Below are 144,179 nucleotides of genomic sequence, written 5' to 3'. Positions count from 1 at the left end.
AGAGTGGACACACATTCTAGCAACCCTAGATGTTTGTGCAATTCCGGATGGTCCCACAACAAAATTTTGCGACAAGGACGGGTACGACGTGGTTCCGTATTTCATGTTGAGAACTGTACTCAAAAAAGAAACTGAAAAGAACGATACACTGGAAAAGGAAGATGAAGAAGAGGTGTTTCACGACATTCCCAATCATCCAGAGTGGGGAAATGAAGCAGACAACGAGTCAACGGACAATTCAAGCGGAAACGAAGAAACTAAAATGGATGTCCGATTTTATGATTTTCCGAACCAAACTAAACAACGCCAGAAACACTATAGAGCAAAGAAAAAAACAAAAGGGGTTAGAACCAATCCGATGCCTAGAATAAGAGGAAAAAATCAATTCCTAATGCTAGTAAAGGCTGAAGATTGTGTTAAGGATAAGATTTCTGGAAGAATGAGAGGCAGTGATCAAAAGAGCTTACGAAAAGACAAAAGAGGCTCAAGAAATCAAGTTCAAAAGAATGGAACGAAAACTGAAACAGAAAAAATCAGAAAAGAACAAGCGCAACAGAGAATACACGGAGTCCAAGTTAGAACGTAGAAACAAGTACAGAGAGCTCAAGAAAACTCTGAAAGAAGTTTGGACGACAGAAATTGAGAGTGGAGAGGACAAAAACGCCAAAATCAAGGAAAACATGGATGTTCCCTCTCACTATAGGAAATTCACAATAGAGGATAGGAAGGTGATATTAACCCCACCTATTCGAGAGAGGAAGGAGAACGAATCTTATGACGGACCGGAGGATGCAAAAAAAGTTGATTTAGCAGCTCCAGGTGAGCCACCTAGACCGGTGTACATAGCCACAGATTTGTCTCCAGGCGAGGAAGAGAGACTTTTGAGTCTTCTCAGAGAGTATAGGGATGTGTTTGCATGGTCTTATAAGGACTTAAAGGGAGTTGACCCATCGATATGCCAACACACAATCCCACTGAAACAAGACGCAAAGCCTAGCAGACAGAGACCATACACATATAATGATACGTTTGCTAAGCGAATCAAAGAAGAGATAGATAAGCTAATGGAAGCTGAATTCATATACGAGATTGAACACACTGATTGGGTATCTCCGATTGTGGTAGTACCTAAGAAGAACGGAAAACTCCGAGTGTGTGTCAACTTAAAGAAAGTGAATGCTGCAACAATCAGGGACAATTATCCCCTGCCGATAACTGATCATGTTCTAGAGCGTGTATCAGGGAAAACAGCATACTCCTTTCTTGATGGTTTTTCAGGATATAACCAGCTAGCCATAGCATTGGAAGATCAACATAAAACAGCTTTTGCAACGGAGTGGGGAATTTATGCTTATCGGGTTATGCCTTTTGGTCTAACCAATGCTCCCGCAACCTTCCAGAGGCTGATGACGCATGCTTTCAAAGAATACTTAAGGCTGTTTCTCGAAATATACATGGATGACTTATGTGTACATTCTCTACTGAGAGATGAGCATCTAGAACACCTAAGAAAAGTATTTGAGAAATGTAGGACATATCGCATTTGTCTCAATCCTGAGAAATGTGTGTTTATGGTCCGACAGGGCAGAATTCTGGGACATATTGTCTCACAAAACGGAATATCCACGGATTTAGAGAAGATAAAAGTTATAGTGGATATGCCTAGACCAACCAATGCGAAACAAGTACAGAGCTTTATGGGACATTGTGGATATTATAGACGATTCATTTACATGTACGCTATAATAGGCCAACCACTTTACAGGCTAATAGTGAACTTTGAATGGACAGAGGAGTGTGAGGAATCATTCAAGAAATTGAAAGAGGCACTCATTACTGCTCCAGTCTTGAAATCACCAGATTGGGAGAAGATATTCCATGTGCACATAGATGCTTCGGCATATGCAATAGGATGCATTCTGGCTCAGCCAGAAGAAGGAAACATGGATTTTCCTATCTGTTACGCCAGTCGACAGCTCAACAATGCAGAGAAGAATTACACCACAACAGAGCGAGAAGGATTAGGAATGATCTATGCTGTGAAGAAATTTCGGCATTATCTTCTAGCCAACAAGTTTGTGTTTTTTACGGATCACCAAGCCTTGCTCTACCTAGTGAATAAACCATGCAATACCGGGAGAATAGTGAGATGGTTCATTATCTTACTGGAATTCGACTTCACGGTAGTAGTAAAGAAAGGAAAAACACATCTTAGAGCTGATCATCTTTCGCGATTGACGAATGGAGAAGACCCTATAGGAGTAGATGACGACATGCCAGACGCGTACTTGTTCAACATAGAAATGATACCTAAGTGGTCTCAAAATGTCGTTGACCTATTAACCTATGGAGGAGAGTTCGATAGAAGAGAATACAACCTGAAACATATTGCTATTCAGCAATCCAAGAATCTTCAATTGATTGCAGGAAGGTTGTATCAATTGGGAAATGATCATGTTTTACGACTATGCATCAATCCTGAGGAATATAGTATATATCTGCGCGAAGCACATGTTCAGGAATGTGCATTTCATTGTTCAAGAAGGAACACATATAGGAATTTGTTACAATTGGGAGTCTATTGGCCAGGAATGAAAGAAAGCGTACATGAATATGTCACTGTATGTATTGTATGTTCATCAAAACCGCCAGCCGAGTATTCAACATTATATCAGATAATGATCGCTCCAGAATGGAGTCAGTATATTGTTGAATATCTCACAAATAGAACTTTCCCAGAAGGAACGTCAAAAGCTCGTCAGAAATCTGTAGAGACAGAAGCTAGAGATTACGCTTTAATAGGAGATCAACTCTATAAGAGAGGTAAAGACAACCAGCTTAGGATTTGCGCATCAGAGTCTGAGTATGTGATAATCCTGGAGCAAGCTCATGGAGGAGTAGGTGGAGGCCATTTCTCAGGTGATAAGACAGCAAAACTTGTCTTAGCCGCAGGAATATGGTGGCCAACATTACATATGGACGCTGAGGAATACGTTAAAAGGTGTGATGACTGTCAGCGGACCAAAGTACCACTTAAAAGAGATGATATGCCGCTTAGACCAATGATGGGGGCAAGAGCTTTTGCAAAATGGGGGATTGATTATGTCGGACCCATTTCGCCTCCTGCATATAAGACTCATGCACAATACATCATTGTGGCTACAGACTATCTAACAAAGTGGGTCGAAGCAAAGGCAACTCAAAAAGCAGATGCCAGGACCACGGCACAATTTCTGTATGAATACGTCTTTGTACGATATGGATTGCCAATAGAAATTGTGAGTGATCGAGGCACACATTTCATAAATGAAGTGATAGAGATCCTTCTAGATGAATTCATGGTAATCCATAGGAAATCAGCCCCGTATCATCCACAAGCAAACGGACAAGCTGAAGCAACAAACAAAACCATATGCACGGTCCTCACGAAGATTGTATCTGAGTCGAGAACTGACTGGGACCAAAGTTGCATTCAACATTATGGGCATATAGGGTAGCGTATAAAACATCCATAGGAACGACCCCATATAACATGGTTTTTGGGCTAAATGCTATCTTGCCAATAGAATTCTTGATTTCAACCTTAAGGGTGGCTAAGGATCTAGAGTGGACAGGGCACGAGCTCTCTGATAGAATAGATGACCTGGAAAAGCTAGATGAGCTTCGCCTAAAAGCAGTAGCTTCCATCTACGCTCAAAAAAGGCGACAAAAGGAATTTTTTGATAAGCATGTGCGGACTAAAGAGTTTAAAGTTGGGGACTATGTCCTAGTTTACACTCTGAAACAGCATGCTAAAAAGCTTAAAAAGCGAGGGATGGGTCCTCTGGTGATTAAAGATCTATCACCAAGTGGAGCCGTCAAGCTTGCTACATTAGACGGAGAAGAAATGCCCAATTGGATTAGTGGATGCAGAGTGAAAAAGTATCTGTTGCCGCTAACACAAGACATGCTTCTCAAAATACATCAAGAAAAGCTGCGTGTCCAGAAAAAGAAAAAGATTGAGGAGGAAGCGCAAGCCGAGGCGAAGGAAAGAATGGAGAAAAGAAGACTACTGCGTCAGAAACAGCGCAATGAAGGAGCAATACGAATAAACGCAGTTAGTATAACAGAAATGGATAATGACAAAGAAGAACCCATCATTGAATGCAAAGTAGGAACCAACCAAATCAAAGCCAGAGCACTATTGGATTCAGGAGCTCAAGCTAACCTACTTTCACTCAGTTTGTATAGACAATTGACAAATGACACTAAACTACAAACTGCCAAGCAAGAGTTAAAGAGTTACTCTGAGAATGCAATCAAAACTGTCGGATGCACAGTTTTACATATACAGATTAACCAATATGTGTATCCTCATATGTTTTACGTGGTTGAAGACCAAGCTACACAACATCCATTATTGCTAGGACAACCATGGCAGAAGAAATACAATGCAATGATTGACTGGAGTTCTAAATCAGTGCTTATCAAATACGAAGGTGAAAGTCAATCAGTTAAGTTCACCAAAGGAGCAGAGCCAACTCCAAAGGAAGAATCCACGAACAAGGGCAAACAACAAACAGAGGAAAAGAAGAAGCAATGGCAACCAAAAGTTTCTATACAACCGGAGTACTCTTCGACGAGGAATTCTCAACAGTGGATAAGGAAGACAAGCAATATTATAACAGCTCAACCTTGGAAAAAAACGGAGTCTAAGTTGGTATGGAGACCAAAAAAGGTGGTGCCAGAAAACACAAACAGAGTCTTCAATACCAGACAACAGAGTGATCCCCGACAATCAAGGAAGTGAAACAGATCTGGATTCCAAAGAAGTTCATGACGGCACAAAGCTACAGCAAGCAAATTTGGATCCCAAAGATTTGTAAAAAGGAACTCCCTTCAATACAATCAACGGAAACTCCTAGGTATTTCAAGGCGAGGAAATCAACACACAGACAACGCAGGTTTGGGTCGCAAAGAGTTTGTGGCAAGCACAAGCAAAGCGGAAGCAGATTTGGATTGTGAAAAAAGACAACAAGGTAATGAAGAACCCATCTACTGATTCTACTACCGAAGTGCCAAAACCAACCCAAAACCCGACCACCAATCTTCAATCAAACAAAGAGCAGCTTTATTGGAAAGAATGTTGTATCGTCGCTCTACAATTGCATTGGGAACTTATGACCAAAACAACTACAATGCTTCACCCACAGACACTTCATAGTCGTCCGGGAGGACTCAGACTAGGAGGGGGGGAGGTATACAGGAGCTACAAAGCAGCTACAAGCGGGAAAAACAAAGAAAAACAAAAATTATATTACAAGGGCAACGTCTTACATGATTTTGCAATTTTTTATGTTTGATTGCGGGTATTGATAATATTTATGCCCTTATATACTTTGTTTTGCAACAAGAAGAGATCAAATGCTGAATTTGGGTCTCTAGATGTGTAAATATCACTAAATAAGAGTGTTTTTGGAGCTAAAAAGTGGAAAAAAGTGGTAATCCAAGTCCAAAAATCACAAAGAAGTGTATATTCATATACACAGGGTTACCAGCTATTTATCGTGTATGTTTGTAATTTTTTGGCTTCAATTTGCTATTTTCCTTTATTTTTTATGATTTTCTTAATAAAAGTAAAAGAAAAATAAAAAAGCAGGTGAAATGAGATCGGAAAAAAGAAAAGAATTGACGGCGATGATCCTAATGACAAGGGCAACCTAGGATAAAAATTGGGTACAATTCTGAAAAAGTTGCGGAAAGCCCGAAATGACAGAATTTTGGCAAAGTGGACAGATTTCTCAGAAACAGGTCAAATGGAGTCCAAATTGAGGAATTTCAAATCCTAAAGTGCATTTCACGACGAGATAGGAACACATGTCAAATTTGGTAACAAGTGATCCGGGAAGCCCGAAGTTAAGTATTTTTCACTTCACTATCAAGCTCATTTCCACTATTACCTTCTTGGAGAGAGCAAAGAGCACAAGGAGCATCCGACCTTCTACCGCCTTCTACGACTGCTACGAGAGCTCAGAGGACACCAGACATGAGAGGTAGACTCGTTGCCATAAGCTTTTGATGCTTATCGTTAACTTTTGTCGCGAAAACTCACCAAAACCAAGAAACAAGAGCAGACGGGGAATGGGGAAGAACGCTAGGTAGGGGCACAACCGCCTAACCAAACTTTGCAAGAACTTAGAGGTGGGTTACCCTAACATAGAGGATGAGTTTCTAGCACTCAAAGCTCGAGAAAGAACGACTGGAAAAACCCTAGGTCAACAGAGCCTGCAAGAGGCAAACAGAAAAAAGTTGTCGGAACGACACAAAACTTCTCAGGAAGCTTAACAACATCGAGGGCAATGCAACCATGGAGTATCTCCGGGTTTGGATCACCAAAAGTAGGTCGGAACAACCGATTCGGCTGCGGACACACAAAGCGTCATTTTGGCATAACGGCTAAAATTGACGACCAAATGACATGAAACTTCACGAGCAGTTTCAACTATACATGGATGACTTATGTTTGCAAGCAAAACCCAAAAGAAAGCTGATTCACTTACCGATGGTGAAAAAGACGCTTTCGAGCAACCAAATGGATAAAGATGGAGAACGGGGAGCCAAAGTCAAGTCCAACCAACTGGATGGCTTCACAACATATCCAATGAGCTGGAAATGCAACTCTCAAGAAGAAAAGTTGAAGAAATTCAACTCCAAGGCAAAAAGACGACTTCGGAGACTGAAATGCCTATAAGGGGGCTTTTTAGCTAAACTGATGACTTTTTAAGTTGAAAACTAGTTAGCAGGGCTTAGGGCACTAGCACACAGCATTCTTTGCACAAAAAGACCAACATTTCAAGAAAAGACATCATACGTGTATGATGTCTCACAGCATGATTTTAACATTCATTTCAACATTTGAGTGCATAGCCTCATTCCACATGTTAATCACATTCTATGAACCAAGTATCATGAGAATTGGAGTTAGAAAACTCAAGGAAAACCAAAAAGACGCAAAGTAGGCCATAAAATTGATTTTTGGTCCTAATTTTGTCAAAATAACTCCAAACTCATTGAAACTTTGTAGGATTGTTGATAAACACATCTACAAGCTATCTGGAACCAAAAAGCACCATTTTGACACAAAAGACATCATACGCGTATGATGTCTATTTGCACTTACAGAGCCAAAAATGCTCATTTGTCATCACACATCCATTATATATATCTAATACATGCTGCATATGAAGTTTGGAACCATTTGGTCAAGTGGATCACCCCATTAGCCCAATTAAGAGAAAATCCTTCATACAAAGCCTATTTTTGTCCCAAATCCAACATATTCAAGTCCAAACCAAGATTTGAGTATAAACAGTCCTTCACTAGCACATGGAGAGTCCACAGAACCAATCCCATGAAAAATTGATGAAAAAGACATCATACGCGTATGATGTCTCCAGAGCCATTTTTAGCCCAAATTCTATCCAAACTTGATAAATCCACTGAATAAGCCTATCTAAAGCCAAAACCAAGCTTATAGAGAAAATTGGTCCAAAAATGCAATAAAAGACATCATACGCGTATGATGTCTCACTATGTGATTTTGGCACCTCAGGGCTTCAACCACCAAACAGAAGTGTTCTACATGCCATTTGAAAGTAATCCACCAAGTTTTATCCAATTTGGATCATAAAATCCATTTCCCTTTCAAAATTTTGCCCAAGAGCCTGAATTGGACTAAACTGGCCAAAACTTGACCAAATGGGATCCAAACTCAAATCCAAGCATATGACACTCATGTATACACTATCAGCTACAAGCACAACCAATATGAAGTCATTTTGACACAAAAGACATCATACGCGTATGATGTCTCCAGCATGATTTTGAGCCCAGTTTGCATATTTTTTCACCTACATTGCATCCTTAGGCCCTGAATAGCTCATGTTTCAATTTTCAAGTCATTTGAATAGTTAAAAGCTTCATTTCGTCTTTCAGTACTAAAAAGACGCTAACTTCTGTAATTGGAGTTACAGGATCCATGGATTCCGCTAAGTCATCGGCAACTAAGAGAAAAAGACCAACCATCAAGGATGCTCTTGCAGAAGCAGAACCTTTTGATATTCCAACAGAAACCCTCAAGCCAACCAAGACTTGGGTGGAGGAAGCAGTACTAGAAAAAGAGGGAATAAAGATCTACCAGGGGACTTTCAGAGATCCTCAAGGGCAATCGGTCGATGTACCTATGATCCCACGAGAATTAGTGGACTATAGCAGATCAGAGAACATAAGCAGATACCTGGAAAAGGCTGACTTACACAGGTTCTTCACCTCGAGACCATCAGGTGTAGACACAAGAAGAGTGTATGAGTTGGCAACATCCATTCAGAAGGATGGGAAAGCCACGTTGACAGCCATGGATGGAGAAACAGTTGAAGTACAGATCACTCCACAGCTCATTGCAGATGCATTGAAGCTGCACAACAAAGGGAGTTCTGTCAGAGAAAGAAGGGAGGCCATAGAGGTCTATGGATCAAAGAAACAAAATACAACCTACGGAGATATGGCAGATCAACGAGCGGCAACCCTTTGCCGGTTATACAACCAGTTTTTCCATGTGTGCAGTAAAAGACCGCAGAAGTATACTACACCACCCCATGCCATTGCGACAACCATCACATGGGCACTGAAGAGCAACATGCCAAAAGAGGTGAACTATGCTCAATACATCCACGAGCAAGTAATCGCCATGCACAACCAGAAGCCAAAGTACATAGGAGGAGGAGAAATCCTAACAAGAATAGCTTATGAAGCTATTGGAGCTAGGATCAAGGGCCACAGATTCCCTCCCAGAATGAGTGGCTTAGAGAAGCCGATGAGGAGGAAGAACAGCAAGAAGTATCCAAGAGGGCGTCCACAAGAGCACGCCGAAAACTAGAAATAGTTTCAGAACCTGAGGAGGCCGTGGACGAGCCGCTCAAGAAGAAAGTGAAGAAGAAGGCCGATCCCAAGCAAACCAAAAGTCAAAAAGCCGCAAGAATGGAAAGGCTGGTGGAGCAGTTTAGAGCGGAAAGAGCTCTAAAGGGGGACTTTGAAGAAATGTGGGTGCCGGACCTTAGTAAAGTCGGAACCAGCTCAGCCAGGCCACATGTTGATCAATATGATCAATATATTAGAGCTTATGAGGAGTCGGAGGCCATACTGGAGCAGCAACCTGTCGAGCCTTATACTGAAGAGGAAGTACAACTTTTAAAAGCTGAGCTGCAAAAGGACGACAAGGGGAAGAAGAAAGTAGATGAGTCTACTGAACCTCAAGAGAAAGACGGGCAAGCAAACAAAGGGAAAGCCAAGATGACTGAGGACAATCAGCCCTCTTTTACTGTTGTACCAAGCCCGAAGAAGATGGAAATTATTGTGGAGGAAACCACAATAGAAATGGAAACAGAAATTATGGAAAAACCGGAGGCCGGGACCAAGGAAAAGGAGATAGACCCAGTTCAGCAAAAGAAAGATGATTATGAGGATCTGGTAGCGATCGGATACAGTGAAGAAGAGGCCCTGGAGGCAGTTTATGGGATATCCCTACGGAAACAAGATGATCGGAAAGGGACGAAGGAAAAGACAAAGGGTACAATGGAGAGTGAAGGGAAAATGGACGGGCCGAAGCCATTGGAGGTGGTGGCAGAAAGAGCTGTCAAGCTGACAGATGAAGATGAAAAAGACATGCACATGGTGCATGAACTGCTCAGCAAGATTAAAGAAAGATCCAGAGCAAAGGAAGTAGCACTTGAGACAGCAAAACAAAAGGAAGCAGAGTTGCAGAAGAAGTTAGAGAATGCTATGACTGAATCTAAAAGTCATAAAGCATCACTCTACGACGCAGAAAACGAGAGGGACGGCTTGATACTCCAACTAGCCGAAGCTTCAAGAGAGGTAACAAGTTCACAGGAAGCAAAGGAGCGAATAGAAGATGAGCTGGAGGCAGCCAAGGATGAGCTCATTGAGCTAAGGGAAAGAGCCGAACTTCAAGAAAGGACAATCATGAGACTCAGGACCACCCCTAGAGCTAGCAGAGCAGGAACAGAACAAGAGGGAGCCCTCGTACCAGCTCTGGAAGAGCAGGTCAGAAGTTTGCAAAGAGAGCTGAGGTTAGAGCAAGTGCAAAGATTGCACATGGCGGAGGGATCATTGGCTGCAGAGGAGAGGCTCACATCAGAAAACCAAACACTAAGGGCAGAAAATGAGGCCCTCCGCAAACAGCTCCAAGACCTCCAAGAGCAACAAAGAAGAGAAACAGAGACACCACAAGAAGAAGCAGGGGGAGCAGCCATAGAGCTACCAGAAACTGGAGAGGCAACCACAATCGAAGATCCAGCCCCAGTTCAAGAAGTGGCCTCGACTTCAGGAATCTCTGAAGGAGAAGAACAAAGGCTCCAGGACCAAATAGAAAAGTCAACAGAGGAAAGTGCCAAGGCGGAAATGGAATGGGAAAGGAGACTCCTCATCTCCATTAGACTTCAAGGTTTAGACACAAAAGTGCTCCACGAAGAGTGGATGCAACCCAGCCTGCCTTTCCCTCTGATGAAATTTGAAGTGATAAAGACGAAAAAGAGAATAGAGGAGGAGCAGTATGTCGCTCTTTACGAAGGCGACATCACAAAGGATGAACAATCAAAGAAGATTGTAGATTCTCAACCTAAATGGAGGAAAGGTTGGCTGAACAAATACCCAGCCTACCTCATCTACTTGGTAGAGGCTCCAAAGGAGATTCGGGAGGATGCAACCTTCTACCCGGTGCCAAGAGTCAGAAGCTGGAAAGAGCATGGCAGGATTGCAGAAAAGAAGCCAAATTGGCTTAATTACCCAAGGATGCCAGGACCAAAGGAAGGAGAGAGAATAGGTAAAGCCTACATGGTGAAAACCCTAACGGGCACCATCAAACTCTTTACTGGCTCTCCTGACCTTTCGTGTCAGATGCTAAAGAAAATCTGCAGGACTCTCTTAGCATGCATTGAAGTGTTCGCGCCAGATAAAGCCACGACCTCGAGTCTACTATCGACGGCCGACACAGTGACGGATATGATGTATGATCTTTCATTGCAGCCATCACCAAAGGTGTTACATCTCTTATACCAAAGAATTATGTTTTTGCCTAGCTTCCACATGCAAACATTCGAAGAAGCTTTCTACACCGGCTTTTTCACTCACGAAAGCAAAATATTCGGCCCAACCTTGACCATCGGCAACTTACGCTACGAATCACATTTGCAGATGCTCAAGACGACAGGACTCTATTGATCAAGCCTCAAAGTCATGTCAGGGACGACATGAACGCGGAGGGGGGGAGTGTTGAGCCAGCAGAGGATCACACCCACATTTTTGCTCACACCCATCATTTTGTAACCATTGATTGTAATAAATGTCTTTCCGACATTAATTTTGATTTGAGCCATTCATTAAGTAACGGGACTCAATTGAGTTTCCAGCCTGTAATCCCGACGTAATTTCACCTGCTGATGTAAATAATTAGAGATGTTCTCACCTCCAAGGCTGAGGTATATAAGCCAAAGTTTTGTAACCTAAAAGGGGATTCAATGATTAATCAAAGGGAGTTTTTGAGCGCCGTGACTGTGTCTGAGAGAGAGTGAGAGAGAGAGAGAGTCTTATCTACTTGCTACGCGAGCTACGGAGCCGCCATTGGAGAAGCGACACCGCCATTGTGTTAGCAACGGCGAGAGCTACGCACTGATACCAAGAGTGCGCGTTATCGGCTTCTATGTGTGGTAAGTTCCTACGAGCTTCGGTGTGAGTTTTCTTCCAACTCGTGTGTCGGAATAGAGCGTGCAGCATATCTATAGAACCACAACGAGTAGAGCTACACATTAGTACCATCGGGGTCAAGTTTCGGTCACCTGTATTTTTCGGCCTGTCTTCATACGCGTTTACCGCACAGAGTGGTTATAGGTTGATTTTGCAGTTCAAGTCTTTAGGGTGTTGTTCTTACCTAGTGTATAGACTTCCCCTTGAGTTTGAGATCAATTCAATGATTCTAGATCCTGTTTCGTATAGCATTCGTTCGTAGTACGAATTTCAGTCACTTGCGTGTTTTAGAACTTAGATTTGATTTCCTTAGTAGTGATTGTCATTAGAAAGTCGAGTAGGTGATTTGACACCCACCTAGTTGTTTCCATGCGCCTGCGGGTCAAGCTCCGTCCTCGTCTGACAAATTCTGTTGTTGGTTGAGTTCTCGCTATTTAGCTTCCGCTAGCGGCGTAACCGCCTTAACAAATAACCACAAAAAATGGTCTCAAATCTCAATAAAATCAGCTCCTGAAGTAGTGAAACCCAATTTGAAAATCTCAGCTTCACAATCCATACATGGCTGCAAATTTTCTACTTCAAATTCTATTGTAAGTACATCAATGCACTCCAATGTGTGTGCAATCAAACGAGAGCACTCTACCTAAATACGCTCCTACGTAACCACTCAAGAAAGGCTACAAATTAGTGAAGGAGTACGAGAAGAAGTGTGACGCGAGAGAGAGTGCGAGAAGAAGAGCACGACGATATGGTGAACTCGCTCTACTGTAATGTGCAGATCATAGTGAGTTCTTATTAGGTTTTTACAAAAGAATATGTATACATACCTGGCGGCCCGCCCACTTACCTGGGCGACCACATTGGGCTTTATACCCCAACAACCTCCCACTTAAAGTCCAATGTGATACTTTAAGTGTGAGAGAAGCTACTATACAAGCTAATATACAAGAGATGTAGAGAAGTGATGTACTACCCTACACCTAACTGCTTGCGAAAATGGGCAAAGCTCTCTGAGGGAAGTCCTTTTGTAAGTAGATCAGCAGGATTTTCTGTGGTGTGAGCTTTGACAAGCTGAAGTTGCTTATCCTCGAGCATTTCCCTGATGAAATGATACTTCACATCCACATGCTTTGTCTTTGAGTGATAAACTGGATTGCGAGCCAATTGTATAGCACTTTGACTATCACAATATAACACAGGCATCTCTTCTTTGATTCCCAAATCTGTTACTAGTTGATTAAGCCAAATTGATTCTTTGCATGCCTCTGATGCTGCAACATATTCAGCCTCTATAGTAGACTGAGTTACACAATCTTGTAATCTAGAACGCCATGATATTGCTCCACCAGCCAATGTAAAGACATACCCTGACGTAGACCTTCGGTTGTCTAAGTCACCTGCATAATCTGAGTCTGCTATCTCTGGCGACGACACCCATGAAACATATGATTGAGTCGCTTTCACATTCAAAAACGACAATTAAGAACAAAAGAAATGGGAAAAAATCTGCCTGGATTCAGAGATTAAATGACTGCGAGCGAGAGAGAGAGAGACTCTCTCTCTCTCCTTCCTTTCGAATTCCAGAGTAGGCGGTCGCCTACACCACTGCATGGTCAAGACTCACGGCTCGACTCAGTTTAGTTCACTCGTCTGTAGTGTTCGGGAAAAATGTGTCTCAGCATAATATTGTGCCGTTTTCAAATTCAAAAATGTCGGTTGAGGCAAGGGGAAAATGAGAAATTTCGCCCCTAAATAGCGAAAAATAGTTTTAAAAACCCAAAAAATAAACCTAAGTTTTTAAAATTTCCTCTTGGCAAATTCAAGAAAAGGAATTTTGTATGTTTGGAAAAATGATTTTCCCGAAACATTGCTCGTCTGAGGTCTCTCTCTCTCTCTCTCTCTCTCTCTCTCTCTCTCTCTCTCTCTCTCTCTCTCTCTCTCTCTCTCTCTCTCTCTCTCTCTCTCTCTCTCTACGTGCGTCAATGTTGAGAGTCAATTCAGCAGTCCTACGGCATGGATCGAGATGCAGCATTCAAAGCGGCCCTACGACCTCTCTCTCTCTCTCTCTCTCTCTCTCTCTCTCTCTCTCTCACCCACCGTGTCGCCGTTTGGAAAAATGATTTTCTCGGAATATTGCTCGCCTGAGGTCTCTCTCTCTCTCTCTCTCTCTCTCTCTCTCTCTCTCTCTCTCTCTCTCTCTCTCTCTCTCGCCTACTGAGTCGCCGGAGCTACAGTCTCTCTGTTCACGTGATCGCCCGTGCCGCCGGGCGTTAGGGCACACTTGCCAGACTTAGCTCCTAGTGTGTCGGATTGAGGTACAGCTGACGTGTGGCAGGGAGGGGGGACCGGAATCACTCCCCCCATTATACTTAGTATAGATTATGTTATGCTAAGCAAGAAGAGTGATGGTAAGTGAGGAACTATTTCTTTCTCCTATGGATGATTCTTATTCCTCTTCCCTACCCTTATTCCCCACTAGCTCTCTCCACCTTCGATGGTGTTTGAGGCCTTGGGACTGAGGCTTGGGATAGTTAATGCTTTTTGCAAAGTTTATGTTTTGCTTGTGATGCATGAAGCTTTCCATCTGCATTGCATCACCTAGGTCACAAGGAACACAAAGATTGTATTGTTTCAAGTCTCTCTTGATGGGAGAATCTATAATACAAACGCCTTTTGGAGGGGGGACCGGCTCTAAGTAAATCCGGTCCTCAACTATTGTCATGTTCTTTAATACTCTCTCTCTTGCAAAAGTATTGTTCATGCTAGGTTAATTAAGTACTATGTTTATGTTGCTACCATCAATGAAGTTCACCCTCTATGTTCTCAAAGTAACCTTGCAAAAATGCACTTCACATTAGCTACGCTCGCAGTGCGATGCTTAAAAGTGAAAATCCACGGCGTTGCTATGGGCGTCACTATTTTCTTTGTTGCATAGCGACGCCTATAGCAATGCCCCCATAGCGACGCCGACATGGGTAAAAAATAAACCGAGAGCGCCAAAAACTCAGATCTCAAATCTGAGTTTTGGCGCTCTAGCGAAATAGGTAAACCCGCGCTCTCCCTCTCTCTCTCTCTCTCTCTCTCTCTCTCTCTCTCTCTCTTCTCCACACACACACACACACACACGAGGAGAGAAAGGAGAGCCAGGTATGCTCCTTCCCTCTCCTCTCTCTCATGTTCCCTTCCCCTCTTTCTCTCTCTCCCTCTCCCTCTCTCTCTCTCTCTCTCACACACACAATGTGTGTACTCTCTCTCTCTCTCTCTCTCTCTCTCTCTCTCTCTCTCTCTCTCTCTCTCTCTCTCAAAGACACAATGTGTGTGTGTGACATTGCACACCTGAGCACATTCTTACCTTCCTACCCACCGACGGTTTCTTGCCTTACTACAGGCTCCTCCATGTGCTTTAGATAGCATTGTTCCCCCCTTTGTGTAGCTCCTATAGTCATCCATTCCATGGCTTTGTGCAATGCCCAATTGGTAGGACTCGATGAACGAGAGAGAGAGAGAGAGAGAGAGAGAGAGAGAGAGAGAGAGAGAGAGAGAGAGAGAGAAGATGCAATTTTTCGTAATACGATGGGAGAGAAAGTCTACAGTAGTGTAGAGAGTGTACATGGGTATGGTGATAGAGTTGGGTTTGGACCATGGCATGTGCTTCTACTTTCTCTCTGATCGACAATGATCATACACTTGGCATCTCTCACTCACACATCTTGAACGAGGACCCCCGCGTGGAAAATCATGTGACCCACTGAAGGTTTATGCACTATTTTTCTCTATTTCGGAGTGGAGTTTCACCTCTTCCCCTCGCTCTCAACCATCATTTTTGAAATTGAAAACGGCATGATATTAAGGCGAGACACATTTTTCACGAACATTGATCGCAAGTCTCATATATGAGAGAGTAGAAAAAGATCTTTGTGTTCCATAACAATCTTGTGTGTGTGTGTGTGTGTGTGTGTGTGTGTGTGAGAGAGAGAGAGAGAGAGAGAGAGAGAGAGAGAGAGAGAGAGAGAGAGAGAGAGAGCTGCATGCGAAATGCAATGTATGTATGGTGCGAGAGAGTTTTGGAGGCAAGAACGAGCAAGAATTGAGGGTTTAAACAAGGGAAGAAGGAAGGTGCCTAATTCTAGAAGAGTGGAGGCTATAGCGGGGCTGAAATTGGCAGGGGAAGCGACAAAGAGAACGATTGATGAATAGAAAGAAGGAAACGGAAAACTTTAAATTGGCATGAGAGAGAGAAAGAGGTGGTTGCCATTGCTGTCGTTGTTTCCCCTCCCCCCACGTGAAGAAAACAGTCTGCTTACGGGTGTGACCTAGGCTTGCAGCCAATAAAACACAAAGCGAGCTCGAGTTTAAAAACTAGGAGGAGGAGGAATTGAGGCATTGTTCTACAGCTCCATCATCAATAGTGAAGTAGGCGAATAAAGGGGGGAAAAGAACCTTAGATGCATTGTTTTGAGGTGATATGGGGCTCTACCAATGCTGAGACCAAAGCTTGAAAAAAACACGAGGTTTAATGTAATCCCACCTATAAATTTTGAGATTTATCTCTACGTTTTAAATTTGAAGGTGAGAAACCTACATCATGGAGAGAAATTTAGTGTAAAAACCTTAGGGCACCCCCATCCCCACTTACCACGTGTTGCAAGCTACTTGCTCTTGCCAGTGAGCTCTGTAGCTCAATGACATTGGGACACACACGGTACGCGCGTCAGAGAGAGAGAGAGAGAGAGAGAGAGAGAGAGAGAGAGAGAGGTGCCTGCCACTGCCACCGTCGGTTCCCTCCCCCCCATGTGGTGAAACGAGAAGATTGGCACGGGTGTAACTTGGGCTTGGAGCCATGAAAACACAAAGCAAGCGTGGCTTTAAAAACTAGGAGGAGGAGGAGGAATCAAGGCATCATTCTACAAATTAATCATCATATAGAGAAATAGGTGAATAAAGAGGGGGGAAAGAGAAGCTCAAATGCATTGTTCCACATCGATACGGAGCTTTATCGATGGTGAAAGTCCACATAGCACCACTGGATACATGCAGTCAAAGCCCTTAGGAAAAGTTAGCTAGCCTAGGTACATGGGCTTTTATGACAACCATGTATTTCATGGCAGAGTGGTGTTGTGTGTGTGTGTGTGTGTGTGTGTGAGAGAGAAAGAGAGAGAGAGAGAGAGAGAGAGAGAGAGTCTTGTGCTGTGTGGTTTGCAGGTCGAGGAAGAGAGAGTGGTTGGCATACTATGTTTTAGAGTGGTGCTTACCAACTCACCCCATAGAGAGAGAGCATGATGTGTCGTGTGGTTTGTATATCGAGGCACGTAGGGATAGAGAGAGTGGTTGACCATCGTCGAAGGCCTCACCATTGTACCATTGATAAGAGCGAGCAAGACCTGCCGGTAGGGGTAGAGAGAAAGGGACAAATAGAGGGGTAGAGAGAGAGAAATAGGGATATAGATAGAGAGAGAAATGAAGGGAAGGAGAGATAGATATCGTGATATAGGGGAAGAGAGAGAGAGAGAGAGAGAGAGAGAGAGAGAGAGAGAGAGAGAGAGAGAGAGAGAGAGAGGGATATAGATAGAGAGAGAAATGAAGGAGAGATAGATATGGTGATATAGGGAAGAGAGAGAGAGAGAGAGAGAGAGAGAGAGAGAGAGAGAGAGAGAGAGAGGGAAAGTTAGCTAGCCTAGGCACATGGGCTTTTATGACAACCATGTCTTTCATGGCAGAGTGGTGTTGTGTGTGTGCGTGTGTGTGTGTGTGTGTGAGAGAGAGAGAGAGAGAGAGAGAGAGAGAGAGAGTCCTGTGTTGTGTGGTTTGCAACTCGAGGCAGAGAGAGTGGTTGGCATACTATGTTTTAGAATGGTTCTTACCAACTCAACCCATAGAGAAAGAGCGTGATGTGTCGTGTGGTTTGTATATCGAGGCACGTAGAGATAGAGAGAGTAGTTGACCATCGTCGAAGGCCTCACCGTTGTACCATTGATAAGAGCGAGCGAGACCCTCCGGTAGGGGTAGAGAGAAAGGGAGAAATAGAGGGGTAGAGAGAGAGAGAGAGAGAGAGAGAGAGAGAGAGAGAGAGAGAGAGAGAGAGAAATAGGGATATAGATAGAGAGAGAAATGAAGGGAAGGAGAGATAGATATGGTGATAGAGGGAGAGAGAGAGAGAGAGGTAGATAGGAGAAAAAGAGATATAGAGAGGGGGATTCGTGCCCACCTGACATGCAGCGCTCTTAGGAGCATTTGGTGAGTGGGATGAATTTTAACGATTGCATCGGGTGAGAGTAAGAGTCGCAATCAGCAAGTGAGAGAGAGGGAATTTATGGATAGAACTTTTACTTCACGTGAGTGCTTCGAGTTGTGTGTGTGTGTGTGTGTGTGTGTGTGTGTGTGTGAGAGAGAGAGAGAGAGAGAGAGAGAGAGAGAGAGAGAGAGAGAGAGAGAGAGAGAAGTAGTTTTCTTGATCTACTTTTATGAAATTTGTCAAGGGCAAGGGGTTTGAGGGTAAGAGGGGCCATGCCACCGTCGAAGGCGGCGCCATTTTACTAGTAGCATAGTAATGAAGATGAAGAAGATGGCAAGCTTAAGCATTGAAGCATGGCTCTTGCTTGCATTTACATTCCATAGCCAAGAGTGTTGGTGTAGGCTCTCCACTTTTCAACAAGCTTGGAGAAGGAGATAGAGCTCTTGCACTTTGCACTCCACACAATGAGAGTGTGTGTGTGTGGGAGAGTATACCCCCTCTCATGCTTGGTCCACCTCTCTCTCTCTCTCTCGTATTATTTAATTATATTGTTTGGACATGTGTCCTCTCTGAGAGAAAGAGCTTAATTATTTATTTTTATGCATCTAAATTCTCATTGGACCCCTTTAAAGCCTATCCAATAGGATTCAAGCACATCATGAGGGCCACATGGGGAGGATCTTGACATGTGTCTTTTATGATTCTTAAGATATAATGTTTGAATTGAACACTTCAAGCACCTAGTCATTTGAGAATGGAAATCGTTTTTGCCTCTTGAGAGTTTATGTTTGAATGAACAATTCAAGAACCTTAGTCATTTAAGTATGAGAAGCACCTCAAGCTTGGGAAAGGTTCCCATTAACACTTTAAGCACTTTAATTAGCAATCACGACAAGCACCTCATGCTTGGGTAGGATTCCCTAGCTTGCCTAAGATCAGATGACTTTTTAACACTAACTTTTGGAGGCCTTTAATGAAGCTAACCCTCATGTCTTTAAGCTCCATTAGGTAGCATTGCTCTTTAATAGATCATCTCTCATTTGAAGCCCTTTAAACTTGGCCCCGTGTTGAGACAAATCGATAAGCACATGTCTATATTCTAAACCTTGTTCCCGTTTATTCTCCCACATTAAATGGTCAGTTTAATATGAGAAAATGATTTGGGTTGGTTAGATATTAGATTTTATGACATTACCTCTCTCTCGAAATCATAGTCGTCCATCGACTATGAGGTAGAAGAGATAAAGTCTTAGTCATTAGTCTATATTTCTTAGCAGGTAGAGGATCCCTTTTCACCCTATGACATCGTTCCAAAATGGATGACTAGTCCATTTGGTGCTTGGGAGACGTAGTTTTTGCAAGCATGTCTGCTCTTTAGTCTATATCATACTGCCAAAGTAGAGTGACAAATTCTACTCGGTGTTTGAGTGACGTTGTCATCATAAACATGATTCTAAGCATGCATACTATGTAAATTTGTGTACAAAAGAGGATTAGTCTTATAAGACAAAACCATTGTTCATTTAGAAAGAATTTACATTTGCTTACTTTAGTGCAACATTGTAAGCATTGACAAAGTTCATCTTATCCTTCAACTGTATTCCTTGCATCTATCTAGCATCTTCAAAAGGATAATTTTTGAACTTAATAAGATATTGTCGGATAATCTTACCATGTTGTAGTACCATGTCTTCATACGCCGAAGGATAGCTTCGGGTTGTACCACCTCTTCTTGGTCTTCGATTTTTGGAGGATCTTCATAATTGGTTCTCTTGGTGGCTCTCCTTTGTAGGGCTTAAGTATGCTCACATGAAAATCATTGTGTATGAGCAGATGGTTGGGCAACTTGAGTTGATAAGCCATGTCATTGATCGACTTCAAGATTTGAAAGGACCATAGTATCTTTTTGCTAATTTAGCATAATACTTTTGATGGCCCGTAGAATTTTTGCCCGTCGTTTGCCTCAATTGAGCCTTGGGAAACTTAAGTAAGACCCAATCATTTTCTTTGAATGTTAAGGCACTTCTATGCTTGTCAAGCAACAACTTTTTGCCTTTGTTGACAGATGGATATAGCCTCCTTAAACTTTTGAAAAGATTCTTGTAGGTCACATCTATACTCATCAGCAGCAAAGATCTTCCCATGTACTTTAAGTAGCAAGGGACTTTTAGGTCTTCCCTCTATGATCTCAAATGGTGATTTTCTTGTAGTAGTATGGACGATATTATTGTACGTATACTCTACATGGGGTAAGTACTTCTCCCATTGTGATCGTTGATCTACTTTTGTAACATACGTCTTTAGTAGATCGAGTGTCGTAAGATTGGCTATCTCACCTTGGCCATCCGTTTGTGGGTGATATGCCGAAGAGAAATTCAATCTTGTACCTAGATTGTCAAAGAGACCTTTTCAAGATTTACTGGTCATTCTAGGATCTATGTCTGACATGATGGATGTTGGTAATCCATGGTGTTTGAAAATTTGAGATATGAAACGGTTGCCATTTGGTGTGCCTTAATAGTCTTTTTGACAGGAATAAAGTGTGCTTGCTTGCTAAACCTGTTGACTATTGTCCATATTCTCGTACTCCCATGGATAGACTTGGGTAATCCAAAGATAAAATCCATGGATATACTCTCCCATGGTGAATTAGGGATTGGCAATGACTGGATCAATCCACGTTTCTTCCCTCTATCATACTTGGTCTTTTGGCATACCACACATTTTGAAACATACTCTTGTATATCCACTTTCATGGTAGGCCAATAGAAGTACGTCTCTACTCCTCAAAGTGTAGGTTAAATGCATCTATGCCCAACATAGGGAGGAGCATGGGATTCATACATGACTTTCTCACGAAGGGAGTGGGTAACACATAGCCTATTGCCATCCTGCAAGGTGAATGGTTCCTCTTTCTTTTCCAAAGCAAGACTGATATTACATCTTTAAAGTCAGGGTCAGTAGCATACTCACCTATCATAGAAGATAGATCATTGTGAGTTGCTATAGACACCGCATTGACTTTTGGTCATCTCATGAAAGTGCATCGGCCACTTGATTGTGCTTACCAGCAACGTGAGCAATATGAAAATAAAATTTGCCCACCTCATTTGTTTGTCAGAAAGCTTGGTTTGCATCATGAAGTACTTGAGACTTCGGTGGTTTGTTCATAAACTGAATGGAGTCCCCAATAAATAGTGCTTCCATGTGTTTAGGGCATGTAGAACATCTAAAAGCTCTTTCTCATAAATGCCCAAGTCCCGTTCATCCATATTGAGCCTTCGGCTCTCATATGCTACGGCATGCCCTTCTTGAAGCAAGAATGCTCCAAGGCAATCACCACAAGCATCACATTGGACCTCAAATGGCTTTGAGAGATCCGGAAGCATGAGGATTGGTTAAGAGGTAAGCTTCTCTTTGAGCTTGTCAAAAGCATTTTGCTCCTTAGCAGTCCATGAATACTTAGTGTTCTTCTTTGTTAAGTCATGTAATGGTCCTGCTATTTGAGAAAATTTTGCTATGAAGTGTCTATAGTATGCACACATACCAATAAAGCTTCTTAGCTCATGTAGATTCCTTGGATTAGGCCATGCTTTTATTACCTCTAGCTTCGATGGATCCATACCGATACCATCTTGAGAGACAATATGACCTAAGTATTGAATCTCTTGAAGGAAAAATTCGCTTTTGTTTTGGTTGAGAAAAAGCTTGTTCTCCCTCAATGCTTGAAAAATCACTTGGAGATGTTGCTTGTGTTCCTCCAAGGACCTCCAAGGACTTGGAGTAGATGATGATATCATCAAAGAACACTCCAGTGAACTTGCGGTATGGTCTAAATATTTTCTCCAGCAAACGATTGAATGTGGCTAGTGCATTGGTCAAGCCAAAAGACATGACTAGATATTCATAAAGACCAAAGGTTGTACAAAATGCGGTCTTTAGGATATCTTCATCCACTATCCTTATTTGATGATAGCCACTTTTAAGGTCAATCCTATTGAAGTAGGTAGAGCCTTGTAGCTTATCAAACAGATCTTCTACCAGAGGCACGAGAAATCTGTTTTTGATAGTGATATGGTTTAGTGCTCAATAGTCCATACACATACGGTACGTACCATCTTTCTTTTGCACTAAAAGGATTGGAAAACAAAAGGAAGAGGAGCTAGGCCTCACCATCCCTTTGTCTACCAATTCTTGTATTTGATTCATGATCTCCTCTTGTTGAGCTTAGGAAAGGCGGTGAGCTTCTTGGTAGGAGCTCAATTCGATTGTCATCATCCCCTCGTTTTGGAGGTAAGTCCATAGGGATATCATCGATAAAAACATATTGGAACCCATTTAAAAAAGTAGACAAGTCTAACTCTTCTTGATTCCTACCATTTTCATTTGATAAATAATTAGCGTCATTAGTGGATTCTTTGACAAAAATCATGCACGCAAAAATTGAGCTTGCGCAGAATTGGATTATTGACTCACATGTCAGTTTTCATGTTACTCCTCACAAGGAGTGGTTCTTCAATTATGTTTCTATACATGAATTAGTTAAGCTGGGTGATTCTCAAGAGCTTGAGATATGTGGCATTGGAGAGTGAAGTGGAAAGGTTAACTGGAGTATTAAACAATGGACGTATAGGTTCAAGTGTGTTTTGGCCTTCCCTGCCCCAATTAAGCATAGCACCTTGCTATGGCTGATTATATGCAATGGGCTCTGGACACGATCTAAAGCTAACACTACAAGAAGAACTCAAGGAGTATGTTGCAGGTGTAAAAGAGAAGAGGAAACTTTGGTTCACTTGTTTTTCCACTGTCCAACAAACCAAAGGATGCTGTCACTACTACATCCAAGCAGTTGCCCCCCTTCATCGCAAATCTTTTCAGAAAGAGAAAATATTGTTGGGCACTTCTCTCTATACAGATATTTGTCTTTGGAATCAACTAAGAGCAGTCTATATGTGGCATGTGTGGATCTTCAAGGCTCAAGGCAGTGCACTATATCCCTTATGATCCATACTTTCTCTTCAACTTTGACATCATAAGAACTACCAAAGCTCAGTGAAAGGAAGGATGTATCTTCCCTTGCCCAACATGATATTCAAAGAAACCTACAATGGCAAAAGCGGAAAGAAACATTGCTCAGTTCTTATTCTATCCTTAGGATTGTAATGCCTGGACATTTGGTGGGTTAGTAGTAGGTATCTTCCTGTATGGGACAGTCCTCATGTTGGTGGCGAAAAAAAAAAAAGCCCCTGCATTCCCTCGCTTTTTGTTTAAAGTCTACGGCCACCGCCATCCCTAGGAGAGGTGATCATGAGGATGTGGGACTTGAAGTGCAGAGGAGCATAATGTTGCGCGGACAGTCGAGTCTCAGTAGGCTGGTTGGAAAGTGCCGCCGACCCGAAACTTCTTCCTCTGTTGGCGCAGGTCCCAGTGATTGCCTCGTAAGTATTTCTACGAACATGCACCCTCTATTGGATTCAGCTTTTACGAGAGAATTATCTGTGTGTGTGAGAGAGAGAGAGAGAGAGAGAGAGAGAGAGAGAGAGGTGTCTCCAAGAGGGCTTAGCGTAGGAGACTAAAACAAACATACAATAAAATATATTCCTCTGTTATTGGGATTTTCAGAGAGAGAAAACAAGCCTAGAGCCAACTGCCCATCTAATCGTACATCCATAATTCTATGTATACAGAGATGTTTGTGAAAAGCTCTCCCTCCATGGGGTATGTCTTTCACAATGTACGTGATTGAGACGCTTGACATCTTCCTCATGTTTTTACCAAATACGCACTTTGAATTTATAAGAGAGAAGCAAAATTACAACTGATCACTCATGGAGGGGGAGAAGAGTTAGTTAAAACTAGGGAAAGTTCCATAGGCCATGTTTCAGACTTTACAAAAAGGGGTCTACCATATTCCCCGGGATACAAAGGGTCATTAACAGTGAACTCAATAGTTAGCACTTTTCTTCACAGCCAGTCTATCTCTTCATGCAGCTTGTTGGCAAAATTCAGGGCCTCTTCATATTTGTTGGCCAGCTCTAGCACTTCATCCTTCATCTCTTGCACCCAATTATAAATCACATCTGCAAAGCCATTGTTGTCCAGCAATCCCTGCAGGTTTGCAACCCTTCTTGCATAAAGCTCCAGAGAGTCTTTGAGGATTGAGACTCTGTGCCTGTAGATCCTCATTTGTTCCAGCTTGAGGTTAGCATCCTGCACAGAGCATCCATCAAATAACGTTTTCAAACTAGGAGCTTGAAAGTTAGGAACAAAAAGGAAAGAATTTTTGAGCTTCCAAATAATCCATAAAAATTCTGCCCTAAACCTATTCCAAAAGTCTGAGAGGAGGCCAGGTGAGTCTCCTAAGAGTAGCTATTTCCACCCTAATTGGTGGTCTAGGGTTTTGACTAAGGGGGATAAGATGGGGGTGTTGGTTTGGCAGCTTTGGAATAGGTGGGAGATGTCTTCAACAACTCTTCTGCACCTGATGCATACACCATTGCTATGATTGACTTTTCTACTTCTGGCCCCTGTCCAAAGAGATTTATGAAGGATGAGCCATAGCAGTACGGACTGTTTGGGTTGTATGCTTTTGTTCCAGATGGATTGGAACTTAAAGTTCCACTGCCTCTTGTCAAGCTGCACATTCCATCTATTGTTGAGGGTGATATGGGGGGGGGGACTTGCTTAGCTGTGAAGTCAGGGGGGTTATTAAGAGCTATCCCTCCGTTCCAGCGTATGTTCTTGGCAGATGGAGAGACATCTGCTTCAAATATCCATTGATATCCTTGGGGGAACTATTGCATCCTTGATTCCAGTAATTTGACTTCCCAAGGTTGAAGTTGGCCAGTCATGATGAGTTGCTCTGAGGTGAGCCAGGAGCTGGTGGTAGTGCTCCACAAGTCCTCCCAAACTTTGAACCCTTTGTGATGAATTTTCCTGGCTGTTCTGGCTTGTTGATTAGTATCTGGGGAATTGGGTCTTTCGACCATCAGATGGATTCCTCTCTTCTGATTCCTTGGTCTTGTGTGTGTTCCTGGCTGAACCCCAGCATGGGCCTCCCTCTCTCCCATGCTTGCCATATTGATTTGAGCAGGGTAGATCCTATGGGGTTTATTTCTTGATTTCCAAAGAATACTGTGATCCAAGGGAGTTGGTTCCAAAGTCTTTGCCCTTTGATGTGGAAGCCCGCCAGGTGTTTGAACAACAGGCATGCCCATTCAGCTTCTGGTTGTTCCAGGGCTCTAATGACAGTCTTGATTGCTAGTTTGTCTGTCCAAGCGCTGATATTCCTACCTCCTAGGCCTCCTAGGTTCTTAGGCAGAATGCAGATGTCCCATTTGACTTTTGCAGCCCCTTTTTTGAAGGGGTCACCTGTCCACAAGAAGTTCCTGCATATTTTGATGATTTTCTTTAGATGGGAATTTGGGTCCCTCCGACAGCTGAGGAAGTAAAGGAGGTATGCAGTCATATAGTGATTGATGACCATAACTCTTCCAGCAATGTTGCTTTGAAACCCTAGCCACTTGTTTAGTTTCCCTTTGAATTTTTCAAGCACCCAGTCCCATCTTTGTTTCATAGTGACCCTGAACCCAAAAGGGATGCCTAGGAGCTTGAACACTTGCCCCTCTGGGATGACTTTACATCCCTGTTCTGCCATCTAATTGGGGATGGGAGAGATGAAGGCCCTAACTCCTGTTTTGGAATCGTTCACTCTGGAGCTAGATGCAGAGCAAAAGATGGTGATGGCTCTCGAGAAGTTTTGGAGTGACATGTCTTCGTTTTTAACCAACCCATTAGTGTCATCTGCAAATTGTGATAGACATTGTTGTTTTGCAGAGTTTGGGAGCTTGATCCCTTCTATCAGCTTGTTTGTCATCCAACCTTTGACTAAGCAGTTAAGTCCATCCCCTGCAACTGCAAAGAGTAGTGGGGCAAGGGGGCACCCTTGTCTCACTGATCTGTTGAGGACAAATGCTTCAGATAGCATTCCATTGATGACAACTTTGGCATGAGCATTTCCAAATAGAGTCTCGATAAAGTTGACGAGGTTGACTCCAAACTCCATGTGGCTCAGGTTGTTTAGGATGAAAGACCACTCTAGCCTGTCATAGGCTTTGTCATAATCAACTTTGACAAATACAAAGTCTTGGTTGGTTTCTTCAGCATGCTCTATTCCTTCCCACAGGGAGATAACTGCCTCCATAATTCTCCTCCCTTTTATAAACCCCTTTTGCTCTTCATTTATCCACTTGGAGAGGTGAGAGGTTAGCTTGCTAGCAATGGCTTTGGCAAAATTTTTATACCTTGTTGTAACCATGGTCAACGGTCTCCAGTTGCTCAGCTCATCCTTTGGTCCTCTTTTATGGAGGAGCTTGATCACTCCAGTGTTGATAAGATTGGGTAAGGCTTTGTATTTCACTGATTCCTTCCCAACTCTGAGCAGGAATGGGGTGAGCAGTTCTTTGAAGCACTGAAAGAACTTTGAAGGGAGATCATCTAGCCCAGGGGTTTGTTGGGTTTTAGTGCTTCAATGACCTTATTGAGATCAGCTATACTCAAGGGGGAGTCAATTAGGGAAAGATCTTCCTTTGGGATCACCTTTCTTCTGAATTTCCAGATGGTCTCTCTGCTTTTGATTATCTCTTCAGTCAGTATTTCCTTGGGGCTGAAAAGTTTTTCGAAGTGAAGTTTAACCAGCTCCACATTCTGGGAGTCATTTGTGGCCTTCCTTTGGTCAGTATTGAGAAGAGGGATAGCGTCTCTGGCGTTCTTCTTCCTTAGACTTCTGAACATCTCTTTAGAGGGTCTGTCAGCCTTCCCTGCCCACCACTCCTTGAAGAACAGTTTGGTGTGTTGAACCGCCCTGTCTTCCTGTGCTCTTAATTGGCTTCTGAGGGTAGAGATTTGGTTCTGAATATGTACATCTAGTGGCTGGGATCTCTCAAGAAGCCCCAATTCTTCATACATCTTTTCTTTCTTTTTCCTCCTAGTTTGGGTGCTTTCTTTTCTAGTGGCAATCAGGAGCTGTTGGGAGCCTTTAACTGCTTTGCTCCAGCTTTTGGCAGGGGTGGAATTACTGGAGAAAGCTCTGGACCAGATTTTTGCTATTCCTGCTTGGACTTTGGGGAGGGTGAAGAGATGAGGATCGGTGTGAAACCAACTGGTCCTGATTTTGGACGCTTTGTCATCACAGGTGATCAACAGGGGGAAGTGATCTGACGCGCATGAAGTGTACTTTGGGTTTTGCCTTGACCCTGTTAAACAGGTTGGTAATTGCCGAAGTAAAATAGCGTCTGTCCAACCTAGCTTTTCTTGCAAGAAGCCCCTTGCTGTAGTTCTGCCAAGTAAAGCATCCCTCTGTACCTGCATCCCATAGGTCGTGCTTGCCTTTGAAGGCTTCCCATTTGTCTTTCTCCTTGCCTTGGATAGTCAGCCCCCTTCTGAGAAACCTGTCCTCCAATGTCTCAACCATGTTAAAGTCCCCAAGCAAAATAATTGGTCCTTGAATGGTAGAGATTTCCTCCCATATCTGGGCTCTGTTAGAGGTAGTCCCTCCAGCATAAACAGATATTAGTTCACAATTGAAAGGGGAGGGGAGGGAAACAGAACACCAAAACTGGTGACTCCTATTGGAGGAAACACCGTCTGCTATCTGTTTCTTGATTCCTATGGCTGTACCCCCAGTCCCTCTTGAGTGAGAAGAGGTGAACCATTTCCACTCGGGGTAAACTTCCTTCAATCTTCTGAGGAGATCCTCTCCTTCAACTTTGATCTCTTGCAGTGCATAGATATCAACAGCTTGATCTTTGAGCCAATTGTTGATCTCTTTTGTTTTGGTAGGGTTAGTAATCCCCTTTATGTTCCAGGAGGCTATTTTCATCTATTGGTTTTTTTTTTCCCTTTACTTTGTAGGACCCTGGTGGGAGTCCTGGTGACTAAATCATGAGCTCTCTTGTTTGCCTTCTGGATATCCATCGGCACTGGGGGGATGTTGGCGTTTTCTTCTTGCAAGGGTGCTTGTGACGCTTGATTGAGGTCCAGAGCTTTATTCCTGACTTCAATTTGCATGTGACCTTCTTCCTCTCTTGTACCCTCAGGGGTGGCTCCTATGTCCTCAGTCTCGGCTTCTGACTCTGATTCGGGAACATCGGATTCTATCCAGTTTGGGATTTCAGCCAGAAGAGCAAAAGTGTTCTGAGTCCTTTGCTTGAGTCTGTTGGCTTCTCTTCTAGACCCTCTTCCATTCTTACTAGGGGGGGGCAGTGGTGGGTGCTGGGGAAGCTTCAGTTTTTTTATTGGAATTTTTTTGGGGTTCCTCATTGTTGGAGGGGGGAGAAGGATTGCTGGGGGTTGCAGTTGGGGGAACTTTAGAAGGGCAATTTCTTACAAAGTGGCCAGCTCCCCCGCAGTTGAAGCAGCAAGTATTTGTAGACAGAAGGCTGGTCCATGCAGTCACCCTCGTTCATGGCTATGACCATTGAATCACGAATGAGCCAAGGCTCATATGTTGGTTCTTGTTCTTATTCAGTTCTTCGTTCTTGTTTTAATTCTTACCTTAAATCACCGACCTTCTACATTGTGAGAATCTTGCTTATCATTTATCGTTATCTCTGGACTGGAATGTGCTGGTCAAGGCGGACTCTTTGGACGTCTTAGTTTACTATGATTGTGTTTCATCTCTTAAAGGCGAACCCATCAAAACGCCTCAAGGATGGAGTCGCGGTTGATCATGGGGTTGATGCTCCCTTAAATAGGGCTTTAGTTTTCATTTTTGTAGAGTTGTGGGCTCATAAGATTAAAATTCAAATTAGGGGATGGAGTTCTCTCAGATAGGGCCTAGCTCTTCTTGAAAGCAAACGCTCTCAAGACCATCTAAGTTTTCTTGGCTAAGTGCCAGTAGAAAAAGACCTCCCTTTTCCCACTTCAGCCACACAACATGCCCACAATGCAGGAATCACCTGTACAGAAGCTAGCACTAGATAAAATGTTTGCTGGTATCTATTCGAAGGTAGTTGACAGTGAATGTATTGGTAAGAATAGAAAGAAGTATTGAAGATATTTTTTCTTGTTTAAAATTCTGTAGGGTGGAGCTCATTCTTTACCGAAAATACAAGGTGCAGTGGAGTTTCCAGGTCTCAGCAAAAAAAAAAATGGTTTTGGTGCATTGACACCAAAACCAATAGGTGACAACGGAGATTTGGAAAAAGAAAATCTTCCCCTGAATTGGGTACAATGTCCTGTATGTCTGAAAGATATTCAGGGAGATAATAGTTATATCAATGTCCATGTTGGTATGTGTATTTCACTTGAGTACATTTCATACAACATAGATGCTTGTAATTCTGTCAGCCCAGCTCTTTCATCTAACGATTAAAGTTAAAGTTAGTTCCTTTAAGCTGCTAGCTTGTTTCCTGGTCCAGACTTTTGTTTATTGGAGAAAGCAAATTCAAATTCAACGAAGCCTGGGGTGGCAATAAAACGCAAAAGGCTCTCTTTGACATATGCAAAGCAAGAACTTTCAAAGTTAACTTCAGATAAATCAACAGAAGTCACAGTGTACGTTGCAGATATAGTCAGCTCTGAGCTGGTTGAAAATGAAAAGAGTGGAGGCCAAGCTGCTTTTGCTGAAAGATTAGTAGCTATCAGAGAAAACTCAGATTTACCTATGTATCATGATTGCAACTGTGCTTGCCATGAAAAAGACATTCTTAAGGTAGACCTTGAAATGATTTCATCTCAACCTTGCAGTGGATTCAATCAAGTTAATATTGCCGTTGATTCTTGTGACTTGTCAGAGAACACACATTGCAGCAGAGATTGAATCCTCCAAAATAGAAGATAAAAAAAACGCAGTTCATGTTTTAGAAACATTTATTGTAGGACGAAAGTTCAATCGGCATGCTAAAATTGAGAAAGACATGGAGATTCAAGTATTGAGGGAGCCAGAGAATCCCAAGGATGGAAATGCTATCAAGGTTTTCCTGTGAAGTATTTTCTTATTTTTCTCATTTGTTTGTAGATTTTTTTTGTAATGTCTATGTTTCTTAGATTAGATCGTGGGACCAAACAGTCAAGGCAATCTCACGTTAGGGCATCTTCCAAGGGATCTGGCCTCACTTCTGGCTTGCCCCCTGGACAAAGAACAACTTCAAATTAAGGTTACTTACAAAATCCTTTTATTTAGTCACTATTTTTCTACATTCTGTGTGCAGCCAGCTTTAAGAGATGGCTGTTCTAGCCATGCTAGGCAGCCAAGACATTGGAGTGCCTGAGCTTACAATTGAATATGTCTTGCTCTACCTTATCAAATCAGCAAAATCTGATTTTACTAGATTGTTTAAGCAATAGAAAGGGTGTCGTTTCTGAATAGTTTATATCAGAAATGATGTTTGTGCTCCGTGCTTTAGGATGCTATTTTGAGACACTGACATTTTTAATGCAGGGGAATGTCATTAGGGTTCCCGAGAAGGCTTTTGAACCAGTTCCCATTGCTCTCTTTTGTGAGAAAACCTTAGGAAAGGAAATTGAAAACTTGGAACTTTTTGACGAGACATGGCAAAGGATCTTGGATGTTGGGAAAGCTGTCATACAAAGAGAAGAAGCTCTTAAACAGCAACCAAGTAAACATGTGAAGAATTTCACTTATCTCCTAAAAGCGGTTTTACAACAGGACTCACATCTATTTAATGCGAGGGAGCTTGAGTTTTTAGGTAAGGTCTTCTTTTCAGAGTTTCAAGCTTCGTGAAATATTTTGATGATGCAATTACCTCAAGCATTAGAGTTCGCTGTGGCTGTGATAGGGTCATTCTTTTCATTGACTGAAGATGCTCAATGCCTGTTTGTTCGCCTTTCTCAAAGGAAAGGTCAGCCTTGATATCTCCATTTCATACTCTGTATTTCAACAATGTATCTTAAACCTTCAGCGGTTAAAGTAGTGGTGATGTTCAGGACCATGGTTTCGAGTTTCTCAAATCAATTACACGGAGATTTCAGATGTGGAGCAAGCTTCTTGTCAGCTTGTAGGTAATATCTATTTTTTCTTTCGCATTAGACAGGAACATATGAATTTTGCATGGGGATCCTGCATTGTAGCATTTTGAGTGTGTAACTTGAGTCTACAGAGTAGGCAATTATAGTTTGAGAATAGGATCCACAAACTGTGTGTCACAGACGTGTACAAATTTTGTCTTGGGTGTGGGCCTCTGGCCTGATGGTACATAAATTGAGTCCATTTTGAGTCTATAAATTGAGTTTACACAAGTCTAGCTGACGTCTTGAATGAAATTGCCCTCTGGTAAAGGCTCTGAAAAGGAGGATGTGTCCAGATCCTCCATTGTTCCAGCCCTATTCACATCATGATGTTTATCGATGTGGGTTACTTGCCCAGATTCCTCCATTGTTCCAGCAACGTTTACATCATGATGGTCATGGGTGCGGGCCTCTGGCCTGATGGTACATGTTCATAACCATATTACATGGCTTGTATTTGGGAAAAAAAAGCGGCTTGCACTTTACCCTAAACAGCAGGAACCGGCTCTTGTTGAGGCAAGTTAGTATTCTGTTGCAGTAGGGTGGAAATACCCCTTAGAGGTGGTGTAAGCGGTGGGCAAAGACTGGGTAGGAGCTTGGCTACGGGAAGGCCCCCTCGATAAGGGCGGACCTGATTGAGTGCTAGAATATGCTTAAGCACCTTTGGGTCAGTGTCAGCCGATTGTTGGAGCATGGAGAGTGCGATCCAAGCGACAAAGAGATCCGGCCAGTCAGCAGGTACGTCCAGACTCAACGGCCTTATAGGCTACTTTTAATGAAGTTTCACGTCTGCCCATGCTCCTCCATTTACCTAAAAGAGGCTTGTAGGATAGGAGCCATAGACCCACGCCCCCAATGCACTACTTTAAGTATCCTAACCATTTACCTAAAAGAGGCTTGTAGGATAGAAGCCACAGACCCACGCCCCCAATGCACTACCCTCCCCTCCCTTTTCTTCTCTTCCAACTTCTGTTGATCCCTCGGGTGCCTTTGAGGTATGTAACAAAGTAGATCAATAATCTAAAGAAGGCTTAATGGGTGGAAGGTCATCTCATTGATTGTACAATTTACAAATATGTCTTGAGATTTTGTCCATATGTGCTGAATTTTGCACATAAATGATTGTGTACGTTACAATCTTTACCATGTTAGGAAAATTTTTCTATTCTGCAGACCTTGACTAATACCTTTTCAGAGAGGGAGGATTGGTGACACTTGTTATCCTCTACGCGGATGATCTCGTTGTCACAGTTAGTTATGTCAAGCATATCCGCTGGACAATGGAGACCCTGGCCAAGGAGGTTGAGATGAGAGATCTTGGCTTACTTCATTGCTCACTTGGATTGGAGATTGAGCAGATAGAGGGGGGTATTTTCCTCTCTCGGTAGTGCTATGTCCAGGAGTTGTTGGAGGCTTTTTGCATGACCAACTATAAGCCTATCTCTACTCCTATGGATCCCAACTAGAAAAAGTCCTTGTAAGACTCCTCAGATGTAGCAAATGCTAGGAGTATCGGAAACTGACTAGTCGGCTCTCTCATTTGGTTGCTGAACATCCGTATTGACGTCTATTTCCTTGGGAGATGATGGGGGACTAGCAGCTCTGCTAGGACCAGCCAAAGAGGTGGCACTATAAGCCCTACCTTGCATGATTCAAGATAAGCCCATGCGAATTTGACATGCTTTGTTCTAAGAACCCTGAGGGATTAGAGGGTTTGAAGACAAGCTATCCAAAATGCCCAAGCTGCTTGCTTTTTTGGACAACAATAGGTTATGAGACTGTGCTATCAAAATCTAGAATTAACCACATAGTTATGGAGCTTGGGGCAGTTGGTATCCACATGCGCCGTCAGTCCTTGGGGGAACGGGGCTGTAAGCATTCTTGAAACAAGTAATTGTTTATGTATACGTTAATGATCACAAGTAAGGTGCCCGAGTTGCTTGCTCAAGTCATTAATGTTGACCCTAAACTTGCCAAGTAGGAAAACAAAAATGATGCAAGGGCTGGGATTATTAGAGGATGCAATACTTCCTCCGCTACTGCCATTTTATCACTACGATTTTTAGCTTTGAAAAGAACGGAGAAGCAAAGAAGTAGATCTAACTATTGAGCACTTCGATCTTGCATATTAAACCACTATACCACTTGCTAGATCTGAGAAACCTCTGTCACTAGTCTACAAATTTTACTTGGACCTTAGTTTGCTTGGAAGATCTTGCTCGGTGTTTTGTAAGACTCTTGCAATCCTAATGTTATCAACCATGAAGTTGCACAAAAGAAAGTTTGTGCCATCAAGTTTATCCGCTGTTATGAGCAGACCAAATTTTTATATGTCTGCGGTTTGGGCCATATTGAAGATGCCTGCCAACAAGCCAAGATACCACCAAGTAGATAAACAAAGCTCCTTAAAGAGAGACAAAACCTTGTAGAATATCTTAGGACTGTTACAAAGTCAAGAACTTTTGCCTCCCAAAATAAATTGTTTGTGTGTAGGTGACCTGAAGAAAAGCAGATATTCTGAATTTGAAAGCCTTTGCAGAATACTTAATTCTACACTGCTCAGAATAAGATTTTGTGCCCTGTCAACCCGGCTCAGAAAACCTGTACATAGACACTACAAATGGCTTTGAAAGGTGGGGTATAACCATAGATCGTGTCACAAACTGCTGATGTGTCAAGCCACTGAAGAACGGAGCCATTGTGCAGATCACCGGTCGAGGGGCCTAAACCCTAAGAAGCAGTAGTAGCAGAAGATGACGTGGCAACATGTACGGAACTTTGGATTTTGCGTTGGCTTGTTGAGGTGGCAAACTGTACGGAATCCCACGTTTCACGTTGATTGCTGACGTGGCAGATTGTACAGATTTCCGTGATTTGCGTTGACATGTGTTGACGTGGCACTGTACGGATTTTCGTAATTTGCGATGGCAGCTTTTGGACAAGATGCTTTTGAGTTTAAGGCTTTTCATGTAAATTGCTTTTGGGCCTAGGGCCTTTAAATATGAGGCCATGGGCTCATTCTTTGGCATGCTTTTTGAGGAAGGTGCAGAGCGTGGAGTACCGGCTTGTACTGTGTTGGTGCAATATAAAGAAATACCGAAAGGGGCGCCATGATTTGGGGCCAATCCTCTTTGGGGTGGAATTCCACCACTCCGTGTCGTGTGTGCTCTCTCTTTCAGTTTCAATTGTTATTGAAGTGCTAAAAGTCTGTTTAGTCTGTTCTTTTCTATTGGCACGTGGTGCCCCGTCATGTGACAGTGGTATGAGAGCATTAGGCGTGTGCTTTTTTGAAAGCATACTGGTCCTACAAAAGAGCAGACAGAGCTATTGTTCTTTTCTATTGGCACGTGGTGCCCCGTCATGTGACAGTGGTATCAGAGCATTAGGCGTGTGCTCTTTTGAAAGCATACTGGTCCTGCAAAAGAGCAGACAGAGCTACTGGAATTTTACTTCAGGTCTTGACGTGGGACTTATTAGCCACTCCCACCCTTCATCGCGCATCGGGCGTGCTCTTGTCCTCACCGCTCTGTCTTACAAGGCATAAGCCATAAAGAACCCAAGACACGGCGTTCATGGATTTAGTAGAATATTTACAGTTTCTTCTCGACGAGCTTCATGACATTCTTTTGCGGCATCCTCAACAGAACTTCCGATGCTGCAAAGTTTTCAACAATTTTTGAACTACATGTTACCCCCTCTGATGCTCAGGTTGGTACCTCCTCCTCCGACACCAGAAAGTACGAGAGCTTCCAAACAACCACCTTCTCAGCCGTCTGTTCCGATCGGGGGAGTCTTCAGGAATATGATGCAGCCATCTGACCCTGATCCAGTGCTACCGCCACTGCCCCCACCTCCACCACCACCACCGCCACCAGGCTACAATAATTGGAGCCCGTATGGATACCCTTATTATCCGTACCCGAGATACATGCCTAACCAACCTAAAGATTTCAAGGATGGCGGTACGACAGTCAAATTTTCCACTTTTTCCAGGGTGAAAGATCGCAAGAAAGCATTGCAGTTTCTAGAGCAATTCAACAACATCTATGCTTTGGGGAACTATACAGAAGAATCCAAGATTTCTCGAGCAGCGGGATTTCTTAAAGATAATGCTATGCAATGGTGGAGTTCAATCGAGAGACAACCGCATGCTCCAAGGACCTGGCAAGCTTTCAAGAGAGTTTTTGCACGTAGTTACATGACTTCTATGTTTGAAGTCCGGATTTTGGCAGAGTGTGGCAACTTGAAAATACTTGCCACCGAAACCATGGACGACTATAACCAAAGGTTTCTCGACGTGTACTTTCTGTTGTCCTTCTTTAGCTCTGTTCCCTTGGAGGCCCAATGCGAGCGATACACCATTGGACTACCATCACCATTGCAGGAATATTGTCTCTCTAAGCAAGTCTCCACCATGCAAGAGCTTATGGACCATGCCGCGGTCGGCTATAAACTCATGAAGGGAAAGTTGGAGTTTACCACAGAAGAATCTCAAACCACTAACAACGAACAAATTTTCGGGACTCTCGTGACACCCAACCTCAAAGGCTTGGTTTGACACAACGTCAAGGAGAAATCCTTTTACAAGAAGGCGGATGCTTTGGATGTTTTCAATCAGGACATACATTTACTACATGTCCTGAGCGAGCCTCGACGTACCTTCTGCTTGTAAGGTGCAGCGGAAGTGAATGTTGAACTTTGCTCAAGATGAGTGCTCTGAACTGTGCTCAAGGGTTCCTTTTACTTACGGAAGGGAGAGCCTTCTGTTCCTTTAGCGAGAGAGTGCAAATGATCACAACAAAGTGAGAAACATTGTGAATGAAGGTGCTGAGATTGAGAGATAGAGACAGAAGAATACGACATCAGAAAAGTTGTCAAACCCTCCTCCAAGGGCCCCTCTCTCGATGGCGAGAGAAGTCTATGATATTGATTGCACAAATCTGATACAAGGTGCTGATGCAGTGAGTACTAAATGATGCTATGTCGATGTCGACGGTGAGGACGATGCTAAGGCTGAAAACTGAATATTGCGAATCTGCAACTGTCGCACCAAGACGGGGCTGATCTGTTGCCGTCGCCAAGGTGACTCTTGCATGCAAAAACACTGGCTGATCTGAGGTCTAAATCTGAAAATGAATGGTTGTCGTAATGGCTGAAAACTGATCGCTGCAAATCCGGCCACGGCAAGCTCTTGCTGCGAGGATCTGCTGCGGGTTCGGGCGGTTCGTAGAGGCTAATGGCTGAATTCTGAAAACTCTAGCAGATCTGCTGGGATGCAAAACGCTAGGGCTGATTCTGGGTTCTTGTTGCGGTGGTGTCGATGCGGCGGGTTTCTGCTGCAGCAACACAAGATCGCAACGTTGAAAATCTGCAAACACTGGCATTTGGGCTGATTCCACGAACGCTAGGACTGCAAGGGTTTTGGCTGAAAAACGCTAGCAGTTTTGGCAATGTGCAAAAACGCTAGACTCTCAGTCTTGCAGAGACGCTAGGGCGATCTGCTCTCTTGAGAAACGCAAGGGGCCTTGGTTCTCCTTTGTCATCTGCTCTACTGAGTGACTGCCAGGTTTCTTTTATATTAACTTAGCAAAATTGCCCTACCCAGTTTCACAACAAAGTCACTTATTAATAATAAGTGAAAAATGGCTAAAATAGGGAAAATAGGTATGTGCACTTTAAAAGTGCTCGTGATGGGTTCTGATGGTAATATGATGATCATGCTGTGTGCAACCAAAGAATATGTATCTACTTTAAGTGCCTGGACATGCACGGTCTACGAACAGACTCACAAAAGTGCCAGGACACTTCCTAAGCTAAGCTAATTGAACCCTAGACATGAAGTAGCTTGTCCATGTACACATAGGGTTAGATGTGCACGTGACATCCCCTCCTTTTTAAAGTGAGGTACTGGTACCGAATTGTATGGCGTCGAGGGAGATCGTCGACAACGTCTGGAATCTTGGAAAGGACTCTTTGCCGGCCCGCTCTGATGCGTGGGTCATGCGATACTTGAACTTCATAAGGGTCTGCAACGCTTGCTTCTTTGAGCTATGCCGAAAGCGACACAAAGTCATCTGTGGCTGCGTCAAAGTTCCAACTTCGGCTATAGTCGTGGATCTACCTTCTTCAAGAATCTTCGAGGAGGAAAATTCCTCAAACCACTTCCAACACAAAAACATGAACATACCCATTCCATGTAAAGTGATTGGAAAAATTCTAGTCTTCTCTAAAGACTGTGCATGCAATGTAGATGAACAAAGAGACGGAGTGCCAAACCGTTCATCAAACACTCGTAAACAATGGAATCGAAATTTGTCTTTCTGATCTAAATCTATCAACTGTGGCAAATCACAATGGAAATGCCGATGCTTGATGCTCACTCCTTCTTGTGCTCTTTCGGATACTGTGTCATGCCAAGGAAGAGACATGGAATGTGAATTCCTCGGGTGCAAACATTTCATCTTTTCATGAGTAATCCGCATACATCCGTGCTCATTCATGAGTGAATCATGTTCATCGTACAATATGTCATGCCTATGAAAAGGGATCACATAAAGACGTTGACTAAAATACAGGAAACCATGACGAATGAAACACTCGAACAATGCGTGCTGACTAATCATGTGCACACATAATACTTCCTATGGGGGTTCTTGGAGTCTGGACCTCGACTCGAGAGCCAAGATCGGTTCTTTGTGATTGATCGAATCTGCAATGAGGTTAGCTTCACTAGACAAAGTATCAACTAAACCATCATCCGTGTGAACAATCACATCATTATCATACAAATCATCATGCTTGTGAATATTTACATCTATATCATGCAAATCATGTAGACTGAGAGAGTCTCCTCCTGATTGTTTTCAATCTTCGCTTGCACATTAGAAATGAGAGATGAAGCACGAATGACAATGGGAGAGTCACTTTTGGCATTGAAAGTGAAAATATTAGTTGCCCAATCAATGAGAGGGTTATGCTCACAAAACCATCGAATGCCAAGAAGCATATCACATCTTGAAAGAGAAGACACTACAAATTTTCTGCGGAAGGACACTTGTTGAACTGTGAATAACACATCAAGGCACTCTCATGTAATGAGAGAGTCCATATTGGGAGCGAAGCCCGTCACCTCGAAAGGAGATGTCTTGCTAACTTCCAAGCGGGCTCTTTCGACAAGAGAGTCACTAATCACATCATGCATACTACCTGGATCAAACAATATGACAAAATGTTGACCCTTCACATGACCATAACACTTAATGAGAGACTCATCAATGGGAGGATCATGAGAAACTTGGGTCACACTCGTGTTCTCATTGATGGTATTAATAGAGGATGTGGGTTCTTTAGATTCGCTAGATTCAATTTTATAACATATTCTTTTTATGTGACCCTTGATGTGACAATGATAACATCGACCTTCCTTAGAATAAATGCTTTGTTCTTCTGACGTGATGTATCCTCCTAAAATTCCTTGTTTTGCCTTTTCATATGGAGTGAGCTTAGGTTTAGCAATTGTGTTAGCTTTACCCTTAGATTCATTGTGTGAGTTCTTTTCCGAGAGACTAGAGGAAGATTGGTTAGAAGAGTTACCATTCTTACCATTCTTACTGTTGTGAGGGTTCTGAGAAGTCTGAGAGGTACTTTGAGACGACTTGTTCTCCTTAGGCTTTCCCTTGTTGTGCTTCATCTCCTGTGCGAGAGCAATCGCTACTGCCTTGTTGAGATCTACGGGATCGAAGACTTTGACATCAAACCTGATATAGTTGTCCAACCCGAAAATGAAAGCCTCTTTGCGCTTCGCATCCGATTTGCGTAATTTGGTGCCAAGCTGCAAAACACGGTTAGAAAAAGACATGACTGGAGTACCATTTTGCTTGAGATTAAGCCAATCTTCTTTTAACCGCGCTAGGTACTGAGGTGGCAAGAACCGTGCCTTGAGCTTGTCTTGGAAGTCGACCCAATTGAAAGAAAGGGGCACACTGTCCGTGGCTCCCTCTAGGTGAGCGGCCAATTGCTCCTGTTGCCACGCTTGATACCAATTAATGGCATCACCAGCAAGATACGTGGCTACCGTCAAAACTTTGCTATTTCCTGTCTTCTTAGTTGTTGCAAAATAAGCATTAAATTGATGCAACCAAGAATGAATAACATTAGCATCCTTCTTACCATCATAATTACTAAATGTCAACTTCTCCTTGATGGGGCTGTTGGAATCCGCTTCTCGACTTGTGCTACGTGGTGATTCGCTCACGTCTTTGAGTGCTCGGACTTCGAGGTGAAAACCTGTAGGACCAACTCTTGCATGCGTTGGTCTCTCTACGCCTCACGTTCTAATTCCAAGGCCGCTTGTCTTTCTTCGGTTGCCAAGCGCGCTTGCTCACGCTCACGCTCCATGGCTACCCTTCTTTCTTCGGCCGCCAAGCGCGCTTGCCCGTGCTCGCGATCAAAGGTGGCGCGTTGTACCTCTTGTTGTAGCATCATATCCATCATCGACTTGACCAAAGCCTCCATAGGATTTGGTGCAAACCGTAGCGTAGATGGGAAAGGGGGAGGGTCGGAAAAACCTCCTAGTGGGGAAAATTCTTCTTCACCTCCTTCATGCTCATCACCTTCATGCAAAGTATCCATTCCGCTTAGGGTGATGACCATACATTGAGATCTTGGGTTCTGAAGTTCACGAGGAACTTGGGTTCTTGTGGTTCTTGGGGGTCTTGAGGTTCTTGAGGTTCTTTCTTTATCTTGCAATCTGTGTTAGAGAAGGATCTTCTCTTACCCGAGCTCTTCTCTTTCCCGCAGGCGCACCCCTTGGCGGCCTTGCGCTCACACCAAGGTTGCTTTTTCCCACCTCATGTCGATTGGCCGGCTGCTAAGTGCATAATTCGCTCTCAATGAGTGAAAAGAGAAACAAGGGGAGACTAGACAAGCCCTTCTTTCTTGGGTTTCCTGTCACTCTTCAAAACACGATTAGGAATCGACACGCCCAAGTGGACTTGGGTTACGTGCGACCGCAACAAGCAAAAAATTTCTTGTGGTTCTTTCCTTGAGTGATACAGAACACTGCCAAAGCTCTGATACCAATGTAAGGTGCAACGGAAGTGAATGTTGAACTTTGCTCAAGATGAGTGATCCGAACTGTGCTCAAGGGTTCCTTTTACTTACGGAAGGGAGAGCCTTTCGTTCCTTTAGTGAGAGAGTGCAAATGATCACAACAAAGTGGGAAACACTGTGAATGAAGGTGCTGAGAGAGAGAGAGAGAGAGAGAGAGAGAGAGAGAGAGAGAAGAATACGACACCAGAAAAGTGGTCAAACCCTCCTCCAAGGGCCCCTCTCTCGATGGCGAGAGAAGTCTATGATATTGATTGCACAAATCTGATACAAGGTGCTGATGCTGTGAGTACTAAATGATGCTATGTCAATGTCGACGGTGAGGATGACGATGACGATGCTAAGGCTGAAAACTGAATACTGCGAATCTGCAACTGTCGCACAAAGACAGGGCTGATCTGCTGTTGTCGCCAAGGTGACTCTTGCATGCAAAAACGCTGGCTGATCTGAGGTCTAAATCTGAAAATGAATGGTTGTCGTAATGGCTGAAAACTGATCACTGCAAATCCAGCTACGGCAAGCTCTCACTACGAGGATCTGCTGCAGGTTCGGGCGGTTCGTAGAGGCTAATGGCTGAATTCTGAAAACGCTAGCAGATCTGCTGGGATGCAAAAACGCCAGGGCTGATTCTGGGTTCTTGTCGCGGTGGTGTCGATGTGGCGGGTTTCTGCTGCAGCAACACAAGATCGGAATGCTGAAAATCTGCAAACACTGGCATTTGGGCTGATTCCACAAACGCTAGGCTACAAGGGTCTTGGCTGAAAAACGCTAGCAGTTTCGGGAATGTGCAAAAAAAAACGCTAGGCTCTCAGTCTTGCAGAGACGCTAGGGCGATCGGCTCTCTTGAGAAAACGCAAGGGGCCTTGGTGCTCCTTTGTCATCTGCTCTACTGAGTGACTGCTAGGTTTCTTTTATATTAACTTAGCAAAATTGCCCTATCGAGTTTCCCAACAAAGTCATTTATTAATAATAAGTGAAAAATGGCTAAAATAGGGAAAATAGGTCTGCGCACTGTAAAAATGCACCTGATGGATTTTGATGGTAATCTGATGATCATGTTGTGTGTAACCTGAGGATATGCATCTACTCTAAGTGCCTGGACATGCACGGTCTGCGAACACTCACAAAAGTGCAAGAACACTTTCTAAGCTAAGCTAACTGAACCCTAGACATGAAGTAGCTTGTCCACGTACACATAGGGTTAGATGTGCACGTGACACTGCTCCCACTACAGAATGATCCTCCGGGCCACTGCCAGCCAAGAGAGCTAGACCCGCTATTGGACTACTTCTTGATATCTATGGCATATGCCTTGAAAGTACAAATGAATTGTGTCGAGCATATGGCAAAGTCAACGGCTTCAAAGCCCTTATTTTCTTTGACCTCGGAGCTATAGAGAACTTCATCCATCCAGAATTCTTGAAGCAGATGCACTTTGATTATGATGCAGAGGGTGGAGAAATTGAAGCTGAGCTAGCCACGGGCAAACTCAGAAAGTGGTACCGCTCATTGGTGCTCTTCCAGTGACTATCCAAGATTATCATGGAAAAGCCGATTTCCACATTATGAAGTTATTGCGACGTTCTCTTGGGCACGCCCTGGCACGACAAGAATGATGCGACTTTGTAGGTTCGGAACCAAACCATCACCGTGACACAGAAGGGCAAGCCAGTCATCCTCAAAGTTCGTTGTCTGAACAAAGCCCTGAATGAACTCTCTAGTTGTTTTATAGTTAGATACTTATGAACATTGTTTGAGAACGTATTGTTTGAAGTTTGTTTGAAATGGATGCTATCTATTTTAAACCTGTCTTGGTGCCGATTTGAATTGTTTGACTCTGGTTGATTGGTGATTTTTACTTAGTGAGAAATGTTGTTTTGGTATTGTTTGAACCTCGGCACGACTCAGACGGGATGTCTGGGGAGCGTTTCATTGTATGCTTAAAAACCTCGGAATGACGCAGATGGGATGTCCGGGGAGTATGCTAGAAAACCTCCGAAGGACGCAGATGGGATGTGTGGGGAGCATTTGGTTGTATGCTTGAAAAAAATATTGTTGTTGTTACTCTCGATCCGGACCTGGATGGGTATGCGGGAGGAGTATTAAGAAGTCTGAGCAGTGGTTACTCTCAGCACCTCCAAACGACGCAGGTTGCGGTCTGGGGGGCGAATCGTTGTAAAAGGCCTTTATATCTCCTAGCTCGGACCTTTTTAGGTTATGCGGGAGGAGTGATGAGGGAGTCGTTGAATATCTCCCGGCCCGGACCTTGTTAGGCTATGCGGGAGGAGAGTTCATTGGCGACTTTATGTTTCTATGTCTTGCATCATGCATATGTGAGCATTAATGTTGCATTGTGATGTCCCAACCAATGAATATTCCTAATTGGATGAGATTGCCTGGGTATGTAATTATAGTGCGTCAAGACACTCGTGGAAGATCAATGCGGTCTTGGTGTGATGGCTAATTTTACATCGCCGGAATATCAAGAGTTTTGATGTAGATGAAAGGAGAAGCCAACTCCTTAACAAAAAGAGCAAACAGATTGTCCCTTGGATTGACCTTCGGAATGACCCTCGGAAAATTTTGAGCTGACTTGAGTTGTTTTGCAGATATGCTGTAATCGTGAACGATTACTCTCTTTCAAGAAGGGGGGATGTCACAAACTGCTGACGTGTCAAGCCACTGAAGAGCGGAGCCACTATGCAGATCACCGACCGAGGGGTCTAAGCTAAGAATGCAGAAGCAGTAGAAGAAGATGACGCGACAAATGTACAGAACTCCGGATTTCGCGCCGGCATGTTGATGTGGCAGACTGTACGGAATCCCACGTTTCACGCTGACTGTTGACGTGGTAGCCTTTTACAACTCTAATAGCGTTTTTGTTTAGTTAGTTTCTCTCTTTTTATGGGGATGACATATCAAATTCACCATGATGTAACACTTTGACCTCATAGATCATTTTGGCCTTTAGAAGACGTTAATATATAACATTTTTCATTTCTTGCTCTGTGCGTGCGTGTGTGAAAAAAAGTTATATCTTGCTGTACAGAACTGCACAAAAGCTGCATGACTGCCATTTGGAGGCATGAACAAAAATGGAGATAGACTAGAGACCTAGGAACCTATTGTCTGCAACCACCCAAATCCTAAACAACGCGTAGTGTTAGTTCTTTAAACAAGTTCTTTAAAGAACAGAAGATCCAGTAGTGGTCCTGTTATGAATGTTAGTTGTAGTCAGACCAACAGAATTAACTGATGAAAGAGATTGCCATTTGTTCAAAAACCTTTTTGATTTGATACATTAGGAATGTTAGTTGTAGTCAGACCAACAGAATTAACTGATGAAAGAGATTGCCATTCGTTCAAAAACCTTTTTGATTTGATACATTAGGACGGTTTGCAAGTTAGATGGAGCTCATTCAAGTGGAACATATTTGACTTTAGAATTTTCGAATTGCACAGCCGCTGGTTTTTTTAGCTTTGGAGACGGGATCGAGAAGGGGGAGCGCTTTGAAAAGGCTTTTAGGGAGAGACTGCATTTGCTGAGTGTACCTGAACTGAAGCAAATTATGTCGATGGTTAACTTTAAGGTAAGATCATGTTTAATTCCTCTCTCTCTCTCTCTCTCTCTCTCTCTCTCTCTCTCTCTCTGTGTGTGTGTGTGTGATGTGGAGGCATGAACAGGCCTATGAACCTTTTGTCTGGATCACCAATATTCAGAGTGGTGAAGTTTGTTTAGTTAGGAAAGCTGCCAAAGTAGGAGGACCTTTCATTCCCACTGTGCTGTAAAATCGAATTCATTTGGAGTTAGCCAAATATGCCAAGCATCTGTTCTGAAAACAAAGAGCATCCGAGGCTCCTATCTTCTCAGATGTTTGATTGAAACAGTAGCCCCTCTGCTCGACAAGTGTTGCCATTATAATAATGAACTTAAGTTCACGCAAGTGGTGCAAGTGAAACAGTGTTCATTTGCAATCTATCTCTTCATTAATTCAGTCAATGCTATGCATGATAGAGCTGATGGTTATATTGTCTTGTGGATGACTACCACAATGTTTTACTTGCATTCTCCTTCATAGGTGAACGTAGGCTTTCCTTGGTTTCATCCAGGTATGTGTTCTAGTTGTATTCGATGACATGCAGATTTCACATGGGGCGACAGAGAACAGTTGTGCCTTTGTCGGTGGCCATGCTGATGATGTGGCCCTTGGGGACACGTGGTCCCTCAGCTGGTGAACTCACAGCCTTGCTACGGATGAGATAAAACGATAAACTTTTTATATAAAAGAGAAGAGATTGAGAGAGTCAGTTTCTAGCAAAATGCAGCCCAAGGCTTGCAGGAGAGAGAGAGAGAGTCAAACTCTCTAGTCTAGCAAAATAGAGACCAGGGATTGGCAGCAAGGTGGCTTTTTGCTGGGCATTTTGGCCTTTCTAGGGGTATTTTGCCCGTCCTCAATAGATGAAAATGTGAGCTACCCTTCAAGAATACCTTAAAATGTTTCAAAAATTATAAAATCTTGGAGTTTCGAAGGGCAAGTGTACCCATCAAAGAAAACTCTCCTTGCCTAAACTAGAGAGAGAAATGAAAAAGGCCAAAATGACCTATGAGACCGGAGTGTTACAATGTGGTGGATCTGATACAAAGTCAGAGTAACAAAATGAAATGACAAAATGAAATACTATGAAATCCTAAGCTGGTAATGTGAACTAAGCAGCTAGCCGGGAGAGAGAGAGAGAGAGAGAGAGAGAGAGAGAGAGAGAGAGAGAGAGAGAGAGATGTTATGAAATGTTGTATTAACGTCTTCAAAAGGCCAAAATGACCTATGAGACCAGAGCGTTACAATGTGGTGGATCTGATACAAAGTCTGAATAACAAAATGAAATGAAATGACAAAATGATGAAATATAAATATAAAGCTGGTGGGTGTGAACTAAGCAGCTAGTCGGGATAGCTAAACCATAAGTCACAAAAGATCCAGCATTGGTCGTTGGCGGATCTCATCAATCTCCTCCATGATCAACAGTCTGATTGGGCGTCGTGCATGTCGGGCCAAAGTGATCCGGATCCTCTGATGTAGCCTCCGTCTATGCTGTGTAGTCTTCCGCAGCCGTGGGCGTCTGGATCTCCCTAATTCAGTCGCTCGGTCGATCAGTGTGCCTCTGGTGTGAGGCGACAAGGTCTGCTGTGGTAGTAGCTCCTCCGGGTGTCCAATGTCTGCTCTAAAGAAGTCTGTGATGTGTCTCTGAGACTGGCTGGTCTCTCCTCTCAGCAGGCTCTCTTTGTGTCTACGCAGCTCGAGCAGAAGAAAACAAACCCAGGCATCTCTGATCCTCGTACCTCATGACTTTGGAGAGTGGTCCAAATCCCTCTCTGAACAAGTAGTGGAAGCGGCCTCGTATCTCGTAGTAGATGGGGCAGTGACATGTGTAGTGTAACTCTGTCTCAGGCTCCATGTCACACAGGGGCATGTCCTGGCCTTTGTTGGTACTCCGCTGTATCTCCCAGTCTCGATCCGCAACTAGCGTGAAGATGTGCGTATGTCACACCGTATCCCATGAGACAAGTGGGTATCCATGTATCTGGGCCTCGTCACAAAACCGTCCGTCGTCGTAAGTTGGAGAAGATGTTCTCTGTAGAAAGCCATCTTCGTGCCCAGCTCCTGTGCTGGCTGTATCCATGTCCTCCTGGTGTCTAGCTGAGTCACGTCCTAGCAGATGAGCCTGGTGATCTTGGACTGTGTAAGAGTTAGAGAGGGTGAATCCAGTGAGTACTGGAAGGGAGGCAAACTGTCTATGCTGAACCCATGCGCCTGAACCATGATGTCATCTCCCCATACCAGCATGCTGTATCTCCCTGCATGGCTAACTGTCGAGAGGACTCAAGTGCAAGGCGGGCATATCTGTCTCTGGGAAGTTCCCACATGCGGTGTATGAAGGAGACAGATCTGGTGAGCGCCTCAACCACTAGTGGGGGGGCAGCTAGCTCTGCTCGAACAATAGCACGTGGTACTGAGGCCTTGGCTCTAATGAGCCGCGAGATCATAGAGACCAGAGGCTTCTCCATGTCCCCCCAACCATCACTGCGGCCTGTCCTCCCGTGATGATCCAATGAAGGTCCCCAAATCTCAGCTCCATAAAGCAATGCAGAAGCCACCAGAATGTCAAAGAGCCAGAGCTTCGTCCGAGGCTCCTGAAACTGAACCTGTGAACACATCCTTTCCAATCTACCCAATGCTGCATGGGCTCTGGTCAGTCTAGTCTCTGCTGCCCTCCTCAATGAAAATGCTGGCCCACTAAAAACCACTCCGAGGTAAGTGTACGCAGCTGTATACTCCACATCCTGGCCGTATGTGACTGCTGGCGCTGACCTCCTGATCCACTGGGGGGTGGTATTAAATACCATGACCTTGGTTTTACCAAGGTTGACGGACAAACCACTTCCGTGAGCAAACCTATTCAAAGCATCCAAGTGACGTTGCATCCCCTCCGGAGAGTCGGAGATCAACACAATATCATCAGCATATAACAATAATGGAATCCATGTCCCTGCCAGCTGTGCACCTCTATCACCATCTCTCTCAATGTAGTCAGAAACCTCATCCACATACATAACCCTATTGGGGTCAGCCCTGCTTCACCCCAATAGTGGAGTGAATCGGTGTGGATAGACCCTCTGAGGTGCGTACCTGCCCCACTACTGACCTGTATAATGCCATGACCACCCAAATGAGCTCTGTGGGTACTCCCATCTGCTGTAATCTGCGCATCAATCTAGCTCTAGGCACTGTGTCAAATGCTTTGCGGAAATCCACAAAGCTACAATAGATCCGTCTCCCGTGCGATCTATCCTCCTCAATGATGGCTCTGAGTGTTAAGATATGGTCAAGAGTAGAAACACCCCTCCTGAACCCTGCCTGCCCGGCTGCGCGTATCCCCTCCCTCTCTACCCATCTACTCAGCTGTTGCTCAAAGAATAGATGCGTACAACCGTGCCAATGTGTGTCCAATCATGATAGTGCGATAATTCCCAGGCTCCATAGGGTCTCCCGACTTGAAGATAGGTACAATAGTAGAGAGGCTCCAAGTATCAGGCAAGCCCTCACACATGGCACGGTTAAACATCACTGCTAGAAGCTCTGCTAGTAGATCTCTCGTGAAATGCTCAGCCACTAAACCATCATGATCGTATGCTCTCCCAGTCCTCATCTTGTCAATGGCCTTCCTCACCATCTCTGCGGTGAAAAAAGCACCTGTGTGTGGGCATGGATCGGGAGGGTCAGAAAGGGGGGGCTGTTGAGGAACTGTGTACAGAGATGATGCGTACTTGCCCCAGTCCTCTGTAGAAGTGATGGCGGGGGGGGGGGGGGGAGAGTGCTCCTGAAAGAGCAGCCATGCCTCACGTGAGTCCTGACTCAAGAATAGCTGATATAGATCCTGCTCTAGCCGAGCCAAAAATGCCCTCTTCTTCCGCCGCACTAGGCGTCGGATCAATCTGTGACTGTCTGTGAGTGATGTCCCCCAAAAGCACCTCCCTCTGAAGTCTAGCTCTAGTGTCCCGGCATTCCTCATCATACCAACTGTTCTGGGGCATGCTCCCCGAACGGTGTCTCTGCTCAGGTTGGGTATGTGGGTATGCCTCTGCTGCTGCATCATGTAGTGTCTGTGTCAATATAGTAGTGAGCTCCTCCAGAGGTCGCCCTGGCTCCTCTGTGCATAGGCGTCTGTAGATCCCATCTATGTATACAGAGTCTGTCTCCCGCGTGAAGGTGTAGCGAGTAGGGGCTGCTGTCCGTAGTCTGTGTGCTACACTAAACTGAAAAGAGATGGTCATTGACACAAGAGCATGATCCACTGCCACACCAACAGGTCTGGGTCCAACCGTGAGATCCTGGATACTAGAGATGAGGGTCGGCTGTGCTATGACATAATCCACTGTGCTGGCTCCATGTCTGTGTGGAAAGCATGTAAAACCCCCTGAAGCAGGAAATCTGTGTAGGCCATTCAAGATGGCCAATCCATGTGTAGTCCCCATTGTCTATCAAGTGTCGTCCATACTCAGTGTGTTCTCCATCTTGTGATAGTCTGGATAGGCCTGTCTCTGCAGCATCTAGCTCTCTCAGCATCTCCTCTGAAGTATCATAAAATACTGTTTGATGATGGGCAGTCCTAGCATTGAAATCCCCTAGAATGATGATGTCATCATCCAAAATAGAGAAAGGGGATTGTCCTCTGGGTGGTGCATACACTGACGTGCTCGGGGAAAGTAGCAAATAGCAATGTAAAGATATCTGTCTGTCTCTGCTCTCAGTCTCACCCACATGTACCTAGCTTGCTCATCTCTGCGGGCTATATGTTTAATGGCTGTAACTCCTCCCTGAATAACACTGCCACTCCTCCTGATCCCCGTTCTCTGTGCTCTGATCGTGTCTCCTGTCTATAGGCAGTCTCCCATCTATATCCACTAATGTGAGGCATAGACTGCCAAGGGCCTGATGTGTCTCAGAGTAGAAGACGATGTCTCTTCCCCTGAAACTATCCTCAAAGGCGCTCACATCAAGTCGCATAGATCCATTACAATTCCACGTGGCAAGAGAGAGAGAGAGAGAGAGAGAGAGAGAGAGAGAGAGAGAGAGAGAGAGAGAGAGAGAGAGAGAGATGAAATGAAATGAAATGTTATATTAACGTCTTCAAAAGGCCAAAATGACCTATGAGACCAAAAGGTTACATGTGGTGAATCTAATACCAGGTTTGGGTACAAAAAGTACAAAGAACTGAAAAGAAAATAAAATAGTGTGTAGAGGTGGGGTGAAAGCTGATACAAAGGGAATAGGAAATACAAAGGGTGAACTGATACAATGGAGCTCTTTGACAATCGAGGCATCACATACATATACATCAGTATCCGGGACGGCTCCTATGTCGTGCCAGTATGTATGGATCCTCTGTCGCAATCTGCGTCGATGAGGGCCCCCTCATCCGTGGGCGACGGGACCGCCCCAACTCTATCACCCGATCAAGCAGTATGCCTCTGGTGTTGTTATGTTGTGGGGGCTGCTCGAACTCCTCTGTCTGTGACTGAAAGAAATCTGTAATCTTTTGTTGCCGTTGGATCTCTCTCATTGTGCCCCTCTTCAAGAGGTCCTCTCTGTGTTTGCGAATCTCCAGTAAGTATAATCCAAGGCATCTCTGATCTTGGTATCTTATGACTCTAGAAAGTGGCCCAAAACCCTCTTTGAATAGACAATGAAAGCGGCCTCGTATCTCATAGTATATGTCACGTGACACATCCAACCCTATGTGTCCGTGGACAAGCTACAAACATGACCAAGGTTCACATCAGTCAAGCCAGTCTAGGATAGGAAGTGATCTGGCACTTTTGTGAGTCTGTTCGCAGACCGTGCATGACCAGTCACGTAGAGTAGATGCATATCCTTTGGTTGCACACAGCTTGATCATCAACATTACCATCAGAATCCATCAGGGGAATTTTCCAGTGCATTAAAACCTATTTTTCCTATTTTTGACATTTTTCACTTATTTATTAAGTGACTTTTGTTGGGAACTAGGTAGGGCAATTTTGCTAATAAAATATATAAGCAAACCAAAGCTAGCACTTTCTGGCAGAGGAGGCAACAGGAGCATTGTTGAACATGCCAATTCTCAAGCAAGAACAAGGACCCCTTCAACCTGTCGTTTTCAGCAGAGGACTCCAGCGTTTTCTTGACCCAGCAGCCTTGCGTTTTTCAGCAATAACTCCAGCGCTTAGCAGCCCCTTGCCTTGGCGATTTTGCAGCAGCAACACTCAGCCTATGATCAGCGTTTTTGCATCACAGCTTCAGCCCTACACTCGGCGTTTTTGAACAGCCTCAGCTAGCGTTTTTGGGACAACAACTTAACGTTTTCAGCAGCCTATGATCAGCGTTTTTGCAGCAGAAATTCAGCGTTTAAGGGACCAGCAGCACAACGTTTTTGAAGCTAGCAGATCAGCCCCGACTTGGTGCAACAATACCGGTTTGAAGCATTCTGTTTTCAGCCATAGTCTCGTCCTCTTCGTCACCACTGTCGGCCTCGACATAGCAAGCATTTAGAATCATTACATCAGCCACTGTACCAGATTGTGCAATCAATAGTAGACCACTCTCGCCACCGAGAGTGGGGCCCTTGGAGGAGAGTTTTACAACGACTCTGATGTCGTATTCTCTTCTCTCACTATCTCTCAGTCTCATGCACCTTCACGCACAGTGTCCATTCGCTTTGTTTGTGTCCATTGCACTCTCTTACTAAAGAACGGAAGGCTCTCCCTTCCCTAAGTAAAAGGAACCTTGAGCACAGTTCGGAGCACTCATCTTGAGCAAAATTCAACATTCATTCCGCTGCACCTTACAGTATACTGGGCAGTGACATATGTAATGTAGCTCTGTCTCTGGCTCTATTTGGCACATCTGACAAATCCTGGACTTAGCGGGTACTCCTCTAAATCTGTCTGTCTCGATCTCTAGCTGATGTGAGGATGTGCGTATCTGACCAATAGCACATCGTATCCTGTGGGATAGATGAGTATCCATTCATCCTGGTCTGATCACAAAACCATCTTCCGTGAGTTGGAGAAGATGCTCTCTATAGAAAGTCATCTTCGTACCTAGCTCATGTATAGGTTGTATCCATGTCCTCTTCGTATCCAATTGAATCAAGTCTTGTTTGATGAGCCTGGTAATCTCTGCCCTAGTGAGGGAGACGGAGGGTGCATCCAGAGAGTACTGAAATGGGGGTAGCCGGTCCATACTAAAGTCATGTAACTGAAACCAAGATGTCATCTCTGCATACCAACTTGATCTATCTCCCTGCAATGCCAGTTGTCGCGAAGACTCTAGTGCTAATCGAGCATACCTGTCTCTAGGGAGAGCCCAAGTGCTATGCATAAATGAAACTGATCAAGTGAGTGCCTCCACTACCAATGGAGGAGCAGCGAGCTCCGCCCTAACACTGTCGTGTGGTACTGAGGCCTTGGCCCTAATCATCCGAGAAATCATAGACACCAAGGGCTTCTCCATACATCTCCATCCATCAGTACTGCCAGCTCTGCTATGATGATTAACTGAGGGGCCCCATATCTCCACTCCGTACAGCATGGCCGAAGTGACCAAAGTGTCAAAGAGCCAAAGCTTTGTTTGAGGTTCCTGGAACTGAACCTGCGAACATATCCTCCCAAGTCTCCCTAGTGTTGCACAGGCTTTGGTCAATCGCGTATCTGCTGCACGCCTTAGGGAAAATATTGGACCACTCAAAACCGCCCCAAGATAAGTGTATGTATCTGCATACTCCACAGTCTCTCGACCATATGTAAAAGTGGGGGCGGACGAGAGCGCTCGCGCTCGCGCTCGCGAGAGAGAGAGAGAGAGAGAGAGAGAGAGAGAGAGAGAGAGAGAGAGAGAGAGAGAGAGAGAGAGAGAGAGAGAGAGAGAGAGAGAGAGAGAGAGAGAGAGAGAGAGAGAGAGAGAGAGAGAGAGAGAGAGAGAGAGAGAGAGAGAGAGAGAGAGAGAGAGAGAGAGAGAGAGAGAGAGAGAGAGAGAGAGAGAGAGAGAGAGAGAGAGAGAGAGAGAGAGAGAGAGAGAGAGAGAGAGAGAGAGAGAGAGAGAGAGAGAGAGAGAGAGAGAGAGAGAGAGAGAGAGAGAGAGAGAGAGAGAGAGAGAGAGAGAGAGAGAGAGAGAGAGAGAGAGAGAGAGAGAGAGAGAGAGAGATGAAATGAAATGAATATTATATTAACGTCTTCAAAAGGACAAAATGACCTATGAGACCAATCTGTTACAAAATAGTGAATCTGATACCATGTATGGGTACAAAAGAACTAGAACAAAAATACTACTACTACTAGAATCCATCCTCATTTGCACTCTAGATGTCGAGAGTATGGCTCGAATCCTCTGTTGTAGTCTTCGTCGATGCTGTGTAGCCCCTCTCCTCAATCGTGGTCCTCTGGATCTCCGTAGCTCCAATGTTCGGTCAATGAGAGTGTCGGTAGTGGTCGAATGAGTGTGGGCCGAGCTCTGCAGTGATGGCTGCTCCTTTGACTGTTCCATATCTAGTGAAAAGAAATCTGTAATCTGTCTCTGGGACTCTCTCTCTCTAGCTTTCCTCAGTAAAGTGTCTCTATATGTGTAACTCAAGTAGATATAGCCCAAGATATCTCTGATCCTCATATCTCATGACCCTAGAGAAAGGACCGAAACCCTCTCTGAATAAGTAGCGGAAACGGACCCGAATCTCATAGTATACTGTGCAATGACATGTGTAATGTAGCTTTGTCTCTGGCTCTAACTGGCATAAGCGGCATATCCTGCTGTTTGCTGGTATCCCTTTGAATCTACCAGTCTCAATCTCCAGTTGATGTGAGGATGTGCGTATCTGACCAATGGCACACCGCAAACCATGAGACATATGTGTGTCCATATAGTTGGGTCGAATCACAAACCCATCTCCTGTGAGGTGGAGAAGATTCTCTCTATAGAAAGCCATCTTCGTGCCCAACTCCTCTGGTGGCTCTATCCATGTCCTCCTGGTACCCAGCTGGATCAAGTAATCTCCACCTGTGTAAGAGACATCGAGGGTGTCTGAAGAGAGTACTGGAAAGGGAGCAGCTTGTCCATGGTGAAACCATGCATCTGAAACCATGATGTCATCTGTGCATAGCAGCATGAAGTGTCCCCCTGAAGAGCTAACTGTCTGGAAGACTCGAGGGCGAGTCTAGCATATCTGTCTCTAGTAGTATCTCACAAGCTGTGCACCAAGGAGACTGATCTAGTAAGTGCCTCAATCTCCATAGGAGGGGCAGCTAGCTCTGCTTGAATGATAGCGTGTGCAGCAGGCTACAGTGTCACTTTCACAGGACACAGTTACAGTTAGTACAGTTGGTCTGGTCTGTTCACATTGGACGGACACTCTGGGCAGTGACACGTGGCAGGGATACGGATGGTGGCCTAGTGGACATGTGGCCAGGTCACACTTAGCTGGCTAACATTTATGGGCCGTTGGTGGCTCTTTATGATTGTATCTATGAGTAGTAGCTGTTGGGTCATTATCATTATCTTATATAGATGGTCGGTTCATCGTCTAGGTAGCGAGTCTTACACAGAGCACTGCTTCACCGTCCCTGCACATCTGAGCCTCGACACCCCATTTGTACCTGTGAGTCCTGGGCTGGAGCTGAGTGTGCTGCCACGCCAGAGTCTGTACATGGTTCTTTGAGCTAGTCGAGTCCACATGTTCTGGTCCACTGTTGTGTCTCTGTTGTTATCCATTGTTTTTGTGTTTCTTTTTGTTTGAGAGAGTTCCCATTTGTTTGAGTGAGATTGTCACGCACATTGCACTGAGGGGCACCCACACTGTAGAGAGCACGACACATTATCCGCGCTACAGGTGCTCTCATTTTGGCGATCACGGTGTGACCTCAATTGAAGTCTCACTCTGTTGAGTAGCCTGTTGGTATGGTCCAGTTTAACCCTTGACAACTTAATCTAGCTGGTCTAGTCTCTCGCCTTGTTGGTCTGGTTCTCTCTCGCCCTGGGCCACCCAGTGTTCATCTTGGTCTAGTCCTTCTCGTCCCTGGTCTAGTCCTTCCTCGTCCTGGTCCATGCCAGGTGGTCTAGTCACTCGCCCTGGTCTAGCAGAGTCTAGACCAATGTTCAGCCAAGTGAAGGTTGTCTTGCCCAAGTGAAGGTATTCTTGCCCAAAGCTTGGTGGGGTTGGCGGTTACTGCATGACACATACAAGGAGGTCTTTGGAGCGTCAAAGTGCACTATTGAGTCCTCTGAAGTACTACCACAGACGGCGTCAACCCTTGGTGCCTAGTAGAAGCATATTAACCCCATCACCCATACCTACGTAGTCATACGGCTACCTCCATTCCTTCGACCGGTTCTACATCCTCCAAGTCACCTTCTCCGGTAAGGCTCTCCCCCATTTTGTTGCAGCAAGCTAGTGAGCAACAGACTCGGGAGCAAGAGGCCATGGAGGAGCTCACAAGTGTTCTGGCAAAGGTGAACATCAAGTTCCCTACCTTTAAAGGTCTCTCCGCAGAAGATGCAGACGACCATGCTCGGAGGTTTGTCTCTCTTTGCAGAGGTCGTGGCCTCAACAGAGAAGACGCATACCTGGTGCTCTTCCCGTCCACCTTGGATGGTCTTGCAGATAAATGGTACAGTCAGTTTGCTGAAAACCACTTTACTACTTGGACCATGTTAAGACAGCAGTTCTGTGAAGCTTTCCGACCAGGGGATTATCAAGAGAAGATTCTAGATGAGTTGGCCAACCTGCTGCTTCAGCCCAAGGAGACATTTGCAGAGCTCATGACCAGAACAAAGTCCCTGGTCGCCAAGCTGCCTCAGCAACCAGGGGAATTCATGGTGAAGAAGTGGGTAGAGAAGGCTCTGCCTAAGACTTCTCAACAAAAGCTCAGAGAAAGTCTCCGTCCTGAAGCCAGTTTGGAGGACTTTGTTGCTACTGCTACTAGAATAGAGGGAGCAAGAAGGCAATTCACTGACTCTCCTCAGTTAGATATTGCCCCTGTACTCATGGACAGTCCATCAAACCCCTTGACTTCTTTAAGAAGGGAATTGGAAGCCCTAAAGTTACAACGGGCCCTTCAAGAAGAGAGATCCTTCTCTCTCAGACAGGAGAAGCCTCCACATCAAGAGGCTTATGATCAACTTAAAAGAGAGTTAGAAGAGCTCAGGTCTCAGCAGGAGACTAAGGCTATGGTATGGTGTAGTTCATGCCGCTCTCCAGGACACCCTCCACAGGACTGTCCCCTTCGCTCTTATTGCCACTTCTGCGAAAAATCGGGTCATGAAGATAAGGATTGCTACTATATAAAGGGATTGCACAAAATATAGCAAAGTCTTGGTCCTACTCTCCAATAGGGGTTAGCACCAGCATCCAACATGGTTTCCCACTACAACCATCCCAACTACATGCCACCTTTGCTCAATACCCTTGCTGTCCAAGGTATGTCAAGTACTTTCCCGACTCAAAGTTTTTATAATGCTAATGCCACCTCAACCCCTCAGAGCTTCTACACTTCAGCCTCCAACTCCATGCAGCAACCACCTCGTCCCCTGTTTCGTCCTTCCAATCGGCCCATACTCTGCTACAGATGCGGAGAATATGGGCATTATCAGAGCAAGTGTCCTTTACTTGAGGGGTCCCCTCCTTGTCGTCATTGCCCTGATTCGAAGGATCACTACAGTAAGGATTGTCCCACGCAAAGGACATCCACGTCTTCAAGCTCGACTCAGAACCAGCAAGAATTCACCTTCCCGAAGATAAACTTGATTACTGTGAACACCATGCCTCAACCATCACCTGCTACTCATGTGGTTAAGCCACTGCAAGTGGCGGAGCCTGCTGGTGTCCTTACTCGGGCACAAAGAGCAGCTCTTGGTCTCAGTCTGCTGCCCACAAGTCCACCTCGCCAGTCCCCACTTCCTCAAGCTGGTCTATTTGACCCAAAGGACGAGTCCTTCAAAATTACTCAGAGCAAACCAACTTCCCTGTTATCTGACATTGATGGAGCCTTCTTGGAAGTAGTGGCTGACTTGGAACAGATTAAGGTCCAAGGGAGCCCAGTTCGAAGGCTCCAAGCCCACAGCAGAAGCCATCTTGAAAAATACTTTTCAGCAGGTGTCACTATACGACATGCTAAGGCTCGACACAACACTTAGAAGTGACACCCTGTCAGTCATTCAGTCTCTGTACCCGGGGGCTGGGCCTAGTGGCGGGCACCTCCCTGTACAGCCCTCAGAGTCTTATTTGATTTCCTATCCATCTGCTCCCCTCACCGATTATAAAAGTCCTCGTCTCATTGTATCTATTCTTGGGCACCAGCTATCCGGCGTCATCGTTGATGGAGGATCTGGAATCAATTTGATGCCCGAATTCACTATGATGGCCTTAGGTCTAAAGCCTACCCGACCTGCTCCTTTCACTGTTACATTGGCTGATCAGAGAACAGTCTACCCAATGGGCATAGTCGACAAGGTGCCTCTGAAGGTACAAGATTTCACTTTTAACTTGGATTTTGTGGTAGTTAATCTTCCCCAGGTAGAGGGAGGTTATCCCTTGCTGATTGGTAGGCCATGGTTGCGACATACGAAAGCACTTCACGACTGGGGAACCGACGCCATGTGAATACATACTCCTGGCTCTCCAATGCAACAAATTCGTCTCGAAGGAGGTATGGATCCGGTCGTTCAGCATAGCTCTTTGTCAGTAGAGTCCAACCCTGACTTGGAGCAGCCAGTCCCTCCTGATGGGTCCGATGAAGACTTACTGCAATGGTTAGAAGCTACCTCTTCGATGCCATGCTATGTAGTCTCTCTTCAACCTTTGCCCACAGATTCACCCTCTCCCCCTGATCCTACAACTGAAGCTACACCTGAAGCCAGTAATCCCAGCCAGCCAAGTGAGCCAGAACCAAGTGGACCGGTCTCTGGTGCCCATCCTTCAGAGGGTCCCTTAATGGAAACCATCGGCCTGGGTGAGCCTATAACCCACCATAGAAGGGGAAAAAAGTCTCCCTTGCAAGAGTTGGCCAACACCTCAGCTCCTTCCTTAGCCTCTACCCCATGTGACTCTCCACCCATGCCGGAGCACTTTGAAGTATCTGAGGATTTACCATTTGCAGAGCTTCCATCAAGATGGTTGCAGGAAGAGTATGTTGATTTCAACATTGATCAGACGCCAGCTCATAATGTCCAGAACCTAACAGAGGCGGCAAGGTCTTCTCTCCCTGACGCAGCCTCGCCCACTGCACGGCCTGACCCAGTCAGAGAGGTCAACCTAGGCGGCCCTGACAACATTAGCCCATCTTGTTAGCCACTTGGTTATGGGATCACCCCGCTCTACTCGACCTGGTAATCTCTTTCGTGCGCTCTTTCAAGGATGTGTTTGCCTGGTCTTACCATGATTTGGAAGGAATCCCAGCAGAGCTAGGAGTACACACAATTCCTCTGGTTGAGGGGGCTAAGCCGGTCAGAGGACGGGCTTACAAACTGAATCCCAAGTATGTAGAAGCAGTCAAAATCGAGTTGGAAAAAATGCAAGAAGCAGGTATTATTGTACCAGTAGAGCACTCAGAATGGTTGTCCCCTATGGTTATTGCCCCAAAGAAGCAGTCCAACAAAATTCGAGTTTGCGTCGACTACCTGGCTTTGAATAAGGTCACAATCCCTGATGGATTTCCGACACCTTTCACTGAGAGAGTTCTCGAAGATGTCGCTAGCTAGGTATTGTATAGTTTTATGGACGGGTTCATCGGCTACAATCAGTTAGGAATACATCTTGACGACCAAATCAAAACAGCTTTTGTGACTCCCTGGGGTATTTTCATCGACACTAGAATGTCTTTTGGGCTTAAAAATGCACCGCCTTCTTTCAATCGCATAGTATATCTCATCTTTTGTCCTTTGCTTACTGATCACCTTCACATATTCATGGACGACTTTTCCACCTTCTCGGGTGCTCAATGTTCGACCCAAGTAGAAAATCTAAAGGAGCATCTTGCTCAGCTCTCTGCAGTCTTCCTCAGGTGCAGAGAGGCCCGGTTGAAGCTCAATCCGAACAAGTGTCATTTTTTGGTCACAGAGGGCACACTGTTGGGCCATGTGGTCTCTGCTCAAGGTTGAGCACCTGACCCAGAGAAGATAGTGGCCATCTTGAAGTTACCTCCTCCCATAAATCCCAAAGGTGTTCAGAGCTTTGTGGGCCACACCGCTATCATCGCAGGTTTATACGTATGTATGCACAGGTGGCTCAACCATTGACCCGGCTCACCAGTGCTGCTGTTCCCTTACAGTGGTCAACACTTGAGGCCGAAGCATTTGCATACCTCAAAAAACGCCTCACTGAAGCGCCTATTCTTGTTGCCCCGGATTGGGCCCTACCTTTTCATGTGCATACAGATGCCAGTTTACTGGCTGTGGGTGCTGTGCTGACTCAGCCTAGCAAAGAGTTCAACTTGGATCGCCCTGTACATTATGCAAGTCGCCTGCTCACCAAAGCAGAGCGCAACTATAGCGCCACAGAGAGGTAAGGTTTGGCTATAGTGTATGCTCTACAAAAATTTCGTCACTATTTGCTAGGGGTCTACTTCACAATTATTACTGATCACCATGCCTTGCGCTATCTGCTTAATAAGCCACAGGTCGCAGGTCGAGTATGGCGATGGCTGCTCCTATTCCAAGAGTTTGATTTTGAAGTGGTACTCCGTCCTTGTAAGCATCATGTAATGGCTGACCACCTCTCTCGCATTCAAACAGGTGAAGAAGCTACCGGGATTGCGGATGACTTTCCAGATAGCAGTCTTTTTAAAATCGATACAACACCGGAATGGTACGGCGAGGTCTTACATTTTCTATCTACTGGGCTGTACCCAGAGAAGGCATCTCCACTGCAGAAGAGGAGATTGCTGTTGAAGTCCAGGCCTTTCACTCTGATTGGGGGCCAGCTCTACAAATCGAGACCAAATGGTGTTCTGAAGCGTTGTGTCTCGCCTCATGAGGTGGAGCATATTCTGGAGGATGCCCACAATGGTCCCACTGGTGGCCATTACCCTGGTCACATCAGTGCCCATAAGATTCTAGAGAGTGGTCTATGGTGGCCCTACGTTTTTAAGGATGCAATAGCATATTCTAAGGTTTGTGATGTGTGCCAGCGCTGTGGGCCGAAGCCAAGTAAGCAATCCAACCGTCCTCTGCAGGTTTCGATGGCGTGGCTACCTTTTGAGAGATGAGGCTTGGACTTTGTGGGTCCAATATATCCCTCGGCTCAACCAGGTAATCGCAAATATCTGCTAGTGGCTACAGACTATGCAACAAAGTGGGCAGAGGTACTGGCGACAGTCGATTGCACTGGCAATACAGTAGCCAAATTTTTATATGAAAATATTTTATGCAGATTTGGATGTCCCTTAGAGATCACCAGTGATAGGGGCAATCATTTTGTCAATGACATGATCTCAACTTTGTTGGCCAATTACAAGTTTTTTCATCGCAAGTCGTGCTCTTATTCCCCTAGAGCCAATGGGCAGGCCGAGAGCACCAACAAGGTTATGATCGCACTCCTGAGGAAAGCATGTCATCTCCATCCAGCATCGTGGGCTCAGGCTGTGCATAACACTCTTTGGGCATACCGCACATCTTTCAAAGCAACAACGAATCACACACCTTTTCAACTCGCTTTCAGTTTGGAAGCCATAGCTCCATTTGAGTTTAACTCCGGATCCCCTAGGGTGGGGAGTCTGCGTGCAAGTTGGGGCATGGAAGTTGCTTCTATATCCCGTCTTACCTTATTGGAGGAAAGCCGCCTTTTAGCTTCTCATGCTCTGCAAGCGGAGCAACTTCGTCGCAAAGCGTGGCATGATCGCCACCTCAGAAAGCCGAAAATAACGCAAGGCACATTGGTGCTACTCTATCAAGCAAAATATTTGAAAAAAGCAAAGAAGCTGGTTCCAGCTTGGCAAGGGCAATTCGTGGTGGAAGAGATTTTACCACAGGGGGCAGTCCGGTTAGTCACTCTAGAAGGTGTCCCACTGCCTCTGGTAAATGGCTCCAGAATCAAGTGCTATTACTTTGAGTAAGCAATCGGCAGCATTTCGCCATATGTTGGTTCACATATCCCATCACTGTCATCCCAACTCCCTTTCCACCAACAGAACGGAAGGTTCTGTTATGTTGCAATCTCTGCTAGGTTTGTAGAAGTTTCCATCTTTCAGTCTGAAGTATCATTTTCCACTCAGTCTCGGTAATTGGATATTGTCTTCCACTTCTTACAATTCAGTCACTCTTTCTCTAATTGTTCTATCATCAGTGTTATCCAATGAAGCTCCTAGCCCTCTTTGGTGATCTTTTCTTTAAGGGTACTAACTCCTCTCAAGGTCTGCCGCACATAAGTAGCTTGTCAGTAAAAATTTGGTAGGTAAGTTCTTAATCTAGGCCTTGCTTGACCTTCTTCAAAAATGGCTGAGCATTGTTCCCTCTGCTCTCTCCAACTTCTGCTCCCTTTCCTCCCAATTTGTCCCTCTTCATAGCTGCCGGCTGCAAATAGTTGGGCCTGTGAAATTTGCACTCCTTTGCCTGGATTCGCCCCTAGGCCTCAGCCCTTGTAAAAGTCGCCTATCCTTAATAAATTAGCCCCTATTAAATTTTTCCCAATTTTTCCCAGTTGCACTACTCTCGCCCCCCTACCCTCTAACCCTCGCCCCTACCCTCTCCGCACCCCTCTCGCCCCTACCCTCTCCTAGCACCCCTCGCCCCTACCCTCCCACTCTCGCCCCTACCCTCTCCCAACACCCCTCTCGCCCCTTACCTATACCCTCGCCCTCGCCCCTACCCTCTGCCAGCACCCCCTCTCGCCCCTACCCTCTAACCTCTCCCCTACCCTCTCCCAGCACCCCTCTCACCCCTACCCTATACCCCTCGCCCCTACCCTACCACTCTCGCCCTACCCTCTCCCACCACCCCTCTCGCCCCTACCCTATACCCCTCGCCCCTACCCTCTCTGCGCAGCACACCCTCTCGCCCCTACCCTCTAATCTCGCCCCTACCCTCTCCCAACAACCCCTCTCGCCCCTACCCTCTAACTCTCGCCCCTACCCCCTCTCCCAGCACCCCCCCTCGCCCCTACCCTCTCACATCACCCCCTCTCGCCCCTCCCCTCTACCCACCCAATTTCGCCCCTGCACTATTTTTGTTCTTCTCGCCCTACCCTCTACCCACCCAATTTTGCCCTTGCCCTATTTTTGTTCGAACTCACCCCAGCCTAAATCGTTCTGCAGAGAATCCAACTTCGCCCCTGCCCTATTTTTGTTCGAACTCGCCCGAGCCTAAATCGTTTTGCAGAGAATCCAACTTGGTCTGCATTTGATTGAGTACTTTTCCATCACTTATCTACTCCGACCTCACCATGGCAGGAGGTAGCAAGCAGGAGAAACAGCCAGAAGGAAGTAGCAAGAAAAAGGTAGAGTTGAAGAGGAGGAAACCTCTGGTTGCAGAATCAGAGAGCGAAGCAGAGGAAGTATCTGCAAGCAGCAGCAGCCATGACATAGATGACTTTACCTCCAGTGACCCAAGTGATGAGAGCTACAAAGCAGACTCAGCAGCATCTGATGATTCAGATGTAAATTCCGAGTCAGGTGCTTCTAGTGATCAGGAGGAACATTCAAAAGTGGCTCAGAAAAAAGAAAAGCAGCAAATCATCACTCATGAAATCAAGAGGCCTGCTTCTTCAAAAAATCGCACAGCATTCCAATTAAATTTTCATATGCAGCAACCTTGACCATCTCTCAGTGAGGTGCTTTCGACGGCTCAGCTACGGACTCTGGGCCTCACAGCATTGGCTGATGCAAATTTACCTGATACGGTTCCAGCAAAACTGATACATCAAGTGTTGAAAGACTTTCCAAAGGTCCGGGGCCACAAGCTAACAGCTACAAGGCTTGGCCATGCCATGGGTATGACCAACTTTCCAGCTGTGAAGTCTACTACTCGCACTTTCTCTTTGTTGTCCAAGGATGCGACAACTCAAGCATGTCAAGAGCTATTGATCTCGGATCACCCAAATTATGAGCGAAACAGACGGCTTCTCGCAATCTTCAGGTATTACTTTCTGGCTCGGGATGCCAACGAAGACAAGGTAAAAACAGATCTTCTCACTACATTCTCCCACTGCGACGGGCTATACTGTTTAATCCACACTATCCCATGTGGATTCCACCAAATTCTCTTCATATCTTTGCAATCTAGGGCTAAAAGATTTCGGGCCCAAGTGCAGTCTATGCAGTTAAGTTTTAAATGTTTTGCGGCACCTCTCTTGGCATGGGTCATAAACATACCTATTAACATAAATGAAGTGGATGAGGAACAGGGAACCTCGAAAGGGAAAAGGAAAACCGTGAGCATGCAGGTTGACCCCATAGTCACCAAGAAAAAGAAGATCAAGGCGAAAGTGGTGAAGGATACAGTGAAGTCTCTACTCTCCTTGCCAGTTTCTGAGAGCCAGCAAACTAGGGTACATTTTCAGCGTCATACGTCTACTTCTACACCTGGTTCTGCTGTGCCGACACCAGTGTCTACTGCCGCTCCTCAGGACAGGATTGTCACTTCACCCATACAGGATCCTCTTTCTTCTTCTCCCATCTTCACTCATACACCGGTCAACATGTCTCTCGCTCCACCTACAACAACAATCTCCTAGACACCTACTACACCAACTGTACCTACTTCTAGCTCGCCGGCTGTGCCACATGGGCGCCCTCCAGCATCACATCCATCTAAGGGATCTTCAGGTAGGACCGACTTCACTTCTCTGTTTCAGCTTTCAGAGAAGTTACTTCAGGACTCCAGAACTGCTGTTGCCACCATCGAGCTAGGCGCGGAGTAGCTAGCTGCAACCCACCAACATCACTCCGCTACATACGCAGCTATGGAGGGATCTCTGCGAGTTGCCGAGAGTGCCATCGCAGATCGAGATGCAACGATTTTTGCACTACAGCAGGCATTGAAGATAAAGTCGAGGACTATTGATGACCTAAAAGCACAGGTGCAGGGATTTCAAGAAATGCTTATGTATGATAACAGGCCTACCCAGGCTCCTGTGGGATATGGATGGATTGGGCCGGTCCAGAATCCAGCAGGCTTTGCAGCGCCAGCAGGTCCCTCTCAGCCCTCTCAGCAGTTCATGGGACACTACCCATAGCCCCAGTTCCAGTACTTCACTCAGCAGGGGTCTCAGGTCCAGATGCCACACATGCAGAGCCAGAGTGTTCCTTGTTGTGACGGTTTTGCTGGTGCACACCGCCATGGATGTGTTACTAGGCGTCCGGAGTTCACTTCAGGGTAGGTGCTTCCATCCGCTGTACAACAGATGGCTGCTACAACCACAGGAAACCAGGTTATGCAGAGCACAGTACAGCAACCGCATAGTTACACAATCGATCTGATGGCTCCTCCCGATCCGGATACTTCTGGAGCAGCAGTGGCGACGACACTTTCCCTTGGGTGACAGGACTGTGCTCTTACCCCACCTTTCATTGTACATATAGTTATTTTTGCAGTTCATTCAGTTTTGGCTCACCGAGACGGTGACCAGTCTTGTGGCGGGCAACCTGTAGCAGGCTACAGTGTCACTTTCATAGGACACAGTTACAGTTAGTACAGTTGGTCTGGTCTGTTCACACTGGACGGACACTCTGGGAAGTGACACGTGGCAGGGATACGGATGGGTCCATGTAGGTAGGTCTGATCACATATCCATCCTCTGTGAGTTGGAGAAGATGTTCTCTATAGAAAGCCATCTTTGTGCCAATTCTTGTGTCGGATGTATCCATGTGCTCCTAGTATATAGCTCAATCAGATCCTGGCATATGAGTCTAGTGATCTATGTCCGTGTGAGAGATACGGAGGGTGCATCCAAGGAGGCAGTCTATCCATGTTGATATCATGTGGTTGAAACCATGATGTCATCTGCCCATACCAGCATGCTGTATTTCCTTGTAGTGCTAGCTGTCCGGATGACTTAAGGGCTAGCCAAGCATATCTGTCTCTGGGGAGGTCCCATAAATTATGCATGAAGGATATTGATCTAGTAAGTGCCTCGACCACGAGAGAGGGGGCAACTAGCTCGGCTCGAATAATCTCATGTGGCACTCATGCCTTAGCCCGAATCATCCAAGAGATCATAGAGATGAAAGGCCTCTCCATACATCTCCATCCAGCAGTGCTAGCAGATCTGCCATGGTGGTCCATTGAGGATCCCTATAACTGAACTCCGTAAAGCATAGCTAAAGCACTAGAGTGTCAAAAAGCCAGAGCTTCGTTCGAGGTTCTTGAAACTGAACCTGCGAACACATCCTCTCCAATCCTCCCATAAGCTCTTGTCAATCTAGTCTTTGCTGCTCTCCTCAATGAAAACACGGTCCACTAAAGACTACCCCAAGATAGGTGTATGTATCTGTATACTCCACCATCTACTAGCCATATGTAAATGTGGGTGCTGACCTCTTGACCCACTGTGGTGTGGTGTTAAACACCATAACCTTGGGACAACCCAACAACAATATTCCTTTTTTGACATGACCAAGGAGAGGTTGATAGAGATAGATACTACATAGCTCAGACTTAGTCGCAGCTCACAAGACGAGGAGTACACAGAGTACAGGAGATATCTACTAGAGATGGTGACAACACATGGACTAGCCATTCTAAATGGCTTGGGGAGATATCCGACATCCAATAGTTTTACTTGCTTTTCTCGCAAACGTGGAGATATCCATAGTCGAGAGGAAATCCGAATTGGAAAGAGGAATACGTGTAAAGACGCAAGCACAAGAATAAAGATGGGTTCTGAGAAGCTTTTCTTAAAAAGCGGAAAATTTGAACGAGTTTTCCGGGAAGAGCAAACGCTTTCCCGCGAGGAATCTATGTTTGCATTGCATTTGTGCATGTGGTTGCATCCAGGGACGCCTGGGAAGTGATGTGAAAGCATTGTTTTTAACTTATAAGGTTTTATTGAGTTTTTGGGCAGATTCAGACTTTTTTTAAAAATAAGCCGGCCGCCCATTTAATAAGTGGGCAGCCATCCGATAAATAAGGCAACAGATCAGCCAACGTTTTCTCTTTCTCTTTTTTTGGCAGAACAGCGGAAATTTTTTTCTTTTGGGAAAAAAAAAAAAAACCGGCCGCGATCTCTACGCGAGCAGCTATTCGTGCCGTGGCGAAGAAGCTATAAAAGCACCACATGCCCTCACTGAAAAGGGGTTGCTAGCGCCAGCAAGAGAAGACTCTGCCACCAAAAGAGGCGAGAGATCGCGCGAGACTAATAAACACGTCGCTTTTCTCGCGCAAGAGCGACAAGTATTTATTGTGGATTCGCCATACGAATTGTTGTCGTGTGTTTGCGTGTGTGTTTGCAGGTACTTCATCGCGAAGGAGAAGCGAGAAGGCTTCGGCCTACGCTTGGAAATTTCGGGAACGGAATTTGGAAATTGTCTGTGGAGTCTCAACTCCGAGTACAGACGGAAGAAGGATTGAGAGCTTGTCTCTCGGATTTTTCTTATTGGAAGGAACGACCATCGAGTCAGAGATTTAGAACAGAGGGGTTTTCTCCGGTTCTTGTGCTTGTAAAAAGATTCTCCCTAATAAAGAATACTCTTTAAGGGGGGGGACCAGCCCATCTTTTGGTCCCCAGTACTGTGTCGATCTTCTCACTCTCTCTCTCTATTTATTTCTCTCTATATCCTTTGGCTTCAATATTAAGTGATAAATTTTATTTATCCGAGTATATTTTACATTGTTATGCGCTCCCGTTTGTGATAGGGCCTCATCCTATTGGGGTTGCAACAGATCATGCAATTATATCATTTTCGATGGAGTTCCACTGTAGCAGTAGCCATACTTGAAGGTCTATAGGCATGTTCCCGAGATACACTTTCTCTAGAGAGACAAGCGGAGTCTACGCCTGTATTCCACGTCACTTCATACATTTTTGCATTGAATTTGATTTTAAGGGTGTAAATTTGGCAATTTGGTATTTCAAAGGGCACAAAAAATGCAAGTATCATTTGAAGGGAAAATTTTAAAAAGTGTCCTTCATGAAGAAGGGCAGGTGCTACGCTAGACTTTTTGTAGGAAGCAGAGGCCCACCTCGCAAAAATGAAGGCCCCACATGAGCAGATCAGCCCAGCGTTTCCAGCATTCAGCCCTCAAGTATCATCAATTGCAGATTTCAGCCATAGCCTTGTTGTGAGTCCACTATCATTAGTGTTTTCAGCCCTTAGCCTCACAAATCCAAGCATCTACCACAAGATCCCATCAGCATCTCACCATCGACATCCATTGTATCAACATTTCTGCAATCTAAAGAAAATACCTCTCTGGCAATAGAGAGAGGGGCTCTTGAAGGGGGGTTTAGAACCCCCTCTTGTCACAAAGTGATGACGTGGTTGCCAAAAACCCTAATTTTGATGAAACCCTAACCCTAAAACTAGAAACCCTAATTCTGCTGAAACCCAACCCTAAAATTAGAAACTCTAATTTTGCCCTAACCTTAACCCTAACCCTAACCCTGATTTGCTAGACATCAGCGTGATTTACGGAAAGCTGGGCAGCTTTTTGGCGTTGTTTTTTCTACGCAAATTGCTGAGAAAGAGAGAGAGAACCCTCTTTGCTTTATTTTAGCAAGAGAGAGAGAAAGAGAAAGCCTCGCTGCTTTATTTATTAAAAGAAAGAGAGAGGAAGAACTTTTGCTTTATTTTAAAAGCTTTTACTTGAAGCTTTTGATTTCAGCTTTTGGGGCTGTGCTTTTAGCAACCCTTGTAACTTTAAATATGTGAGCAGGCCTCTCACAACTCAGAGCATCTGGACGCAGAGTCTGAGTGTGAGCGCTTGCCCGCACTCTTGTACTTTGAACTCAAATTAATACAAAAAGAAATACCGAAAGGGGTGCCAGTCTTTGGGGCCATTATCTCTAGGTACTCCACCGGGCCAGTGTTGAATCAATTGTGAATTGTTTTGAAGTGGTTATTTGGTGCTGTCGTGGTAGATTCTTGACTTGGAGTGTCCAAGTCTGTTACAGTGGTATCAGAGCACGACCGATTTCTCTTCTACGGGAAATCCGATCCCAATTTTTTTTTCCGCGGCACCTATGGCTTCAGGCAAGAATCAGTCGACTCCCTCTGCATTCGGAGATATGGGAAGGGATCAGAACGAAGATTCCGGCAAGAAGTATGGCCCGCCTCGGTCTACTCAGGCGGAGCGTCGAGAGATGGAGCGTCGTCAATTGATCTGCGATGCAACAAAGATGATGCTCAGTTTTGCAAAGGACCCAAAATTTGCAAAATATATGAGCGAGACTTCTTTTCAGGAAGTGCTCATAAGAAATATACAGAGCGGGAACTAGAAGAGGTGGTTGATGCAGGAATTGCTCAGCTTTTTGACGTGCAGAACAAAGCTAAAAAGCACGGCAAAAAGCAGAAGAAAGGCACTGACTTCCCGGGTTATTTGGGTCGTCAGTCGACATTTGAAAAGGCAAAGAAACAGATGAAGCGTGTTCGATTTGAAGTACCCAGTTCTTCTTCTTCTTCCTTTGACAGTTCTTCTAGCTCATCTGACTCAAGCGAAGAAGACCGCAAAGGTAGAAAGCGAAGCAAGAAACAACGCTTCGGAAAGGGCAAGAAAAAGGCAAAGAAGTCTAAATCTCGCCCAGTGAGTGACAGTTCTACAGAGGACTCGTCTACAGACAATTGAGACTCTGACGACAGCAACTTTTATGCAAAGAAGAAGGATTTTTACAAAGCCAACCAATATGACTTTCTGGAAGACAAAAGCAAGAAAGTCCGAGAGTTTAAGGAAGGTGGACAGTCAATTAAATTTGACACGTTTTCGGGATATAGAGATGCTTCGAAGGCTTTGTCTTTTGTACAGCAGTTTGACATCGCTTTCGCGGGAGGACGTTACTCAGAGCACTCTAAGATTTGAAGAGCTGCCTCTTACTTTAAGGGGAATGCTCGAACTTGGTGGTCCACGCTTCTATTAAGCAAGACTGCACCAGTTAAATGGCTGAAATTCAAGAGGCTTTTTATTTCTTCTTGGTTGACTCGAGAGTATTAACGTGATATTCGAATTGCTTGGAACTATCTTCGGATGACCAAGAAAGATACAGTGGACGCTTATTGCGAGAGATTCTGGAGCTCTTTTCTACCTGCCTCTTCATTTAAGAAGATCTCGTTCAGAGAATAGATTGATTGGTTTACCTTGGGTCTACCTACAGAGATTCGAGATCACTGCTTGAACAGAAGTAAGCTTCTATTTAGGAGTTGATGAGTCATGCGAAACGGGGTTTTGCCATCCACTCTGGCAGTTTGACCTACCCCACCGATGAGATCATGACACAAAGAGCTGAACAGACTTCGACAAATATAAGTAGAAAGAGAAAGAGCAGCCCAGAAAAGAAGGATGCACGACCCATGCTTACTCCTCAGGAGCGGTCTCGCTTCATCAGGGAGGGGAAGTGCTTTGAATGCGGGGAAACTGGGCATATCTCCGCGAAGTGCCCTAACAAGGCACCGAATGAACAGGATGAAGAAAGGCTAGAAAGTTCTAAAGCAGTTGAGAGACGTGGCAGGAAAGGCAGATAAAAAGCAGGACTGGTACCACATTGCGTGGGGCCTGAACCAAATCAAATGAATAAAAGTACAAACTTTGCTGCTTTTTGGGGCAAAGTGAAAGACTAGGAAGCTCTTTAGAAGGAGCCAAGGCGAACTTCTTGAATTGGCGGCTCGATTTGGAATTACGCCCAACAGACTGAGGCCACTGAAACCGGCCTGTTCAATCCAAAAAGGGCGGTAGACTTTACTTTAAACCTTGATTTAGCTTTCACCCATTATTAGTCGTCTATTTTACCTGTACTTTCAAGACACAACAAAGGGGAGAGGGATACAGGCTGCTAGATTGCACCTGTATGAGTAGACAGACACCAGATTGGCCCCTAACTTAGGCGCCCCTTTCGGTATTTCTTTATTGTTCAAAAGAGGGAATAAACGCTGTGGTTCCTACAAGCTGCCCCGCACAAACTCGGCTGAATTTCCACTGTTCCAGCCCGATTTCGGCAGCATAACTGTACTAGAACCTTTCACGGTCAGTATTCCCACGCATTGACTGACTTTCCCGACGCATACGGGCACTTTGCAAAACCTGGCGAGAATCTGCAGCACGCTGAATTCTCTGTTTTCAGCCCTGAAAATACGCCAGATCGCCTGTACAGCGGTCCCCTTGCGTCCCCGAACCTCCTGGGGGTATTAGGGTCCGTTTAGGGCCAAAACCCTAAACCTGCAAAAATACACAGCAGGCTGTAATTCACTGTTTCGGGCTCCGTTTCGCGTGCCGGTCGCATCCCTAGCAAGTCCTCGAGCTCCCGCACCTGTAGGGCTACTTGCCCTTTGAATCGGACGAGATTTCTGGCGTGAAACCTCTCCGAATTCACCTGTACCTGCGGGGGGATTAGCCGCTAGCTAATCCAGTACCTGTGCAAGAGGCTCTTGCCTCGGCAATCGCGCATGAACCCACACAATTGTACATTGGTCAAATGAAGAGCCCACTAGAGGGGCATAACATACTGCCAAAGGGGAGAGAGAGGGCAGTGCGTAGCGTGCAGGGCATCACTCCTGGCACCGCACTGTGCATAAGAGGGAAAGCAAGCACTCCATAGCTCTTAACCTGTGACAGACACTTGCAAAATGAGCCTCCCAGCTATAAATCACGTTTTTGCCTTCTCTATAAGTAGTAAACTGGCCTCAGAGTGCCAAGTGTCACTCATTTGTGCATTTTCCCGCTTTAGACCCTCGGGTCTAAAAATATCTCACCTGCAGCCTCTGTTGACTTGGCCACAGAGTAACAAAATGATCCCCATGTCAAACTGCACGTAATGACGCGAAGACATTTTCAGGTCCCAAAATAGCAGTTCCCTAAATTTTAGGAGGCTGCCATTGTATCTTTCTAGGTCATCCGACCCTCTTTGTACACTGCGGCCACATCCAAAACTGAAATGTAGCCTCTGTAGCAAAGGATTCCACTTTGGCTAGTCAATGACCCCACTTGGCTAACCATAGTCCTTGTCCAACCTTAGTGCTCTCTTGCCCTCAGGCCTGGACTCCCTCTGGACAGTTCCACACTAGCTATGCAATGCAGGGCAGTTAGATTTCCCGAGGGGTGTTTCCAAAAAGTGAAAGTAAATAGATAATAAGAAAGAAATCAACAAAAAGGATAGATAGTAGTCACACGCTGGTGACATACCCCCCTCTTGAAATCTCAAACGTCCTCGTTTGCATCTATGTCGTACATGCTTACTGTCAACACTGATGTATTCAACACCTGTCGACACATATACGACACATACATGCTCATTGTCAACCCTGGTGTATTCAACACCTCGTCGACTCATGTATTGCCTGCGTGTGAACCCTGTCCCAATGACATAGTGGTAGCTGCACACTCTGCCATTGCTTTGAGTCACTAACTTTCCAATGACAAAATGGTAGCTGCACATTTTGCCACTGTCTTATAGTACACGTTGGATCCCGTAACACTTTCGAGCATACCCAAACCGACAGTTTAAGAATGCAGTTACACATGTACTCTTTAATAGAAGCAATCACTGTATCCTTGACAGACTGACAAGAAATACTCACTTCTATAGCACTAACCAAACTTTTGGACATTCCATAAGAGCAATTGCCAAACTGACAATCTGTACAGCTCTAACATTCATGTAACAGGTATTTCATTTGAGCTCACTTTAAATACCATGTACATCATTTGTTTCAAAAGCCATTGTCACACTGACAATCCATTTAGCTTTGAAACTCAAGGGGTCAAGGTAGGTTGCAAATCGAAGGCTTCCAGGTAGAGTGATAACACAGTTGGTGACTCTGCAAGTTCACCTTCTTCCATCCACTTAGCATCCATTGGTGGATAGTTTCTGAACTTTACCAAGTAACGCCTAGCAACCTTGCCTTTCACTTTCCTTTCTTTGTGTGCCAAAATCTGTTCAGGGACCAAGATCTCGTCAAGTTCCTCGACTTCCGGCTGATCTTCAGCTGGCATATCTTCTGGCACATCACCCACATAGGGTCTGAGAAGACTCACATGAAACGCATTGTGAATCTTCCAACTGTCAGGCAATTTCAGCCTATATGCAACATCACTGATTATGTCGCATACTTGAAAAGGCCCATAGTAACGCATGCTGAGCTTTGGAAAGAGTCTTTCCTTGCCCTTCATCTTCTTTAACCTTGCCTTTTCAAACCGTAGAAGCACCCAATCACCAAGTGAATATACCACTTCACGACGGTGACGATCAGCTGCTTTCTTTTGCTTTGCCTGAGTCCTTTCTAAGGCCACTTTGACCTTCTTGTACATTTCATCCATGTCTTGAACATACTTATCTGCTTCAAATATCTTGTCCTTTGTATGCAGTATGGGAGGAACTTTCTTGCCACCTTCAACTATCTCAAAAGGTGCCTTGCCAGTTGATGAATGCACTGTATTATTGTATGCATACTCCACCAATGGCAAATACTGCTCCCACTTTCCTTTATGCTCTGACACATAGCACTTGAGCAGATCTAGGACAGTAGAATTTGCCTCTTCCGACTGCCCATCTGTTTGAGGATGAAATGACGAAGAGAATTTGAGCGTGGTACCCATATTCTCAAACAAGCCTTTCCAGAACAAACTAGTCATGCGTGGATCACGGTCGCTAATAATCGACTGTGGCATGCCATGATACTTGAAAATATTGCTCATAAACAAGCGTGCCATCTGATCTGGCTTTATCTTCTTCCTGACAGGAATAAAATGAGCCTGTTTGCTGAATCTGCAAATAATGGTCCAAATACCATCATTTCCTGTCTGCGTTCTTGGAAGATCAAAGATAAAATCCATAGCAATACTTTCCCATGGTTTATCTGGAATAGGTAGTGGTTGCAATAACCCTGGTGCCTTTTGCCTGTCAAACTTGACCTTTTGGCATATTAGGCATTCTCGCACAAAGGCATCCACATCCCTTCTCAATGTAGGCCAATAGAAGAATGTCTCTACCGCTTTAACTGTAGCATCGATACCACGATGCCCTGCATACGGTGGGACATGACTCTCTTCCATAACTTTGCGTCGCAATGGCTTTGTGACACACAATCTGCCATGCATCATCATGAACCCGTCTTTAAGAAGATAGTGTTCATGACGTTGTCCATCCATTAGTTGCTCGAAGACCCTTGCAAAATCTTCATCATTTGCATACTGTTCTCTCATATCATCAAGTTCATGATGATAAGGAATCGACACAGCTGAAATTTGTGGCTTTCTTGACAAGGCATCAGCCACAACGTTCTTCTTGCCTTCCACATGCACAATCTGAAAATGGAACATGGACAAGATATTTGCCCATCGCATATGCTTCTCAGATAACTTTGTCTGTGTCAAGAAGTATCGCAAGGTCTGATGGTCCGTTTGGACAACAAAGTCTGCACCTAGCAGGTAGTGTTTCCAACTTAAGAGCGCATGAATCACAGCCAGTAACTCTTTCTCATAGACCTGCATGGTCATCTCTGGCCCTTGCAAAATTCTGCTCTCATAGGCTACTACCCTGCCATCTTGCATTAGCACTGCACCAATGCTACTACCGCAGGCATCACACTGGACCACAAATGACTTCCTAAGATCCGGCAACACAATGACTGGATCTGAAGTCATCTTTTCCTTTAAGAGATTAAAAGTTGAAATCTCTTTCTGTGTCCATCTGAAGGTGACTGCCTTCTTTTGAAGAGCATGTAAAGGTGAAGCAATCTCAGCGAAATTTCGGATAAACCTTCTGTAATAGGAGCATAGTCCCAAAAAGCTTCGGACATCATGCACCGTCTTCAAATTTGGCCATGACTTGATCGCTTCAACTTTTGCAGGATCCATTCTGACACCGTCCTTTGAGACAATGTGTCCCAGAAAGTGAATCTCTTCCAGAAAAAACTCACTTTTCTTTGCATTGATGAGCAACCTATGACTGCGTAGCTCTTTGAACACAATGGCCAAGTGATGCCTATGCTCCTCTTCATTCTTTGAATAGACTATCATGTCATCAAAGAACGTACCAACAAACTGCTGGTGTGGACGGAAAATTCTGTCCATCATCCTATTAAACGTAGCAGGAGCATTTGTGAGACCAAAGGGCATCACTAAAAATTCGTAAAGGCCAAACGTTGTTCTAAAAGCAGTCTTGTGCACATCCTCTGATCTAATGCGGATCTGATGATACCCACTCTTTAGATCTATCCTGCTAAACATAGCTGCTCCTTCTAATTTGTCCATAATATCATCAATTCTAGGTATAGGGAACCTATTCTTGATGGTATTCTTGTTCAGTGCACGGTAGTCGATGCACATACGCCATGAGCCATCTTTTTTCTGCACCAACAATACTGGAGAACAGAATGGAGATGAACTGGGCTGAATCAGCCCTTTTTCTAACAGCTCCTGTACTTGGCCCATTATCTCTTTCTGCTGAGCCGCACTAACCCTGTACGGAGGCTTGTTTGGTGGGCTACTGCCTGGCACCAAATCTATCGCATGGTCCTCGGGTCTCTCTGGCGGTAATTGAGACGGTAATGAATCGGAAAAACAGTCACTATACTGTTGTAAAAACATTGACCTTTCTTTATCTAGCACAGATAAATTTGATTCATCACAATCTGACACTTCACGTGCAAAAACCAAGTACGCAGAAAGATGCTTTTTCATTACAGAAGTAATAGCAGAAGCTGATACAGTAGGAATAGACTCCCCTTTAAGCTTTACATCCAGAATGTGAGTCTTTCCCCTGCTCTGTACAGTGATCTTTTTGTTGTAGGCATCCATGATTCCCTGTACACGAAACAACCAAGGAATACCTAACAACACATCACATCCGTCCAGTGGCATGATGTAAAATTCTTCAGCATCTACATAGGACTGGATATGTAGACGCAACTTTCCAATGATGGGTGTCACAGCCTCTGTATGGCCAGGACATGCCAAACCTGCCTCTGCTGTATACCCCATCTCTTCAGGTCTGATTCCCAACTTTGAAGCCAATTCTGGGGAAATAAAGTTGGCTTTGGCACCTGGATCAAAGAAGATAAGCACTGTTTGATCCCTGACCTTTCCCCATGCTCTGCAAAGCTCACTTGCATCCGAATTTGGCTTATCGCCCACCATATCTGGCACTAGACCAGCCATGGGCTTCTTTCCTTTCTTGTCTTCCTTGTCTTCAGAATCAGCTGGCCTTTTCTTTGTAGGACAGTTGTAAGCAATGTGGCCAGGCTGCTCACATATAAAGCATTTGTTCTCTGTCCTCAGGACCTTCTTTTGCTCTTCTGACTTGCGAGGAAAACGTCTTTTCCATTTCTTTGCTGGTCCTTTTTCTGATTCAGCCGTAGCTTTGTCTTTCCCTGCGTTGGCTGACTCCTGAGTCCCTTTAGGAGCCTCATTGGGAACGTGCTTCTTGGTTGAATTTTTCTTGCGTGATCCTGCCTTGACGCCAGTGTTAAATTCACAATCTTCTCCCTTGAGCAAACCATTGCCAGTGTTTGCTACCTCGATGAGCTGCGTCAAAGTAGTGACTTTGGTCTTTGTGCAGTATTTTCTCAATCCTTTGGGTAGGCCACAACAGTATTTTTCTATCTGTTCTGTCAATGGCACAAACCTATAGGAAGTTACTGGAAGTAGAGCTTTCCAAAACTTCCGATTGTAATCATCCAGATTTCTGCAAGTGGCAGCATTAAGCTGGTGCCATTCTGTCATGACATCTGCTTCGAAATCATCAGATAACCATGCTGCTGCAAAAATCTGCTTGAAGTAAATCCATGTGGACGGAGCTTGCCCTTGAAGCAATAAAGTTGTCCACCATTGTCCCGCATTCCCTGTCAAGAAAGTGGCTGCCTTGCGGACCTTTGAAGCCTCTGTAAAGTTTCCCCCTGCATAGGCCTTGTCAAACTGCTGGAGGAATGAAAGAGCCTTCTTCCTGTCATCAAACCCTGTAAAGGTCGTGAATGTCACTCCTTTGCCACCTTCTTTGTACGGAGTTGGCCTCTCCAGCGGCGTTAAATTGTCATATGGAAGTGACTGAAACATGGGAACACTAATAGGGTTCATCTGTGTTCCTTGGCCGCTATTAACTTGACCTGGAAATGCCATATTTGGCTGCTGATTTGTAATTCCAGCCATACCAAAATTTGCTTGTGGCATCCCAAATTGTCCCTGAGTGCTTTGAAACCCTGGTTGCATACCCATGACACTGTACATGGGGTTAGGCATCATCGTTTGAGCACCCGCAAACACTGTTCCTGGCGTATAAAACTGATTTCCAGGTGCATGACCAGCCATGCTTTGGAATACGGATCCACCTCCAAAATAGCCAGGGTGTACTGAAGGTGGTGGGAAGACCTGTTGCATAGCCTGTAAGTTGCTTCCCTACCCATTAGAACCAGCTATAGGCTGCTGAAAGGTGGCGGGCTGAATTGGTACAGCTTGAAAAACTGGCATCTCAGCCACCTGTTCTTGCACCTTAGGCATACGTTGTGGAGACTGCATGTTCTCCGTCAAGTGTACAGGTGTTTCCATTGACTGTGCGGTATGAATCACCTGTGCTCGAGCCTTAACAGGCTTTTGAATATGATCCAGTGACCCAACTTGCTGAGATGGAACAGGAGGTTGCAGAAAGGCTAAAAACCTCGGATTCTGCATTACTTGTGTGAACATAGCCACAGCAGTAACCAACTGGGTCCTGAATATATCATCATCAGTCTGTGGTGGTCTTGAGGACTCACCCACTTCATGTGTCTGTTGACCCTGTGAAGAGGAAACCTCTTCAGTCACATCATCTGGTCTGTCAGCCATAATTACAATTCCCTGTGTCTCGTCTATGATCCCCTGTGTCTTCAAGCCGAAAACTGCCCAAGGCTCACTTCTATGGAAAAAAGTAATTTAATCCCGTCGATGGAACCATGAAACCGGCCTGTTCAATCCAAAAAGGGCGGTAGACTTTACTTTAAACCTTGATTTAGCTTTCACCCATTATTAGTCGTCTATTTTACCTGTACTTTCAAGACACAACAAAGGGGAGAGGGATACAGGCTGCTAGATTGCACCTGTATGAGTAGACAGACACCAGATTGGCCCCTAACTTAGGCGCCCCTTTCGGTATTTCTTTATTGTTCAAAAGAGGGAATAAACGCTGTGGTTCCTACAAGCTGCCCCGCACAAACTCGGCTGAATTTCCACTGTTCCAGCCCGATTTCGGCAGCATAACTGTACTAGAACCTTTCACGGTCAGTATTCCCACGCATTGACTGACTTTCCCGACGCATACGGGCACTTTGCAAAACCTGGCGAGAATCTGCAGCACGCTGAATTCTCTGTTTTCAGCCCTGAAAATACGCCAGATCGCCTGTACAGCGGTCCCCTTGCGTCCCCGAACCTCCTGGGGGTATTAGGGTCCGTTTAGGGCCAAAACCCTAAACCTGCAAAAATACACAGCAGGCTGTAATTCACTGTTTCGGGCTCCGTTTCGCGTGCCGGTCGCATCCCTAGCAAGTCCTCGAGCTCCCGCACCTGTAGGGCTACTTGCCCTTTGAATCGGACGAGATTTCTGGCGTGAAACCTCTCCGAATTCACCTGTACCTGCGGGGGGATTAGTCGCTAGCTAATCCAGTACCTGTGCAAGAGGCTCTTGCCTCGGCAATCGCGCATGAACCCACACAATTGTACATTGGTCAAATGAAGAGCCCACTAGAGGGGCATAACATACTGCCAAAGGGGAGAGAGAGGGCAGTGCGTAGCGTGCAGGGCATCACTCCTGGCACCGCACTGTGCATAAGAGGGAAAGCAAGCACTCCATAGCTCTTAACCTGTGACAGACACTTGCAAAATGAGCCTCCCAGCTATAAATCACGTTTTTGCCTTCTCTATAAGTAGTAAACTGGCCTCAGAGTGCCAAGTGTCACTCATTTGTGCATTTTCCCGCTTTAGACCCTCGGGTCTAAAAATATCTCACCTGCAGCCTCTGTTGACTTGGCCACAGAGTAACAAAATGATCCCCATGTCAAACTGCACGTAATGACGCGAAGACATTTTCAGGTCCCAAAATAGCAGTTCCCTAAATTTTAGGAGATGCTGCCATTGTATCTTTCTAGGTCATCCGACCCTCTTTGTACACTGCGGCCACATCCAAAACTGAAATGTAGCCTCTGTAGCAAAGGATTCCACTTTGGCTAGTCAATGACCCCACTTGGCTAACCATAGTCCTTGTCCAACCTTAGTGCTCTCTTGCCCTCAGGCCTGGACTCCCTCTGGACAGTTCCACACTAGCTATGCAATGCAGGGCAGTTAGATTTCCCGAGGGGTGTTTCCAAAAAGTGAAAGTAAATAGATAATAAGAAAGAAATCAACAAAAAGGATAGATAGTAGTCACACGCTGGTGACACCACAGGTGGAGGTAGTTCAAGTGGCACCCGGACGGGATGTTGCCATTACACCGAGCATTTGCAAACTTCGTTTGCAATGACATGGGTGTGTAGGGCACGCGGAGTTTTACGTGATTGCCTTGGAAGGTTGTGACGTTCTACTCGAAATCCCTTGGTACCACAAGAACAACGCCGTGGTTGACTACCGGACCGAGAAAGCGACTTTGACAAATGAAGGGTTCAGAGATTGTACTTGATGAACTTCAGTTTCTTCACTCACTTTTTTTGGGAGAGAACTAAATGATGGATGAAGGTCGAATATGTTTTGACTTGAACAAAAGAACGCCAAGATTTTCTCCACACTCATGCCGATTGCTTTTCAAAGGGCCTGTCCTGTCAAGCGAGTTATCACCCACTCGTCCTGAGGATCATACTATTGATATGATACCAGGAAGCACTCCAGTGAACTGGCCACCTTACCGTGTGAGCCGAGCCCAGAACGAAGAGATTATGAACCAAGTGAAAGACCTCTTGGAAAAGGGTCTTGTCCAACCTAGTACTTCACCATATTGCCCTCCAGTGTTGTTGATTTTGAAGAAAGACGGATCTTGGAGAATGTGCATCGATTATAGAGCTCTCAACAAAATCACCATCAAGAACAGATTTCCGATTCCTAGGATCGATGATATACTCGACAGATTACAGGGATCCTCGTGTTTTAGCAGGATTGATTTGAAGAGTGGATACCATCAGATCCGAATCGCACCGGATGATGGACATGATTTTTTTTTCGAGAGTACAGGCTATTTGTTGGCACTATCTTTGACGATATCATTGTTTTCTCCAAGAATGAGGCAGAACATAGACATCATCTGCTTCAAGTCTTACGAGATCACAAGTTAGTGATTAATGCGAAGAAAAGTGAATTTTTCCTACCAAAGATACACTTTTGGGACAGCAGCAAGAGTGCAAATGGATCCGACCAAGATAGAGACTATCCGTGATTGGCCCGATTCGAAGAATGTCCATGAAGTTAGAAGCTTCTTGGGACAGTGTTCGTAGTACAGGCGGTTCATTAGAAAGTTTGCAGAGGTTGCTTCCCCTTTGCATATCTTGACACAGAAATGAGTCCCTTTCTCGTGGGGATCCACAGAGGTGACTGCCTTTCAAACTTTGAAAGAGAAATTGACTAAGGGACCAGTTTTGACTTTGCCGGACTTGCAGAAGTCATTTGAAGTATATTGTGATGCTTGTGGTCGTAGTCTGGGTGCGGTCTTAATGCAAGAAGGCCATGTCATTGCTTACGAGAGCCGATTGTTCTCAAGGCCGGAAATGACAACACAGATTTATGAGAAAGAGCTTTTGGTGGTTATCCATGCTCTTACTCAATGGCGGCACTACCTACTCGGAGCGGATTTTACTGTCTTTACAGACCATCAGAGTTTACGCTACTTCTTGTCACAGAAGCAGCTCGGAAAAGCAAATGCGGTAGGCAAACATCTTGCCACAGTTTCACTTCCAGATTGTCCATGTGCAGGGAGAGAAGAATGTGGTGGCAGATACTTTGTCTCAGAAGCCGTTGGTTTTGGCTATTTCCGTGATACATCATAGGATTTTCGAGGATATGGTCGACCAGTATGCCATAGATCCAGATTTTGCTGACATTTTCACACGGATACGGGATGGGGAAACAGTAGCGGGATATTCCTTTCGGGATGGCTACTTGATGAGAAAAAACCATGTTGTGCGTTACACAGCCGTTGAGGGAAAAGGTTCTAACCAAATGCCACTGTCCGCCTTTTACGGGTTTGCTACCACCTTGAAAGGGATAGAGGGATACTTCTTTTGGCCGAGACTCAAGAAGAATATGGACGCGTTTGTGCAATTGCTTGATATGCCCGAAGGTCAAGTTTGACAGGCATAAAGCACAGGGATTGTTACAGCTTTTTACCCATACCCACCCGCCCTGGGAAAGTATTGCAATGAATTTCATCTCCCAAGAACACAACGTGGGCACGATTGTTTATTGCCCAGGTCTTCAGATTACATGGCATGCTTGGCACGATTGTCTTCGACAGAACCCCAAGTTCATGAGTTTGTTTTGGACGGCTATTTGGGAGAACATAGGCACGCGGTTGCAGTTCTCGTTCCACCCGCAGACTAACGGGCAATCAGAGATTGCTAATTCAGTGGTACTAGCTTTGTTGAAGTCTTCTTGGTTGGATCAAAAGACTACTTGGGAAAGGTTTTTACCTTTGGTGGAATATGCCTACAGAAACATGTTTGACTCTTTGATGGGGAAGATGCTATTTGAAATTTTTGAATTTGCTACGAAGGTTCTACCCTTCCTAAGCATGAAAGATAGAATTTTTGAAGCAGATGAGTATATGTGCGACTTAGACACGGCTTTTGCCAAGGTCCGTTGCTTTGCAGAAATCTCAGGAAAGACAGAAAAAGGCAATAGATTGCCATTGTCGCGATTTGAAATTGAAGGAGAATGATTGGGTGCTCTTACATTATGGGAAGGCACACCTGAGAAAGAAAAGAGGGAAAGGAGCGGCTTCTTTGAAAGCTTAGCATCAGATAATGTGGACCTTTCCAGATTTAATGAAAAGATAAATGATATCTCCTTTGGAATGAAGCTGCCAGAATACTTGGAGGATTCACAATGTTTTTCATGTGAGTCTCTTAAAGCCTTTTGAAGGCGATGTGCCCGATGATGGGAAGCCAGAGGTGCAACCCGAATTGGACGAAAACGAGCAGATACTCGTCTAGAACAGAAATTGGCACAGAAAGAAAGAAAGAAGGTAAAGCAAACTGACGGTTCTTGGTTAAATTCAAGACCTACTTCCGATGGATGCGAAGCGAATGGAGGGGGAAGACCTAGCAGATATTCCTCGAAATGTGAATCTTTACCTTGAAGCTTTTGATTTAGCATAGTCTATTCCAAATGGAACCCATAATTCAGCTTGGTCGGAGATCTGGTGCAGTGGGATGCACAAGAAAGGAATTACTCCGCTCCTTTGTCAACAAATGCCTCGATTTTTGAAGACTAGAGATACTGAGAGCTGACCGTATTCTGCTGGATGACTTTATGAAATGGAATTCCGGAAAATATGAAACTGACTTGTTCTTGACTTGTTTAAGTGCAGGAACTGATAGACGAAATGACTGCAAAATTTCGGTCTAATGATCTCGAGTAGACATGGTTGCAATAGGGGTTAGTCAATCGGGCATCGGGTGAGGTCCCGACTAGATCTAGATGCAATTGCTAGCTACATTGCCGATAAATCATGGTTTAAGATCCAAATGAATATTGAATGTCTAGTGATGTCGTGTGATGTGACTGTCGGTTGATACATGTGCTAGATGTGTGTTCCTAGTACGTAGGTACTAACAGTCAGTGTCTGCTAAGACGGTTTATGGCCTCTGTCTGTTTTGCAGGCGTAATTGAGGGCGATTACAATGCTTTCAAGAGGGGGGTATGTCACAAAGTGATGACGTGGCTGCGAGAAACCCTAATTCTATTGAAACCCTAACCCTAAAACCAGAAATCCTAATTTTGATGAAACCCTAACCCTAAAATCAGAAACCCTAATTCTACCCTAACCTTGATTTGTTGGACATCACCGTGATTTACGGAAAGCTGGGTAGCTTTTTGGTGTTGCTTTTTCTACGCAAATTGTTGAGAAAGAGAGAGAGAACCCTCTTTGCTTTATTTTAGCAAGAGAGAGAGAAAGAGAAAGCCTCTCTGCTTTATTTATTAAAAGAAAGAGAGAGAGGAAGAACTTTTGCTTTATTTTAAAAGCTTTTACTTGAAACTTTTGTTTTCAGCTTTTGGGGCTGTGCTTTTAGCAACCCTTGTAACTTTAAATATGTGAGCAGGCCTCTCACAACTCAGAGCATCTGGACGTAGAGTCTGAGTGTGAGCGCCTGCTCGCACTCTTGTACTTTGAACTCAAATTAATACAAAAAGAAATACCGAAAGGGGCACCAGTCTTTGGGGCCAATATCTCTAGGCACGGAACTCCGCCGGGCCACTGTTGAATCAATTGTGAACTGTGAACCGTTTTGAAGTGGTTATTTGATGCTCTCCTGGTAGATTCTTGACTTGGAGTGTCCAAGTCTGTTACACCTCTGGTGTTAGTTTTCTTTCTCTCTCCATCACTCATAGGAACCTTCACTCACAATATCTCTCTCTATTTTTGTTGCACAATCTCTCATGAAATGAAAGGAACCTTGTGTACATACTAAGCACTTATCCTGAGTTATCACCTTAAGTCACTTCTGCTACACATAACACACAACGAAGAGCATCAATGTTCAAATGGCCAAACCCGTAATGCCATAAATCACCAAGGTGGGAGTGCCAGTCATTGAAGAAAGAGCATGGAGCTTGTAGAGACCGTTCTCCACCATGCCCCTCTGACCTCCTTGCCGGAGTCTCTATCCCGAATGGACAACGCATCCTCCTTTGTGAAAATCACCTCCATGCCTAGTGATACATAAGTTGAAAACCTAGGCATCATATACCTCACATGAAGAGCTCTAGTGTGAGCTCTATGACTTAGAAACACTACTAAAGTCCACTTTTAATAGATTGGGCTCTGGCCATTCATACTTGATCAGACAAGACCCAAGGCTTTAGTCCCCAAGCTCTACACGAGCAATGTGCACTAGGCACTCTACATGTGCGTGCCATGTGCGCTCCATGGTCCTAATGCTATAGATGACGTGACATTGCCTCCCTTTGAAGCAAAGCTTGCATCCTCGTAAACATCCTTGAACCACTAAGGAGAGAAAACCAACAGGTTAAAAAACTCTCCTTTCCTAAGTTCAACTTAGAAATCTTTTCCTTCTTTTCTTTGAGACTTCTCTCTTTGAGAAGTGTTTATTACCTCATGAGTTTATGTTTACTTCCTTTAACCTCTTCAAGTGGGTTCTCTTATTGAAAACTCCTTGTTACCTTGAGAGTTTACTCCTCTCACATCTTGATGGCAACCCCTAACCTCTTAGGTGTTTGAGTGACAAAAATTACCGTTGACACTTTAGTGCCTAAAATACATATACCAAGCATTCCTTACTACTTGATTGGACAAGATGATGTCCCCACTTAGGTAATGACCGTCTACCTATCTTTAGAGATCTTTAAATCACTAGCCAGGTGAGAGCTCCAAAGATTATAGAACACTTGCTCGAAATGTTCACTATCATTGACTTGGCATCTTTGGCTGTCACGGGGACGTGGCAACTGTTAACTATGTCACGAGGACGTGGCAACTGCTAACTTTAGTTGTTGGTTTCTTTCCAAGGGGTTTTGTTTTATTTTTGAGACCCTCTTCTTGAAGTAGCAAACGGTCGGACATTGCATGGCTAAGGTGAACAGTAGTTTCACCCGCAGATAGGTAGTGGTCGGCATTGGAATTCGTATGGTAAGAGGATGTCTAGGCTCAGAGCAAGATCATATAGGTTCCCCCGTCGCACTTAGCAAGTTGGTGGATACTAGGAAGTGAACTCAATTAAGGCGTAAAGTCAAGGTGGGACTACCAACAAAAAGTATCCGACAGTTGGGCCACATTGCACTTTTGGATACGGTCCCAATGAGGATAGATGGTCAGAAGACCAATGGGAGCCCAACGGAAGCATCTCCTAAAATTTAGAGAATTGCTATTTTGGGCCGTGAAATGTGTTCGCGTAACCTCGGGTATGACTAGGGGAACATTTTACAACTCTGCCATGAAGTCAACTGGGCAACCGGTCATTTTTTTAAAGGGGCGAACCCGAAACGGGAAAATGCTTGTAAATGCGCCAAGTGTGAGTTTTTCATGGACTTTCCTCCTATAGAAAAATGGGCGCTGATTTTTAAGTTGGGAGAGGCCTCATTTCAGTTTTTGTCACAGGTTAAGAGCTATGGAGTGCTTCCTTTCCCTCTCATGTACAGTGTGCTAGGAGTGATGCCCTGCACACTACACACTGCTCTCTCTCTCCCCTACGTGCAGTTATGTGATGCCCCAGGCTCCTCATTTGACTGATGTACAGCTGTGTGGGTTCATGCTTTTGTGCTGAGGCAAGAGCCTCCTTGAGCAGGAACAGGGGTAGCTAGCTGCTACTCCAAAGCAGGCACTGGTGAGGGTCATAACCTCACCATACAGGTGCAAAATCAGCATTGTGTATGCGCTGTAATTTTACTGTTTTTCAGCCATACGGGCGCCAGACCCTTTGGGAATCGTGCCCCACTGGCAGAGGACAGTTAGGGGACTGTTTGGGGCTGAAAACAGGGCAAAAACCAGTAAATACAGCGTGCTGAATTTTCTGTTTTTGGGTAGGAATCAGAGGGTATACGCCAATAGAAGCGAGTTCCAGCAGGGGAATTGCTTTCGTGCAAGTTTTGGGGTTGTTATGCTGTCGAAATTTTGCCAAAACAGGCGGTATCTAGTGGGATACAGTCAAAGGATTCCCAGGACTCTTCTTTGTACTTTACCCGAAAGGGGCGCCAATTTTGGGGCCTACAAGTTGTCGGCGTCTGCTCGGAGCATTCTAGCTTCCGAGCTGTGTGTGTGATTAAGTGTTAATTCCCGTTACAGGTCTCCTTTTCAAAGTCCTCTGTGTGTGTCTAAAGTAAAGAATTTCGGGTGAAAGCCAACGCCTACCGCCCCACGGGCCGGTTTCATGGTTCCGTTGCCGGGACATCAATCACTTTTTCCTTAAAGAGTGAGCTTGATTGTTTTGGGATAAAGAGACAGAGTGCAGGAACGCGGGGATTACACTATGGCCGACAAGGGGCAGGGAATTATGGAAGAGGGTTCTTCTTCAAAGGACAGGCAGGAGATTCCTATGGTTTTTGAGATTGGCGAGAGCTCACGGCCACGTCAGTCTGTACCTCCTGTCAACGTGAATGTCCCTCCAGTAGTATAGGGTTTTATGACTGGGCAACATGAGGATGATGCGTTCAAGACCCAGTTAGTTGCCGCGGTGAATGTCTTTTTGCAACTGGTGCAGAATCCGAGGTTTATGGAATTCTTGCAAGCGTCACCAATGCAACAGCAAAATAGGCAACCTACGTCGCGTACGGAGCTTGTTGATGCTCAAGCCCACGTACTTCATGTGGCTCAGGAGGAAAGGGAACACTCGCATGTTGCGGAGTCGGGGGCTCCAAAGCAGGTTTCTCCCGTGCTTGAACAGGTGGCTAGAACGCCTATTCCACAGGTTATGCCAGTTCAGCCCGCCACCTTTCAGAGCCAGCATGCTGTCTTGAATGGAGAAGGAGCTGGATACTAGGCAATGCACTCAGTTTTTCCACTACCCACGGTACATCCTGGGTATTTCGGGGGTGGATCAGTATTCCAAAGTATGGCTGCTTATGCGCCTGGAAGTCAGCCGTACATGCCAGGAACAGTGTTAGGGGGTATGCAAGGCATCATGCCAAACCCCATGTATGGTAGTATCGGCATGCAACAAGGTTTCCACTGCAACCAGGGCCAGTTTGGGGTGCCACAGGGTCATTTTGGCATGGCTGGTTTTTCTGGACAGCATCCAGATATCGCACCTCTGACGCAAAATGTTAATGGCCAAGATGTGCCGATCATGCCTACTACAGTGCCCATGTTGCAGACCATTCTGTATGACAACTTGGTGGCACTAGAGAAGCCGAAGGCTTACAAAGAAGGTGGTGCAGCGGTAAAGTTCAGTACCTTCAGTGGTTTCGAGGATAAGACAAAGGCCCTCACTTACCTCAGTTTGATACAACTTATGTGGGAGGGAATTTTACAGAGGCCTCGAAGGTCAGGAAAGCTGCCACTTTCTTAAAGGACAATGTGCTTACATGGTGGACGACATTGTTAATGCAAGGACAAGCACCCACCACTTGGGTTTACTTCAAGCAAATGTTTGCATTTGCTTGGCTGTCAAATGAATTTGAAGCCGACGTCCTGACAGATTGGCACCAGCTTACTTCAGCTTTGTGCAAGAGCTTGCTGGAGTACAATAGGAGGTTTTGTAAAGCGTTACTCTCAGTGACCTCCTACAGATTTGTGCCATTGACAGAGAAGATAGAGAAGTACTGTTGTGGGTTGCCTAAAGGGCTTCACGATTACTGTACAAAGAACAGAGTGGCTACCCTTACTCAGCTTATGGAAGTTGCGAACACTGGTCTTGCCTTGTTGAAAGAAGAGGACAATGGATTTCCGAGCAGTGACAAAGGAGGGCAGCAAAAGAAAAATTCAGCGAAGAAGCCCTTTGTGAAAACGGCTCCTGATGCGTCACAGGGGTCAGAAAAGGTCACCAAAGATAAGGATTTAGTTGGGACTTCTGGAGTGCAGACAAACAAACAAAAAAGGAAGCCTTTTGTGCGCAAGTCGCTCGAGGAAAAGAAGGTCCTAATGGCTAAGAACAAATGCTTTTTATGCGAGCAGCCTGGTCACTTTTCTATCAATTGTCCACAAAGGAAAAGGCCAGCTGACTCAGAGGATAAAGAAGAGCAAAAAGGCCATGACAGGTTTAGTGCCAGACATGGTGGGTGACATACCCAACACAGATGCTAGTGAGTTATGTAGGGCATGGGGTAAAGTTAGGGATCAGACGGCACTCATCTTCTTTGATCCAGGTGCCAAAGCCAACTTTATCTCACCAGAGTTAGCTATGAAGCTGGGCATCAGAGCTGAAGAGATGGGGTACAAAGCAGAGGCAGGGTTGGCATGTCCTGGCCACTCAGAGTGTGTTACTCCCATCATTGGAAAACTGCGTCTGCATATTCAGTCGTATGTGGACACTGAAGAGTTTTACATCATGTCGCTGGAAGGTTGTGACGCCTTGTTGGGGATCCCATGGATATTCCGAGTGCATGGAGTCTTGGATGCCTACAACAAAAAGATCATTGTCCAGCATAGGGGCAAAACTCACATCTTGGATGTAAAGCTTAAAGGAGAGTCAGTCCCTATTGTATCTGCTTCTGCTATCACTTCTGTAATAAAGAATCATCTTTCTGTGTACTTGATTTTTGCACATGATGTTTCAGATAGTGATCAATCAAATTTATCTGTGCTAGATAAAGAAAGGTCAACATTTTTGCAAAAGTTTAGTGAATGTTTTTTTGATTCATTACCGTAGCAATTGCCGCCAGAGAGACCTGAGGACTATCGGATAGATTTGGTGCGAGGGTGTAGCCTACCAAATAGACCTCCCTACAGGGTTAGTGTGGCGCAGCAGAAAGAGATTATGGGCCAGGTTGAGGAGTTATTAGAGAAGGGGCTGATTCAGCCTAGTTCTTCACCCTTTTGCTCCCCAATGCTCCTAGTGCAGAAGAAGGATGGCTCATGGCGCATGTGTATTGATTACCGTGCGTTGAATAAGAATACCATCAAGAATGGGTTCCCTATTCCTAGAATTGATGATATTCTAGATCGTTTAGGGGGTCCTGTAATTTTCAGCAAGATAGACCTTAAGAGTGGGTACCATCAGATTCGTATAAGGCTAGAGGATCTGCACAAGACTGCGTTTAGAACGACATTTGGTCTTTATGAGTTTCTAGTGATGCCGTTTGGGCTAACAAATGCTCCTGCCACGTTCAACAGAATGATGGACCGGATTTTCCGCTCGCATCAACAGTTTGTTGGAACGTTCTTCGATGACATGATAGTGTATTCGAAGAATGAAGAGAAGCATAGGCGTCACTTGACCATTGTGTTCGAAGAGCTGCGCAGTCACAGGTTGCTTGTCAATCCTAAGAAAAGTGAATTCTTCCTCGAAGAGATCCACTTTCTTGGCCACATAGTCTCAAAGGATGGTGTTAGAATGGATCCCGCAAAGGTCGAAGCTATCAAGACATGGCCAGACTTGAAGACCGTGCACGATGTCAGAAGCTTCTTGGGATTGTGTTCCTACTATAGAAGGTTTATCAGAAATTTTGTGGAGAGAGCATCGCCTCTTCACGCTTTGCAAAAGAAAGAGGTCACTTTCAGATGGACCCAAAAAGAGATTTCAGCTTTTAGTCTCTTAAAGGAAAAGTTGACTTCAGATTTAGTTATTGTTTTGCCAGATCTCGGGAAGTCATTTGTGGTACAGTGTGATGCATGTGGCAGTTGCATCGGAGCAGTGCTAATGCAAGATGGACGGGTAGTAGCTTATGAAAGCCGAATTTTCCAAGGGCCAGAGAGGACTATGCAAGTCTATGAGAAAGAGCTCTTGGTCGTGATTCATGCGCTTTCTAGCTGGAAGCACTACCTCTTAGGTGCTGATTTTGTTGTCCAAACAGATCATTAGACCTTGCGATACTTCTTGACACAGTCAAAGTTATCCGAAAAGCATATGCGATGGGCAAACATTCTTTCCATGTTCCACTTCCAGATTATGCATGTGGAAGGCAAGAAGAATGTTGTGGTTGATGCGTTATCAAGAAAGCCACAAATTTCAGCTGTGTCAATTCCTTATCATCATGAGTTAGATGACATGAAGGAACAGTATACTGCTGAGATGAAGATTTTGCAAGGATCTTTGAACAGTTACAAGAGGGGCAACATCACGAGCACTACCTCCTCAGAGATGGTTTTATGATGATGCATGGCAGACTTTGTGTCACTAGGCCACTGCGACATAAGGTCATGGAAGAGAGTCATGTCCCACCGTATGCAGGGCATCGTGGCATTGATGCAACAGTTAAAGCGGTAGAGACATTCTTCTATTGGCCTACCTTGAGGAGAGATGTGGATGCCTTTGTGCGAGCATGCATAGTTTGCCAAAAGGTCAAGTTTGACAAGCAAAAGGCACCAGGGTTGTTACAACCACTGCCGATTCCGGATAGGCCATGGGAAAGCATTGCTATGGACTTTTATCTTTGATCTTGCAAGGACGCCAACAGGGAGTGATGGTATATGGACCATTATCTGCAGGTTCAGCAAGAAGGCCCATTTTATCCCTGTCAAGAAGAAGATAAAATCTGATCAGATGGCACGCTTGTTCATGTACAATGTGTTTAAGTACCATGGTATGTCACAATCGATTATCAGTGATCGTGATCCTCGCATGACCAGTTTATGTTGGAGAGGATTGTTTGAGAACATGGGCACTACGCTCAAGTTCTCGTCTTCGTTTCATCCACAAACTGATGGATAGTCAGAAGAGGCTAATTCTACTGTCCTAGATCTGTTGAAATGCTATGTGTCAGATAATAAGGGCAAGTGGGAACAATATTTGCCTATGCTTGAGTATGAATTCGTGTACTGGCAAAGCATCTTTTGAGATTGTTGAAGGCGGCAAAAAGGTTCCTCCCATTTTGCATACAAAAGACAAGATCTTTGAGGTAGATTGATATGTTGAGAACATGGATGAGATGTATAAGAAGATTAAAGTTGCCTTGGAGAAGACTCAAGCAAAGCAAAAAAAGGCTGCTGATTGTAACTCGTGAATTGCTGTTATCACCTGGTGATTGGGTTCTGTTAAGGTTCGAAAAGGCAAGGTTAAAGAAGATGAAGGGCAAGGAACGGCTGTTTCCTAAGCTCAACATGCGTTACTATGGGCCTTTTCAAGTGCTTGACAAGATCAGCGATGTGGCTTAGCCTGATGCATGGAAGATTCATAATGTGTTTCACGTGAGTCTTCTAAGACCCTTCGTGGGTGATGTGCAGATGAGGATCAGCCAGAAGTTGAGGAACTTGATGAGATCCTGGTACCTGAGCAAGTTTTGGCACATAAGGACAGAAAAGTTAAAGGACAAGTTGCAAGACGCTATTTGGTGAAGTTCAAGAACTATCCGCATAAGGATGCAAAGTGGATGGAAGAGCATGACTTGTCAGAGTCACCAAATGTATTGCAGCTTTACCTTGAAGCCTTTGGGTTACAGTCTACTTATGCCCCAACACAACGTGTGCAAAGGAGGGGTAATGATAGAGCTAGTACATCAAATGTACATATGAATTTAGTGTAATAGATGGAAATGACAAAAGTATGAAGGCCTCATTAAGTCATTTGTATCTATATGTTATGACCTTTCTTGTGGATACATGCGATGATAAAAGAGTGTTGATAGCACAAGATGATCAATGGCGTGTATTTATGGTATGCAATCGAGGACGTTTGCGATTTCAAGAGGAGGGTATGTCACGGGGACGTGGCAACTGTTAACTATGTCACGAGGACGTGGCAACTGCTAACTTTAGTTGTTGGTTTCTTTCCAAGGGGTTTTGTTTTATTTTTGAGACCCTCTTCTTGAAGTAGCAAATGGTCGGACATTGCATGGCCAAGGTGAACGGTAGTTTCACCCGCAGATGGGTAGTGGTCGGCACTGGAATTCGTACGGTAAGAGGATGTCTAGGCTCAGAGCAAGATCATATAGGTTCCCCCGTCGCACTTAGCAAGTTGGTGGATACTAGGAAGTGAACTCAATTAAGGCGTAAAGTCAAGGTGGGACTACCAACAAAAAGTATCCGACAGTTGGGCCACATTGCACTTTTGGATACGGTCCCAATGAGGATAGATGGTCAGAAGACCAATGGGAGCCCAACGGAAGCATCTCCTAAAATTTAGAGAACTGCTATTTTGGGCCGTGAAATGTGTTCGCGTAACCTCGGGTATGACTAGGGGAACATTTTACAACTCTGCCATGAAGTCAACTGGGCAACCGGTCAGGATATTTTTAAGCGGCGAACCCGAAACGGGAAAATGCTTGTAAATGCGCCAAGTGTCAGTTTTTCATGGACTTTTCTCCTATAGAAAAATGGGCGCTGATTTTTAAGCTGGGAGAGGCCTCATTTCAGTTTTTACAACTCTGCCATGAAGTCAAGGTGGGACTACCAACAAAAAGTATCCGAAAGTTGGGCCACATTGCACTATTGGATGCGGTCCCAATGAGGATAGATGGTCAGAAGACCAGTGGGAGCCCAATGGAAGCATCTCCTAAAATTTAGAGAACAACTATTTTGGGCCGTGAAATGTGTTCGCGTCATTACCTCCGGTATGACCAGGGGAACATTTTACAACTCTGCCGTGAAGTCAACTGGGCAACCGGTCAGGATATTTTTAAGCGGCGAACCCGAAACGGGAAAATGCTTGTAAATGCGCCAAGTGTCAGTTTTTCATGGACTTTTCTCCTATAGAAAAATGGGCGCTGATTTTTAAGCTGGGAGAGGCCTCATTTCAGTTTTTGTCACAGGTTAAGAGCTATGGAGTGCTTCCTTTCACTCTCATGTACAGTGTGGTGCTAGGAGTGATGCTCTGCATACTACACACTGCTCTCTCTCTCCCCTACGTGCAGTTATGTGATGCCCCACAAGAGGGCTACTCATTTGACTGATGTACAGTTGTGTGGGTTCATGCTTTTGTGCTGAGGCAAGAGCCTCCTTGAGCAGGAACAGGGGTAGCTAATTGCTGCTCCAAAGCAGGCACTGGTGAGGGTCATAACCTCACCGTACAGGTGCAAAATCAGCGCTGTGTATGCACTGTAAATTCACTGTTTTTCAGCCATACGGACGCCAGGATCATTGGGAATCGTGCCCCACTGGCAAAGGACAGTTAGGGGACTGTTTGGGGCTGAAAACAGGGCAAAAACCAGTAAATACAGCGTGCTGAATTTACTGTTTTTGGACAGGAATCAGAGGGTATACCACAGTGCAGGCGAGTTCCAGCAGGGGAATTGGTTTCGCGCAAGTTTTGGGCTTGTTATGCTGCCGAAATTTGGCCAAATCAAATGGTATCTAGGTGGATACACATGAAGGATTCACAGGAATAAAGAAATACCGAAAGGGGCGCCAATTTTGGGGCCTACAGGTTGTCGGCGTCTGCTCGGAGCATTCTAGCTTCCGAGCCGTGTGTGTATTCAAGTGTTAACTCCCGTCGCAGGTTCTCTTTACAAAGTGCTCTGTGTGTGTGTTTAAAGTAAAGAATTTCGGGTGAAAGCAAACGCCTACCGCCCCACGGGCCGGTTTCATGGTTCCATTGCCGGGATATCAATCACTTTTTCCTCAAAGAGTGAGCCTGGATTGTTCAGGGTAAAGACACACAGTGCAAGAACGCGGGGATTACACTATGGCCGACAAGGGGAAGGGAATTATGAAAGAGGGTTCCTCTCCAAAGGACTGGCAGGAGATTCCTATGGTTTTTGAGATTGGCGAGAGCTCACGGCCACGTCAGTCTGTACCTCCTGTCAACGTGAATGTCCCTTCAGTAGTACAGGGCTTTATGACAGGGCAACTTGAGGATGATGCGTTTAAGACTCAGTTAGTTGCCGCGGTGAATGTCTTTTCGCAGCTGGTGCAGAATCCGAGGTTTATGGAATTCTTGCAAGCGCCACCAGTGCAACAGCAAAATAGGCAACCTACGCCGCGTACGGAGCTTGTTGAAGCTCAAGCCCAGGTACTTCATGAGGCGCACGAGGAAAGGGAACACTCGCATGTTGCGGAGTCGGGGGCTCCAAAGAAGGTTCCTCCCGTGCTTGAACAGGTGGCTAGAACGCCTATTCCACAGGTTATGCCAGTTCAGCCCGCCACCTTTCAGAGCCAGCATGCTGTCTTGAATGGACAGGGAGCTGGATACCAGGCTATGCACTCAGTTTTTCCACCACCCACGGTACATCCTGGGTATTTCGGGGGTGGATCAGTGTTCCAAAGTATGGCTGGTTATGCGCCTGGAAGTCAGCCGTACATGCCAGGAACAGTGTTCGGGGGTATGCAAGGCATCATGCCAAACCCCATGTATGGTACTATCGGCATGCAGCAAGGTTTCCACGGCAACCAGGGCCAGTTTGGGGTGCCACAGGGTCATTTTGGCATGGCTGGTTTTTCTGGACAGCAGCCAGATATCGCACCTCTTACGCAAAATGTGAATGGCCAAGGCGTGCCGATCATGCCTAGTACAGTGCCCATGTTGCAGACCATCCCGTATGACAACTTGGGGGCACTAGAGAAGCCGAAGGCTTACAAAGAGGGTGGTGCAGCAGTAAAGTTCAGTACCTTCAGTGGTTTCGAGGACAAGACAAAGGCACTCACTTTCCTCCAGCAGTTTGATACAGCTTATGCGGGAGGGAATTTTAGAGAGGCCTCGAAGGTCAGGAAAGTTGCCACTTTCTTAAAGGACAATGCGCTTACATGGTGGACGACATTGTTAATGCAAGGACAGGCACCCGCCACTTGGGTTGACTTCAAGCAAATGTTTGCATCTGCTTGGCTATCAAATGAATTTGAAGCCAATGTCCTGACAGATTGGCACCAGCTTACGGCAGCTTCGTGCAAGAGCTTGCTGGAGTACAATAGGAGGTTTTTTAAAGCATTACTCTCAGTGTCCTCCTACAGATTTGTGCCATTGACAGAGCAGATAGAGAAGTATTGTTGTGGGCTGCCTAAAGGGCTTCGCGATTACTGTACAAAGAACAGAGTGGCTTCTCTTACTCAGCTTATGGAAGTTGCGAACACTGGTCTTGCCTTGTTGAAAGGAGAAGACAGTGGATTTCCGAGCAGTGACAAAGGAGGGCAGCAAAAGAAAAATTCAGCGAAGAAGCCCTTTGTGAAAACGGCTCCTGATGCGTCACAGGGGTCAGAACAGGCCACCAAAGACAAGGATTCAGCTGGGACTTCTCGAGCGCAGGCAAAGAAACAGAAAAGGAAGCCTTTTGTGCGCAAGTCGCTCGAGGAAAAGAAGGTCCCAATGGCTGAGAACAAATGCTTTATATGCGAGCAGCCTGGTCATATTTCTATCAATTGTCCACAAAGGAAAAGGCCAGCTGACTCAGAGGATAAAGAAGACCAGAAAGGCAAGAAGCCTAAACCCACGGCAGGTTTAGTGCCAGACATGGTGGGTGACAGGCCCAGCACAGATGCCAGTGAGTTATGCAGGGCATGGGGTAAAGTTAGGGATCAGACGGCACTCATCTTCTTTGATCCAGGTGCCAAAGCCAACTTTATCTCACCAGAGTTAGCTATGAAGCTGGGCATCAGAGCTGAAGAGATGGGTACACCGCAGAGGCAGGGTTGGCATGTCGTGGCCACTCAGAGTGTGTTACTCCCATCATTGGAAAACTGCGTCTGCATATTCAGCCGTATGTGGACACTGAAGAGTTTTACATCATGCCGCTCGAAGGTTGTGACGCCTTGTTGGGGATCCCGTGGATGTTCCGAGTGCATGGAGTCTTGGATGCCTACAACAAAAAGATCACTGTACAGCATAGGGGCAAAACTCACATCTTGGATGTAAAGCTTAAAGGAGAGTCAGTCCCTATTGTATCTGCTTCTGCTATCACTTCTGTAATAAAGAATCATCTTTCTATGTACTTGATTTTTGCACGTGATGTCTCAGATAGGGATCAGTCAAATTTATCTGTGTTAGATAAAGAAAGGTCATCATTTTTGCAAAAGTTTAGTGACTGTTTTTCTGATTCATTACCGTCGCAATTGTCGCCAGAGAGACCTGAGGACCATCGGATAGATTTGGTGCCAGGGTGTAGCCCACCAAATAGACCTCCCTACAGGGTTAGTGCGGCGCAGCAGAAAGAGATTATGGGCCTCGTTGAGGAGTTATTAGAGAAGGGGCTGATTCAGCCTAGTTCTTCACCCTTTTGCTCCCCAGTGCTCCTAGTGCAGAAGAAGGATGGCTCATGGCGCATGTGTATTGATTACCGTGCGTTGAATAAGAATACCATCAAGAATAGGTTTCCTATTCCTCGCATTGATGATATTCTCGATCGTTTAGAGGGTGCTGCAATTTTCAGTAGGATAGACCTGAAGAGTGGGTACCATCTGATTCGTATAAGGCTAGAGGATGTGCACAAGACTGCATTTAGAACGACATTTGGTCTTTATGAGTTTCTAGTGATGCTGTTTGGGCTAACAAATGCTCCTGCCACGTTCAACAGAATGATGGACCGAATTTTCCGCTCACATCAACAGTTTGTTGGAACATTCTTCGATGACATGATTGTGTATTCGAAGAATGAAGAGGAGCATAGGCGTCACTTGACCATTGTGTTCGAAGAGCTGCGCAGTCACAGGTTACTTGTCAATCCTAAGAAAAGTGAATTCTTCCTTGAAGAGATCCACTTTCTGGGCCACATAGTCTCAAAGGATGGTGTTAGAATGGATCCCGCAAAGGTCGAAGCTATCAAGACATGGCCAGACTTGAAGACTGTGCACGATGTCAGAAGCTTCTTGGGATCGTGTTCCTACTATAGAAGGTTTATCAGAAATTTTGCAGAGATAGCATCGCCTCTTCACGCATTGCAAAAGAAAGAGGTCACTTTCAGATGGACCCAAAAAGAGATTTCAGCTTTTAGTCTCTTAAAGGAAAAGTTGACTTAAGATCCAGTTATTGTTCTGCCAGATCTCAGGAAGTCATTTGTGGTCCAGTGTGACGCGTGTGGCAGTAGCATCGGAGCAGTGCTAATGCAAGATGGACGGGTAGTAGCCTATGAAAGCCGAATTTTGCAAGGGCCAGAGAGGACTATGCAAGTCTATGAGAAAGAGCTCTTGGCCGTGATTCATGCGCTTTCTAGCTGGAAGCACTACCTCTTAGGTGCTGATTTTGTTGTCCAAACAGATCATCAGACCTTGCGATACTTCTTGACACAGTCAAAGTTATCCGAAAAGCATATGCGATGGGCAAACATTCTTTCCATGTTCCACTTCCAGATTATGCATGTGGAAGGCAAGAAGAATGTTGTGGCTGATGCGTTATCAAGAAAGCCACAAATTTCAGCTGTGTCAATTCCTTATCATCATGAGTTAGATGACATGAAGGAACAGTATACTGCTGATGAAGATTTTGCAAGGATCTTTGAACAGTTACAAGAGGGGCAACATCACGAGCACTACCTCCTCAGAGATGGTTTTATGATGATGCATGGCAGACTTTGTGTCACTAGGCCACTGCGACATAAAGTCATGGAAGAGAGTCATGTCCCACCGTATGCAGGGCATCGTGGCATTGATGCAACAGTTAAAGCGGTAGAGACGTTCTTCTATTGGCCTACCTTGAGGAGAGATGTGGATGCCTTTGTGCGAGCATGCATAGTTTGCCAAAAGGTCAAGTTTGACAGGCAAAAGGCACCAGGGTTGTTACAACCACTGCCGATTCCGGATAAGCCATGGGAAAGCATTGCTATGGACTTTATCTTTGATCTTCCAAGGACACCAACAGGGAATGATGGTATATGGACCATTATCTGCAGGTTCAGCAAGCAGACCCATTTTATCCTTGTCAGGAAGAAGATAAAATCTGATCAGATGGCACACTTGTTCATGTACAATGTGTTTAAGTATCATGGTATGCCACAATCGATTATCAGTGAGCGTGATCCTCGCATGACCAGTTTATTCTGGAGAGGATTGTTTGAGAACATGGGTACTACGCTCAAGTTCTCGTCTTCGTTTCATCCACAATCTGATGGACAGTCAGAAGAGGCCAATTCTATTGTCTTAGATCTGCTGAAATGCTATGTGTCAGATAATAAAGGAAAGTGGGAACAGTATTTGCCTATGCTTGAATATGCGTACAATAATACGGTGCATTCGTCTATTGGCAAAGCAGCTTTTGAAATTGTTGAAGGCGGCAAAAAGGTTCCTCCCATTTTGCACACAAAGGACAAGATCTTTGAGGCAGATCGATATGTTGAGAACATGGATGAGATGTATAAGAAGATTAAAGTTGCCTTTGAGAAGACTTAGGCAAAACAGAAAAAGGCTGCTGATCGTCACCGTCGTGAATTGCTACTATCACCTGGTGATTGGGTTCTCTTAAGGTTCGAAAAGGCAAGGTTAAAGAAGATGAAGGGCAAGGAACGGCTGTTTCCTAAGCTTAGCATGCGTTACTATGGGCCTTTTCAAGTGCTTGACAAGATCAGCGATGTGGCTTACAGGCTGAAATTGCCTGATGCGTGGAAGATTCATAATGCGTTTCACGTGAGTCTTCTAAGACCCTGCGTGGGTGATGTGCCAGAAGATATGCCAGTTGAGGATCAGCCAGAAGTTGAAGAACTTGATGAGATCCTGGTACCTGAGCAAGTTTTGGCACATAAGGACAAAAAAGTTAAAGGACAAGTTGCAAGACGTTATTTGGTGAAGTTCAAGAACTATCCGCCTATGGATGCAAAGTGGATGGAAGAGCATGAACTGTCAGAGTCACCAAATGTATTGCAGCTTTACCTTGAAGCCTTTGGGTTACAGCCTACTTATGCCCCAACCCAACGTGTGCAAAGGAGGGATAATGATAGAGCTAGTACATCAAATGTACATATGAGTTCAGTGCCATAGATGGAAATGGCAAAAGTATGAAGGCCTCATTAAGTAATTTGTATCTATGTATGTTACGACCTTTCTTGCGGATACATGCGATGATAAAAGAGTGTTAATAGCACAAGATCATCAATGGCGTGTATTTATGGTATGCAATCGAGGACGTTTGCGATTTCAAGAGGGGGGTATGTCACGAGGACGTGGCAGTTATTAACCATGTCACAGAGATGTGGCAACTGCTAACCTTGGTTGTTGGTTTCTTTCCAATGGGGTTTATTTTATTTGTTTTGAGACCCTCTTTTTGAAGTAGCAAACGGTCGGACATTGTATGGCCAATGTGAACGGTAGATTCACCCGCAGACGGGAAGTGGTCGGCACTGGAATTCGTACGGTAAGAGGATGTCTAGGCTCAGAGCAAGATCATATAGGTCCCCCCGTCGCACTTAGCAAGTTGGTGGATACTAGGAAGTGAACTCAATTAAGGCGTAAAGTCAAGGTGGGACTACCAACAAAAAGTATCCGACAGTTGGGCCACATTGCATTTTTGGATGCGGTCCCAATGAGGATAGATGGTTAGAAGACCAGTGGGAGCCCAACAGAAGCATCTCCTAAAATTTAGGGAACTGCTATTTTGGGCCGTGAAATGTGTTCGCGTCATTACCTCCGGTATGACTAGGGGAACATTTTATAACTCTGCCGCGAAGTCAACTGGGCAAACGGTCAGGATATTTTTAAGCGGCAAGCCCGAAACGGGCAAATGCTTGTAAATGCGCCAAGTGTCAACTTTTCATGCACTTTCCTCTTGCAGAAGAATTGGCGCTAAATTTAGAGAAGGGAGAGGCTTCATTTGCAACCTGTCACAGGTTAAGAGCTATGGAGTGCTTCCTTTCCCTCTCATGTACAGTGTGGTGCTAGGAGTGATGCCCTGCACACTACACACTGCTCTCTCTCCCCTACGTGCAGTTATGTGATGCCCCACAAGAGGGCTACTCATTTGACTGATGTACAGTTGTGTGGGTTCATGCTTTTGTGCTGAGGCAAGAGCCTCCTTGAGCAGGAACAGGGGTAGCTAACTGCTGCTCCAAAGCAGGCACTGGTGAGGGTCATAACCTCACCGTACAGGTGCAAAATCAGCGCTGTGTATGCGCTGTAAATTCACTGTTTTTCAGCCATACGGACGCCAGGATCATTGGGAATCGTGCCCCACTGGCAAAGGACAGTTAGGGGACTGTTTGGGGCTGAAAACAGGTCAATAACCAGTAAATACGGCGTGCTGAATTTACTGTTTTTAGGCAGGAATCAGAGGGTATACGCCAGTAGAAGCGAGTTCCAGCAGGGGAATTGGTTTCGTGCAAGTTTTGGGACTGTTATGCTGCCGAAATTTGGCCAAAACAGGCGGTATCTAGTGGGATACAGTCAAAGGATTCCCAGGACTCTTCTTTGTACTTTACCCTCCTAAAGAATAAAGAAATACTGAAAGGGGCGCCAATTTTGGGGCCTACAGGTTGTCGGCGTCTGCTCGGAGCATTCTAGCTTCCGAGTTGTGTGTGTGATTAAGTGTTAATTCCCGTTACAGGTCTCATTTGCAAAGTGCTCTGTGTGTGTGTTTAAAGTAAAGAATTTCGGGCGAAAGCCAACACCTACCGCCCCACGGGCCGGTTTCATTGGCCATCTACCCATTAACTTATTTCCAAGCCAATAATCTTCCTTTTCCCTCAAGTGTATACACAATTCCTAGTTGGGAATCGACCATTCACCAATAGGTGGATAGGTCCTGTAAGGCTCTCACCTCATTGTCTATCATTGGGTAGAGTGACGTCTTTTTCTTGAGACTTACAATGAGCACTTAATTGGCTATTAGTCAAAGTATAAATTTCTACACTCATGCTTTCTTGAAGGTAGCTCATCGTTCTCTTTACTTTCTTCCTCCCTAAAGTACTTTATATGTCCTCATATAAAAATTCTTTGTCAGGTGTACCAACCTCTTGGACTCACTTTCTACCTTTTTGTTGGAAGCTGAGCACAAAAAAGTATACAAAATGCTCTCAGATGAAACCATGCGTCCCATATTGTACAACTTCATTCAAGGTCATTTTGTTGACAAGGTCTTTTTAAAAATCACAAATCCTATTCATTTTGACTAGTATACAAATCCTAAACATGCTTGGTAACATATATGCATAATAAATTTCTTTTCCTTTTATATTTCTCTTTTTGGGTCATTTATACTAAATTAGGGACTCACTTGTCCATGGGTGGCAGCTCATATGCCTCCATCAACTGAGTGTTTAAAAAAGAGACTAATTATGGACTACAACTTAGATGGCCACAACTTAGATGGGTGGCCATCTGCATGTGAGTCTACAGAGGGACGCAGATGGCCATGCCCAAACCACCTTTTGACCAAAGTTCTATTATACCCTTAGATAGCCATACAAAAACTATAGTTACCAAAACTACTTTTAATAGTCTCAATGGCTGTTCCAGCTCTAACACCTTTATCGAGGGTCTAATTTTATAGACCTTGTCTTGCTTCCATCGACGAGATAGTTAGTGTAACTGGTCCGTAGACTCACTAAAGGGCGGTAGACTTTGGCTTTCAGCCGATCTTTACTTTGGTTAACTTTACCTGTACTTCACAACACAGAGGAACTTCACGAATAAACTTGAGACTGTAATTCCAACACTTCAAACAAAGCACAGCTTGGCAGCTAGAGTGCTCCCAAGTAGACACTGACACCGCGTTGGCCCCAAAGGTTGGCACCCCTTTGAGTATTTCTTTATTCCAATTAAACTTTGGAGAAAACCTGTAAACTCTTACATGCTGTCCCACTTTTATTGGGCTAAAAATGCCTACTCTAGTCCAATTTCCACAACATAACGAAAGTAGAAGGCTTCACAAGCAAAATGCCAATGAGATAGGTGACTTTCCCAGCGCATTAGAGCACTTTCCTAAACCCAACGAAAAATTACAGCACACTGAATTCTCTGTTTTTGGCCCCTAAAATGTACCAAAACACCTATATGACGATTCCCTAGCTTCACCAAAGCTCCTGGGACTGTTAGGCAACGAAAACTGCAAAGATACACAGCATGTTGTGATTCTCTGTTTTGGGTTCCATTTCACGTGTCAGTCACATTCGTAGCAAGCCCTCGAGTTCCTACACTTGTAGGGCTACTTGCCCTTTGATTTGGACGAGATTTCTTGCGAGAAATCTCTTCGATCAACCTGTACCTGCCGCAGATTAACAACTAGCTAATCCGGTACATGTGCAAGAGGCTCTTGCCTCGGCAATCGTGCATAAACCCACACAACTATGCATATAGATGAGTAGCCCTTGAGCTGGGCATCACGTTTCTGTATTCAAAAGGGAGAGAGGTGCAGGAGAGCAGAATCATCGTGTTACATAGAACAGAGGAGAAGGCAAGCTTTCCATTAAAGCTGTAAACTTGCACCCACTACTCTCTCTCTCACACACACACACAGATGCACACACTGTAGGCACTTAATGAAGAAGAAGGCAGCTCCAAAACAGACCAAATCGGTTTTTGGGCCTTGGCGCCCCCCTCCCAGCTGAGGTGTCCTGCATAATTGATCTATAGTCCCCAAGTGTTCCCTATGCTCTTTTGAGTGAAATTCCTAGTACCCACCAGAGCTTCCAACCGGCAACCTTCCCAGCTGTTTGTTTTGATTGGGGGAGTCTTCAGGAATATGGTGCAGCCATCTGACCCTGATCCAGTGCAACTGCCTTTGCCACCGCCATTGCCCCCACCTCCCCCACCACCACCGCCACCAGGCTACAATGGTTGGAGCCCATATGGATACCCTTATTATCCGTACCCGAGATACGCGCCTAACCAACCCAAAGATTTCAAGGATGGGGGCACGACAATCAAATTTTTTCACTTTTTCCGGGGTGAAAGATCGCAAGAAAGCATTGCAGTTCCTAGAGCAATTCGACAACATCTATGCTTTGGGGAACTATATAGAAGAATCCAAGATTTCTCGAGCAGCGGGATTTCTTAAAGATAATGCTATGCAATGGTGGAGTTCAATCACGACACAACAGCATGCTCCAAGGACCTGGCAAGCTTTCAAGACAGTTTTTGCACGTAGTTACATGACCTCTAGGGCAAACTCAGAAAGTGGTACCGCTCATTGGTCCTCTTCCAGTGACTATCCAAGATTATCATGGAAAAGCTGATTTCCACGTTATGAAGTTGGGCAATTGCGACGTTTTCTTGGGCATGCCTTTGCATGACAAGAATGACTCCAAGTTCGGAACCGAACCATCACCGTGATGCAGAAGGGCAAGCCAGTCGTCCTCAAAGTTCGGATGTTCGAACAAAACCTTGAATGAACTCTCTAGTTGTTTTATAGCTAGATACTTTTGAACTCTATTTGAGAAAGTATTGTTTGAAAATTTATTTGGAATTTGTATGAAATAGATGCTATATGTTTTAAACCTGTCTTGGTGCCGATTTGAATCGTTTGACTCTGGTTTTAATAAGTAGGTTTCAATGATTGGTGATTTTACTTCCGGGTGTAGTAGTGAGAAATGATGTTTGAGAATGCTCATGGCCTAGAGCCTTGTGGTTATTTGCGGAAGGAGTATTGAATGATTGAAAAGTGTTGTTTTCTTTACTCATGGCCGGACGTGGATGGTTATTTACGGAGGGAGTATTGAGAAGTCTGAGCAGTCGTTACTCTCAACACCTCCAAATGACGTAGGCTGCGGTCTGGGAGGCGTTTGGTTGTAAAAGGCCTCTATATCTCATGGCCCGGACCAGGAGGAGTGATGAGGGAGTCATTGGACAGCTCATGGCCCGGACTTGGATGGTTATTTGCGAAAGGACTGTTCATTGCCGACTTTATGTTTATATGTCTTGTAACATGCATATGTGAGCATTTGTGTTGCATTGTGATGTGCCAACCGCTGAATATTCCTGGGTATGTAATTTTAGTGCATCAAGACACCCATGGAAAAGATCAGTGCGGTTTGGGTGTGATGGCTAATTTACTACGTCGGAATATCAAGAGTTCCGATTTGGACGAAAGGAGAAGCCAACTCCTCAACAAAAGAGTCGAAAGGAGAAGCCAACTCCTTAACAAAAAGACCAAGTTGATTGTCCCTCGGATTGACCCTCTAAATTTTTTGAGCTAACTGGAGTTGTTTTGCAGATATGCTGTAATCGCGAATGATTACTTTCTTTCAAGCAGGGGGGATGTTACAAACTGTTGACGTGTCAAGTCACTAAAGAATGGAGCCAACTTGCAGATCCCAGCCGAGGGGCCTAAACCCTAGAAGCAATAGAAGAAGTTGAAGTTCTCGCCAACTTACAAATTATCGCCGAGTGGGTCTATTTTTAAAGAAGTTCCCGCCAACTTATGGGACCCCGTGCGATGGGGCCCAAGTGACATAAAGGCATTAAAATAAAGCTGGATCCTCACACACACACAAAAGACAGCGTAGAAGCTGATTATGTGGCAGCAAAACGGATTTTCGTATTTTGTGTTGACTATTGATGTGGCAGCTTGTACGGATTTCCAGATTTTACGATGACCTGTTGACATGGCAACCCGTACGGATTTCTGTGATTTACGTTGGGTAGTTTTCAACGCCAGCTTTTCGAAAACCCGTCACAGGCATGTTCATCCCTATGTACAATATGAATGATAGACTGTCCTCCTTGTACAATACTGCTACACCTCTTGATCCTCGTCCCCTATGCTCTGATCTAACCTCCTCTCTACAAGTAGACTCTTAACGGTATCCTGTCACCTTAGGTAGGGTGCTACGGAGTGCGTGGTGTGTCTTTGAATAGAAGATAACGTCTCTTCCTTTGAAGCGGTCTTCAAAGGCACTTACATCAAGCTTCTGTGACCCATTACAGTTCCATGCTGCTAATTTTAGGCTGGTCCCATATGTGACATGTCTCGCATCGTCATGTGGTGCGTCTCTCTAAGATCAGCACTCTCTCCCCTCTGTAGAAAGCAATTTTCCCCTCTCTCTCTCTGGCTACTTTGTCTCTGGCATCTTCTCTTGCATGTGTGCTATCTGTGCTAGGGTGAGATCATCCCCCAAGAAAGTCCCAATCTTCTGGAGTGTTTGTTTTTTTTTTAAACCAACTCCATTTAGCCTCCAAGGTAGGAAAGCGTTTAATGAGCGCTTTTTTTTTTGTAGCTACCTCTGCCATCATTCCCTTTTTTTCCCACTCTCCAAGCCCCCGTGTGTGTGGGCTTGGGGATGCTCATTTGTTTTAGGAGTTCATTAACTTCTTCTTCTACATTGTCTGTGTCTTGGAGACCTGTGACACGGATATGAAGAGCTCTCATCTTCCTCTTTTGCTCCTCCTCTAAGGTCAAGTTAATGATGGTGGATGGGGGTGTGGTAATAGGCATTCCATCTGTTCCTTCCTTTGTGACCGCGATCCACTTCTCCGCTTCATCAATGTTCTTTTGCATTGGAGGATATCCGCCCATGAGGAGGCTTCCCGCGTTTTATATTCTGCAAGTTCACCTTTGAGACCTTCAATCACAGCATCCTTTTCACTCATCAACTTTTCCACTTTGGATTTCTATGCTTCAAAGTCTTGGTAACCATAACCTCGGCTTGCATAGCATTTTGCATTGCCTCTTTGAGTGTATTATGTAGTTTACTTTTGTAGGCTTGCATGCTAGTAGATACTTCTCTTTCAAAGTCGCTCCTCATAAGATTCAGCCCAGCCCTAATCATCACCTGTACCTGCGCGTATCTTTGGTCTTGGACACCCTCACTGTCCTTAGCGAGCTTGGTGATGGTAAGAGCGGACGTCCCTGCTTCACTTCAACAGTGGAGTGAACTATCTCTGATCGGCCTTGTGATGTGCATACTCTTGAGCCTCTGCACCCCCATTGTTTTTCAGTTCTGTTGTTATTGAGTTGCTGTTATGGAGTTGTCCTCTGTTGATGCAGTTGTTGAGAGTGAGGCTGCTTGCAGATTGCACTAAGAGCCACTCACATTGCGAACCTTGTAAAATAAGGCGATTGGGTTTTTTACCACACAACCCTGGTGGAGAATAGCATGTAGGCAGGCTATTTTCAGGGGAGCCTGCATTCCCTCATGAAGCAATCAACTCTAGAGTGATTGGAGTATACACAAATTTTGGGCATGGAAACAAATTACACACATTTGGGGCCAGACACAAAGTTTTTTCCTATAACTTGTTTCACCAGTATGTAGCTACAATTCTGAGAAATGCTTTTTGAGGCGAATCTTGGCAGATGCCATGGAGGATTAAAGAGGAAAAGGAAATGTGCAGGCAGGTGGTGGCTGTGGAGACAAGCACACAGGGTTGAGCCCAGGCAGCACATGGGAAAATAGATGGCACGTCAAGGGCCTATGTGGCGGGATCTGAGCACCTGGGTAAGGGATAGTGCGTTGAGTATTTTTTTTAATAAAAAAGGAGTACACAGCAAACACCGAAATCCATTGGGCGAGTCGGTTAACTCAGCGACAGTAGACTCAAAGCTAGATCCGTGCGAGTTCGATACTTACTTTAGGAATCTTCTGGTGGGATTTTTTGATTGGGGTAGGTTGTGGAGCAGAATGGTATCTGCAAAGATACTGGCTAATTAAATGAAGAGAGAACCGGTCTCAGCTCTTTGAGTCCATTTTTGCAATTGCTTCTTTTTCAAGATTTCATTTGCTTCTGCAGCACAAAAGACAAGGCAGTAGCGTGCCAAAGAAAGATGAATTGCTTGACTGGATAATGTTTGCTGCTAAAGAAAAACACCAGGACTTAGGTACTGAAACAGGCAGGTAAAAAGCTGGTTCCAGTAATCATCATTGAGACTCAGCCTTTCAGTAATTTAAGAATGTCTAATATTTTGCAGCGAAGAGGCTGCAATAGTGCCCCTTGTATTTGAAGCAATAGGACTTTCTGTTTGTGTTTCTGATATGGCAAGCTTCCTTCTCTGGCGCTTACAGGTGCTTTATTACTGAGCACACTTTTTACAGTTGCTGATTTTAAGCTTAGTGATTATGGATGTGGAAACCTTGATTGCAGAGACTCTTCTTTCTCAACGGGGAGCAAGATACTTCTTCCTTTTTATTGGTAGACATGGGTGCCATTAAGTATCCTTCTTATGTTTGCAGTCAAACCAGGAGGGCTTTTGTGACACGGGAAGCTCTTTTAGCTTATGAGCAGGTTCATTATCTTCCAATGTGAGAGGTTTTCATTTATTCAATTCCCAAACACAAGGTTATGGTCATACCTTTTTTCACAGGCCCTTGAAGTTGCTCAGACAATGGATGCGGCAGTAGAAGGCAACGATTTGAATTCTATTGAACATTGCTTAAATAGAGCTTCGTTGCAATTGACCTCTAAGCAAGCAGATGAAGCAAGAACAGAGACTTGTGGACTTCAAGATCCATTTCTTGCTCGTTTTTCAGCCACATGGGTATTTGCGACAATTGTTACTGTAGGAGTGTCTGTCCTTGAGCGAGAGCGCAGGTAATAGGTGGTAAGAGTGCTGTAAGTTTTCTCAGAACTGCTCAAAGAATTGATTATTGTGTTTCCTGTGAAGGTATGCAGAGGCGGTGTGTCATCTAGAACAACTCTTAAACCAACCTTGTTGTCCTGGAAGGCGAGGTTATTGGACCGTCAGGCTGTCAATGGACCTCGAACATTTAGGCTACAAGGAGGAGAGCTTGCAAGTTGCTGAGGATGGCCTGAATGATTCTAGAATACGCCATGGTGGTCGTATAGCCTTACAAAGACGTGTTGTCCGTCTTGGCAAGCCGCCTCGCAGATGGAAGAAGCCATCCTTTGCAAGAGCCCTGTCTCAATCCTGCAAGGAGGTAGGAACCTTTGGTCAAACTTTTGTTAGCACGTCCTGTATGCAAGCCTTGATGTGCCAGGGCATGACATTCAGTGGCATTATCGGCCACGGAATGCCCGGGCGCATTTTGTATGCAAGCGTTGGTGACAAGCTCTTATTGGTTGCCAGGTGATTATCAATGGAAGGCCTTTGAATCGCCAAACTGGGTCGAAAAGCAGATTCTATGGATATAATAATGACCAGTGCAGTGTAGAGGAATTGGCTCTTCAGCATTATGCTGGAGATTCAGGCGGGGGCTGGCAGGGTGTTCACTGTGAGGGGGGCATTTGGATGACATTGTTTGCCTTGCTGATGTGGGATGTTCTGTTTGTGGACATACCAAACGTGTTTTGGCACCCTTTTCAGGTGCTCTCTCTTTTGCTTGTCTTTTTGCAAAAGAATTGGTGAAAATTCAAGCTACTTAATTTGTCTGCTTTTGCCTGTAGGCTGCTCCACTTGATTTGGACACAGATGCGTTTTATTTGGCAAGAGAGCCCTTGATAGAGGCACAGCTCCAGCGAATACAAACTGAGGAAGTACCTCAGCTTCTTGCCACAACATGGTCAAAGTGGTTTGGCACAGTTTGTAGGGGGTTGAACTGGGAACGATACAAATTGCAAGAGCTTCAAACCATGGCTGCCTGTGTTGGTGGACGTGGATTAGCATCCGTATGCAGACTGTTGGCAGAGGATCATGCAGGTTTAGCAGGTGGCATGCCAGACCTGTTTCTGTGGCGGGTACCCAACTCGCGTGTAGCATGTGCTTTATGTAGTGATGGCTGTCCGAATGCATACAGCTCATTTGCTGGAGAGGCAAAGCTTGTGGAAGTAAAGGGTCCGCGTGATCAGTTGTCAGATCAGCAGCGGGCCTGGATCAGTACTCTGATGGAGGCTGGCATAGATGTTGAAGTTTGCAAGGTGCGTGAGCAGGTGGGGAAGTAAAGGCATTTGAGAGATCATGGCTATGAAGGTGAAGGAGCTGAATTTGAAACCATTGAGCTGACCATGACTAGTCGGGTGAATGAGCTGATGCACACTAGAGGGGCAGGTCAATGAAGTTCAGGCAACAAAAAAAGAAAATTACTGCACGGGCTCCTCGTGCTTGATCCTTGGTTCTTGCTTCCATGCCAATGGCAAAGAACCAAACAACTCCATGCATTACAAAGTTCGAGCTTCCGACTGCCATTGCAATGAATAAATCTTGGTGCCATTCTGCCAGCGGCAAGATGATCTCAATTCTCAAGCTCCTAGCTTTACGGATGATCATTGAATATGGTAAGGGAAACAATTCTCTCAGGCATGCTGATCAGCACTTGGGAAGCTTGGCTTTACTTGCTCCACACATTTTCCTGCACATATCATAGCAGGTCGATCCCCTAAAGAGACCAATTCGATCTATCTCATGGGTCTTGAACTCAAGACCTTGCATGCTAGCGATTAAGGAGTGAACTGTAGACAGTTATTAAATTAATTATATTTTGTAAGCATTTGATTGATTCCTTTCTCCTTAAAAAAGCCTATTAGAAGACTCCATATACCTGTGTTTTCATAGATCTAAAGTCTAAAAGATCTCTCTCTCTCTCTCTCTCTCTCTCTCTCACACACACACACACACACACACACTGTGTGTAGAGAAGAGAGGGTACATTGCACTAATGGCCGTGCGAAAGGATCCCTTTGTTATTGTAAAACAAGTGTATATTATGGAGAAACCAAAAGAGCACAAGGCACAAACAAAAGCACTCAGTAAGGACATAAATAAAGATAACAAGAAGACGCCCTAGTCAAGAGTTTCTATTCAAGGTTTGATAGCCTAGATTGTATGAGGTTGCATGCACCTTAGTTTTCATAATGCATTCACACATGCAATAACCTTGAGATTAGAAGTATGATAGTTTTCTTATGATGTTCTAGCTTTTTTTTCTCTTCTTAGACGGTGTCACAAGTGTTGATATCCACTCTCTATATTCACTACAATTGGGCAATTGAAGATTGAAAGCCAACCAGTAACACATACATACATCCATACAAACATGGAGTTGTGGTCATTGTTACTAGGTAAAGGTGTGGTGGACCTCCTTTTGAGATGCAGTCCTTCCTTTTCTTGTGCATCTTATCTGCTCTCCTCTACCTCTCCCCCTTTCTTTACCATGTCCATTAGAGAAGCCATAGATAACAGTTGTGGCTTTTTTAGAAGTGTAGGTAGCGGTGCAAAGGCTACATTACCTTACCTGCAAATTGTAGGTAGAGTGAGTTGAAGGAGCGTGTGTGAGCCCAAAAGTGCTCCTCCTAAAGACTTGTCTGATGAAGTAGAAATGTATTAATTTAGAAAATTGAGCCCCCACCAGGGTAGGGGGGATGAAAAATCCTTTTAGGAATCTTTTGAAAAGATGCCTTTGAACTCTTAGAGGTCAAGGAGGAGACATGTCTCTCTCTCTCTCTAATTACCGCACTATTATGGTTGGACACACACTGGCACGATTGTATGCATCCATTATTGAGCAGCAGTTGAGTAACTGGGCAGAGGGTGAGGGTGTACGGGCAAAGGGACAGGCAGGTTTCAGGAGGGGTTTCTCCACTCTTGACCATATTCTGACACTCAGAGCTATCATTGAGGAGGGCAGGTCACATGGGAGACGAATTTATTGTAGCTTTGTGGATTTCCGCAAAGCATTTGACATGGTACCGAGAGCTCGACTGATGCGCAGACTGCAGGAGATGGGGGTGCCCACAGTGTTGATTTGGGGGATTATGGCTTTATACAGATCAGTGATGGGACATGTACGCACCCCAGAGGGGATATCTGACTTAGTTCACTCCACTATCGGGGTGAAACAGGGTTGCCCATTGTCTCCTACTCTATTTGGTATGTATGTTGATGAGGTGTCTGATTACATTGACAGAGAGGGTGATAGAGGTGCCCAGCTGGCAGGGACGTGGATCCCATTGTTGTTATATGCTGATGATATTGTCTTGATCTCTGACTCACCAGAGGGTATGCAGCGACAGTTGGATGCATTACACAGTTTTGCAGAGGATAGTGGATTGTCTGTAAACCTTGGTAAAACCAAGGTCATGGTGTTTAACACCACACCGCAGTGGATCAGGAGATCGGCACCGACCTTCACGTATGGTCAAGAGATTGTGGAGTATACAGATGCATACACTTACCTTGGGATAGTCTTCACTGGGCCGAGGTTTTCTTTGGGGAGAGCAGCAGAGACTAGACTGACCAGAGCTTATGCGGCCTTGGGAGGCTTGGAGAGGATGTGTTCGCAGGTTCAGTTCCAGGAACCTCGGACAAAGTTATGGCTCTTTGATACTTTAGTAGCCTCAGCTATGATGTATGGGGTACAGGTATGGGGACCTTCTGTAGGCCAGGATGGTTGGAGACGTATGGAGAGGCCCTTGGTATCTATGATCTCCCGATTGATTAGAGCCAAGGCCTCCGTACCTCACGCGATCATTCGAGCAGAGCTAGCTGCCCCCCCCATGGAGATTGAGGCGCTTACCAGATCAGTGTCCTTTGTGCAAAGCCTATGGGATACTACTAGAGACAGATATGCTAGACTGGCCCTTGAGTCTTCCAGACAGTTAGCTCTACAGGGGGACACTTCATGCTGGTATGCACAGATGACTTCATGGTTTCAGACGCATGGCTTCACCATGGATAGGTTGCCCCCTTTCCAGTATTCTCTTCAGGCACCCTCGCTGTCTCTTACACGGGTGGAGATCACTAGACTCATTCGTCAGGACCTGATCCAGCTCGACACCAGGAGGACATGGATAGAGCCGCCTCAGGAGTTGAGCACGAAGATGGCTTTCTATAGAGAGCATCTTCTCCACCTCACAGGAGATGGGTTTGTGATTCGACCCAGCTACATGGACACACATATGTCTCATGGTTTGCGTTGTGCCATTGGTCAGATACGCACATCCTCACATCAGCTCGAGATTGAGACTGGTAGATTCAGAGGGATACCAGCAGACAACAGGATATGCCGATTATGCCAGAGAGAGCCAGAGACAGAGTTGCACTACATATGTCATTGCACAGTGTTCTATGAGATACGGGGGCGTTTCCACTGCTTATTCAGAGAGGGTTTTGGTCCTCTATCTAGGGTCATGAGTTATGAGGATCAGAGATGTCTTGGACTATATCTACTTGAGTTACACAGGTATAGAGACACTTTACTGGGGAGAGCTAGAGAGAGGCAGTCCCAGAGACACATTACAGATTTCTTTTCACTAGATATGGGACAGCCAGAGGAGCAGCCACCATTGCAGAGCTCGTCGCACACTCATTCGACCACTACTGGCACTCTCATCGACCGAGCATTGGAGCTACAGAGATACAGACGACCGCGACTGAGGAGAGGAGCTACACAGCATCGACGGAGACTACAACAGAAGATTCGAGCCATACTCTCTCGACATCCAGAGTGCAGATGAGGATGGATCCTCACCATTTCTTCCATCTTTGTTTCACACACTGTTACATCCAGTTTACCGGGTACCTATTGTATCAGCTGCTACACCCACGTAGTTTTAGATTGTAGTAGTAGTAGTAGTATTTTGTTCCACTTCTAGTTCTTTTCTAGTTCTTTTGTACCCAGACATGGTATTAGATTCACTATTTTGTAACTGATTGGTCTCATAGGTCATTTTGGCCTTTTGAAGACGTTAATATAACATTTCATTTCATTTTATCTCTCTCTCTCTCTCTCTCTCTCTCTCTCTCTCTCTCTCTCTCTCTCTCTCTCTCTCTCTCTCTCTCTCTCTCTCTCTCTCCCCCATTGCGTGGGCACCTGCCAGCGGTAGCAAAATCTCCACCGCCCCATCCCAAGTGCGAACCTTGAAACTGGGAGGCTCTGTCAACGTTGCTTCAGCCTCAGCACCACAGCGCGCAGGTTTCAGTCAGCTCCACAGCGCGCAGGTTTCAGCCTCAGCACCACAGCGCGCAAATTTCGGCCTCAGCAACACAGTGCGCAAGTTTTCAGCCTCAGTACCACAGCGCACAGGTTTTAAGGCAGGCTGGGGTTGTTGAAAGTACAGGGCTGCAGAAACGAAAAGGGAGCAGGTCACTGGCGCACCCTCTCTCTCTCTCTCTTTATCAACACAGTGCTAGACTTCCCATCGCCGTCACCCTCTGCAGTGCCCACCAGCTTTACCGGCTTGCAACGTTCATCAAACCTGCAGGGGTTTATTTGCAAGGAATTTGGAAACTGCAAAGCTCACAGAAATTGCAAATTGACACATACAGAAAGCAAACATATGCCATGTAGGCTGAATGGGGAAACATATGTATGCATAATGCGGTGCGTATAGGTTGCTCTCTCCTCTCTCTCAGAAAGTGAAACAAATAAGGCAAGACAAATGGCGGCGCACTACATGGTCACAAGCAAGAGGATGACAGCCATTGAAAAGGAGTTGAAAGAATGCAAAGCCCACATGGATGAGTGGAAGAAAGAGAAGAATTTAATTCTCGAATGGAAAAAGAGGAAGGAACAGGCGAGGGAACTAGAACGCAAGGAGTTCCGGGATGAAATTCAAGCTTTAAAAAGTAGCATCTCAGCCCTTCGGGAGGAACTCGACGAAACCAAAGAGGGAAGACGCCTTGAAGATGGGGAAATTCAGCCATCAATGATTGACGAGCTGAATAGTATACGAGCACAAGTCAAAGAAATAAAGGAGGAAGGAGAAATGAAGACCTCATGGGTGGAGGTTCTCTCCAAAACGCAAAAGAAAATGGACGAGGCTGAAAAATGGATTGAAGTTGTCAAGAAGGGAAAGGGCAAGGAAATTCCGACTACACCCGACATCATCAACAAAACACTAGAAGAGGAACAACGAAGAAGGGTACGCGCTCTACACGTGAGAGTGACCGGCCTAAAAGATTCAGATAAGGTGGACCAAGAGGTGAAGAGCCTCATGTCCATGATGGGGGTGGAGAAGCCCTCGCACACACAAGCTTGGAGAGTTAGCAAGAAGAGTGAAGGTAATGGGGAGAGTTCAAAAGGACGGGCTCTCATTTTGCGCTTTCCCTCCATGGAAGAAAAGAAAGACTTTTTAAAGAAGAGGCCAACCCTCAAGAAAACAGGTATCTTTTTAGGAGATGATCTTACGCTCTCACAGCTTGCACATATGAGAGAGGTCATGCCAGAGATTATAGCAGCAAGGGAGAAGGGGAAGTTAGCTTTCTACAGAAATGGACGAGTAGTGATTACAGAGCACCGCTCTACATGACGGTGCGAGACCTATGGGACCACTCTCAGGATGGCAGTTTGGAACTGTAATGGTTCGTATAGACTTGATGTGGGGGCCTTTGAGGATAGCTTCAGAGACAGAGACATTGTTTTCTACTCAGAGACTCATCAGGCTCCAGGACAGTTGATGCCGCACATATCAGGATACAGATGGGAGACAACTTGTAGGACATGCACCAGAACTGCACATGGGACTAGAGGATCAACAGGTGTAGCAGTTCTTTTCAGAGAGGAGCTCCAACCACTATTGCACATAGTTCGGAGAGATGATCAGGCCAGATACTTGTGGGTGAGGCTGAGGGCAGAGACTGGACGTTTCTTGTACATCGCCATATGCTATTTTCCTCCCAGCACTTCAGTATATGCTTCACCCAGAGGATAGTCTCCTTACTCTGCACTTGATGATGATATCTGGGAGTTCTCCAGAGATGGAGACATCATACTCCTGGGGGATTTCAATGCCCGTACAGGCAGCTCACAGACAGTCTTCTATGACACATCAGAGGAGATGCTTAGAGAGCTAGAGCCAGAGGAGTTGGGACTTGAGAGATGCTCACACGACAGAGAGCATACAGAGTATGGGAGATACCTGAGAGAGATGACGACTACTCACAGTTTAGCCATACTGAATGGCTTAACGACTTTCCCATTGTCTACAGGTTTTACTTGTTTTCCACATAGACATGGGTCCAGCACTGTAGACTATGTTCTGACACATCCGAGCTTTATCTCTCACATTCAGGATTTCACAGTGGGGCCCAGGCCAGTTGGGATAGCAGTAGATCATGCACTTTTAACATTATCAGTCTCCTTTGAGTACAATACATCTCAGGCCTCACGGGGTGGTGGACATACACGCTATACTTTTACACGAGAGACTGACTCAGTCTATGTAGAGGAGATACGTAGGCTTTTATGCACATCAGAGCCAGTATACACAGTGGAGGAAATCACATCTATGTTGACAGTGACATTACATGGGGCAGCGACAGAGGCATATCCACACACTCAGCCGGGGCAGAGACGTCTTTTTGGGCACATGCCTCAGAACAACTGGTATGATGAGGAGTGTAGACAGAGGAGAGCTCAGATACAGCGGGACCTTACATTGGGAGTGATCACCTATAGACAGTCGCGCATTGCTACATGACGACTAGTGCGGCGGAAGAAGCGAGCTTTCTTGGTCCAGATGGAGCAAGATTTATATCAGCTCTTCCTTAGTAGAGATTCAGGAGAGGCTTGGCGTCTATTCCATGAGAAGTCTCCCCCACCAGTGATTACTTCTACAGAGATATGGGGGCAGTATGCAACATCTTTATACACTGTACCTGGACAACCACCATTACCAGACCCACCACAGCCATGTCCGGCTACGAGCACCTTCTTTACCACTGAGATGGTAAAGGAGGCCATTGACAGGATGAAGACCAGACGGGCACAGGATCATGAGGGTTTGGTAGCAGAGCACATTATACATGCTGGGGATTTGTTGGCAGAGATGCTTGCACGGCTATTCAACCGTGTCATGTGTGAGGGTCTCCCTGAGTCTTGGAGATTATCTACTATTATACCTATCTTCAAGACAGGTGACCCCACAGTGCCGGGGAATTACCGTACTATCATGGTAGGACACACATTGGCACGGTTATATGCATCCATCCTCGAGCATAGGCTGAGCAGTTGGGCAGAGATTATGGGCATACGAGCACCTGGGCAGGTTGGTTTCAGAAGGGGTTTCTCCACACTAGATCATGTCTTTACACTCAGAGCTATCATTGAGGAGGGTCGAGCACATGGTAGACGGATATACTGCAGCTTTGTGGATTTTCGCAAAGCCTTTGACACAGTGCCGAGGGTCAGATTGATGCACCGGCTTATGGAATTGGGGGTACCCACAGAGCTGATGTGGGGGATCATGGCATTGTACAGTTCAGTGATGGGTCATGTACGCACATCAGAGGGGATATCTGACATAGTTCACTCCACCATCGGAGTGAAACAGGGATGCCCACTGTCCTCTACTTTATTTGGTATGTATGTTGATGGGGTCTCTGATTATATTGACAGAGGAGGAGATAGAGGTGCTCAGCTTGCAGGGACATGGATCCCTCTTTTATTGTATGCTGACGATATCGTGTTGATATCAGAATCGCCAGAGGGTATGCAGAGACATTTGGACGCATTGCATAGTTTTGCAGAGGATAGTGGATTGTCTGTCAACCTTGGTAAAACCAAGGTCATGGTATTTAATACCACGCCACAGTGGGTTAGGAGATCAGCACCTACTTTCACATATGGACAGGACAGTATGGAGTACACTGATGCATACACATATCTTGGGGTGGTCTTTAGTGGACCGAGGTTCACACTGAAAGTGGCAGCAGACACTTGATTGACTCGTGCCTATGCAGCCCTAGGTGGTTTAGAGAGGATTTGTTCGCAAGTTCAGTTCCAGGAACCTCGAACAAAGCTCTGGCTTTTCAATACTTTGGTCGCTTCAGTTATGCACTACGCGGTTCAGGTTTGGGGACTGTCTATTGACAGTGCTGGATGGACTAATATGGAGAGACCCCTGATATCTATGATTTCTAGGCTGATTAGAGCCAAGGCCTCAGTCCCACATGACATCATACGAGCGGAGCTGGCTGCCCCACCTATGGAGGTTGAGGCACTCACCAGATCAGTATCATTTGTACACAGCTTATGGGACACCACCAGGGACAGGTATGCCAGGCTTGCTCTCGAGTCATCCAGACAGCTGGCATTACAGGGAGATACATCATGTTGGTATGCACAGATGAGCTCATGGTTTCAGAGGCATGGTTTCAGCATGGACAGGCTGCCCCCTTTCCAGTATTCTATTGATGCACCATCCTTGGCTCTTACACGGATGGAGACTACTAGACTCATTCGGCAGGATCTTATCCAGCTTGATAGCAAGAGGACATGGATAGAACCATCACGGGAGTTGGGTACGAAGAGGGTTTTCTATAGAGAACATCTTCTTCAACTCACGACAGACGGATTTGCCACACGGCCCAGTTACATGGACACACATCTATCTCATAGGTTACGATGTGCTATTGGCCAGATTCGCACATCTTCACACCAGCTTGGGATTGAGACAGGTAGATTCAGAGGCATACCAGCAGACAGTAGGATATGTCAGTTATGCCATGCAGAACCAGAGACAGAGTTTCACTACATATGTTGCTGCACAATCTACTATGAGATACGGGGACGCTTTCATTGTCTATTCAGAGATGGTTTTGACTCGTTAGACAGAGTCATGAGATATCAGGATCAAAGATGTCTCGGATTATTCCTACTTGAGATTCAGAGACATAGAGACGCTCTATTGAAAGGGACAAAGACAGAGACAGTCCCAGAGACGCATCTCAGATTTCTTCAGTCTGAGTACCACAGAGTCAGAGGGGACACCACCACCAGAGAGCTCGGTTCCCACCCATACACACATCAGCGGTACTCTCATTGATCGAGCTATAGAGTTAGGGAGATCGAGACGACCGCGACTGAGGAGGGGAGCCACGCAGCACCGGCGGAGATTGCGGCAGAGGATCCACAGGATTCTAGCACGACACCCAGAATGTCGATCGGGATAGGCTTCATGCTACTGCTATATTGTATCATGGTGACACTTATCCCCACTTTGTACCTTTATGGCATGATACCATTGCTCAGCCTACCAGCCACCCATAGGAGTCGGTAGCACTCCTATCAGTTCTTTGTTTGTAGTTTTCTTGTTTGTACCCAGACTTGGTACTAGACTCATCAGTGTAATCAGTTGGTCTCATAGGTCATTTTGGCCTCTTGTAGACGTTAATATATCATTTCATTTCTCTCTCTCTCTCTCTCTCTCTCTCTCTCTCTCTCTCTCTCTCTCTCTCTCTCTCTCTCTCTCCGCGCCTTTGCCCCATCAATGAGGCAGCGCAGAACGAAGATGTGATCAGTGGTGGAGAAAGCTCGTCTGAAACCTGCCTGGCCTGGAGCTCGTAAACCCTCGATCTCTGCGTAGCAGCTGAGCTGTGCCTCAAGTACTGCTCCATATAGCTTGGCCATCGTGTGGCCAATCATGATAGTCCTGTAGTTCCCTGGGTCCAGGTACTCCGGTCCACATCATGTTATATGCTGATGATATTGTGTTGATTTCAGAGTCACCCGAGGGCTTGCAACGCCATCTTGAGGCCTTGGACGAATTCAGCACACACAGGGGGTTGACTCTGAACCTTGGCAAAACCAAGGTTATGATCTTTCACACATCCAGTGCAGTGAGGAGCGCTGCCACCTTCACAGCAGCAGGAGGACAGGTTGATGCAGTCACCTCCTATGTCTACCTTGGCATCACATTCACCAGCCTACAGGACCCTTCACTATGAGGTAGGCTGCTGCTGACAGGCTCACCCGAGGATATGCAGCTCTGGCCATGCTAGAGCGGAGATGCCACCAGGCACACTTTCAGGAGCCCCGCACGAAGGGGTGGCTTTTCGACACCTTAGTCACCCCGGCCTTGATGTACTCGGCGGCAGTATGGGCACCAGGATTGACAGCTGACCGGTGGACACAGCTTGAGAGGCCACAGGTATGTATGATCCCACGCTTGCTCCGCAGCAAGAAGACAGTGCCACATGACATTATTAGAGCCGAGCTCGCCACACCACCTATGGTTGTAGAGGCACTATTCCAGACAGTCCGCTTCATCCAGAGGATGAGAGAGCTACCTCCTGACAGACTTACTCGTAGAGCATTTGAGGCAGCTATACAGCTATCAGAGAGTGGGCATGAGAGAGCATGGTACTCACAGGTCAGAGCATGGTTTGAGGGACACGGTCTTGACATGGAGAGCCTACCACCATTCCAGTACGACCCCCACTCACCATATGTTCACCTCTCTCGCAATGAGAGGAACTTGGTATTGAGACAGGATCTGTGGCAGCTATACACTAGGAGAGTCTGGGAGTCACCTGGCTTGGGGACGAGGATGTCATATTACAGAGACCAGTTTCTCACCATATTGTCTGGGGGGTTCATACAGAGACCACGCTACATGGACACATATATGCCACATAGCTCACGGGTGGCGATTGGTCAGCTGAGAGTGGCTTCACACAGGTTAGAGATTGAGATCGGGAGACATACTGGTGTTCCCAGGGAGGAGCGAGTATGTAGAGCCTGCACAGAGGAGGTGGAGAGTGAGGAGCACTTTGTATGTAGATGCAGAGCATACACTGAGATCAGAGGCAGGTATGAGGCCTTATTCAGAGGACAGCCCACTCTCCGAGAGATCATGGACTCTCGAGATCAGAGACAGCTCGGACATTTCTTACTAGAGATACAGAGCCATTGGGACACACTACTACAGCCACACACAGCTACACAGACAGAGGGGAGACAGTCGCAGCTCACAGACTTCTTTCAGAGGATTGCCGCCCCTCCCTCACCAGACACTCAGAGGGGAGTGACACTCCCACAGGCGGAGGTGAGCCGAGCTAGACGACGACCACGAGCCACAGGCTACAGAGGCGCGAGCTCCCACCACCGACAGATCGAGGAGATCCGAGCCCGGGAGCGCCGTGCCACTGAGGAGCGAGTGGCTCAGATGAGGGCCGACCCGACAGCTTTCATCCGGGTAGCCTTGGCACCAGACCCACCCATGTACCACATCTTACATCCCCCCATTAGTACAGGATGGAGCTAGATAGCTTGATGCATTCTCATGATTGTACTACCTTGAGCATATAGACATGCATATACCCCTAGAGATAGAGCTCCATCCCTCCTCAGATACCTCAGATACTCCACTACCTACATTCAGTTCAGTTTTGTATCAGTTTTGTTTCATTTGTCTTTCCGATAGACGGATGACATACACACCATGTACATTTGATTTGTCTCATAGGCCGATTTCGGCCTGACATAGACGTTAAAAATCTTTCTTTCTTTCTTTCTTTCTCTCTCTCTCTCCAGAGTCATGGGGTACAAAGATCAGAGATGCTTGGGTTTGTTTTTGCTCGAGCTGCGTAGACACAGGGAGAGCTTGATGAGAGAAGAGGCTAGCTAGTCTCAGAGACGGATCACAGATTTCTTTAGAACAGACACTGGACAGTCGAAGGAGTGACTACCACAACAGAGCTCACATCTGTCTCACACAAGAGGCACACTGATCGACCGAGCGTTTGAGCTGGTAAGATCCAGATGCCCACGATTGCGGAGGACCACCCAACATCGACGGAGGCTGCATAAGAAGATTCGGATCACTTTGCCAGGCATGCACGACGCTTAGTCAGACTACTGACCATGGAGGAGATTGATGAGATCCGCCAACGACCGAGGCTGGATCTCCTGTGATTTAGGTATTTAGCTATCCCAGCCAGTTGTTTAGTTCACAACTAGATCTGTTGCGCCGTCCCTTGTCTCAGCCAATAAGGCCTCTTCCCTCCACCAAAGCGGCTCTCCACCCGGGGTGACCGTTTATGCGTTCATCTTGATGTTGTGGTGGTACCGGTGAGAGCCCCGGTGGGTGAGTGCAGGGGCATGGTGGGGCTTTGTGCACTTCTGCGCTGGAAGCATCCACCGCTGCACTGCATGTGCGCATGCTATCTCTCTTTGGAAAGAGCGGTGCCCTGAGATTTTGAGGCAGGGCCATAGGGGTTCTCTCTCTCTCTCTCTCTCTTGCGGCCCTGAGAGTAAAAGAAAAGTAGAAAGTTAAATTAAATGAAGGAGAAAGAAATTAGGGGGAAGAGTCAGCAAAGAGGTCACATATTCTAAATCTAAGGTCTCTGTGAGACCAAATTAACTGTTCTTACTGAATTCTTACAGTTGAAGAAGAGATGGGAGATGGTTTTAACCTCCTTTAGACAACTCTGGCAGAGCCCTTCAAAGCTCTTTCACCAACTCACAATCCTTGATGCAGAATTAACCACAATAGAGTTTTGTGCTTGTTGGCAACCGGGTAGGTCCATAAACCCTCTTTTGCAAGGATACAAATTCTTGGTAACTGGAAAAGTACCAAGCCAAGCTGAATCCTGTAAAAAGCACATGTAGTTATTCTTAAAATCTAAGGAGGGCTTCCAAGGCTCTTTAATCCTCTGCCATGGTTGCCAGAACCTGCACACAAGCTTAGTGCCAACTGGTTGTATATAAATCTTTTTTTTTTGAGAAAAAGATCCTTCTATTAGTTACTGAAACTGCCCATAGGGCTACAACCACCTCTTCAAGAGAGGGCTACAACAACCATTATGGGAGACTCTCCCAATGAAAAAACCAGCATATGTACAATGGGGCTAAATCAAGAAATGGGAGGAGGGAAAAGCCACACAGGTGGTCGGTAATGCCATCGGAGTACTCCCTGGACCATGGTGTAAAAAGGCCCAGGACGCCAGAGTCGAAGAAAAGCCTCTCTTCGCTCCCGCATGCGGTCAGAGCTACCCTGTAGTCCCTCAAGCTGTCCTCTGAGAGTATGGATCAGCTCTAGCCAAAAATCGCGAACAGTCTCTGTTGGTGGTACAGGGCGAGCCTCAACGGGCCCGCCAGATGAACCAAAGTGTCAGGCCACTGATGAGCTCCCAACACTCCTCTCTCTCACTGCACCACTCCTGTGGAGTAAGCTCTGTAGCAGGCTGGAGTGTAGGTCGCCCCTCTTGCATCACTATCATCATGCTGGTGGATGATAGCTCAAGCTGAAGTGCCGGGCCCGTGAGGGTGGACCAAGCCGTTGCTCCCCAAGTGTACTGTCGAGCCGTGGAGAGAGCAGGCATCAGCCGAAGAACTCATAGCCACACCTGCTGGGCCGAGGGACAGTCCCAAAGACAGTGACACTGACTCTCCACAAGATGGTCACAAGCTGCACATGCGGTCGAGAGACCACTGTGCACTAGCCAGCTCCCAACTCTTGTAGCTCTATGTGCGACCAGCCACTGAAACAAGGTGACTCGCCTCGGCTGTCTGGAGTTCCACAACCTCTCCCAGAAGGCTGCCAAGAACTCAGCTGTGAGACCCTCCTCCTGCCAATGAGGTGCTGCAGCGGGGCGGGCCTCTCTCTGTGCTGCTAGTATATGACGTCCTAGTCGAACAGTGTACTGAAAGAAAGGGACTCGTGGGTGGTCTGCAGAAGAGGAGGGGTCCCTCCAAAGCCACTCACCAAGATCCCACTGAACTCGTACCAGTGGACAACACTCCCAAGCCCACAGCCTCCAGTGTCCAGTCTCAAGAGCTGCTGGGTCAGGATCTATGACACACGTCCTCCCACAGATGCCCACTACTCGGATCCTCTGAAAACAGCACTTTGCCACCTGTGGGGCCTCTACTGCAACTCGCTGTAGGCATCCCCCTCTCTGAAGCTCGAAGAAAAGGGATGGAACAGTCTCTGAGCAGGCCCTGATGGAAATGAGAACCTCCAGTTGTGTGAAGGCTCCCATCCACCTGGGTGCTAATGGCTCGAGAGGCATGAGCCACTCAGCTAGAACTACCTCTGAGATGTCCTGGCACATGCTCTGCACCCCTCTCATGCCCTATAGGTGGAAATCCTACACCTCCTCTGACAAGCCTGTGAACTCTAACCAGTCACCTAAAGAGCGCGCTGGACCCGTTGCCATGGGACCCCAGGAAACATGAGGCCGACTACCAACCAAGTGGCCTCTCTGAGTGCTAACCATGGGGTTCTAGACAAGGGGTTGCCGTAGGCGCTCCTCCGTGCAAGTTGTAGTAGGGCTACAGTGTCACTTCACAGGACAGGCAGTTGGACAGTTAGCTAGAGTTGGTCTGGCTCACACTGGACGGACCCTTTGGGCTGGGAGTGACACGTGGCAGGGTACCTACGGTGGTCTAGTGGACATCGTGGCCAAGTCACCACCACCACTCAGTTTGGAGATAGACTTAGCTGGCTAGACATTTATGGGCCGTTGGTGGCTCTTATGGTTGTACATATGAGCAGTAGCGGTTGGTTATCTTATCATCTTCTTCACCTTTGGTCCAGCATCGTTGGGGAGAGCAGCGAGTCTTACACAGAGCACTGCTTCACCATCCCTGCACATCTGAGCCTCGACACCCCATTTGTACCTATGAGTCTTGGGCTGGAGCTGAGTGTGCTGCCACGCCAGAGTCTGTACATGGTTCTTTGAGCTAGTCGAGTCCACATGTTCTGGTCCACTGTTGTGTCTCTGTTGTTATCCATTGTTTCTGTGTTTCATTCTGTTTGAGAGAGTTTCCATTTGTTTGAGTGAGATTGTCATGCACATTGCACTGAGGGGCACCCACATTGTATAGAGCACGACACATTATCCACGCTACAGGTGCTCTCATTTTGGCGATCACGGTGGGACCTCAACTGAAGTCTCACTCTATTGAGTAGCTGGTTTCTTCGCTTCGCCTGTGCAGCCTGTTGGTCTGGTCCAGTTTCACCCTTGATAGCTTAATCTAGCTGGTCTAGTCTCTCGCCTTGCTGGTCTGGTCCTCTCTCGCCCTGGTCCAACCTGCCCCGTCTCTAGTCTAGACCCCCTCGACCATGGTCTAGTCCTCCTCGTCCCTGGTCCAGCTGGTCTAGTCACTTGCCTGGTCTAGACCTTGGTCTAGTCCTCCTCGTCCCTGGTCTGCTGGTCTAGTCACTCCCCTGGTCTAGTAGAGTCTAGACCAATCTTCAGTCAGTTCAAGGTTTTCTTGCCCAAAGCTTGGTTGGTTTGGTGGTCGCTGCATAACCCATACAAGGAGGTCAGTCGAGCGTCAAAGTGCCCTCCTGAGTCCTTTGAAGTACTACAACAGAAGACGACCATTGGAACCTGTTAGAAGTCCATCAACCTCATCACCCATACCTCCACATACGGCATCATCCATTCCTCCCTCCGGTTCCACATCTTCCAGATCACCATCTCCAGTGAAGCTCTCACCTATTCTGCTACAGCAGGCTACTGAGCAACAGGCTCAGCAAGGGGCGATGGAGCCATTGGCTAGCGTTTTGGCTAAGGTAAACATCAAGTTCCCTACATTCAAAGGTCTCTCTTCAGAAGATGCTGACGACTATGCAAGGAGGTTTGTATCTCTTTGTAGGGGTCGTGGTCTGAACAGAGAAGATGCTTATTTGGTACTATTTCCATCCACCCTAGATGGCCTAGCAGATAAATGGTACAGCCAATTTGCAGAGAACCATTTTGCAACTTGGGCAGCCTTAAGACAACAGTTCTGTGCAGCTTTCAGGCCGGGTGACTACCAGGAGAAGGTGCTAGATGAGTTGGCCAACGTGTTGCTCCAGCCCAAGGAGACATTTGCAGAGCTCATGACCAGAACAAAGTCCCTGGTCGCCAAGCTCCCTCAGCAACCAGGGGAATTCATGGTGAAGAAGTGGGTAGAGAAGGCTCTGCCTAAAACTTCTCAACAAAAGCTCAGAGAAAGTCTTCGTCCTGAAGCCAGTCTGGAGGACTTTGTTGCTACTGCTACTAGAATAGAGGGAGCAAGAAGGCAGTTCACTGACTCTCCTCAGTCATATACTGCTCCTGTACTCGTGGACAGCCCATCAAATCCTTTAACTTCTTTACGCAGGGAACTGGAAGCCCTAGAGTTACAGCGAGCTCTTCAAGAGGAGAGGTCCTTCTCTCTTAAACAAGAGAAGCCTCCACATCACGAGGCATTGGAACAGATTAAGCGCGAGCTAGAAGAGCTCAAGTGTCAGCAAGAGACTAAGGCTACGGTTTGGTGTAGCTCATGCCGCTCTCCAGGGCACCCTCCACAGGAATGCCCCCTTCGGGTTTACTGCCACTTCTTTGAAAAATCTGGACATGAGGATAAGGATTGTTACTACCTCAAGGGATTGCGACAAATACAGCAAAGTCTTTGTCCTTCTCTTCAGCAAGGGCCAGCACCTGCATCCAACATGGTTTCTACATGTGGCCATCCACACCATATGCCACCTTTGCTGACAGCCCCTCCTATGCAAGGTATGCAAAGTATTTTTCCGTCTCAGAGCCTTTATCATACCCATGCTCCCTCATCCCCTCAAAACTTCTATGCCTCCACCTCCAACTCCATGCACCAGGAGCAAGGACCACCTCGTCCGTCAACTCGTCCTTTGAATCGGCCCATTTTGTGCTACAGATGCGGAGAATATGGGCATTACCAAGGCAAATGCCCCCTGCCAGAAGGGTCCCCTCCTTGTCGTCTTTGCCCTGAATCGAAGGATCACTATAGTAAGGATTGCCCTAAACTTCGTGCATCCACGGCTTCGAACTCAAGTCAAAGCCAGAATGAGTTTGCCTTTCCCAAGCTCAACTTGATAGCAGTGAGCACTGTTTCTCAGCCGTCCCCTTCTACCCACGTGGTTATTCCTCAAAATAAGCCGCCGCAGTTGGCAGAGGAGCCATCAGGCGTCCTCACCTGGGCCTAGAGAGCCGCTCTCGGTCTTAGCATTCCATCAAGTTCAACTCCCCCACACATTGTCACACCTGTGGATACCCTGCCTGCAGCTGTAAACAAGCCATCCCCCAGTGCCATGAAGGAATCCAAATCCTTGCTCTCAGATATTGATGAAGCTTTCTTGGAAGCAGTTTCCGATCTACAGAAGATCAAGGTACCAGAGGAACAACAGGTAGAACAAGAAAAGCTTACAGCAGAGACAGTCTTGAAGAACATCTTCAGACAAGTGTCCCTCTATGACATGTTGCGGCTAGATGCGAGTTTCAGAAGTGACACCCTTGCAGTTATTCAGTCACTTTACCCTGGAGCGCAGATCCTAGTGGCGGGCACCTCCCAGTGCGACCATCAGAGTCCTATATGATATCCAATCCCGTTGCTCTCCTCACTGATTATAGAAGCCCTCGCCTGACAGTGTCCGTCTTGGGACAAAAATTTTCAGGAGTAATTGTGGATGGTGGATCTGGCATCAATATGATGCCTGAGTTCACTATGGTGGCTTTAGGCCTGCAACCTACTCAACCTGCCCCCTTCACAGTAACATTGGCCGACAGAGGACAATATACCCTGTGGGCATAGTGGAAAAAGTGCCTCTACAGGTACAAGATTTCACTATTAGTTTGGATTTTGTAGTGATTCGTCTTCCACAAGTGGAGGGCGGATTTCCCTTGCTCATCGGAAGACCATGGCTGCGACACACTAAAGCACTTCATGATTGGGGAAACGATGCCATGTGGATACATACTCCTGGCTCCCCGATGCAACCAATTCACCTAGAAGGAGGCATGGATCCCATCGTGCAACATAGTTCTTTGTCCTTAGCAACCAGCCTCGAATTGGAACAGCCTACTCCACCTGACGGGTCAGATGAGGATCTGTTGGAGTGGTTGGATGCTACCAAATCTATGCCCTGTTTTGGAGTTTCGATTCACTCTTTACCAGAAGGTACACCCTCTTCCAATGAGCCACCTGAGCCAGCTCAAAGGTCGAAGGTCACAGAAGCTACTCCTGATGTGCCCTTGGTGGAAGCCTTTGAATTTGGTGAGCCTATGCAGAATCATAGAAACGGGAAGAAATCCCCTAATCAAGAGTTCAGCCCCCATCGAACATCAGCCCCATTGGGGTCTGCTTCCCCAACCAGAACGAAGCTAACCTCCGTGTCTAGCCAAATCCCTTCACAGAACAGGTCCTGCTTGATGAATTCCATGCTCCTGATAGTTGTCTTGCTGAGTATAGTTGGCTCTGTCCTCAACCTGCACTTTCATAGTGATCTGACACTACTCGCCCGTACCCTCCCCCTCACACAATCTCGCCCCTACCCTACCCCCCACTCGCCCCTACCCACCCCTTCTTGCTCTCGCCCCTACTCTCCCCCTACACGCCCCTACCCTTTCTTGCCCTCGCCCCTACCCACCCCCTCACTCCCTCTCGCCCCTACCCACCTCCTCACTCCCTCTCGCCCCTACCCTCCCTCTGCCCCCTCGCCCCTATCCACCCTCTCCCTTCCCCTCGCCCCTATCCTCCCCCTACGCGCCCCTACCCACCCCCTCACTCCCTCTCGCCCCTATCTAGCCCTCCCCACCCTCGCCCCTACCCCCCCCCCCCCCCCCCCCCCCCCCCCCCCCCCCCCACCCTCGCCCCTACCCACCCCCTCCCCCTCTCGCCCCTATCTAGCCCTCCCCACCCCTCTCATCAAGTTTCCCCCCACCCCGCATGATCGGCTCCATTCACTTTGTCAAAGGATTGTAGACACTCAGCCCTTTCCTCCGGGAGGCCATTGACGGCACAATCTTATTCAAGTTAAAGGCTTCCAACTGGTTGCCATCCTGCCTCTCAGGTTAAGCAAGTTTTCCAGGTTCAGCAAGTTTTCCCTCCCACCCTGCATGATCGGCTCAATTGACTTGGTTGCCATCCGGTTTGCTGTGAAGGCCCTTTCATTCTGCCATCATGATGGAGCTTAACCCTATTTGCGGTGTTACTCGGGTTTATGGTCATCCCTCTTTTCGAGAAGAGTGTTGTTGCAAAAAGTGTGGCAAGGGTCATCTGCAACTACAAGCATGGCCCAGGCTATGCAATCATACATACTGGGGGTCCTGCCCAGTTAGAGACTTAAGGCGATTGCAAGCATTGCAGTGATTTTAACTCCACTTTTGAGGTATGTAAGGTCATGGGCCTAACACCTGCTTCAGAAAGATGTACGGATGCAGTACCTAGTGGTTTTCCTTCACAGTTTTTTTTCAGTATTCCTCTCATCGAGACGGAGAGCGGTCTTGTGGCGGGCAACCTGTAGGAGGGCTACAGTGTCACTTCACAGGACAGGCAGTTGGACAGGCAGTTAGAGTTGGTCTGGTTCACACTGGACGGACCCTTTGGGCTGGGAGTGACACGTGGCAGGGTACCTACGGTGGTCTAGTGGACATCGTGGCCAAGTCACCACCACCACTCAGTTTGGAGATAGACTTAGCTGGCTGGACATTTATGGGCCGTTGGTGGCTCTTATGGTTGTACATATGAGCAGTAGCGGTCGGTTGTCTTATCATCTTCTTCACCTTTGGTCCAGCATCGTTGGGGAGAGCAGCGAGTCTTACACAGAGCACTGCTTCACCATCCCTGCACATCTGAGCCTCGACACCCCATTTGTACCTTTGAGTCCTTGGCTGGAGCTGAGTGTGCTGCCACGCCAGAGTCTGTACATGGTTCTTTGAGTTAGTCGAGTCCACATGTTCTAACTTCTGGTCCACTGTTGTGTCTCTGTTGTTATCCATTGTTTCTATGTTTCATTCTGTTTGAGAGAGTTTCCATTTGTTTGAGTGAGATTGTCATGCACATTGCACTGAGGGGCACCCACACTGTAGAGAGCACGACACATTATCCGCGCTACACAAGTAGGCTTTCTCTACTCCAGGCCTCGCCGCAAGAGCTCCCAAGATCGAAGCAGACTTACAATGAAGCGGTCCTCCGTCTCCTGCTCAAACCAACTCTGCGCATCTCTGTGAAGATCCATCTGGTCGAAGGGGCCTCCTGCCTGAGGCACCCTAGCACGAAGCCGCTGTAGCAGGAACTCCTTCCAGGGCTCCTCACCTGGAAGAAGTCCTCTGACGATGAACTTTCCAAGAAGGGCTCTGCTCTGCTGTGCTGGGTCAATGATCCCTCCGTGTGAACAAGGAAGAGTGATGACCTGCCAAGCCACTTTGTCTCGGGCTATCTGAGTGTCACGTCCTGACCAAAGGAAGTTCCTGATCAGCCTCTCTACCTGGCTGATACAAGAACTCAAGAAGATCCAGCAAGAAGTGATGTACCACATAGTCGCCAACAACACCTGGTTGGCCACTACTACTTTGCCAACCAAAGAAAGTCGTGCTGAGCTCCAATGTAACAGCTTTCTCCTAATCGACAGGAGAAGGGGAGCAATCTGATGCTCGGGAGACAAGTCCAAACCAACCTGACAGCCCAAGTACCGAACTGCAGTCCCTGGGGAAATCCACCTAAAACCCTCTCCTGGCATCCAATCGAGTATAGGAGCACTACCAACCGAGAAATCCAGTCTTTCTCCAGTTGATCAGTGCGCCCGATGCACAATAGAAGGTCTCCAGAGCCTGCTCACACCTGTGAAGGTTGGCCTCTTGGCCATCTTAGTACAAGGCTGAGTCGTCGGCAAACTCAGCGTCCAGAAGCTCATCTCCCCGAATAGGGAGTGCTAAGTCCCATAGACCTACCTGCTGCGACACCAAAAACCTGCTCATGGCCTCCGCATAGAATAGAAAGAGGAAGGGGGCAAGAGGACAACCCTGTCTGACCGAACGTGTGAGCATGAAGCGATCACCTCTACCTCCTGCCAAAAGTACCTGACTGTGAGCCTGTCTATACAAAGCTGACACCCCTTTGATCTAAGCATCTGAGAAGCCCATCCTGCGTAGAGTGCCCTCTAGAAAGTCCCAGTCAACTCTGTCGTATGCCTTCTCAAAATCGAGAAGAAGAATCACTAAGTCCTCACCATGGAGCCGTGCCAGGGCAGAAGCCTCCCAAAAAGTAAAGCCGTGCCATGTATAAGGCTCTCTAGAAGTGATTGAATCCTCAAACTCAGAGCCTTGGCAAGAATTTTGTAGACTGAGTTGAGGATGGTGATGGGGTGCCACTATCGAATCTCATCCAAGGAGCCACCCTCCTTGGAAATGAGGTAGATCAGGCCCTCACTCATGCTGTCAGGCATCACTCTTGTGTGCAAAATGTACTGAAAAGCACTACAGAGATCTGGGCCAAGCAGGTCCTAGTACTCCAAGAAAAAACTGGGAGTCAGCCCATTCTCACCTGGACAACTACCACGAGGGAGGGCCCTAAGAACCGTGTGCAGCTCCTCAAGCTGAAGTGGTAGCTCAAGCCTCTGACGCATCTCCTTAGTCACAAGACAAGGCATTTGTGCCCAAACCTGCTCCCTGCATGCATCCTGATGCTCTGACTGGGGCTCTGCAGATAGTAGCTCACAGTAAAAGTCTGTAGCAACTGCACGCATATCCTCGGGCTTAGAAGCAACTGACCCATCGGGCCTCCTCAACTGACTGACCTTGGCATGCGAATGCCGAGGTCCCACTGCCTCAAAGAAAACACTTGTCACTCTGTTGCCCACCTGGGTCCACTGAGCTGCCTGTCGGTGCAAAACAAACTCATGTCGCCTCTCCTCTGTGCTAACAAGCTCCTGACGAGCCTGTTGTAGCTGCTCCTCCAACTAAGGACTGTGTGGATGTTGCTCCTGCATCCTCTGAAGCGAAGCAATGTCTCGTCTGAGACGCTGCTCCTCCTCTCTCGCTGCAGCCCGGCGAGCCAGAGACTCCTCAAGAAAAAAACGACTAATCTGAGCTAGGCCTGAGGCCACTCTGTCAGCAGGAGTATCCTGCCTGTCCAAGCTCTCTGTCGAGAGAGTCTCTACCCGCTCTCTGAGTGCTGAGTGCAACAAGACCCTCTCTGGGATGCGAAGCATCGTGCTCCCACTCCTCTGCCTGTCTGCCACTGTGAGGATCGCTGGTCCACGGTCTGAGAAGGAAGTCCTTGCCAGAATGTCCATTGTCCCTCCCAAGTCATTGAAGTGGTCACTAGTGTAGAAGCGATCTATCCGCGATAGATTCACTCCTCCTACTTTGCGGTCCGAACGAGAGAAGGCAAGGTTGTCTGGGGGCCTCACAAAACCAGAATGTTGCCAAACATCCGAGACCCTGAGAGTCGTACAAAACCTCTCCCAAGCTGCCAGCTCAACTCCATGCGCAGTAGCGTGGCTACCACCAATCCTATCAGAAGAGTCCTCCAACATGTTGAAGTCCCCTCCTATGCACCAGTGTTCTACCTGCGGCAGAGACTCAACTATCTGTGACTAAACTTCTGCTCGAGCACTCGCCACATTGGGCTCATAGATGTTCATGAAGCCCACAAGGCAACCCTGAACCTGCATAGTAATCCACTGAGCCCTGCCTGGCACAATAATCCCTCTGCCCACAATGGCCTGTTGCAAAGAGTCCGCAATAGTCATACATACCCCACCCTGGATGCCTCCAGGTCCAAAAGCAACTGACCAAAAAGTGTGATATCCTCCATGCAAGAGCTGACCACAACGTCTAATGCGGCTCCACACAAATGGTGCTCTTGAAGCATAAGGAGATCAATCTCTACTCCCACAAGGCAGCGCTGAAGCTCCTGAAGCAGTCGGCCCCGCTGACGCTGAAACTGGGGCCCACCTAGTTCTTGCACGTTCCATGAGACGATCCTCATGGGGAGCGAGAGAGAACAGATGTTGCCGCAGTAGCTAGACGGGCTATCTTCGAGGCTTGCTTAGATGGGGAGTAATCCACATCCGAGCGTCCTCTAGATAGGCGTGACTGCAACGAGTGCTTGGCCCAAGCCCAAGCAGAGCGAGCCGTACGTAAAGCAACCTCCTCTGTCCAGGAGTCCTCATGAATGTATACATAGCATGGCAAGCACTATGTATCGGCAAAGAAGTAAACCACAATGTGTCTACATCCTGCTGAATCTAGAGGTGTCACTGCAAACTTGGCCGGCAACCATCCCAACACCGAGTCCAGAGTCCACTCTATCTGGTCCCTGCCGCAGAGGGGAAAGGCGAAGCCAACTGCTGGGTCCAAGGCCTCTGTTCCCCTAGCTGCAAGGAATAGAACATGGACCCTGAAGGAGGCTGCCTCATGGTCTACTGAGGGGTCACCGAGAAAACGAGTGAAGTCGTAGTCGAAGAAATCTCGTCAGCGCCGGATGTCAATGCTCGTCAGACCTCGAGGGATATCTGCAAGGGGGGACGTCTGCACCTGTAGAGGGGGCCGCAAGAAAGGCTGTCCCTCTCTCGCCAAGCGACTCTTGGCAAAGGCGTTGCCAAGAGATCTCCTAGCAGCCGGAGAAGGCCCTGCCCCCTAGGACGACTGTGGAATTGAAGCGGGAGGGGGGGGGAGAAGGAGCAGGGGGGAGCGGTGGAGAAGAGGGGCGAGGGGGAGCGGTAGAGGTAGAGGGGCGGGAGGAGGAGGTGGCGGGAGTAGGAGGCGGGGGGGAGGATGAGGAAGAGGGAGGGAACTCTGAAGGGGGAGGGGTTGTCGATGGTGAAGCTGGGGTGGGGGCTGGAGCAGGGACCTCATCCTGCTCAAGAGGACCAAACTGGTTCCCCGTGGGAACCCACTGCTGCTGAGTAGGCGCCTGAGGACCACTTTGAGTGCCAGGTTGTCGCTGTGGCCCCTGGCATCGTCGACCATGGACCTGCTGCTATCCCTCCTCCGCTGGAGCCCCAGGCTGAGAGGGTGGCTCTGCATGTGTGCGCTGTGTCTCTGTCTATGTCTGCTGGCTAGCCCTTGCAGGCTGGGGCTGAGGTTGTTGTGTAGGTCGAGGCCTCCTCCGTGGACAGGCCTTCGCTAGATGGCCCATCTGTCGACAAATGAAGCACTGGTTCGGGAGGCCCGAATACTCCACACTCTGTCTAAACCAACCCCCACTCACCCGAGGCAGAAGAATAACCTTTGGGAGCGTGTGAGTGTCTGACCAAAACGCGAATTGAGGGAATGCCAGCCGCCTTGGCAGCTACTGAGGCTGCCGTGCAAGGTGTCTCCAGGACAGTCCCAATGGCTGAGCCGATCCTGGACAAAAGTGGTAAGTACTCCCTCCGCAAACCCGAAAAGCAGACGGAGATGGGGATGTTTGCCTCCTCTACTAGAACATCCGAAGCAAGGGTCGAAACCATGTCTCCACTATCGAAAGTGGGCTCGTGCTGTTCGGATGGTCAATGGACTCATGGCGATGACCTTGGACGCCATCTCGGAGGTCTCAAACTCGACCTGATAATAACCTCGTCCGAGTATTTGCACGTCCAAGATCTTGCCCACCTCTGCGAGAAGGCAGGCCTGGAGAAGGTCACGCAGCTCTCCTCTGCTAGGTCGGGTGCCGAGAATCTTGTAGATGACAGAAGTCGCCTGCAAGCGCTCTACCTCTGCGGCTAGGCTTGCTTGCTCTGTCGGCGAAAGAGCAAGTCGAATGGTGGGCTCAGCGGGGTCGGGCGAGGGGGCTTCAGACGAGTCCCTCTGTGGCGGAGTTGGAGCCTCCATGTGTGTCTACTGCTTTGTCGAAGAAGCGGGCGGTGAAGCGACTCTGCAGCCGAGCGCGCCGAGCACTGTCCAAGGACACAGTGCTACCAGAGCCAAGTGCAGGATGCTTCAGTAAGAAGAAGGCGGGGGGGGGGAAGAATGGATAAGGCGGGAGGAGTGCGGGGCCTCAAGAGGCAGCCAACGGGCGGGGGGGGTGGGGGTGGGGGGGGGGGGGGGGGGGGGGGGGGGGTTTGAAAGGAGGCACGAGAGGGGGATGGCGGGCTGGGCTGCCGCGCGCAAGGGAAGGCGGGGGGGGGGGGGGGGGGGGGGGGGGGGGGGTTGGTTCAGCAGTAGCGAGCGTTAAAGAAGAGATACTCTTTCTACATGAGATGAAAGAAGATGATGTTGTATATAAATCTTAGAGAAGAGGACTTCCCTTAAGGAGAGGTTAGTCCAAGCCTTGTAATTAGATAACTTGAACTTGCTGAGACTTCTTTTCAGCAGTAAAGCCCGATAATCTTCAGAGTCTATGGATCTCAACACCCAATTAACAGCCATTTTGGTAGTTGTTCTTTCTAGGTCGAGAATGCCAAGTCCTCACAAATGTCCCAAGTTACTTTGGAAAGCTTGGAGTGATCAGGGTCACCTCCCCATAAGAAGGATTGAGCCAGAGATTTCACAAGAAGTTTTGGACAAACTCTCACAATAATTTCCACATTGTGACTTACCTCAACATCATGAGCTTTTGTGAGGGAGGCACTGCATACCTTGCTAAGTACGATTGGGGGACAAGGGACCGCCGCGGTGGTCCCCTGCCCCCAACCGTACCTAGCTAGGTATGCGGTGCCTCTCGAGCAGAAGCTCATGATGTTATGCATTGTATGAAAAACACTGAAAAAGACTCCATTTTCCTACATGAGAAAATTTCTAAATGTTCTCGTGTAATTTGCAGATTTGTAAGATTTTTGAAGTGTTTTCTTATCGTTTTTTCCCCCTTCACCATGGTTTGTAGCCAGCCAATCTTGATTTTCAACAGGCTAAAGGCTAAGTTGAGGCAAACCTTTCCTGAACACTGCACCAGAACCCACATAGTGCAAACAACGGTTGGTAAGAGTGGAGGTATGCAAGGAGGTTTATAGCTGACATGGGAAGGGCATAACAAACTTGGTACATGTTCTCCTCTAGGAGCTCTCTTTACAATGAACTCAAACCTCAATTGAATTGTAAGTCTGAGCCTTTAAAGTAGGTCTTCCAAAATGGAGGGTCTTCTACGCCCTCGTTTAAAAGATAATAAGTGCATAACACTAGAAGTTGCCAATACAAAGATAAGACTTTCCTTAAGAGTAAACGGCGTATACGTGGTGAACATGAGTTGACAAATCATGTATAGGGAAGTGCCAAACCCTATGTGATCATTCCACAAAGGAGAGTACGCCCAAAGCTTTACAAAAAGCTTTGAACTTCTCACGATGTAAAGCCATTGTGAAACGATCAGCTACAAAAAGAGAGATGGTTCAAAAAGGCACTTCCTTTTAGGTTGGACATTTTTAACAATTGATTGTTCTTTTAAAGCAATTTCTCTTGATATATGGAGGATAGCTTGGATAAACTTGATATGGATTTGATTGCTCATAGATGTTTGAGGAATTTTAATTGGTTTGTTTTGCCAAAGAAGGAGAAGGGAATGATTAAACTCCTTTGCATAAGATGAAGTTAAAGCTAATGTTTGACCTAAACATTTGATTATGGCCTTGAAGGATAAATTCTATTTGTTTTAGGTTATGAAGTTTGGTTTTGTTGGACCACTTTGGTTTGGTGGTTTTTAAGTGCCACTATTTGTTTTGCTTGGCATCGGCATCAGCTCGATACACCAACGCGGGAGCAGCCACTTAGAGAGGAGAGGGAGGAGGTTGAACAACCTGCACAAATCTGAGCATAATCACCCTCAATAGGGTTGCCCTAGCTTTCTGGTGAACTCTTGACTCTTGAGCGTCTCCAAATTTGGCCTCTACAGCCTGCTACGAGCCAGAATACCCTCCACGCTATCGTTTTTGCGCCATCTTTGCAATACAGAGCTCGTTTTATTTTGTTTATTTCACATTTTATTTCAGTGGCCACCCAATTTTGGTCTTTAGTCCTTATGCAAGCGGGTATTCACACCCTCGACAAGGTGTAAGTCACCCCGTCCGTGTTTTGCTCAGTAGTACATTGGCTTGTAAATAATGTGAAGGCGTTTTTCAAACTCAAGAAGAGTCAATTGCAGAGATTTAGAAAGTTTATACAGTAGCTTAATACATGCATGCAAAGATAGTTGAAGATGAAGACAACCAAAAGTTAAGTCGGCAATAACCAATAACATAAATTTTCTATTAGGCTTCCGAAAGGTTTCAACATGGTGTTGAAAATTGACAAATTTAATGGATCCGGCTTCCACACCTAGCAAATTAAAGTAAAGGGATATCTGATGCACAAGAATTTGTGGAGCGTCGTCAGGTCGCTATCAACCGGCGAAGCAAGCACATCTGTTGCAATTACCAGAGCGTTATCTACCGAGCAACAATGCTAGGTATTATTTTTACATCTCTTGAAGATGATTTTATTCATTATCTAGATGACATGCAATCTGCAAAAGTTGCTTGGATGGAATCAGAGAAAGTGTTTGGTTCTAAAGCCAAATACTCCAAAATGAGCCTTAAAATGGAGCTGTATTCTCTTTCAATGAGTGATGATGAAAATATTGCAGCTTTAGCTAACATACTAAAAAGCATCCGCACTCAACTAATTTATGTTGAAGCTCTTGTCCCAGATGAATATCTTATAGCCGTTTTTCTGAATAGCCTACCTGTAGAATTTTATCAAATTGTAACTATTTTAAAGGAAAAGGATCCTCTGCCTTCTTTGGATGGTATTGTTAACTCATTGCAAGAAGAAGAGAAGCGAGTACCACGAATTAGCTCTTTCGTACCGACTGCATATGTAGCTCGTGGTTGCACTTCAACCAGGCTTGTAACGTCAACCAGGCCTACTACCAGCACTAGACCTCGTGCGATATGTGGACACAGCAATCATTAAACCAAGGATTGTTTCAGCAAAAATCCTTGCACCCACTGTGGAAAGACCAATGCTTTAAAAAGAATAAGCGACATATCAACATGGTTGAAGGCGATAAAGATGGTGAAGCACCAATGCTTCTTGTAGAAAGTGATCAGTTTGTCTTTATGTTTCCTTTATGTCAATCATTTGTCAATAAAATGTACGGGTTATAGACACTGCCATGAAAATAAAAAGTGGTAAGACCGTCCTTTTGTTGTTGGTCGAGTTTTTGTATGTCACACATTGATAGTTGTTTGAGGGAAGCGCACACACACACCTATGCTATTATCAAGGGGGGGACTTCTACTCATAGTTTCAGGTGATTGGACTCTGTTATGGTCTGTATCAAGCCCATAATCAGTGGTTTGGGCTTTGGGGGGGGGGGGGGGGGGGAGGTTGTGTATTCAAGCCTGGGTTCAATGGCATCTGCCTGTGGGAACACCGCTTATAGCATGTAGATGAAACTTTAGTTACCTTTTGAGTTTGCATGAAAATTATTGCCATATATTGTGATGTTTGTTTTTACAAACAATCAAGAAGAATAGCGTGTTGATTCTCTACTCTCTCTCTCGTTTTTCTCTGCATAACCAGCTCCTTGTCATGGATGCACACCAGCATCCACCCTAGCTCCGCCCCCCCCATCACGCCTTGCCTTTTCCATTATCAACAAGTCCACCCACTTAGTCATAACCTTTGCATTGAGGATGTAAAAGTTATTGACCACTAGGGATAGATCCCTATCCATGTTAAATATGGAAGCCTTAAAAATATAGAATACCTTGACATACCTTTTGGTGGATTAGTCGACATAACTTGACATACCTTATAGATATCCTACCTTTTGGTGGTCTTCTTATTTGGCCGAGCCTTGTATTTTCTATGACTTTGGGACAAGAAACTATGGTTTTTTGGATAGATTACCTTACGTAAGGCATCTAGCCTCTCCATCACCAACGACGGCCCACAAGTAGGATAGGCATTGTGACCCAATGTGGACAACCTTGCACTCATATCACATCGTTAGAGAAAAGCTTCAAACTTCAAATGCTAACAAGAGAGAAGAATGAGTCATACATAGTCCACATAAGAATTCCCCTCACAATGGCCTCTCTCCTCTCCTTTGGAAGTGAGATATCTACAATGGAGATGCCTCTCCATAACTCCTCGATGAGGGGCTCAAGGTAGACATCAATATTTGCCACCTTGTACTTGGCACAAGCAAAGAAAGAAGTATAATGCCCTTCTTGGTTGTCTCCTATGGTGGAATATTGTAGTTGATGATCACCACCCACATGCCAAGTGCTCCATGAGGTGGACTTGGTGCCAAAGGGATTGACACCGTCGCTTGACATCCCAAGCCTCAAGTGTCGAGGCTCTAGCTAAAACTCTGGCCACTAAGTCTCTGTGTGCCTCCATGCAGGTGAATCCATAGGGACACACATCATTCCATCATTTGAGTGGTGGTTGGCATGCTGTGGTGAGAAGCTCCACTGTAGAAACATGTGTTGAATACAAGGGATTAGTGGAAACTATCTCGATACCTTGCGGAGTAGGTGCACCCCGCTCACTCCGGTATTGTAGTGTGCTTCCTCCCATACGAGACATGAGGTAGCATGAGTATTCTCATTGCGGTATAGTATGCAATTGTTGATGCATGCGTGGATACGCTCATACTCCATTCCAAGTGCAGTGACATACAATCTCGCTCGTCGGCTATTCGGAGGCATGTGGTGATCTTTAAGAAGCATTTTACCCATCAAACTACAACAAAAAAGAGTATTAATATAAATGCAAGTCCATGCCAAGAAGGGAGTGCCATGTATAAAAAGCCATATATAGAACTTACCCAAGGAGTGCATCTACACTTGTATTGCTCCAACCAAATTTTGCTTGCTCGGACACTCTGCATCAACCTGCCTCTGTTAATACAATCCTCCTCGCACATGTTGCCTTCATGGGCCAATAATTCATCAACCATGTCAAACATGTGCTCATCCTCAAGCTCAAAGTGTCCCTGAGAAACGTGTGGAGGAGTTGTCGAACTAGATCTAGTGGGAGGGTCAACATGCACCATGCCTTCGCTCAATCGCTCTTGTCCTTGTCTTTGGGCCTTGCGTGCCAGAGCACCACCACCGAACACAGACCAATGGGGGACATTCTCAAGCGAGGAGGGGGGATGCGCTCTCATCTACTCGAGTGTTTTTTTGAGGATGCCAAAGCCCTTCGTTCTCCATATGCTTCAAAGGAATGCGCCTCAAGCAAGGGATTGTCTGTTTGCACTTGGCGCAGGGACAAGGGAGTTTGTCCCTGAGCCATCGGTCACGTTTGGGGTTGTTTGGAGGGTCACAATCATCCCAATCATCTTACACACGTGTGAAGATGTATTAAGATTAATTCAAAATACTACAATAAGTTAAAAACTACAAGAACTAATTAAAAAATTTCCTATGATAGAAAAAAAAATCTATAAATTAAAAAAAAACATGTGCTCTATAGTTAGAATAGTTACTATAGTAGTAATTTTTAAATAGTGAGTGATACAACAGGGATCCATTCAGAAGTAGGTTCAGCAGCAACTTGTGCTAAGGTAGCCAAATCTGACAAATGGTGCACTAAACACATGGTCAAGCTTAGCTTTGACAGCGGCTAGTTGGGATTCTACAGAACGAAGTTGTTGATGCAACTGGTCACATTTGGTACTTACCTGATGGATAGCTTCTATGATGGCTTTATCATTCTTACTACATATTTGAATATATTCAAAGGCCTCATTCATGGGGTGTGAGTTGGAAGTCGAGGCTTGATTATGCATCATTTGGTTTGTGTAAACTCTCCTCAACTCTATTGCTTGGTTGTGCTTGTTGCAGTCTTGGGTGCATAAATCTCTTCCATTCTTCTTGTTGAGCAATGGAATTGGCCTGTTCTACCATATTTTTGAACAAAGGCAAAGAGGTATACTTTTTCTGCTCCTTTCTTGAGAGATTTAGCTTGATTGGCTTCTTTCCATGATTTCGTTACATTTGATGAACTAGAACTAGAATTAGAGCTAGAAGAAACATACGTTTTTTGCTTAGGAAATGAAAAAGGTTTTCTGACCATGTTGGTAAGCCTTGGTTGACTATCATCTAAAAATTCTTGTTCATCAGAGAGGTTAGCAAAAATTGATTCACTTGTAGAACTGTCACCTCATTGTTCTTCATCTGAATCATAATGTGTATATTGAGCAATAGGGATATCTTTTGTTTGCAAAACATTGTAGTAGATATATTCACGTCTTCAAAAAACCAAAGTGACCGATGAGAGCAAAAAGTTACAAGTGGTGAATCTGACACAATGTGTGAGTACAAAAAAGAGTACAAAAGGACTAAAAGAGGTGGGGGGAGAGCTGCTACAATGAGTGATGCAAATCAATAGAGATAAGTGGATCAAAATCAAATTATATCCCTCATTGGTCGCCGGAAAATCTCGTCAATATCCTCCATGGACAATACTCTGACTGGGCATCTCGCATGTTAAGCTAGAGTGATCCGGATCCTCTGCTACAACCTCCATCAATGTTGTGAAGCCCCTATGGTTGTGGATGCTTGTATATCCCTAGCTCACTTGATCAACATATCTTTGGTGTAGGTGATATCTGAAATTTTCTATGATGACTGCTCCTCTATCTGCCCAATGGATGGTGTAAAGAAATCTGTGATCTGCCTCTAGGACTAGCTCTCCCGTGGTTTCCTCAACATGCTCTCTCTATATCTGTGCAGTTCGAGTAAAAATAGTCCTAGACATCTTTGGTCCTAGGGTGATTAGATTTGTATAATGGTGACCTAACTTCAAAACATGATCCATATACTTCTAGAACTTTCCACGTTGTCACCATTTGCACTACTTGAGTCTTTACCGTCCTCAAGCTCCATGTACTCATCATATGTTTCTCTTCTTTGTTTTCTTTCCAAGTAATCTTTGTACATATTTTGTTCATTGAAAATTACATCCCTACTTCTAAAGATTTTACCATCTTTAGGATTCCATAGGTGATACCCAAAGTCACCTTCTGCATAGCCAATGAAGAAACACTTTTTGGACTTTGCATCTAGCTTTGATCTTAGGCTTCTATCTATGTGCATGAAAGTCTCACACACAAACACTTTGAGAAATGAATAATTCACCGGTTTACCTTTCCATGCCTCCTCTTGAACTCCCCCATCCAATGTCGTTGAGGGTGACCCGTTGATTAATATACAAACATACTTACTGCTTCCGTGCAAAGCTCAAGTGGTAAGCTTGCATGTATCCGCATGCTTCGTGCTCATTGCATGATTGTTCAGTTCATCCTTTCAGAAATGCCATTTTGTTGAGGTGTTCTTGGGGTTGTCCTTTGCCTCCGAATGCCATTGTTAGCACAAAAGCTTTCAAAATATTGGCTGCAATATTCGCCTCCATTGTCGGATCTGAGGCATTTAACCTTGGTCCCTTCTTCATTCTCCACAAAGGCTTTCCACCTTTAAAATATGGAAAACACATCGGATTTATTCTTCATTACATAAACCCATGTTTTTCTAGTTGCATCGTCTATGAATGTTACATAGTACAATGAGCCACCAAGTGATGGTGTTCTTGCAAGACCCCAAACATCAAAATGAACCAACTCAAGTTTTTTATTTTTTCTTTCATTTCCTGATTTTTGAAATTTTACCCTCTTTTGTTTACCATAAACACAATTTTCACAGAACTCTAAGTCCACTTCTTTCAAACCTGGTAGAAGCTTCTTTGTTTGAAGGATTTGCATTCTTTTTGGCACTCATATGCCCAAGCCGGTAGTGCCATACCGCACTTCGACTTCTGTAGTTGTTGCACAAGCTGAATATTGTGAACTGACAGTACACAAGTAAAGTGTACCAACCTTTTCTCTCTTAGCAACCACCAAAGATCCCTTTGAGATCTTTCACCGTTTGTTTCCAAATACAATGTTGTGACCTTCATCCTCCAATTGTCCTATGGAGATCAATTTTTTGCAAAGAGAAGGAACATGCCTAACATCTTTAAGCTTCCATTCATTTTCATTAGCAGTTTTGACACAAATTGTCTCTTTGCCAACAATTTCACAAGCTTCATTATCTCCCAAGTATACATACCCAAAATTACCTTTGGTGTAATCTTGGAAATATTTCTTCTGTGGTGTTGCATGGAATGAAGCCCTAGAGTCTACTATCCAGGAATTAGACACATTGTCTAATGAGAGAATTAGAGCATCTTGCTCTACTTTACCTGTTACAATGGCTTCGGATGTTGGATTGTTGTCTTGAGACTCCAACTCCTTCTTCTTCTTGAATCAGCAATCCTTCTTGACGTGGACCTTCTTGCCGTAGTTCCAACATTCAAGAACTGACTTTGTGTATGACTTGCTCCGTCTTGAGCGATCACGATCTTTTTGGTTTTTGAACCTCTCCCCAGGCCTTCCTCTTGTTTCCACTGATAGTGCAGCACTTGATGATTCTCCTGTGCTTCTCCTTTGCATTTCCTCACTTAGGAGAACACCCACAACATCATCAAACTTAAGAGTATTTATGCTACTTACAGCCATCACAAGGTTGTCCCAACTATCCGATAGAGATGATAGTATAAGGAGAGCTCGCACTTCATCATCGAAATTGATTTTCACCGATCGAAGTTTGACTTATGTGTTGGTGTTAAAGTCATTTAGGTGTTTTACAACTGAACCATTCTATGCCATCTTTAGATTGAACGAGCGCTTCATAAGAAATACCTTATTGGATACCGATGGTTTCTCGTAGAGGCCATCAAGTGACTTCATCAAGTCCTCCATGGTCTTCATCTCCGAAACATTGAAGGCCACTGTTGACGCCAAGCTTAGCTGGATTATTCCTAATGCCTTTCGGCCAAGGACAATCCATGCTTCATATGCCATTGTTGCGAGCTTATTTGCAAGAGCGCCTAGTGGCAAATGAAGGTCCTTCTGGTAGAGATAGTCTTCAATCTGCATCTTCCAATGTTGGTAGTTTTTGCCGTTGAACTTCTCGATCTTTAGCTTCCCTTCCTCTGCCATTACTCCCACTCAATTCAAGGAATCCTTTCCTTGAGATAATTTAGCTACGAGAAAACCTTGCTCTGATACCAGTTGTTAGAAAATAGGACGTAGCTAAGTAGATGAATGAGTAGTTTACTTAATGGAGAGAGATAATTTTCACACACGAGAGATTATAGAGTAGAGAGAGAGAGAGAGAGCACACAATATACGTGGTTCACCCAATGTGGGCTACGTCCACGGGAAAGCAGCCACTCAATGGCTTTAGTACTTCAAAACAAGAAGTAGATTACAAAGGGATTATACCCTTAATAGAGCTCCCGCTTGCTTCACTCTCACCACCTCACACCCACCTTGTTGCATCAACTTCACACACTATGAAATCTGTGTAGAAATGGCCTCCTTTTATAGGCCAAAAGAGTCGCCCTCTCATGAGAGGCAGACGTGTGTAGACACCCTTGTGTAGACAAGTCCAAATCGGACCCCTAAATCTGCCCATGTGTGGCCGCCCTTGAGAAGACAAGTCCATCTTTGAAATCAGCCATCGGCCCATTGACTATCGGCCAAGTGACAGCCCATTTTTCGACCACTTTTCGATCGCGTTCAGCCATAATATTTCGTAGAAAAGGAATATTCCAACGTGAAGGAATATGCTCGAGACTGGCCGTGAAAATTTTGGTTTTTGATTATGATTTTCTTCACGCACGATGGCTTCTCCTCATAATGAGAGCCTTACAAATGTGCGTTTTCAATACAAAAAATTACAAGGGATAAATCAGGCTCCATTCTTAACAAAAAGAACTATATGTTTAATTTTTAAAACATTTTTTTTTCAATATATATTAAAAAGCCATTCACTAGGAAAGTAGTCAGTTCTGCACGATATGAGATTTGCAATGCACACTAGTCAATCCACATATTGATCACCTATGTTGTGAGCAAACATACACATTGCAATGCAATGTCTGCACGGCATAATAAATACAACAATGCTATGAATTTCTCAATGCAATTATTATTATGATGATTATTTATACGTCCTCTTTGATTTTCAAACAATAAGAACATCTAATTTCAAATGCTACAAAGAATAATCAACTTCTACATAGAACGATGTTAGTTGTTTGCAAGAAAAACACACGAAAGCGATTAAATCTATGATTGATCATGTCATACAGCAATAATCTTTCATAATACATAATGCAATCTCTGTATTAGGCAATGCATGAAATAACGCAAAGAAATGTTAAATATAATCACACAATTGAGGACTACTTGTACCTAGTCAAGGATTGTAGTCCCCTTATGCAAGCAATTCAATATATAAAAGCTATTTTCACCCAATTAAGGATTATAGCTCTTATATTGTGTAGTGACAATGTATATCAACTCAAATCTATGATGGTGAAAAATGCAAGACTTCAATGATCTTTATATGCTAGTACACTAGTATATGACATCCAACCCTTGACTATCGAATCGTCATTACATATGCTCATCTTCTAAAACCAATTACAACCTTCATTGGCTTCGTCTCGCAATGAGCATGACTCTCCAAATTTTAATTGTTTTGGTTATGCGGTAAAGAAATTAAATATTTTTAGAAGTGGTTACCGAATTAAAAATCACGTTCAACCCAAAAAAAGGACCTGTGACTCTGTAACCTTAGGTCAATTCACAAGGAGATGACAATACCCAGCACTCAGATACACTCCCCAGGGATTTTTCTAGTCAAAGCACCACGATAAGCGCGCTGTTTACTTTATATAATTACGCATGCCTGGCTTTTCCATTTTCTCGGAAGGCTTGTCGGAAAAATGAAAAAGCCTGGTAGGACCCGCAGGGACAATTCTTTTACCCGACGGGCTACCCGGCTTAATAGGTTTTTGTAGGTCATCTCATCAAAGTCATGTTAACAATTAACGTGATCACGTGTTTTATTAACGTAATCACACAATCGTGATCACGTCAATGAAATCCCTGATCAAGGCGTTCAATTATAGTCAAAGGAGAAACTGAGTGTCAAACTACACAACCTTCTTCTCTGTCAAAGTCAATGATGTGGAAGTGTAGAGAATACACGAGAGAGAGAGAGAGAGAGAGAGAGAGAGAGAGAGAGAGAGAGAGAGAGACTGTTGAACCAACCAATTGGGCAATGAATTAGTGTTGTTTTACAATGGAGGCTATGTGTGCTTATATACTCACCGTTACAAATTGCCCTATCCAAGATTTGATAAATAAGTAAAATAAATACCTAAAGCCAAAAGGAATATTGGGATCACATCGGCTATTCACTTAGATGCCATAACTTTAACACCCTCAATGCAACTCATAGTGGACATATATAGGAAGACCAAGTCGATGAAGAAGCAATTATGGACACCCCATCACTGGCCAGGGTATTGGATACACCTTGCTTATGCTATCAGCAACTTTTTTACCTTAGAATAATGTCATCTTGAGCACCAATTGCCTCATACAAAATTGAATTGTAGAACACACTACGTCTAAGAATCTCCATTTGTGAACTGTGAATACATCATGTCCAAACACTCCTAGACACATCCATAGTGTTTTTATACAACACGTTGGTTCCTTGCCATATGCATGTGCCTTGAACTTCGACCCACGAGTTCACACACCGATAACTTAAACTCCAACAAATTGGTCCAAATCATTTGTTGGGAGCACTATTTTTCCTTCTTTGCCGCTCACAACCCTCTCCTTGACTGAAGCTAGTGGTGGCAATGACATCCACTTACCTAGAAATTTGGCATCATGGCCACTGTGGCCGCGACCACATGTGCCATGCCAATCTCCTCTGTCAAAGCTTTATCACCATTATCTCTATCCAACTTGCCTTTGCCTTTGTCCTTTTTTGACTTTAGCTTTGGATTCCCAAAGCAAGCAAAGCGTCTTCTCGCATTTATAACAATGGCTCTTGGACCTCATGGATACCGAGGCAACTAATTGAGCACTGGTCCTATCATCTTTGTTAAGGGTGCCTTTGCCTCTACCCTCTACCGAGCTCATGCATATGCCTTTGGCTTCATAATCCCAAGCAAAACAAATTGAGGCTTCCTTAAGAACTTCATCCGCTCATAGGCCGCTAACTAGGTACTAGCCCTGCCATCCTTGTCAAGCTTGCCTTTGCCTCTATTCTCTAGTGAACTCATGCATTTGCTTTTGGATTCACAATCACGTGCCAAACAAATTGACAATTTCCTTGAGAACTTCAATCGAGCATATGCCGATATCTAGATACTAGTCCATCCACCTTCCATAGCTTTGAGTTAATCTTGGTCTTCGAGGCCACTGCTTGCATTCAACAATCCTCTCCCCTTGGGTAGCATTTCAAAATGCTACCCTAGAGGGTAGTAGAGAATATCATATCAAGATGCACCTCTCTAGCAAGCCGAAAAAAACACCCACAAGGACTCCTCTTGCACCTTCGCTAAGCATTTCAAGCTGTAGGTTGAGCGTTTCAACAGGCAAGGCCACTGACCTTGACGATGTTTCAAAACGCAGAAGCCAAAACAAACAGTGTTAGTGCAAGTGTTTCACAATGCTAGCATTGGTAGTAGTTCCACCAATATAGCTTCTCAAAATGCAAAAGCCACCGGACCAAAACATAGCATGTGCTCCTTTGCTATTTCTCTTCTCCGTGCCCTAGTCCTCCCACACAATCAATGATCTAGAAGCTCTAATACCCTGTCAAAGGTCGACAATGCGGATGATCCAGCAGCTCTAATACCATGTCAAAGTTGACAATGCAAAAGCGTAGAGAAATGGGGAGAATACACAAGAGAGAGAGAGAGAGAGAGAGAGAGAGAGAGCTTAGCCAACCAACTAGGCAATGAATTAATATTGGTTTACAATGGGGGATAGGCGTGCTTATATACTCTCCTTACCTAATTGCCCTACCCAAAATTTGACAGATAAGTAAAGTAAATACGTAAAGCCAGAATAAATATTGGTTGGGATTTTCACTTGAGATGCCATAAATTTAACATTCTTATATCGGCAAACAAAAAGAAACTTTCAACCATCCGCCGCGTCAGAGAGAGAGAGAGAGAGAGAGAGAGAGAGAGAGAGAGAGAGAGAGAGAGAGAGAGAGAGAGGAACAGTCCCAATGGCCATAGAGAGATGGGGTTATTGAAAGCTGCTCCGATAACGCACTTCTTGTTCGATATGGATGGCCTTTTGCTCGGAGAGAGAGAGAGAGAGAGAGAGAGAGAGAGAGAGAGAGAGAGAGAGAGAGAGAGAGAGAGAGAGAGAGAGAGAGAGAGAGAGAGAGCTTTCTTTACTTTGTTAGCGTAGAAGCGGAAATCGCAATGCTGGCTGGAGGTTCGTCCATGTGGGGACACTTTTCAAGGGGAAAACGTTTATTAGCTATCGGCTATTTTTCGCTTGGGAAGTGCTGAAATGGCATATATAGTTTCTAATATTTTACTCAATATTAATCCGATATGAACGCAGCTAATGCAGCACTCTAGTTCATTTTGCATAGGGTCCTGTTTGAGGAACGTTGTTCA

General features: G+C 45.6%; 1 protein-coding gene across 3 annotated transcripts; it reads left to right on the top strand.

Moving 5' to 3' along the window:
* Positions 1 to 23,237: 23,237 nt before the first annotated feature.
* Positions 23,238 to 106,866, top strand: LOC147439403 (zinc ion binding/nucleic acid binding/hydrolase). 3 transcript variants are annotated; one of them, XM_086485254.1, is made up of 16 exons: positions 23,238 to 23,466; positions 29,112 to 29,319; positions 29,449 to 29,741; positions 29,824 to 30,003; positions 30,082 to 30,186; positions 30,471 to 30,738; positions 30,829 to 30,891; positions 30,977 to 31,051; positions 43,628 to 43,755; positions 104,105 to 104,208; positions 104,283 to 104,376; positions 104,456 to 104,596; positions 104,676 to 104,902; positions 104,976 to 105,249; positions 105,399 to 105,635; positions 105,716 to 106,861. In XM_086485254.1, exons 1-16 carry the CDS (start codon positions 23,371 to 23,373, stop codon positions 106,208 to 106,210), a joined length of 2,988 nt encoding a protein of 995 aa, XP_086341380.1. In that variant the 5' UTR covers positions 23,238 to 23,370; the 3' UTR covers positions 106,211 to 106,861. The 3 variants fall into 3 exon arrangements, with proteins under 3 accessions (XP_086341380.1, XP_086341381.1, XP_086341382.1); XM_086485256.1 differs by lacking the exon at positions 29,112 to 29,319 and having other exon boundaries at positions 23,239 to 23,466; positions 105,716 to 106,845; XM_086485255.1 differs by lacking the exons at positions 104,105 to 104,208; positions 104,283 to 104,376 and having other exon boundaries at positions 105,716 to 106,866.
* Positions 106,867 to 144,179: the final 37,313 nt, after the last annotated feature.

The sequence above is a fragment of the Adiantum capillus-veneris genome, chromosome 16, assembly GCF_014529385.1.
Source record: "Adiantum capillus-veneris isolate H3 chromosome 16, ASM1452938v2, whole genome shotgun sequence".
Taxonomy (NCBI): domain Eukaryota; kingdom Viridiplantae; phylum Streptophyta; class Polypodiopsida; order Polypodiales; family Pteridaceae; genus Adiantum; species Adiantum capillus-veneris.
This window is presented reverse-complemented; position numbering and strand designations above follow the sequence as displayed.

Excerpts from the sequence above, each read along its gene's own strand:
- LOC147439403 (XM_086485254.1), top strand. The coding sequence starts at position 23,371 with ATGTTGCGCGGACAGTCGAGTCTCAGTAGGCTGGTTGGAAAGTGCCGC. Across the intron at positions 43,756-104,104 it reads TGTCGATGGTTAACTTTAAG|CACAAAAGACAAGGCAGTAG; the intron begins GTAAGATCATGT and ends TTGCTTCTGCAG. Across the intron at positions 104,377-104,455 it reads TCCTTCTCTGGCGCTTACAG|AGACTCTTCTTTCTCAACGG; the intron begins GTGCTTTATTAC and ends CCTTGATTGCAG.